Source organism: Cynocephalus volans, chromosome 11 (genome assembly GCF_027409185.1).
Source record: "Cynocephalus volans isolate mCynVol1 chromosome 11, mCynVol1.pri, whole genome shotgun sequence".
In the NCBI taxonomy this organism is placed as follows: Eukaryota; Metazoa; Chordata; class Mammalia; order Dermoptera; family Cynocephalidae; genus Cynocephalus; species Cynocephalus volans.
This window is the reverse complement of record NC_084470.1, coordinates 79766811-79910989: the sequence shown is the minus strand read 5'-3', so window position 1 is coordinate 79910989 and position 144179 is coordinate 79766811. Positions and strand designations below refer to the sequence as shown.

Below are 144179 nucleotides of genomic sequence, written 5' to 3'. Positions count from 1 at the left end.
GATTGAATCGTTTTGATTCTCAGTTTTCTCATCTGTAAAGCAAGTTAGATGAATTAGATTTTGTCAACATTCCTTGTATTTGATTGATGATTTCATCCAAGACTGGCTACATATTCAGAACAATTATTCTAAATTTAGTGGGGGTTTTGTTAAGGCTTAGATGTGGTCAAGATAAGGGATTTAGATTTGCCTATAACTTTACCCTTGACACATGCAAAAAGTGCTCTGTGACCAAATATTTTGGAAATGCTGGGTAGCACCAAGTTAGGCTGGTTTCTTCTTGCAGGACTTCTCAAAGACTTTAATGTGTAATATAAATTGTGGTTCCTTAAGAGGTCTCTGAAATTAATTGATCATAAACTTCAACATTTTTCTAAGAAAAAAAACCTGTCACTGGCAGATGCTGTGCCAGAGTCCTCAGCTTCCAGTGCTAGGCTCACTCTGCTGACCCTTCTGCCTGAAAAAGCAAGCAGGATGCCTTTGATAGGTCACTTACCTTAGGAGAGCAAAGGTGCCAAGTCCCCTCTTAGAACTCCAACAAATGAACCTGAAGACCAAAAACATAAAACATTGATGACCCGATTCCTTCACACACAGAGAATAGCAGCTCTTCCGAACCCGTTCCTCTGGCAGAAAAAAATCTCCCCAAACAGAAAGTCACATGCATAGAGTTGCACCTATTGTCTGTCATTTTGTTTTTAAGTCCTGATCTTTGAGTTGTTGGGGGGTTGGGGGGAGAGAGAGAAAAGCAGGTTTTAAGAAGAGTTCAAGGAAAAATCACACCATAGTCATTGTTTGTTGCTTCTGGTTATTGGCTACCTAAATTTTTTATGGCAATTCTTAAGTAAATGATATAAATTTGAGAAGAAGTTGTAATAGTTAGGTATTTGGCATTAGATCAACTAGGGTTGAAACCCAGCTCCACTAGTTAGGAGTTAGTGTGATTCTGTATAACGTAGTTAATCTGTCTGAATTTCACTTTCCTCACCTGTAAAATAGGGATTGTGATAGTAGCTACCTCATAGGGTAACTGGAGGTGTTCCATAAGATGTATTGAGATTTATTGAGTACTTACCATGTGCAAAGCATAGAAAGAGACAGCCTTTACATTTAGAAATAGAAGTTTTGTAATTGGTTTGTTTGTATAAATTCCTATACCCAGATGTCTTATTTCTTCCAAGTCCTTTCCCTCAGTAAAAAAATTAATATAATTCAAATTTAGGAGAGAAAAATAAATTCCTAAATGAAATTTGTGTGGGATAGCTAATAAATGTTGATCTAAAATAATAAAGAAGTAATTACCTAGCCCTGGTTTTTATTTTAAGAAAATTCTCTTCTATTTGAGACTTTATCTCTGGAAAGTTACCAAATACACTACAGATTTGCATAATAATCTCTTCCTTTTAATGAAGTACATGATACATAAGCCTTAGCCTTAAGGCCCATCTTCAATGCTAAAAATGAATATTAAGTACATTCAGCATTATAATGAATAAAACCTGAATCTTTTAGAACCAAATGTTCATCCTGACTCCTCATATCATTTCAAATGCACTTTGTACTAATTGTTTTAAGAAAACTCTTTCTCCTGTATTAATATTTCAACTACTTAAAAATAGGTAAACTTTATTGTACATTATCACTTGAATAGAACAAATAATTTTTAGTGCCTCCATAGACAATTGGCTTTCAAATTGAATCTTGATAATTTATTTTTAAAACTAAAGAAAAATCATCAGCATTGAATTAGATTAAAATAGATGTCTTATTTAGAATTATAATAGGAATTCATTTTTTATATGTCACACTTAAAGCATGGTTATTATTTTAAAAAGATATTTCAGGCTGACATTAACACGGGTTTGTTAACAAGAAAAGTCACCATGTAATAGTACGGTGATAAAGAATGAAGGGGAAAAAAAACAAAGAGAATATCTATTTTACTTTTTTTGAACCCATCTAAATGAAAAATTATTTTCACAAAGACAAATGGGACCCAGTTATGAAATTACCAGGCCCACATATTATGCTATAATAATTAGAAGTCATATGAGGAAGATGTATAAAAAGTGAGTCCTCCAGCAAGTTGGAATCACTTTTTAAACAAGAGCTTCGTGAAAAAGAGTAACAAAAGTTGTCTTCATTTATATAGTTGAGAAAATGTTTCAGGCTTCCATTCAAGATGGCAGAATAAACACACATTTATTACCTTTCCTCCTCAAATTCCACCAACAAATATTATTGAGCGCCTATGATGTAACAGGCAATCGAAATGAACATGCAAGGGATCCATCAGCAAGCCAGAACTTGGGCAAATTCCCGAAACTCAGGAGACAGAAGAATTACACTGGTAAACCAGAGAGAGCCTCAAAAGTGCAGCCATAAAAGATCCCAGGAAAAGAAGGTGGTAACTAATTTGCCCTGTGGGGCACTAAGGAAACTCCAGGATCCTCTTTATTATCTAAAGCAGAGGTCAGCAAACTTCCTGTAAAGGGCCAGATAGTAAATATTTTCAGCTGTGTAGATCATGCAGTCTCTTGAAAAAACTCAACTCTACCCATGTAGTGTGAAAGCCATCACAGAAAGTACATAGACAAGTGTGACCATGTTCCAGTAAAACTTTATTTACAAAAACAGGCAGTACGGCACAGTTTGCCAACCCCTGATCTAAAATTTAACCATTGTGGCTATATTATATGAACTGGGCAAATAAAAAATGGTTAAGGGGACACTGGCCAGAATTTTGTCTCCAGTCCCACCTCTTCTTTGCTCCCTAGGGCTGTCTGAATACCTTTCCCCATGCCTGGGAAACTGCTAGCACCCCCAGCATCCCCACTGCCAATCAGTTATACGAGGCGAGTCTTGACATTTCTTTCTCCACCTTTTATCTTAACCAACAGCAAACTCTCTATTTCACTCCTTCAGTGAATCAGTTCACTTCCCTGCCTCTTTACTGCCAACGTTAGCAGAAGCCACCTGGACTGCTGCAGTCACCTCCCATCTGACTGCTCTCTTCCACTTTCTAGTATCCTCTCCACATTTTTAGTCATTTGTTCATCTAGTATTTATCAAGTATCTACTATGTGCCAGGCACTCTTCTAGGTACTAGAGATAAATGAGTAAACAGAACAATTTTTTTTTAAATTCTGATCTCAGGGAGCTTATATTCTGGTGTATATGTGGGGTGGGTGTGGCAAGACAATAAAGAATAGACATATAATAGAATATGCTGGAAGGTGTTAAGGGCTATAATAAAAAGCAAAATAAAAAAGGAGTAGAGTATGGGGCAGCTGGAGAGCTGGGATCATTGCAAATTTAATTAGGGTGCTCAGGATAAGCCTCCTTGCAAAAGTGAGATTTGAGCAAACGCTTGAAGAAATAAGAGAGTCAGCCACTGGCTGTGAATTTGGGAAAGAGCCTTCCTGACAAAGTTCCATGATAGGAGCATGCTCTGTGTGTTCGAGAAAGTTCCAGGAGGCCAGCGTGGATGGAGCAGAGCAGGCAGGAAGACAAGCGGTAGTAGTAGTCGATGAAGCCAAAGATCTAAAGGTCTCTGTGAAGGAAATAAAAAATCACTGCAGGGTTTTGAGCAAAGGTCTAACTTACCTTTTAAAAGAGTAGCTGCGGCAGCCAAGTCGATGATAGGATGCAGAGGGCAAGGGTGAATCTGGGAGGACAGTCACGAGGCAATGACAGTGATGGAATCTAGGCTGGAGATGATAGGGGCTCAGAGCAAGAATGATGGCCATGACAGAGGGCAATGTGGTCAGACATACGAGGGTACTTCAAAAAGTTCGTGGAAAAATGGAATTAAAAGATAATATGATTTTTTTCCACGAACTTTTTGAAGTACCCTCTTATTTCATTGTAATATATTCTATTTTATGTTATATTTTATTAAAATATACACTAATATATTTTAATAAATGGATTAAAATATATTTCTAGGTATAACTTGAAGCAAAGTCAACAAGATTTCCAGGCAGATGGGCCTTAGGTGTGAGAGAAAGAGACAGGTTAAGGTTGACTCCAAGGTCATCCTTGGAAGGATGGAGTTGCCATTGAGGAAAGAGGTTGGAGTGGGGACCTGAAGGAGTTTGGGTTTGAATATGCTGAGTCACACTGCAGTGAGGGTCTTCTTCGTAAAAGCTACTCATGTAATGCTCCCCCCTCGCCCCGCCCCACAGTTACTTTTTCTCCTTCCCCAACAATGATAAAGACCAAGATCTTTAGCGTGGCCTGTATATACCCTGCATTTGGTCCCTGCCACCCTATGGCTCCATATTTCTTGGCTCGTTTCTTGGACCACATTGGCCGTTTTGCAGTTCCTTGAACATTTGGTGCTCTCCTCAGTCTCCAGCACAAGCTGTCTCCTCTGCCAGGACACCCAGACACCCTCCACTCCGGTTGCCTCATTCAGTTAAATCCAGCTCAGGCTTCAGCTCTCATTACAGACCCCATGACTTTAAGGACACCTTCAGGTTTCCTTGTATGCTCTCTCATAGTACCCTCAATTTGTCTCCTGTCATTGTACAGTAATAGGATTATTTGATTCGTGTAGTTCTCCCCACTAGACTGTAAGCTTCCAGAGGGCTGGGTTCACATCATTTTGCTCATCATTGTACCCCCAGTGCACACAACAGTTGGCATGTAGTAAGTGCTTAGTAAATACCTGTCAAATGGATGAAATGCATGATGGTTTACCACCCACCTAAAACAAAATATCAGTTTATACATTTACTCTCTTTCACAGTCTTTTGTATAGTTCTTGTATAAGGAGTACTGAACTAGAAAAAAATACAAAGGAAATAACACAACATAATCATTGTAATAATAATGATTAATATCATTCAAAGTTCATTATGCTCATTAAGGAGTCGCAGCTATGCATAACCCCTTTCCTGTAGAGTATGATGCTGCTCCCCAGATTTCTGGTTCTCCTCAGAAACCAGAGTGAACTGCAGACTTGCATTGTCTGTCCCCTTGAAGATAGACTGCCATGTGACTTGTTTTGGACACTAAATATGAGCAAAAGTGATATAGCATATCTATTACAGGCATAGGTATTTAAAATCTGGTGTGAAACCTTCTAGCTCTACCCACCTGTATTAGTTTCCTGTGGCTGCCATAAGAAATGTCCACAACTGGGTGGCTTAAAGCAACAGAAATTTATTCTCTCATGGTTCTGGATAAGTCCAAAATCAAGGTGTCAAGAAGACCATTCTCCCTCTGAAGGCTCTAACAGAGAACTCTTCCAAGTTCAGACGGTTGCTGGTAATCCTTGGTGTTCCTTGGCTTGTAGATTCCTCACTCCAGTCTCTGCCTCCATCTTCCCATGGCTTTCTCCTCTGTGTGTGTGTGTGTCTCCTTTATGTCTCTGTGTCCAAATATCTCCCTCCTTTCTCTAGTAAAGACACCAGTTATTGGATTTAGGACCCACCCTAATCCAGTATGATCTCATTAAAACTCGATTACAGCTGCAAAGACCCTATTTCAAAATGTGGTCACATTAACAAGTACCAGGGTTATGACTTGAAAATAGCTTTCTGGGGGACACGATTTAATCCACAATACCACCCTATGCTGGCAATTGTGAAGCACATGTTGTAATGGAGCCTTCACCAGCCTGGGTCTCAGAGTGACTGCCATGAGACAGGTTTGTGTCTCCCAGCTCTCCTCATTTCAGTTACATGTCCCCTGAGTAGAGTGGCAGGCTGAATCACCTACACCAGGTAAAGTGTCTATCTCTCTTGCTTTTTGCTGACTACATTTAATTGATCCATGTAAATTAAATGTGTCTACACTGTATATCATTTGCTTGTAACCTGTCTCTGGACTGTCTCCCATTCCCATAGGATATATTCCTGTTGATCACCAATTATTTACTGAGTGTCTGCTAAATGTTTATCATTGTGCTGTGTGCCAGGAGGGATGTGTGGGAAATTGGACACAAGATCCTAATCACCAGGAGTAAGCAATCTAATCTGGTGGACAAGACAGAAGACATATATTAGTGTTGGCTGAAATTTTCAGGGGAGACCATATAATAAGACTTATAAGAAGTAACCCTAACTGGACTTCCAGACTGTTCCAGGCACCATGCTAAGCACTTCGCAGGTATTATTCCCTTTAAGCCCCATGGGGGTTATATCCCAGGAGGTTGGTATTTTATAACCGTTTCACAAAAGAGGAAACAAAGGTTTAAAAAAGTTAAGTGACTTGCCCTGTGGTCATACAGGGTTCCAATCGAGGTCAGCGTGACTCACAAACATGGGTCCTGTGAACTATCCTGTACTATATCTTCAATGAAGCTGGGCGTTGACGGTCTGCTACAATATGGTAGTCTACACTCTACAACACACAAGGTTCAGTTCTCCTCCTACAGTTATCCCTGGGCTGAATTGATCATATGGCAATATCAACAGGTTGCAGTAACAAAATATAATAGAATAAACTACTCTTCAATCTCGACTTAGCTGTTAGTGGGTTGGCCTTCCTACCTAACTTATTTTTATGAACTAATCCAAACTCATTCTTTCATCTTTCCCTTTATAAGAATTGAAGTCAGACATCAATTTTCTAACTTGGCCACGATACAAAGACATATCAAGAGCTTTCATTCCTCCTCTAAAGCATCAAAACAATTAAAAGTCCCCAAAGAAACATCATGAAACCAAACCAACTCTATTTTTAAGTGTTTCCAACCTGTTTCAAAACAGCGCTATGAGAATTGTTTTCCAAATGGCCCTGTAAGAAGCCAGCCACTTTTGAAATCTGATTTTCTTCTATGTAGACATAATGTGTTTTCTATGCTTGGAAAAGCAGGGAATACCCAACCTGGCATTCAATAGCAGCAAATATGAAATAGACCATTAAAAAAAAGTTGTAGGAATGTAAAAATCTATGTTGACTGGTTTTTACATTTACCCGACAGCATTCCCATGCTAGCATTGGCATGCAGACTGGAAAAGGAAACTTTCCACGAGTCTGTCACCTGCTACTGTTTCCACTTATTCTACTGAATCCAATTTTAACAATTTTTAAAAGTTAAAAAGAGTTTTATTCCTTTTGGGTTTTCTGTTTCAGGATGTTTCTCAAGCATAACAAACACGTGTAAAAAAAGGTTTTAAAAATCAGTAGGAGATTTGAGTTTCTAAATATTCAGCTGTTTAACATTCAGATAATTGTCTGCCCTTTTTTTTTTTTTTTCCACATTTCGTCTGAATGCTTTGGCATGGGGGAGCCCCACAGTAAGTCACTTCGTCCCAACTCTCCTTACTGCATTTATAAATGAATATACAAAGAGGCTGCAAGATGCATCTGCTTTTCAACAGCTTGTGATCCTTAAGGGACAGGAGAAAGCCAGAGGTTCAGAGTATTCAAGAAGAGAGTTGGGCTTCCCAAAACTTCGGTGCGTGTAAGTTTGGTATAGTCACACCATGATATTCTCGAATCATTTTTGTTGAGGAAAACAGGCTGAGATTTTGGAGCTAGGCTAGGGCCAGCGATGGATGGAAAATTTGTCACTTGTCTTAAAACCCAGTAGACACTCAATTCTTGTTTACATAACTGAACAAATCACAATAACGCCATATCGCACCTTCTAAGACCGAACAGTGATTTTCCTGGGCTGGAAAGTTAAAGAAGGGAGAGCTGCCTACCTACGGCTAAAGGGTCCTCAGGCCGGCAGACGGAGCCGGGGTTCTCGTTTCCCTTTGGTTTCATCCAGAACTGCTGTGCCTGAAGCTGGAGCGATGCTGGAGGGAGGAAATACTTGCGAGGAGAATCGGAGAGGAGAGGGCAGGGAACAGATGTGAGCAGAAAGGAAAGTCATTTGAAGTGAAAGTGGAAGGACAAACCCATCCATGTCGTCAAGGATGTGGGATTAAGGGTGATTTTCATCTCCCTTTGTTTTTTCCCTGCCTTCCACGTTGCCGTCTGTCTTTCCTAAGTTACTCGGCCGAGAGAACAGCCCCCGTGGCCCTACCTGGCAGACAGCAGGCGCTCCGCATAGTCTTGCTCAACCAACGAACACATTCAGGGCTGTTGGCTCACCCCCCACCGCCCCGTCCTCGTGCACAGCGCCTGGCACGTAGTAGGCGCTCCCGAAACATCTGCAGAGCAAATGCTCTGCAAGTTTTCCGCCCTGAGCACGTGGCGCTTTGGAAACCGGGACAGCGAATGAGGGAGTGTCTGAGCCTACAAAAGCGATTCAGGCGCGTGCGAAAGGCGGCGGCGACGACAGCGGGGCGGATGGCACGGAGCGGGGCGCCCCGCGGGGGCTGCTGCCTGCGTGGCGCCCGAGGCGGGGGCGCGGGGCGCGGCGCGGCGGCCGGGCCGGGGTGGGCGCGCGTGTGCGCGTGGGGCGTGGGGTGTGTGCCCGCGCCGTGCCCCCTGCGCGTGCGGCCGGGCGGGCGCCGGCGTGAGTCACCGCGGGGCTCGCCTTTATAACGGCCGCCAGGCTCGCGGGAGCCGCCGCGCCCGCCCGCCCAACGCCGCCCCGCGCTCCGCCGAGCGCGCCCCGGCCCCGCGTCGCCAGCCGCCCCCAACCGCCGGCCAGTCCCGAGGGCGTCATGCGGAGCCCGCGCCACGCCCCGCTCCTGCTCCTGCTGCTGCTGCCGCCGCTGCTGCTCCCGCCCCGCGCCGGGGACGCCGCCGTGATCACCGGGGTAAGCGGCCCGGGCGCACCTGTCCTCCCGCATGCGCGCCCGGGATGCGCCCAGCGGGGATCGGGAAGGAGACCGTGAAGGGGAGGCGAGGGTCGTCCCGGGCGGGGACCCCTGCCTCAGTCACCCTTTGACATAATTGGGAAAGCACCCTGCTCCAAAAGCTGCAGACGGCCCGGAATATTGGGCGCGCCCTGGTAGAAAAAGTGACAAGAGTGTCAGCCTCCACCTCTGTGACCACCTTCTCCCGCTGACTTCCCCGCCTCACCCCACGCTGCGCTCCTTGGCTCGGGTCTGGGTTTTTGTTAAGCTGAGAGAAGTTTCTTTTAGAGACCTGTCAAGTACTTTTCGAGGCGCCCCAGCCTCGAACCTTAAATTTTGATGGCCCCTTCCTGAAATGCAGCGGAACGAGACGAATACCCCAGCGGCCGGGGGTCTTAATCCCACATTCAAGGAGTTTGCTCCCCGATGTGTCCTCCGCGCAAACCCTTTGAAATAACTTGGTCCAGGGCCATGTGTGAGCTTTGAAAAGCAATTGTGGTCGCTTCCTTCTGGGTTCCGGAGCTCCCCCTACCCGCCCCCCAAGAGTCTTGAGGTTCTCCCTGTAAGGGTTTTCCATTTCTGATTCCTGATAAAGCACCTCCAGTGCGTAATTATGGATTTGGCTGTCGTGTACATGTTTAAACTTAGAGAAGTCATCTTCATCATTTTCGGAAGTAGGAATTAGTTCAATTCTCTCCTACTCCCAACAATATTCTTTGTGTGGATCTGAAAAATGAGTTTACTGTATGAAATAAAGTCCAGACTAGTTTACATCAACAATGCAAAACTGCTACCGTTTCCTGGTTGTTCAACTAACTGCTTTACTCTTTATTGACTTTTTTAATGGCGGAATTATTTTACACCTTCATTATATTACTTCAAATATCTAAGTGCACGTGATAGGATTTAAATAAGAATTCTATATTTGAAATGATATATAGATAATGAATCACATTTAACTTTGAAGGAAATGTCGTAGTCTTGAGAAAATGAAGCTCTGTTGTCTTTATGTTAATAGATTTATGGCATTTTGGAAGCCCTTGTGCTATGATAACATTTGGTTATATCCTATAGATATTTAATTATATGCTTTGTGATATTATTAGAATAGAGGGGTTTTTTTTGTTTTTTTTTTAAATTATTTGTATAGCTTTGTCAGTAGCCAGTCCATGTGGTTGAAAAAAGTTTTCACAGGTCTTTCTAATACATAAGAATGGAAGCATGGTTGGGTTTTTCCCTCTCTTCCCCTGCTGGCTCATTTTAAATTTCTACTAATCCTCTGAGCCCAAGATTCCTTTGCAATATAAGTATCTTTTTGTTCCATTCACAGGACAACACTATTTGAATAGATCTGCGATGGGTTAAGTATGAAGGGCTTTAGGAAACGGCTGTCTAATTAAAAATATATAAACCTGTTTAATTCTTTGTAAATTTTCCAAGAACTGAAGCTTTTGGTTACAAAATGAAATTTTATCGCATTGGATGCTTATCTGTTAGAGAGTTTAGACTTATTATGTAGTTGTGTGTGTTGTTTTGTCGTTGTTGTTAACTAAGTGTTAGGAAAAGAGAAAATTGTTTTTTCTAAAGCAATATGGCAATAAAATGTAGTTATGTCTCTGACAGGAACCATCTGGATTCAAATGAAAAACTCAGTGACTTATCTAGATACATTGTATATAGGATGTTAAACATCCAAGTGATTGATTGAATTTTAACAGATTTTGGCTAGATTTTTGATTGCCCTATAAAAAGAGCTAGTAGGGCTTCAGAATTTGGAGTATTGAGCATCTGTTGAAATAAAATACTGGCTGAAGTTTCCACCATAAATGTACTTTTTTTTTTTTTTTGGTAATATATGTAGGTATTTTGAAATTTGATTTATATGTTCACATAGATTTGTTAAAACCATATTGGGAAAGATTGTTGACTGACCATCTCATTTATGGCCACATATACATGATTTCTGGCATACAGATAAAAACTGGAAAATGGAAATGTTTAGATCTTGTCCTATAAAATCCAAACACCCCAAGATGAAAATTGTCATTTTTATCCAGATGCTTGTTTTAAATAGACCCAGAAAAAAGAAATATTTGTGGGGGAAGTAAATAAACTCTAAAGCAAGATAGTTGGTCACTTTTAATGAAGAGTAATAAGAATGTGCCATATATTTACATTTTGAGAAGTTATAGTTGTCTCCCAAACTGAGAACTTTGAAGGACTGTTTTAGTTGTTTCCATAAGTGTACATTTAAATTTGTGCCAAATTATAGGCTTTTTTAGTCTCTTGCATATACTCTTGCATATACAAAAACAAATACAGGGTGTTTTTACTTTATCAGTAGCAGAGCAGATTACCGCACACCATTCAAACAAAGCATCCTGGTTTTTGTTGGTTCTAGGAAAGAACGGTAGTTCTTCAGATCTATTTTCATGCAAATAAATTCAGATTTCATTATTTATTTCTACTTAGTAGAATATGGAAATTCCTTTGTGGTTGATTCTTTGATTATATGTGTTTACTCTATTGGGAGCAGGTGCCTTTAGTAATTACTGTTGATAATTGCATCTGTCACTTGTATTTCTATATCTGATGGATCTTGTAAGATAGTTCAGCATTTTGTAATGTACACATATGTATATCCCGAAACAATAATTTTCTTTTTGAAGGTTATTCACTTGAAAGAAGAGCAACATAAGGCAAAAATCTTGGTCTGTCCATTCTCAACCTGTGAGATTTCTTTTTTAAAAGAGGAAATGGTGAAAATCAAGTTAGTGGCGTGAGAAACATCAAGTTTCATGAACCAAAATGCAAATATTTGAAAGGGAAAATGAGCACTTCTAAAATTTACATCAGTGCCTTTATGGGTCTAGAGTGTTTCATGCCAGATTTAGAGACAATTTAAATCTCTTATTTAAATTGAGCCCAATGTATTCTGCAGTTAATAGTCATAAAATCTTGTGATTCAATTTATGTAGTTCCTAATGGACATTTATAGTATAAGACTAATACAGACTCATTCTTCAAGTTCAAAGCCAACTCAGCCATAAAGCACTAGAAAAAGAGAGCTGATGTTGTTTTTCAAAAACTGGGTTTTTTTTGTTTTTTTTTTAAAGATGACCAGTAAAGGGATCTTAACCCTTCAGTTGGTGTTGTCAGCACCACATTCTCCCAAGTGAGCTAACCAGCCATCCCTATATAGGATCTGAACCCGTGGCCTTGGTGTTATCAGCACCGCACTCTCCCAAGTGAGCCACGGGCCGGTCCTGTTTTTCAAAAACTCTAGTGTTTGTTTAAGATTTCCACAATCTGGGGGGCTATTACCTAGTCCACTTTTGAAAAACTGGAAAAATCTATTCTGGTTAGATTTTATTGTAGATATATATAAGCAAACAAGGATTATAGTCTTTTTATAAATGTGATTTTTAAAATCATAGCATTTGGATATTTAAAGAGCATTTTCACTGCTAATTTTAGATTTCCTTAGCCTGAGTCTTCCCCACTATCTATATTTATCTGTTTGTTTATTGCATTTCAGGCCTGCGAAAAGGACCTCCAGTGTGGTGGAGGAATGTGCTGCGCTGTTAGTATCTGGGTTAAGAGCATAAGGATTTGCACACCTATGGGCAAACTGGGAGACACCTGCCATCCGCTGACTCGTAAAGTTAGTATATATATTTGTATTAATGGTGGTTCTCTTATGTTGGGATAACTTAACTCCAAGCAAAGCCTGTGTGACATGAAGTCCAGGCATAATGTGCTTGAAATGGGAAGTTAAAGAAGATAATGGAAAACTACCCACTCGCTCCTTAACCCCTTTCATTTCAAAAAGTTGTATACTCTACCATCCTTATTCTAGTGATAATTTTCATATCATTGCTATCATGGCATTAGAAACATTTTATCAAAATCATTTCTAACATATGAATTTACTTAAAAAGTTATTTAGGACAAAAATATATGTTATACACTAGTATGCTTCTTTGCATAAATCAGAGCACAGAAGTTCTCTTGAAAAGACTTTTAATTTTAGATCTACCAATAAGGCAGAAGTAAATAAGCTTTTAGTTTTGTGTTTTGCAGAAAATCACCAATAATACATACAATTACTCTTGTATCTCAATTTACAAGTTCTGTATTTTGACTGTACCTACAGGATACATTATTCACAATTTTAGAGATTAATGATATTTCATTTATCAATTTACTTTATTATCTAGCATCTCAATATCACAGTGACCTAAACAGTACTTTTGAAGAGTTATTGACAGTAAGTGGCATGACCATAGGATAGCAGGACTGTACAGGTCTTTAGAGGTTGTGTGCCCAGGTGTTGCAGACTCACCAGTCTGCAAGGGCCAGGGAGGTTTAAATTATATCAGGAAGGGTATGGGTGTGAGACAGAAGGGAACAGCAAAGCATGTGGAGCTGGAGTTCCTTGACCTTCAGATCGAAAACTTTCGAAACACAGTGTTGTCTCAGCAAAATCCCCCAGGCATGTCAGGTTGCAATGCCTTCCTCTACTAGCACCTCCTTGTTTTACCCACCAGTAAAGTATAGTCCAGAGGCTTTGAGACGAGTCCTAGGCCAGGTGTCTTGTTGGAGACAATTCAGTCTTTCTATGGTGTTCTCTCTACCCATTGTATACTCTCATTTTCAATAATAGGTGAAATGTTTTCAGAGCAAACTGAATTCCATCTTTTACCTTATTTTCCACATGTGACTTAGGGTTTAAAACTGTCATAGATGTGCCAGACATCTTTCCTGTACTCAACAGTCCCAGACAATGGTTAATATTTTGCCCTTCTCAGTGTGCACTTAATGAAATAAATTGTGGTCCATTGACATTGGTTTAGCTCTGGGAGCTGCACTGTGGATTCCAGTTGTTTGGGCCTATCTGAAGACCGAATTTGCTTCTGGCTTTCCTGTGGTTGCCTTGTGAAATGCTTCCTGTTACACTTAAACATTTCTTCCCGTGGTTTTACCACGCAAGACTGTACTGTTGTTTTTAAACATGATATGCACCTCTTATTCTTGGACGTTTTAAGACAGAAGAGGTTTTAAACCGTTAGTTGCCTGTCTCGATGCCAAACTCCCCACAAGGAGGTGAAACTGGCATGACTGCCTTTGGTGTCGATCTGAGTTTTTTAATCACCCTCATTCAATGTGAGTCATCTTTTGTACATTTAAGTCACTGTCTCCGAAAAGTTTACTCTTAACCTTCTCCTTTAAGAATTATGTTGTTTTTATACAGTGTTAGTATCTAACTTGACATGACCCAGATACTAGAATCAGGTAGCCTGTTTGCTGAAAGGACAACTGAAAAGTAACACATTCTGTGGAAACATTTTTGTATTCATATCAATAACAGTTGCCATTTGTTAAATGCTATGATATACCAGATAGTCTATGCTAAATGTTGTGTATGTATTTCTTATTCAATATGACAAGCTTGTGAAGCAGGTCTATTTTTGTCATGTTCTATGTACAGTGACATTAAACCTCAGAGGGGTTTAGTAAGTAGCTGAGGTCACCTAGGCTGTACCTAAGAGAGAAGACACAGAGCCTCACTTCTTCTGATGCTCCACTGTTTGTGTGGTATCAGTCACCATTCTGTACTCTTCCTCTACCTCAATGAAAGCAGTCATGTTTAATTTGAATATTTTTTTAGTCCAGTTAACCAAAACTGGTTTGCGTGGATAATAGAGACAAGATGTTCACTAGGATGAGTGATAGCAGTCCAAGTGGGAATTTGTGCCACCCTGTAGTTTTGATGAGCTTTCCAAGTCTGAGATAGAACTGAATTCTATTTTCTCGGTTCCTAGACAACTACAAGTTCAGATTTAGTGCAATGTCAATTCTGAAAGTGAACAAAATCAGTCTCCTCTCATAAATCTAGATACATCTCTAAGGTTTTGTTTTCATCATGGGTCTAATAATAAAAATCTTTAAATAACAGCTTATGGTTTTTATAGTAAAATTAAGTGGTAAAATAACAGAAGTACTAAGAGATAAAATTTTATGCCAGACTTTAACTTCCCCCTATTCAGACGTCCACTTGAAATGTATTTCTAGAACTCCATTTTACAACTTTTCACGTTGGTTATTTTTCTGTCTTGAAAAATGCATTTTCAAAAGTAATTTTGATGACCTGTTTTAAGAGTAGGTCCCAGAGTTGTTACTTCTTCTGGCTGAAATTAGCCTATCCTGGCACAAATCGAGTTTCTTCCAGAATATCTCTCAACTATATTGTCTTCAAGAAAACTCATGAAAAAAATTTTTTGTAAATATATCCTGGTGAACGTTATGCTCAGTATTCAATTCTCTTTTTTTGGCAGCTGGATGGTATGGGGATCTGAACCCATGATTTAGGTGTTACAAGGCTGTGCTCTAACCAATTGAGTTAACCAGTGGCCCTCAGTATTCTACTCTGAAGCTTAAGGGCTCATTAGTAAATGGTAAAAATGTAAACACTATATAGAAAATTATTGTTCCCATCTTGGTTTGGCTTAGTCATTAGCCACCAAAATCTGTTTATTTGGGTAAAGTGAATAGTATTTGATGAATGAAACTGAGAACCATAGGTAGGAACTGATAACCACTGAGTTCAATTTACTGTTTTATTTCATATGCATCAATTATAGAGTTTACAGTCACTGGTAAGCTATTATTTATAATTGTATAGTTTGTAACTTTACATTTGATAATTCAAAAATAGAATAAAATATATAAGTTCTCCTAGGAAGAATAGGATATATATTTTCTAAACACATTTTTAAGCAAATAATAGCTTTAACAAGTATTCATTTTTAACACTTGATTAACAGTGACTTACTGGATTATGTCTATAGGAAATGCTTTCTGGGTTTTTTTTTTTAAACAATATTTTAATTTCTATTAATACCTATACTTTTCAAAGTTTACAGAGATTAGCCATTTCCATCCCATTGTAATTAATGTTTGGCTTTGGAAGCTTATAATTATTTGATTCTTTACTATTGCTTATTACATTTTATGAATTTTTTTAAATTTAAGCAAATGTTTCCTCCAATCTTGCTTTTTAATTTTGCTCCACTTTTTATGTAAACATTTTTAGCACCAATTTTTTTTTTTTTAACCTCACTTTGAAACTTGTCTTATACATTTTCCTTTTCTGAAGGAAAAAAATTACAAATAAAAATTTGGATCTTGTTTGATTAAAAAAAAAGATGATTATAAAAATTATTACTGGTTTCCATTTTAGAACCAAACTATGACAAAACATTTTAAACATAATTATAATTTCAGAATATGAAATTATTAAAATTTTAGTATAAAATTAAAAATGATATAATGTAACTAAAAATGTTAGTGGATTATGGGTAGAAGAAAGCATAAGATACTATTGTCTTATCTTTCCTATCACAGATGTCAAGAGCCACTGTCCACATTGGTCTCTTGGGGTAGCATCATAGCTATAGTTACAGTTTCAAATCAGCAAAGAGACTCGCAAAACACAAATGTGCTTTAGTTTAATACAGGTTTTCTCAACCTTGGCACTATATTCCCTTTACTCAGTTTCTCTCAATGGTAACATCTTGCAAAACCACAGTACAACGTCACAAGCAGGATATTGACATTGATACAGTAAAAATATAGAACATTTTCATTACTACAAGGATCCCTCACGTTGCCCTTTTATAAGTGCTATTTTCTCTTTACAAGTGCTGCAAATGAATAAGAACCATGCTTTCTCAAAAGTGCTAGATGTTCTGTTTTGGTAAGTTGTAGAATTTGCTGTTTGGAATTGTAGGCTATTAGAAACTTTAGACTGAGTATTTGGTTGTTTGTAAGGTAAACCATCAAGCATGGACCAAATGGCTCAAATACACATCTTCCATGCACACTTTCTCGTGCATTTGTGACTGTGAGATCCCTATTAGCTTTGTCACATGATGTATGAAGATTTAGAAGTGACGGGAGCAGTCAAGAAGATGGCAAGCATCTCCTGAGTGTATAATAGCAGAAATCGTGGTCTTTGTCATCAGGAGTTCGCAGGTGTAAGGCGAGGAGGGAAATTGCCATGGGCTGGTGCAGCTAAGAAAGGCTGTGGGGGCAGAGAGAGAGACATGGTCTGGATCTTCAAAAAAGGAACTGGGTTTGAGTGAGAATACGGCAGCCATGTGTAAAGGGACCTGCAGTACAGTCTAATCATTATGTTAGGGTCGGTTGGTCCAGTCAGATCCACACTGATGCTTACACATTCTTAGTGCCCTTGATAAGAAACAGAAGACAAAGGTATTTTCAAAAGTTTCACAAAAACATATGACCTGGTGAACATATTTCCAGGGCCCTCCCAGGCCCTAGAGGGGCCTATGCAAGTGAGGGGCTCCGGCCTCTATGGCCTCACAGTAAATCCATCTCTGAGTTTGAAGGCATGGGTCACACTGGGCCTGCTTGATGCCAGGCACGTGCAGGGGGAGGGGAAGCCTCAGGACCTGAGAGGACATCTTTTGGGCTTCAGGGAGTTCATCGTCTATGCAGGAGTCAGGGGGTAGGGTGATTGATAGGCACTTCACAAATATTTTCTTGAGTGTCTTCTGTGTACCAGGCTAAATGCTGTATATGTTCATAAATATAAATATAATCCCCTCTTCAAAGAGGCTGGAATCTGGGCATGGTGCTATTTGAGAAGAAAGCAAAATCTGGAAGAAAAAGGGGCGGGGTTTGACTATAAGCACTTTCCCTTTCTAGCTGGGTGACCTCAGTTGTGCACCTCAGGAGGAATCCACTTAGCTCATCTTAAAACAAGGTGAAAATCTGTCACGTGGGTCTGGGATGATGTTCGTACACAATGCTTTATGAGGCCTGACTCATGGCAGGCAGGCAGTGTTATGTGTTTTTTCTGCCACTTCCAAGGTGCCAATAGCCCCATGTGACTGGCCAAGAACTGGTCGCAGTGTCGTGATGCATAAGGCACAAGACTGTGAGCACCTGAGGGCACTTATTAGTAGCTGAAACTATCTTCCTGGCCATCTATCTTTCATCATTAAACTGTAAGCTCCATGATGTTGAGTGGCCTCTGCTGCTTTGTTTTTTGCTGTTTCCTCGGCATCTAAAATAGGGCCTGATGTGTAGACGGTACTCAGTATCTGCTGAATGAGTGAATGTAAGAAACAAACTTGGTGGTTTTCATTTACAATAGTTTGGCATGCTCATTATAGGTGTATTCCACTTACTTTGGGCTCATTTTCCATGGATATTGCTGCTTGTGTCAGTATTTCTCAACCTCAGCACTATTGACATTTTGGGCCAGATAACTCTTGTTGTGAGGGGCTGTTTTTACACTGTAGGGTGTTTAGCAGCATCCCTGGCCTCTACCCACTAGATGCCAATAGCACCACCTGCCCCCAGGTGTGACAAACAAAAATGTCTCTAGACATTGCCAGATGTCCCCTGGAGACAGAATCAACCCTGATTGAGAACCACTGGCCCACTCAGTAGTTTTAGGCATGGCAAAGGGAAACTCAGTCTCAGGGTCCGAATGGATTATAAAGGTCATTGATTATCACTTCTCATACTATCCACTTGTGATTGTCTAAGCCAGTCCAGCTGCCCCTGCCTCCTTTGAAGTATGCTTGGTGGCCGCAAATGAACCACCTCAGTACACCCTTTGACTCACACAGTGACAGAACCATTCTGAGCACAAGTCTACACTGAGCCAATGGCCAACGTGCCTGTGTGTAAACACTGTTATTAGAGCTTGGAAGGAATAATGTACCAAAAAGATACGAGACCTGGGATGGCTTGGGTGTGCCTTGCTCTGACTGTTCACCACATACAAACCCTGCCCTCCTATTGCTTCTCTTTCTTCCATTTATATTTATTGATCTCAATCATCTCCCTGGCCCTTCCAGAGCCATTTTGGAAATGGAAGCCAGGAAAGAAGAAAGAGGAAGGAAAGAAAAAGGAAAAAGGAGGTAAGAAGAACGTGAGCCTAGTACCACTAAAAGATATGCCCAGAAAACTTAGCCTGTATGTTGCAGAGTTGAGTATGTCCTATCAGTTCAACCCAAAAGTAAGATTTGAATGGTTCTGCCACTGTCTGCAGAAAGCCCTTTTTTTAGCCCCCTTTTTTTTTAAGGCATCTAGATGATGCATCTCAGGTTTTCTCCTAAGGACAGATAATTCGTGTGGGGTGGCCTCTTTTGGTGGAAAATAGCTAATATATTAGAACAATATTGGATAAAGCATTTGGGTTTGGAATCTGGAACAACACATTCTCTGCGTGTTTAAACTACAGGATCCTCGAGGCATGAGTTCGTAATAGTTTGCCTCTCGTGCATTACCCTGAGTCAGATTCAATTGCTTTCCCATTTCATTGACTATAGTATGTCTCCAGGCCTGGGGTTAAACTTTCTCCTTGTAACTTACAGGATAGGCAGATTCTCAAGAAGGCACCATTCCTAGGGGAGTGAATTAGGCAGTATTTGTTGCTTATAACAAAATACCTGGAACTGGGTGATTTATAAGATAACAAAATATATTGCTTACAGTTTCTGAGGCTGGGAAGTCCAAAGTCCATCTGGTGGTGGCAACAGTGACCCAGGGGTCTCACATTGCAAGGTGATCGAAGCAGAGAGAAAGGCTCTCCTCTGTCTTCTTTTAAAGCCCTCAGAACCACGCCCGTGACCACCATTATTAACCCATTCGCTACTGCACAATCCTACAATCCAATCACCTCTTCAAGGCTCCACCTTTCAATTACCATAACAGGATTTCCCACCCTCTTAACAATCACAGTGAGGGCCAAGTTTCTAATACATAAAACTTGGGGGACACAATACAAGCTTCAGGGAGTTGGGGGGGTCATAATTCAATCCACTACAGGGAAGGAGAGTCATTTTCACTCTCTTTGCTTCTGGAAAGCATGCACATTTTGAGTGTACTCTAGTTGCCACTGGCACAGAGAACCACCACACTTGCTGCTGGTCACCCCTCCTCAACCCAGCTTCACTGGTGGCCTGGGCTGGGCTCTTAGTGTGACTCTTGTTGCTAGGTCTGCCTAGATCAGGGTCTGATTTGTGTCATTGCTGCACATTGAGCTTGTCTCCTTCCCTAATTTTCCTCTGTTCCTTTTAAAAAAATTTTCCCAGCACTTTGACTCCTGGCATCTGTGTACAAATGTGTAACTATATATATTCTTATTGATTGTGAATTCATGTTTGTTCGTTATATAGACGTGGTCATGCCCATGGTATCAGGCTCTTTTTAAGGAGCTTTGGAAACGGGGCATTATAAAAAGGAATGAAATGAGAAAAAGTAAAAGGCAGTATAGCTTGATGACTAAAAAAGCTTGGTCTCTGGTCCAGCTGCCAGCCAAGCTTCAAGTTCTAGATATGTGACCTTGGGCAATTTACTAATCTTCCTGTGTCTCAGTCTGTCATCTGTAAAATGGGTATAATCAAAGTATTTGCCATCTTCACAAGGTGATTGTTAGGATGGGAAAGGATAATATATGAAATGTGCTGAGCATATTGCCTAATGAATAGTTAATGCTCAATAAACACTAGTTATTATTATTCAAAGAGATATCTCAAGAATGGTTTGATTTGTTTTGGAAACGTTTCCTGCTCTGACTCAGTTTTCTTTTTAATTGTAGGTTCCATTTTTGGGGCGGAGAATGCATCACACTTGTCCATGTCTGCCAGGCTTGGCTTGTTTACGGACTTCATTTAACCGATATAATTGTTTAGCCCGAAAGTAATCACTTTAGAGTGGAAACTTTAAATGTGAACAGCCACATGTTGTCTGTAAAGTCTTACCTGTGATTGTGCCAAACAAATAACACGCCAGAAAGAAATGCTCTTGCTTCCTCAACTTTCCAAGTAACATTTTTGTCTTTGATTTTTGAATGATTTTTTTAATTGAAAGGGAATTTTAATTTTGGATAGAAATAAAGTCCAAGACATTGTGGAACCAGTTCTCCTTTCCCTGTTTCTGTTTTGGTTTGGTTTGGCTTTTTTTTTTTTTTTTTTAAATGCCAATTACCCATTTTCACAAGAAATGGGAGAATAAGAATTTGATATTTTGTTACAGAAACACGTTCTTTCTCTTAAAATCACCCCCCATACCTACCCCACCACACGTACACACACACCCTTTGGTCTTTCAGGTCTTACTCCTCAAGGAATTTTAAGGTCCTCACTTTATTCTTCTCCATTTCCCTTCCTGCCCCTCCAGTTTTTTATTTGTTTGTTTGTTTGGGGTCTTGTTTAGAAGGGTGGGTCCATATTCATTAGCTGATTGACAGAATTACTGATGAGAATCAAGCTTTTTTGCCTGATATTTAAACAGTGAAAAGAGTGCATAGTCGACTAGACTCTCCAAACTCCTCTTGTGGAGTGGAGGTTGAGGGTGCTTCTGGAACTTTCTTAAACCCGTCTGTGCAAATGGACTTTCAGCTCTGCTGTTTGACTGGTGTGAGGACAGAGGAATAGAAAGCCAAATTAATTTAGTCCAAATTCCTAGATGAGGGCTTTTTATTTTCTTTTTCTTTCTTTCTTTTTTTTTTTTTATATAAAGGACTTCTTTTTCAATACAATATTACATTTAATTCTTTTCTTTTTGTAAAGTTTTTTTATTTTTATTTTTTAGTGTCCTAGTTAGAGGCATTCTAGAAAAATGTCACTTGAGGAAGTATTGATTTGAATCTGGCATAACACTAGTTACCATTTTTAAATCGGTATCAAGTTGTAATTTAAACTTTATTTGTAACCGAAAGGTTGATTGTAATGGATTGCTTGACATCCTGCCATTTGTACCTGTATCAATATTACTGGGTAAAAATTCTGTATCAGAATAATGACTACTGTATATCATTTGATTTATTTTAATATTATATCCTTATTCTTGTCACGGTTGTTGTCAGTTTTTATTACAAGCAGATTTCTATACAGGCCACATTCAAAAATGGGTAAAGACTCTAAAGTTGGTAAAAAATAGTATTAACAGTATGTGCATTTTCATTTTACATACAGGAAAGTTCTGTTTGCATGAATTTTAAGGTAGTACAGAAAATAAACTGTGGAAGTCAGTGAGGTCTTGGAGTGTGAAGGAAAATTATGACATGCAAAACTGATTGTAATCAGGAATGGACTCGTGGGATGTCTCTGCATTGATTCAGCCCCATAGTGATGGAGTACATGGCCTGGGGGTCCACGGTGGTTATTAGGCAGGGTACTAGGTGCTAGCGACACAGTGATGCTCATGTAGTAGTCGTGCCTTCAAAACCCACCAAGTGTCATAAATGGATTCAACATCCCAAATAAACAACTTACGAAATGTGTTTAACTGACTAAACTCGCCCATGCCAACCCATCAGATGTTTCCAAAGGAAAAAAAAAGTCCACTGTATAGTTATTAACTAAGCCAGGGTTTACAATGACATGTTGTGGGTAATTTTACTCCTCCGGCTAACATGTCATATGGGATTTTGCTGTACTAATTACCGTACTTGGTCAGAGAATTATTATTTGGGGTTCAGTTTAGTTTGTGTTCAAGAAATATTCCTCACTGAGTTTGTTGGGAAAAAAAAAAAATTAGACGTCAGTAAGTGGAACTAGGGATGAAGAAACAGACACCCCAAATTTGTTTTCATGTAATATTCAAGGCATCCTTTTTCCTGAGAAGTGGAAACTTAACTGGGTCGGTCATCCATTCTCACTTAAGTTAAAAACATAACTAATTCCTATACGATTTTGCTTTTACATTTACCAAACTAATTTTTTAAAAATTGCTGCCTCAAGGAGTAGACTGCATGTACACAGTCTGGAGAACGAATGTGAAGTCTGTGGAGAAAACTGTGCTCACTGACTCACTCCCATGCAGACAAAAGCAGGACTTTGTTGTTTGCTAACTTTCCCCTTGGTTTTTATTTTTATTATCGTTAGTGTACAGTTCTATTTGGTGGTGATTTTTTAACTTGTTACCAAAATTAATAACTTTCAAATAATTGTTTCAAAAAACTTGTAATCATGCTTCTTGGAGATTCTTTAAAACTATTTTATGCAAAGCATACAAAGCCTTGCACTGTGAAGGCTGTGGTGCTGTTTCTTCCAGTTCCTAGGATGGTCTCACACTGATGTTGGGACTTGATAGACCAGAATTTCTGCAAAGTAAGGCAAGGTGGAAATTTACACAAGAGAAACTAAGTCAACAGTCTCCTTTGATGAAAATATTGTGAATGAATTCCATCCATTCTAAGGTATAAATAGATCTTATGCCAGAAGCTAATGACCAAACTCAAATGGACCTTTGGATTTCCCTGTCATCACTGACTTCCATGAAAACTGTCATTTTTGACTTTAACTTTTTACTAAAAGCATTTTTTTTTTTACCGTAGAAAAGTTTATGTCAGACTATTTCCTTACAAACCCTCCTGTCTAATTGAAGACCTCCACCTTTCGTAGCATTTCAGTGTGGTACTTTTGTCAGAGCCTGAAAAAGTCAGTCCAGTGATAGACCAAACACATAAACCAATTTTCCTCTTCATTGGTTATAATATCAGAAATCTCATCTCACTCTTTTCTAGGTTCATTTTTTACAAGATTAAAGTTGGGGACCATTTTAATTTTAAAAACAGGACATTTTTGGCATTCAGTGAGAGTCAGTGTAAAATTCACTGGCAACCATTTATGATCTGTCTTCACGTTGCAGTGTATTTCAGATAATATCCTTAGCATAAATACTTCTTTCATTCTCTGATATCTTTGTCTAATTTGTTAATTCTCACTACTCCCTTCTGTGTTAGAGAGAACTGTATTTCTTCCAGAATTTTAAAAATTTTGTATATGTTTATGATGTAAAACGTGATGTTTTGAAATATGTATACATTGTGGAATGGCTAAATCAAACTAATTAACATATACATTACCTCATATTTTTTGTCATGAAAATGCTTAAAATCTACTCTCAGTGATTTTTAAGTATACGATATAGCTGCCTCAAGGAGTAGACTGCATGTACACAGTCTGGAGAACGAATGTGAAGTTTGTGGAGAAAACTGTGCTCACTGACTCACTCCAATGCAAACAATAGATCTCTCTTCCAGCATTTTTTAAGGTATCCTGCGACAGCCTTTAACAACAGGATCCTTAAATAAGCTTTATCACCCCCCACCAAAAAATAGTATGTATCTATATACCAGAGTACTTTCAGAGTACACGCTTCCCAAAATTAGAGGTGCAATTAACATTGCTTTTCTTGAAACACCATCCACATTTTCATTATTCGCCATCCCCAAGAGATTCTGATTCCATTTGTCTGGGATGAGACCTCGGTGTTGGAATTTTTTTAAAGCTCCCTGATTAATCCATGCACCCATGGTTGAAAGCCACTGAGAAAAAATAAAGGATTGTACTTCTATAGAAAGACTACTGCTATACTGTGACACTTTTTGATGAGACACTTTTCCGGTTAAATTAGAAGTGAAGACGGTAATTAAATGTCTTTGTCTTTTTGTGCCACCGTCAAAAGTTCCTATGGTCCTCAACATAAATGACTTCATTTTCTTTCATTCTAGAGGGAAGCTCCCAGAGGAGTCCCACTTGAGAGTTTCCGTGGTAGTTCCATAGCTCATACGAAGAGTGTCTGTAAAGTTGCCTGGAACTAGATGAAGGAAGCTGGCCCCTGGCCCTCCTGCTGGCCTCACAGCTCCCTCGATTCCTCCATGACCTCTCAGATCCTCCAGGTGCACCCTGCCAGGTGACCCCCTTCTGCTCTCTGCAGCAGATGTTGTCCTCTCCCAGCCCCTTCCCCATACATCTCAGGATTTCACTCTATTTTACTGGGTCCATAAATCATCAAAATGCTTTAGAAAGTCCAATATTGTACCACATAAGGTAACTGAATAAATCAGATAAGTAAGCATTTCAACAAAATGTATATATGTCACAAAAGATTAAAAGCAAGGAAGTGGAAAATTGTGGTGTGTGCAACATGATCTCTGGCAACAAAATGCAGAGGATAATCTATAGTATGTGTATACCGAGTATGTATCCTTGTGCCCACCTGGGGATTTCCTCCTCGTGAAGCCTAGAGCCCCCACTCATGTGGTCGTGACAGCTATAGGCAAAACGACAGCCTGCTCCATGCAGTGACAACTGTGGTGAATATTTCCAGGCACCCTGTAACGTTAGTTCAGGGTTTCTTAACGCAGACACTACTGACTTTCTGGGCCATGTAATTTTTTGTATGCAGGACTCTCCTGTGCATTGTAGGATATTTAGCAGCATGTCTGTCCATAACTCACTAGGTACCAGTAACACTCCCCCACCTTGTGACAAACAAAAATGCCTCTAAACGTTGCCAAATGTCCTTTAGGGGTTGAAGGTAGTGATAAATGGTCCCCCTTTAAGAACCACTGGTTTAGTCGAAAGCTATTTTGTGTCTGCTTGAAATCATTTAATAAATTTCTACTTCAGTATCAAAAGTTGAAATGACAGTATTTAAAAAGTTAAACCTCCATATGGGACTTTGCGGAATCAATATCCTAAAAAACAAACAAAACATTTTGCATCCAAAATAGTGGAAAGGTAAGCATTTGATACAGTTTACGTATTCAATCAAAGAAATATCAGTTATCTGTCAGTTCTATATTTGATTGTGCTTCAAAGAAGGCATTTTTTATGTCACTCTTTAAAATAAAGCTTAAAGCAAAGGGCGCAGATAAAATAAATTCTATAAAGTTGAATGATTTCACATCTTTAGAGTTCGCTTCGAACAAATTTCCACATTGTTTAGATCTAAATTCTCATCACTTTGATTAAAATGTGATTTAATTTATGAGAAATGTCTTCATTGCAGAAACTCAAAAGATTTGCATGCAAAATTGGGGGAAATTGTGTTTTATTAAGTTAGATTTGAGTAACTGTTGAGAGGTTTCACAAATTGAGTTTCCCTATAGACAAGATTAAGGCTGGCATGAGTGTATTTGGTTCACTCTTAAAAATAAACAAGCAAATCAACAAAAACTTTTCTTTATGGAAAATTTTAAACATAATAGTAAAAAGAAAAGTGTGTAAGGAAGCCTCATATATCCACCATCCAGTATTTTATCAACATTTATCATCCTAATGCCAGTCTTGTTCCGTCTCTACCTCCCCAAACCCACCTCTGACCCTTCTGTATTTCCTGTAAGCAAATCTATTTGGTCCCTTTTTGATGGGGTCTACTAGTCACGATTCCATATGGGACAGACAACCATCAACATCATCAGTCTTTTCTCTTTTGGCTGTCTGCTTATGTCCCCAGATGTGGCCAAGTTCCTTTCACTGATCAGCCTGCACTCCTAAACATTTACTCTTGAGATATATTTTTGAAATCCCAAGCTGGAGTTTGAAATGGAAGAACAAAATATTTCTGGACCAGAGTGGGCATATGAATGAATATTTTTTGCTCCTGTATACAATTTTAAAAGATAATAGGTCACTGCTCAAAGTATGAGAACTACAGAAGAATTTTGTTAACTATGATGCTGTGATTGTTTTATAGGGAATTGAATGCTGTCTGAAATTATTAGTCCATTGGACAGCAAATGTTAATGTTCTCTATTTTCTTGGATTTGGTGAGGAGGGGGGAAATCCCTGAATACAAGAAAAAACTGGTAAACAAGTTGACTTCCATAATTCATTCATTCTCATATTCATGTATTCTCATATATTCTCTCTTTCCCTCCCACTTCTCCCCCCCCCCTTTTTTTCTTTTCCTCTCTGTCAGTAATTTTCACTCAGTAGTTTTGCCACTCATCTAGACATCTAGAGACTGCATCTATAAGCTGCCCAGGTATGGCTATGCGACTTAAATTCTTAGGGATGGAATGTGAACAGAAGAGATCAGCCTCACTTACTTAAAAAAAAAAATGTACTCCACTTGCTCTCCAATGGGGAGGTGCAACAATGAATCTGGCTACTCTGGACCCAGAGAGTGAAGGCCCTAGGGGAAGACGGTAGAGCTCATGACCTCTGGAAGCACCCACCCCAAACCAGGGAGAAATAACTAAGCCTCTCTTATTTTAGGTCTCGTTGCTAAGGCACTCACACCTCTACCCTCACCAATAAGTGGAATCACTCTTTTCATAAGTGTATCATTTTGTTAAACATTGTATTTCATTTTCTTATCTTTAAAAACTTGTTTTTGTGTTCTTGTTTGGGGGTTGCCCTGCAGAAGATGGGATCAATTGCACACCTGCCCACCCAAAATTGATTTGAGAGTTTGGATTGATGACAGGACAAAACTAGGAGGATGTAACAAGATTTATTAGTCACATAAAGTGATTTTCTGGTTAGAGCAGGGCAGGCATGAGTTGGTCCAGGTCCAGGTGGTAATAGCAAGACAGTGAGTTTGGTTTTAGCTTTTACTGTGGCCAGGAAGCAGAGCTGGGCTGAGGGTTCCTGCCAGGATTAGCTAGCCAAGGTATAGGGATGGACGGAAGGAAGGAAGGAAGGAAGGAAGGGAGGGAGGGAGGGAGGGAGGGAGGGAGGGAGGGAGGGAGAGGAGGAAGGGAGGGAAAGAAAGAAAGAAAGAGAGAGAGAAAGAGAGAGGTGGGGCTTGAGAGGTGTCAGTGTTCAAAGTCAAATAGGACTTTTCATCTTTATCACAGTCTTGAAATACTATCTTAATGAGAAACTGCTAACGAAATGGAGAAAGAATCTTCAAATTAGAAGTGATTGAATTTATATATTTTGGTCACAAGAGTATTCATATTCCAAACACTAAGAAAATGTGTAAATCCATCTTCTTGTAGCCAATGTTCTAAACTCTGAAAGATGTCACCTACCCATGGCTTAAGAAATTTTGGAGACGAGTAAAGTCACTGAGGCCCATTGCAACTGTAAATTTTCTTATGATGTTTAAATGAATTTTAATCTTGCCAAAAGGTGCCAGAAAAAAAAAAAAGAAAGAAAAAAGAACAAACTTTAAATGACAAACTTTCAGTAAACAAAACTGTTTTTCAAACCAGCAAAAGTAAAGTAATATGCTATAAGCAGAAGACTAATCATGTCTTTGTATAATTGTGTTCCTTTCAATAGAGACAGGTTATTAAATACATATCTAAAGGTATTCAATTCTAATATCTCTATAAAACTTATATAGGTAACTTACACATTAAAAAAAATCCTTTGTCAGGCCACATATCGCCATACTCACAAAGGATTAGAACAATTATGCAAATGAAATTCTATAGATAGCTCTGGGTATCCCATAATTCCTCAAGATAGATATGCAAATTAAACTGATCGTGACTGCAGGTTAAAAGAATTACACACTGTACAGTTACACTCTTTAAATCATTTTGCAGAATGAGTACCTGTGATGGGTTCTTTCCTATCTCTTCTACCTACCACATTGCCATGCATATTGATCAGTATTCAGGAAATATATGAGGAATATATGGGGGATAAAAGGGAAAAAATGGATATGTTAAGTGAAAAAGACAAGGAAAATTTCATCTCCTCCTGCATTTTAACAATTGCTATAGAATTTTTTAATAAGACATGTATTAGGTTGGCATTGACACAAGTAATTTTTCAAAGCCCCTCAAAATTACAGCATGTCGGTGTCTTCAAGAAAATGAAACCATTTATTGCTCTCTCCAAGTTCCAACACAGGTTCCAAACAAAAAATGATGTGTGCTTCTCAGATATCATTTCCTGGCAGAAAATAAGATTTCCATCCTAGAAAGCTATGCAGACTGTCATAATTCAGGTAATATAAATGTATTAGGAAAATGTTTAAATACACACTTTTCCGATAGTTTACGTGTTCTCCACCTAGAGTAGGCTGGCCACTTAAAACTTACTTTATAAATGTCTAAATTATTACTCCTAGAAGCCAAGTAGTAATAGCTTTAATTTACCTGTCCCCTTAATGTTACTGAGAAATAAGAATAATGTGTTTATGCCTTGACATTGCAACTTGAAACATTTTTGCATGATTTCTCTGTGTAATCTGAAGTGACTTCAAGACTTAAGACCTGCTATTCTCCTCCTCCTTTGGGAGTGGGGTGGCGTGGTCCTCTTGAGAGATACCTGTTGATTTCTATTTACTTCTGACATTACTGATCAACAGAGTCTTTGATGGCTCAGCTCACAGCAAGATTTTATGTAACAAACTTCCTTCATTAAAATGACCACATTCCTTCCTGGCACTTGAACATTCAGCTAGAATTGGAACTGAAAACTTAGAAGAGAGAATTATGTGGTTTTATTTCACTTACAGAAATGTATGTTAAAACTGGACTCCAGAGTGAGGACAGTGCAGGAGTCAGAAAGAAATGTAAGAACCCAGGAGGAGGGGAAGATGGAACCTGGACAGATTTAGTTCCAGTCGTCTGGTGTTTCCTTTTTTTTTCAATTGGGTAACCAGAGATATAACATCTAGGGCCATTTCCAGACAATCTATTATGATGTCTGATCTATTCGATATCCCAGAGCTCTTTATCTAGATCCCTCTTTTGGCATCTATCATGTTCTGCCTTGCTTCATGGTTTGGTGTGCATTTGCCAAGTTTCCCCAATTCACTTGCTAACTTGTTAGCAAGAAAACTGTACCTTTCTTATTCCTGTGTCCTTCTGCACTGTCCAACACAGAAACTGGCTTCTTACTAGCTTTCAATATCTATTAGTTGGATGGTTTCATTCAGGTGGTTTTCCAGACTCTTGTAATTAGATTCATGATATCAAAAAAAGTTCAAACATACACTGATCCAAAAGATATTATAAAATGTAGTTAAACAGAACTTGCCTGGTAATAGGTATCTGTTTTGATTTTCCGGATTCATTTCAATCTAAGAAATTATGTCAAATCTATCTCATTTTTTTTCTAGAGCCAGGTTAATTAATTTTACAGCATCAGGCAGAACAATCTGATAGTTGGAAAAAAGGAATTAAATAAGTCTAGTTTTTTAAGCTTTGTCAATACAGTTCCAGGATATCAAGCATACCTTTCAAAGGGGTGGGGGGATGGGGTAGTTTTAAATATTATTGCAGTTACTTGTTGCTTCAAATAACAGGCTTCCTGAATATTAATGGCTGGAACAATAGCAGTTTTTATTTCAAAACCACAAGTCTAGACGTTGCTTCTCTGGTTAAGCAGCTCAGGAATGTTAACATGGGTGCCTGCACTCTTTATCTTTCTGTCCTGCTATCTTCACTGTGTTTACAGTGTCTCTGCTCAGGGTTGCATGATGGCTGCTGTAGTTTCAAGCACCACATCCGCACCCAACACCATCCCAAAAGGAACAAAGAGAGGGGGGAAGAAGGCTATCCTCATGGGTTGGGTTAGACCCTGTAAGTCTTGTCCAAATTGGAGAAAGAGCATGAAGAACCCCTTGGACTCGGATCAAGTTTGCTTTTACTCTAATTTACTCGTAAAGCAGGCAGTTCAAAAATGATATTGGGACTAGAATGCAGGTGGGTAGAGATGGTCTCCCCTTGCCTTCCTTGCCCCTCATGGAGAGGGTCCTGAAGTTCAGTGGTCTTGGCAGCCCACACAGAGTGGCATGTCTGCCAGGTGAATGGAGAACAGTATTTTGGGTCTGCTGCATTTTATAACAAGAGCTGCCTCAGTACACACAGACAACTTCAAATGTGGGTAAGACAGTTAAGTCTCCTACTCAGTCAGCCATGACACTCAGATCTAATGACTGAGTTTGGAACTTTGAAAATCTTACAGGGTCTGCGCTGGGATAACATCCCCATCTCTGTTGAGGCTAGGAGTTCACCCTTTATGTCCAGTTCACACTTTATGTCTGAAAGTTTAACAGACAGTTGAGGTGGGGACATAGAGGAAGAGAGGACTTTGGACATAAAGAACAATATGTGCAAAGGTACGATGGTGTAACACAGTAGGGTCTGTTGAAGGCATGGGTCCTGAGGAGAGAATAGGAGGAGGTGAGACTGAAGAGGGAGCCAGGAGCCAATGGTGTGCGCCGGGTACAGGAGTGCAGACTTCTGGAGGTAAACAGAATGTACTGTGGGAGCCCGGAGGAAGCATGACAGGGCTGAGAAGGGCCTCCAAAAGTCTTGCACCTGTGTCCAGCACAGACCTGATATTCAGCTAGGACCTGGGGGTACAGTTGTACAGGTTAGTCATGCCCATGCCATCCCAGTTGTTAAATACAGTAATCCCCCTTTATCCCTGGGGTATAAGTTCCAAGACCTCCAGTGGGTGACTGAAACTAAGGATAGTGCAGAACCCTATATATACTATATTTTTCCCTATACACATACCTATGATAAAGTTTATCAGTTAGGCACAGTAAGAGATTAACAATAATAACTAATAATAAAATAGAACAATTATAACGATATACTATAATAACAGTTATGAGATTGTGCTGTCTCTCTAAGTATCTTACTATAGTGTACTCAGCCTTCTTCTTGTAATGAACAGCATAGGGTTTTTTTTTCTTTCCTTATTAAGCTGAGAACTTTCACCTTTTCACTTAAAGGAAGCACTTTATGGCTTCTCTTTGGCATATCTGAATTGCCAGCATCACTGCTTGTGTGCTTTGGGGGCCATTATTAAGTGAAATAGGGTGACTTGAACACAAGCACTGTGACACTGTGACAGTCTATCTGATGACAGGTGGACAGTGTGGACACTCTAGACAAAGGGACGATTCACGTCCTGGGACGGGGGGAGCAGATGGCACAAGATTTCATCACGCTACTCAGAGGGGCATGCAATTTAAAACTGATGAATTGTTTATTTCTGGAATTTTCCATGTAATAGTTTCAGATTGTGGTTGACCATGAGTAACTGAGGCCCCAGAAAGTGAAACTGTGAATAAGGGAGGATTACTGTATTGCGAATATTACCCCTGCTCTAGAGGAGATGGTGAGAGTCGCAGGCAGAGAGCAGGGCATGGGCTTTCTAGGAAGAGTGGAGACCTTGTGCAAAGGTCATCTGAGAAGGGAGAGGTGGGAATACAAGGAGAGGATGAGGCCGGGGTGGTGGACGGCCAGACCATGAAAGGCATTCTGCAGCACACAGAGGTTTGCAGTCAGTTCTCTAGGCCTTGGGAAAACAGGGTGGACTAGATCCCACCAACCCAGTGACCCACTTGCAAAATTAAAACTGTGAGTCAACTCTAGGACCTGGGACCCTGTCACATCTAAGGGGAAGGGCATTTGAGAATGTAGAGGGCTTAGATGGTGAGACCAAAGACTCAGCAGAAATAATTATGTCATATTTTTTTTCTTTTAAAAATAGAAATAAAAGGAGAAAAGCAAGGGAGGGAGGGAAGGAAAAAGGAAGGAAGAAAGGAAGGCAAAGGATACGGAAAGAGAAAAGAAAAGTAGAAACCAACATGGCAAAACTGACAAGATTTGGCAAGGCTGAATAGTGGATATAGAGATTATTTATCATTATTGTTATTGATTTGTTTTATGTTTCCCCACTTTGTTTGAAATATTTTTTAAAAAACGAGTATGTCAGGTATAAATTTAAATAGATATAGACTTTTTGGCAAAGTTATTTGACATAAGGTATCAAAAGAACTAAAAATGCTCATTTTTGACTCAATAACTTCATGCTAGGACATGCAAAGATTTATGTACAAGAAATCTATTTTCTAGTGCTTCAAGTAGAGTGATAACTCATTTATTTCACCTTGGGTGGGTGGGAGGGGAAGGCGTGCTGAATTAATTTCCCAAATAAACAAAATGAGCTATTTTAATGGAAGTCTTCCCCAAATACATTGTACCTGTCCTGGTACAATGAGAAGAGTATTCTGGACACAACCAACCTCTTCTTGATGATTTCTGATTAATGTAATTAACGTCAAAGTACATATTAATAGATTCATTGATCCAAAAAGCTGTTGGGTTCGAAGGGCTTTATTGTCGCTATACACTACTTTCTCATAGGAGGTTTGTTTCTCTGCCTGTCCTGGTTCTTTCTTTTTCCTTTACAGCTGGCTGTTATTTCTTGCTTCTCTCACCTGAACTTTCACTGGAAACCTTGCCTTCTAACATCTAATCAGAATTTTAAAACAACCCCCCCCCCCCCCCCAGGAAACCAAGTGTGTACACGTTGTATCTAAAGCAAATCATGTTCAAACAAAGACCTGGAGGAATGTCTCCAACCACCTGAAGAACTTGGCTAAAATGCTTTATCCTGGGTCGGACCTCAACACATCCTAATTTAGAACTTCTGGACCACACAAGCACTTAAGGTAATTCTTATGAATGTTAGAATTCAAGAACCTCTTCCCTGTGGATTCGCCTATGAAAAAATACCTTATGAACTCAAGGCTATGCAGGGCCAACAGGTCGTCTCTGGTACAGTTGAGCTCTGCCTAAGGCTGGAGTGTCTCGGGAGTCTGCTATGATGGCTTCGTTCCTGTGCCACGCCAGGTGCTAAATATTCTGACTATCACATGGACTTGGTGACCTCTGTTTTTTGAATTTGCATTACTTGGGTGGGTACAGGGTTAGATGAGGAGAGATTTAATTCCTGGGCCTCTCCGTCTTTGGGTTGGCTGAGATTTGGATAATTGAGGTCCACCTGGACTTGTGCCATGGAGAGAAATGGGGTAATTGTTACTCATATTTTCCAAATATGATAATGTCTTCACAGACTGATTAACTTTCACAAACAAAATAAAATAATGCTGCCTACTTACCAGAGATAAATTGGCTACACCCTCTTATCATTATTTATCCTTCTTGGGCTGAACATTTAATAGTTTATATCATACTCAACTAAAATAAGTTTCAATATTTACTGCACCCATTTTTACTTATTACTTTTATCAAAATGATTACTTTGCTCATGCTCCTGTCTGATATGTTTATAAAAAGTTTTTTTCTAGTCTATGTCACTTAATGAATGTAATTAAAATCCTCTCTGTCATGCAAATAAAAAACAGTTTTAAAGTGGTATATATGTCTACTGCTTTTTCCTATTAAAGAGAAGATTCACAGATTTTTATGTTGCATTTTAAATTAAAAAGCCTCCAAATGTCTTCGATATAATGATGGCCAAACTACAAAACCTAAACAACATTCATTAAGAGGATATTAGCACATGAGTAACACACTTAGATGCATATTAATATCAGTCAGAGCCTCAAAGAACAACAAAACAACCACTCCAGAGTGAAAATACTGGTATATTTGTATAATGCAAAGAGAAATACAGATATAAATCCTCAAAATGGAAGGTACGTTAATAAAAATGTAGCATTATAAGCAAAAAATATTATATAGTACTTGCAGAATTGTCTTTCAATTTAAGAGTAACATCTAACAAAGAAATATTATTTAAATTATAGTTCTCATTAATAATTTAAAACAACCATCAATAGAACAGCACAGCTTAACCTAGCAAACATTTTAAGGAAATGCTTCGTCTCCTAGAAGGAGGGTATCTTTATATTCCATTCATTTATTATACCAAGGACAACAGAACAACTTTCAAAATGGAAATTAGTTTCATAAGACAGAATAAAACTGGGCTTTTCAAAGCACAAGCCATTTCCATAAAATTATTTTAATTTTTACTGGTAAGAAATACCTAAGCAATTTTGACTTAGTACTCTGCTTCTCAGAGCCCTCCCAATCTGTGAACCACAACCAGTACATACAAACACATGCGATACTGTATTTCTCCAAACCATTACTAACCCAAACACTTTTTACTCTTTTAAAAGGTACAATTTTACAGAAATGTTTCCATTCAAGATTGGTATAATACAGAAAACAGTTGTCGCTGACGTGTATTTTTCAGTAGTACAGGATAAACTAGGAACCAAATCTCACTTGTTACTTACTGCTTACAGTATGACTGCCTTGCTACTTACTGACTCCCATTCTGCTCTTTAAGTTCAAGATCAACACTGAACAAAGTTCTCAACACTTCCAAAGAACCAGCGCAGCACAGCTGACCCAGCAGGCATTCAGGGGGAACTTTAGACACCAACCCCCCCGGCCCCCTTCTCCTGCTTCCAACAGAAGACCCTCGAGAAATCTAACTTGTGAGCTCCCCGTGGGTTCCTCTACGTCACTGCAAAATGTAATGCCACTTGAGGTTGTCAAAAATAGCTTCTGTAGAAAACTGGCCATGGCCTTTAGGAAATGTTGCATGAAGATCAGTTTAGCTTTTATAGAAAAAGAAAAAAGTAATCACACATGGGATAAAAAGACGTTAGTACCAGTACAAAAAGACTGCAGGGCCTACTGTCAGGAAGAAAGTAGTATCTTAGGAGAAGGAACGTGCGGAGCTGGAGTGGGGCTGGAACACGCAATCCCCACCTCCACCCCACGAAGAGGAGTCTGTACCATCCAAGTGTTTTTCACTTCGAGAGTCATTTTGAAGGCAGCTTAGAACATTAAAAAGGGGACAGTAGTGGGGACAAACGACGTTGTCCAAGCCAAAGGGAAAGGCTGGGTTCGGGGCAGGGACTGTGGCAGGAGAGTCCTTCATAAACCAATGCCTTTCAAATCACAGGGGAGGGTCGCCTGGGTGGTCTGGGAGCTCTGGCAGCAGGGGAACTGGGCCCTGAAGCAGTCCCTCAGCTCCCTGTTGAAGAGGAAGCACACGACGGGGTTGATGCCAGCCTGCGCGAAGGTCAGCCACACGGAGGCCGTCAGGTAGGCCTGGGGGACGGCGCCGGGCCGCACCAAGACCCGCAGGTAACTGGCCACGACGTAGGGCCCCCAGAGGAGCAGGAAGAGCAGCGTGACGGCGTAGAACATCTTGCACAGCCGCTTCTCCGTCTTGAACTCCTCCAGCACGAGGAGGCGGCGCGCGCCACGGCCCGGCCCAGCGGGCCGGATGCCCACGAGCGCGGGCGGCGTGGGCCCGCGGCCGAAGCCCGCCGTCCAGTTGGCGGCCGCCTGGCCGGTGGCGCCGGGGCCGTGGAAGGTCCAGTCGTGGCTGACGGCAGGCACGAGGCGCGCGGGCCGCATCTTGCGGCGGTCGTGGATGAAGAAGAGCAGGCGGAGGTAGACGAGGTGCGTGGCGCCCACCACCACGGCCAGCAGCAGCAGGAAGCCCAGCGCTCCGGGGGCGCCGTCGGACCGCTGCTCCAGGGCGCACGGCGCGTCCTCGTCGTCGCCGCCGCCGTCCAGCACGGGCGGGAAGGCCGCGGCCAGCGCCAGCGCCCAGGCGGCGCACACCAGCATCGCGGCGCACGGCCAGCCGGCCAGGCGCTCGGCATAGAAGCGGTGGTGCGCGATGGCCAGGTAACGGGTGACGCCCACGCCCAGCAGCAGGAAGGCGGCGTGGAAGCAGAAGAGCGCGGCCAGGAAGGCGAGCAGCTTGCAGCCCAGCGCGCCCGGCGGCGCCCCCGCGGCGGCCGCCGCCCGCCGCGCCGCCAGCATGACGGCCGGGAGGCAGGCGAGCGCGCGCAGCCCGTCGGCCAGGCACAGGTCGAGCAGCAGGTAGTACGGGGCGCGGTGCAGGCTGCGCTCCCGCACGATGAGCAGCGCGAACAGCACGTTGCCCGCCAGGCTCACGCACAGCAGCAGGCTGAGCGTGGCCAGCTTGAGGCCCAGGGCGGCCGCTTCCCCGCCGCCGCCGCCGCCGCCCGGCTCGCTCGCGTTCGCCATCTCGGCCTCCCCGGGCCGTGCGCTCCGCCTCGCCGCTGCCCCCGGCCTCGCCGCTCCCGCAGGCCGCCCGGCACCGCGCTCCGCCGCCGCGCGGGCCCCGCGCGAGCTCCCGGGCCGGCGGGTCTCAGCCCGCGCCCGGCCGGCCCCTCCTCGGTTCCCCGAGCCGCAGCCGCGCCACCGCCGCCGCCATCTCAGGAATGGTGCGCGCAGGAGGCGACGGCCACTCCCTGCGCCCTGGGCGCGGCGGGCTTCACTGCGGACAGGGCCGCGCCGCTGGCCGCAGCATCCCGCATCCTCCTCGTCGTCCTCCTCCGCCGCCGCCGCCGCCGCCGCCGCGCTTCTTGGCTCTGCCCCCCGCCGGGTCCGTCGCCGCCGCCGCGGAGCCCCCTCCCCTCCGCCGGAGCGCGCAGCGCGGCCGCCGTCGCCGCCAGCCCTGCCGAGGCATCCCGCGCCACCCGGGCCCGGCTGGGCTGGGGGCGCCGCCGCGGCAGCTGCGGGGCCGGGAGGGAGGCAGGGCCCAGGACGCAAGGTGGCGACAAGTCGCGTTTGGCCCCAGGTAACGGGGGTCCAGCGGCGGCGTCCAGCGCCCGCGCTGGGGTCACGGTGGCCGTGCGCGGGGGATGTTGCCTGGAATGGCAGGGACGGGAGGCCTCAGGGGGGACAGGAATATCTGGGATGAGCCTTTTGCCCCCAAACTAATAATAATTAACGATAGTAATAATCATCACCGTGATCATAAAACCGCTGATACTCAGGCGTGCACTAATGTGGATGGCAGTGTGCTGGGGAGCTTTACAAGCATTATCTCCCTCAACAATAAGTGCAAAGTTGGTTCTGTTCTTAACCCCACTTTATACCTGAGGAATCAAAGGCTTGCAGGTCAAGGGAGTTGAGGGCCGGGAAGTGGCGGAGCTGGGATTTGAATTTCACTTGGTCTGATTTCCAGGGCTGGACTCACAGCGATTCTGCAGTATGCCCTGTTGTCCAACTCATCAGTGATCCCAGTGAGGACATATATCAGGAGAAAGAAATTCAGCATTTCCTCTTAAGTGATTTGGAAGGTGAACCCTATGTCGCTTTCCTCCCACATACCTATTTTCTGGGTAAAGCTAAAAGGGCAGTCCCTGTTCTGATCTTCAAACACACCAAATTCTCCTTACAGAGCTTGGCACATGCTGGTCCCTCTGCCTGGACCAGCTCCACAATCGGCTCCCTATCCTTAGGACAATCCTTCTGACTAGTCTGTCTTACCCCGTATCACTGCCTCTGTTCATTTCCTTCTTAGCGCTTATAATTTGTCGCTATACATTTTTAATTTTTAAAAATCCTGTCATTCTAACTGGTGTCTAAGATCCTTGAAGGCAGTGGACTATGTCTGTTTTGGGGGGGGGGGGGGTTGTTTTTGTTTCTGTTTTGTATTATTGTATCCCCAATGCTTACCATGGTAGGGCCAGAATTGAGGTATGCATTGTTTTTCACGTACACTCGTTTTTTTTCTTTTATGCAGAAAACTATTTACTGTCTCCCTGTTATATGCATGGCAGGCACCTTGCTCAGTACTTCCAGGACAACACAAGATCATGGAGGGCCTTGACTGTCAGGCTAAAAAGACCAAACTTTATTCTATAGGCAGTAAGGAGCCCTTGAAGGTTTTTGAGAAGGAGAGCTATGCTTCAGGAAGATTATTCTGGCAGCAGTGTTTAAGAGGGATGACAGTGCAGAGCCTGGAAGTCTAGCCAGAGCCTCAAACTTTAATGTGTGCAAAAATCACTGGGGATCCTGCTAAAATGCAGATCCTGATTCAGTAGGTCTGGAATGGGGCTGGAGCGTTTGCATTTCTAACAAGGTCCTAGGTGACACTAATACTGCTGGTCCACTGACCACACTCTGAGTAGCAAGACCCTTGAGGACAATCTGGACATTTTTGCAAAAATATAAATGTAGGCTAATGAGCACCTGACTTAGGACCCCTAAATAGCCCGGGGCAAGTGGTTGATCAGACATATCTGCAAATGTATGGTTGATAGAAAAGAGAAATAGATTTTGGAGGGTGTATCAGTTAGAAGTTGCATTTTGATAATAGTAAAAGAGTGTATATGAGTTTATTTTTTTCACAAAACAAGAAGTTTGGAGGTCAGTGGTTGCTGGCATTGATTTATTGGCTCAAGGACTAAGTTTCTAAAAGTCATTTAGCCTTTCCCTCATGATCACAATAGGCTGCTGACACCCCAGTCCTTGCTTCTGCATTCAAGGCAGAAAGAAGAAGAGGGAAGGAGCAAAGATGTTCCTGCCATCTAAGAAGGCCCCCCTCTGAAAAGCTTTCTAGAAGCCCTACATTATAACAAACACATGGACTGGCTACCACTCTCAGTGAGGGAGAGGGGAAAATGATTTATTTCTTTGTTTAAAGTCAGACACATAACTGTAGAGAATGCATCTGCCTTGATGTGCGCCTTAGCACTTGGGCTGCATCTGCCCAGAGGAAGAAAAGGCTTCTGATATCCCACACAAGGACAACTCTGGTATGGTAATATCAACTCAACTATGGTAATATTAATGATAGTCTCTCTTTACTGAGTACTTGCTTTGTGCCAAGCACTGTGCTAAATACCTGACGTGTTATTCAATGTAATCATTGTAACAGCCATATGTAGTACATACTGTTACAATCTCCATTTTGCACTTGAGGCACAGAGAGGTTAATTGGTTCAGGCTTTCACCACAAGTAAGTGTGAGAGTTGGGATCAAAAGGCAGAAAGTCGGACTCCAGAGTCCACACTCATAATAACCACCACAAACACTGCCTATTCATCGTAGCTGCAAAGAAAGCTACTGGGTTTGTAAAAACAAGCAGACAAACTACTGATTCTCACGTGTACAGAATTATATAGTCCCTTCAGACAGGGAAGGATTTTAAAAAACCGTCTAATCCGACAATTAGGTTTTACAAACAGACTCATTAATGGACTGAGTGGGAAGTAGCATCCAGATTCTCCCACTCCTAGGTCAGTACATTCCCACTGAGTTAAAACCTTAACATTATTTGTTCTAATAAACACGTGATGTTCCACAAGTCACTTAACCTTTTGGAATCTCAGATATTCCTGTTTATAAAATGGAACATTGGACCAAATGATTTCAGAGGGTTCTGGGCTCTGAAGTTCAGTTTGTATATGTGAAAATAGAAGTGTAATGTGTGTATACCCCAGATGGGTTAGAGATTTATTCTTCAGAAAAGGACATAACAGAAGAGACATCAGTCCCTTGTAATTTAAATTTCTCTGTGTTTTCTTTTTCTAACTATGGCTCAATATGCTTCTCTTTGGGATTTGAGATTTGGTTTAGTCATTTGCCCAGGCTCAAATAGCAGAAGCAGAAGTAGAAAGTAAATAAATTATGGCTTTCTCACAGTATTTATATGCCTACTTCTTTCATTCTCAACATTTGTTCAGTAGATTAATACCTAAGGAAAAACCATTAACATTTCATTGGCCCGAATCAACTTACTTTCCTTTTACTGTTTCTAGGAAGCTTCAGGCAAGAATTTTAAATACTTTCTTAGGCACTAATTAAGTGTCTGCATCTCAAAGCAAAACAGCTCTGTGAGATTTTTTCCTATAGGGAAAATTTCTATTTTGCTTATAACCAAATTCTTCCTTTGGCAGTAATGTCAGAATCCTCCCTGCCCCACCATCAGTTATGTCACTTCTTTGATGTGTATGTAGACAGTATGAATGGTAATGCAATTCCTGAGTATTCAGAGGAACCGGCTGGCACACCTTAACAGATACAGTGAAAGCCATGGGTCCCATGATCATGGGAACCTGTTTGGCCAATGTCTTCTGTCCAGCCCCAGGCTTCTGGTCAGTGGGTACATGAAACAGTCATCTGCCAATGGGTACATTGAAAGCAAGTTAGAGAAGATTGGTTTGACTTAACTCCATACCATCTCAGAAAAAATGAGCCCGCCAGTATGGATCTGGTCTTCACATCTTGGGCACGAGGGGTGACAATTAGCTTTGTATCTCATGAATATTCATAACCAATAAAAAAAAATGAGCCAAAGTCTAAGCCCAGTGAATGCTGAATTATTAAAGGACATCACTCAGCCTGGCCTCTCCATGGGAGGGAGTCATAACTTTGAGAATGAAATGTTGGAGTTAGGCATACCCTAGTTCATATCCAAGTTCCACCAGCTACTACATATGCATCCTTGGGCAAGTCACTTACCTACTCTGAACCTCAAAGCCCTGTTGTGAGGAAGATTCAATTAAATGAGACCCATTTACAAAGAGTGTATCACAAGGTGTAAACACAAGTGGTGTGAGACAAATGGTAACTCCGATTATTCGTATTTGCCCTTACCAGACTACAAATGCCTTGGCTAACAATGACTTGATTGACTTTTATATTCCCTACCCCAACTTAGCCAACCAGAATGCCGTGTATATAGAAGATTCTCAATGTTTGTGTGGCAGGTATGAATGTCAGTCCAGGTATGAAAGTCGAGGGTGCAAGAAATATAACCTCTTTCTAGAAACCTAAGTTCTGACTCTGAGTTGCCATTTTGCCTTGCTGGAGGGGAAAAAAAAACATAACATTAGTGTTCCTTGGACTTCTTCATGGCTCCTTGCTTCTTTGGGATGTTTTGTAATTCCAGGGGAGTGCTGAAGTTGTACAGTACATGGTCATTCAGGATAGTGTGTGCATGTGTGTACGGGATATCCCATCTGATGTTGGGTCAGCTGTTGTCATATTGTTACCATCCTTAAAATCCACTGGGGTTTGATAACTCTTAGCCGCCTCATGCCAGACTGAGAATCTGGACTGAGGATGCATATGATGTTAGATGCATCCACAGCCATGTCTCTCAGCAGTATGTCTGGAAAACCGGGTGCAGGCCCCCTCTTTCTTGGTACACTGCTCTCTCCTCTCCCTACCATCATCTCTGAGGACTCCCTACCTACTCTGGAAGAGGGTGAAAACCCAGTTCTTCCTTGTTCTCTGGATAATATAATTAGTCAATTCCCCTGGGAATCTGTGGTCATAGAATTTAGGTTTTTGAAGAAACAAAAGCCAGCAAGCCACCATGCCATAAACCTCTCGTAGGCTAGGAAGCCCAGAGCCTGCTATGTGCCTGAATGTTGGAAAGGAAAGGGAAAAATAGAGGAAGAAAAATGATCACTTCATGTCTCAAAATATTGTTCTTGCTGCCTATATTTGTTGAGTGAATGACTGAATCTTTATGTGTATGCATAGCATATTGTCACACTTCATATAAGCAAAATATGATTTCATGAAAACTCTTTAATAGTTGGTTTTCTCTACATGCAAAAGAATGAAGTTGGACCCCTACCTCACACCATATATTAAAAACTAATTCAAAATGGATGATAGACCTAAAAGTAAGGGATTAAACTATAAAAAACTCTTAATAGAAAACAGGAGTAAATTTTCATGACTTTATATTAGACAATGATTTCTTAGATATGACACAGAAAGGACAGGTGACAAAAGAGAAACGTAAGTTGGATTTTATTAAAGTTTTAAAACTTTGCATTTCAATGAGCACTATCAAGAAAATGAAGATAATCTACAGAATGGGAGAAAGTGTTTTTAGATTATATATCTGGTAAGGGACTTGTATCCAAAATATATAACAAACTCTTATAACTCAATAATAAAAAGACAACCCAATTTTTTAAATGAGCAAGGGATTTTGAATAGTCATTTCTCCAAAAGATATGCAAATAGGAACAAGCACAAGGAGAGATGCTTTATATCAGTAGGACATCAGTCGGGAGGATGATGCAAATGAAAACACATCCACTTGGGTAGCTATTATCAAAAAGATAGACAGTAACAAGTATTGGTAGTGAAAAGGAGAAGTTGGAACGCTCATATAAAGCATGTGGGAATTTAAAATGATATAACTTGCTTTGGAAAATAGTTTGGCAGATCCTCAAAAAGTTAAACAGAGTTACCTTATGACCCAAAATTCCATCCCTAGGTATGTACCCAAGAGAAATGAAAACATGCCCACACGAAAACCTATACAAAAATGTTTATAGCAGCATAATTTATATAACCAAGGGAGGAAACAATGCAATGGTCCATTAATGAATAAATAAATGAAATCATATATCCATACAATGGAATATTATTTGTTCATAAGAAGGAAAAAAGTACAGGTACATGATGCTCCCACATCAGATGAACCTTGAAAACATCACACTAAATGAAAGAAGCCAAACACAAAAGACCATGTATTGTATGAATCAGTTTATATGAAATGCCCACAATAGGCAAATGCACAGTGACAGAAAATGGATTTGTAGTTGTTGGGGGCCAGGGTTAGGGATTGGAGAGTGACGGCTAGTGGATATGGGGTTTGTTTTGAGTGTGATGAAAATTTATAAAGTTAGGTAGTGGTGATGGTTACACATCTCTCTGAACATACCAAGAAAATACAAAATTGTTTTAAAAAATTCATATTAAAGTGAGGTCACCTCTGTGGCCTTTGGAAGTGTTCTTATTAGAAGGTGGATGGGGCCTGCAAAGTGACATGGATTCCTGGTTATTGTTAGTGAATGTAGGTCCTTACAGTGAGGTTTGTTGTGCCTTTCCCCAGAGCTGGCCACAGAAATAAGTCATGCCTCGCCATGTAGTCATGAGGACTAGGGCTGCCCCTTTGGTAGGCATCACCATTTACATGCTTTAGGGCTTTGATGCTGAGGTGAGCTTGGGAAGAAGGATTAAGAAATTCTTATTTGGTTAGTATCTTTATATTGCAATGTATCCACTAGAAAATCTATCATTTTTTTTACATTCAGTAATACACTAAGGTGTTTTGCATACATTATCTAATTTACTCCTACAAAATCCTGTACCCCCATTTTACAGATGGGAAACCTTGAGTCTTAGAGCAGTTAATTACATAGCCTACAGTCATACAACACAAAGTGACAGAGGAAGGTAAAAATCTAGTCTGTCTGAACTGAAAGCCTGCATTCCTATTAAATACATACAGAGGCTGTGTTGACTATTATATAGAAGAAAAGCAATCAGTTATAAGTATTCAACTTGGGTTGTATCTGCTAGTACAGAATGGAGAAAAATCATTATGCAATAGGCAGTGTTTTAATCAAATGAAAATAAACATTTCCAATATTGAAAAGAAACAAACAGGGAATCTATACTAACATGTTACCATGTAAAATGCCATTGTTGATATTTTTATAATAAAATTTTTAACGAGTTACAACCATGACTCCAAGTCAGACAAAAGCTACCTTTTATGTGGCCCCTCTTTTCTGTTTTATTTAATAGCTGTTTAAACTCCCTCTAGAAGTCATGGTGTGATCCTAAATTTTGCTTTTGAAAGATTCAACACAGTCACCAGGACAAGGGTGCTACCGTAAGTATAGAAGATGTTCTTTTCATGTGCCTGTAATAAAGGCATGAATATTGTAAATCAAACTGCTACTGTTACAATCCTTGCCTCCATCTGCTTCCTCTCTTATTTACTCAAAAAAACAAATGGTGCATTGATTATTGGGATTTTCTATTCTAGAGAATTATAGAGAATATACTTTTTAAAGTGGAGTTTTTTTTGACACATACTTATAAAATATTCTAAGCTGTGGAACGGAGATCCACAAGACACACCTTTAGGGATATACCTACTATTTCTTGATTTTCAAGTTTTAACTATTGTCCAATCACTTTCTCGTAATAAAAAATGAAAGTTTAGCTCTTTTACATACCTACCCTTTATGTAGGTACACCTCCCACACACATATAAATTCTTCCTCTCCCCTCTCCACCAAGCTTTGCACTTGGTTTTCATTTAGATGAGGGAGAGACTTTTTCATTGGCCAGAATTACTACCAATTGTTGGGGAGAACATCTGCAAAAATAAATAATTCAGTCTTATTTTAAAGCAGACAGATTTTTATGGTGAAACAAATCACATAAAAGGTACAACTTTGGCTCATTTTTCCTTAGACTTCCATGTGACCTTGCAGAAGTCTGACTTCAGTGTCACAGACATTTTGGTTAAACAGCTACATTTCTCAGAAAACTCCCTGCTGCCACCCTTCCTTCATTCTCTGACTTCAGTCTGGTCTGGGCAGCTGTCTGCACAGCTGTTGCTCTGGCAATTCCTCCAAAGCATGCTCTTCACTCCCCACGTCTTTCCCTTTCTTGTTTCATTCTTTCATTTCATTTTCAGGTAGTGTACATACATCAGTAGCTTCCTGAGAAAGGTGCCTTGGAGGTAAACATTTACGATTTTACATATCTGAAAATGCCCTTATTTTACCTTCGTACTAGATTGACAGTTTGGCTGGCAATAGAATTGTACTATGTTGGAAATGAGGACTAAAACAATGTTGACCATTTTTTCATGTGCTTATTTGCTTTTTATATATCTTCTTGCTGATAAATCTGTTCAAACTTTTGCTCGTATTTTTTTCTTATAATTGACTTTTGAGAGTAGTTTATATATTCTGAAAACAAATTCTTCTTCCGATATATGATTTGCAGATATTTTCTCCTGCTATCTGGCTTGTCTTTTTATTCTTTTAATAGTGTCTTTTGAAGATCTTAATTTTGATAAAGTCCAGTTTATCAATTTGAATTATTTTATGAGTCATGCTTTTGGTGTCATATCTGAAAAATCTTTGCTTAAATCAGGGTCACAAAGCTTTTTCCTATGTTTTCTTCTAGAAATTTTATTATTTCAGTTTTGACAGTTAGTTTAATGTTCCATATTTAGTTAATTGAAAGGTTCGAGGTATGAATTGAAGTGGGTTTTGTTTGCTTTTTGTTTTTGCATATGGATAGCCAATTGTTCTGGGCACCCTTTCTTGAAAAACTTATTGTTCACTCAACTGCACATTTGCACCTTTGTCAAAACCAGTTGTCCATATATGTGTGTGTAATAAGCCTTAAAATCAGGGAGTGTTACTTCTGATTTGTTCTTTTCCCAATTGTTTTGTCTGTTCTAAGTCATTAACATTTACATATTGGTTTTAGAATCATATTGTCAAATTCTACAAAAAAAAAAATACTGCATCTTCTTACACATGAACAAGGTATATTCCTACATTTATTTAGGTCTTCTTTAATTTCTCCCAGCAATCTTTTGTACTTATCAGTGTACAGTTCTTGTACATCTTTTGTCAGATTTATCTGTAAGCATTTCATATTTTTGATGCTATCTTAAATGGTATTTTAAAAATTTCAATTTCCAATTGTTCGTTGCCACTCTATCAAAATATAATTAATTTTTATATATTGACCTTGTATCTTGAAATTTTGCTAAACTCACTTATTCTAGTATCTTTTTTTGGTAAGTCTCATAAGATTTTCTGCATAGGTGATCATGTTGTCTGTGAACAGAGACAGTTTTACTTTTCTTATCTGGTTGCTTTTTACTTTCTTTTTTTCTGCTTTATTGCATTGGCTAGAACTTCCAGTACAATGTTAAATAGAAGCGATAAGAGCAGATCTCATTGATCTTTTCCCTCATATTAAAGGGAAAACATTCATTGCTTCACCATTAAGAGTGATGTTAGCTGTAGGTTTTTGTAGATGCCTGTAGATGAGGATGTTTCCTTCTATTCCTACTTTGCTGAGAGTTTTTTTGCTTGTCTGTTTTCTTTTTTAAATCAGGAATGAATGTTAAATTTTGACAAATGCTTTTGCACCTATTGAGATGATCATATGGATTTACTTTTTTCGTTGGTGGATCAAATCAATCAATGGTCAATTATATTGATTTACTTTCACATTTTAAGCCAACCTTGCATTCCTAAGATAAATCCTGCTTGATCGTGAAGTATTATCCTTTTTATATATTCTTGTATTCTACTTGCTAAAATTTTGTTTAGAATTTTTGCATCTATATTCATGAGGGATATTGATCTCCAGTTTTCTTTTCTTGTACTTGCTTTGCCTGGGGTTTGTTTCATGGTGAGGCTGGCCTAATAGGATAACTTGGGAAGTATTCTTTTTCAATTTTTTAAAAAGTTTATATAGTTTATTGGTATTGTTTTTTCCTCAAATGTTTGGTAGAATTCACCAGTGATGCTTGGAGTTTTCTTTAAGGGAAAGTTTTAAACTATATATTCCATTTCTTTAATAGACATGGTTATTCAAATTATCTGTTTCTTCTTGAATAAACTTTGGTAGTTTGTGTCTTTCAGAGAATTTGTCCATTTTGTCTATGTTATCAATTCATTGGCATAAGGTTGATAATAACATTCCCTCGTTATCTTTATACATCTGTAGAATCTGTGTTGATGTCACCTATCTCATTTATGATATTTGTAATTTGTGTCTTCTCAATTTTTCCCTGAATAGTGTAGATAGTTTATCTTTTTTTTTTTATCTCAAAGAACTACATTTTGGTTTCATTGATTTTCTGTACTGTTTTTCCGTTTTCTATTTTATTGATTTCTCTTCTGATTCTTATTACTTCCTTTCTTCTTAATTTGAATTCAATTTGCTTTTGCTTTTTAGTTTCTTAATTTGGAAGTTGAGTTCATCGATTTGAGATCTTTATTCACACATTTACATTCTGATTTTTTTCTAAGTACCATTTTAGCAGTATCCCATAAATTTGATATGTGTGTTTTCACATTCATTCATTTCAGAATACTTTCTTATTTCCCTTTTGGTTTCTTTTTTGATCCATGAGTTATATAGAAGTATATTACTTAGTTTATAAATATTTGGGGATTCCCAGAAATCTTGCTGTTATGAATTTCTAACTTAATCCCACTGTATTAGAGGACATACTTATATGACTTGAATGCTGTTAAATTTATTGAGATTTGTTTTATGGCCTAGAATATGGTCTATCTTGCTAAACATTTTGTGTGCATTTAAAAACAATGTGTAGTGTGTGGTTGTTTGGTGGAATGTTCAATAAATGTCAATCAGATCAAGTTGGTTGATAGTGTTGTTAAAATATTTTATATTCTTACTGATTTTCTGTCTACTTGTTCTATGAATTACTGAGAGAGGAATGTTGAAATATTTGACTATAATTCTGCATTTGTATATTTCTCCTTGCACTTCTTACAGTTTTTGCTTTATGTATTTTGGGGCTCTGCTATCAGGAGCAAAAATGTTTAGAATTGTTATGTCCTCTTGGTGAATATATTATTAATTGACCTTCTTCATTCCTGGTAATATTCTTTGCTCTGAACTTACTTAAGGTGTTATTAATATAGCCTTTCAGCTTTCTTTTGATTAGAATTAGCACAGTATATCTTTTTTCACTTCTATTTTTTATTTTAAAAATTATTTTGTTGTGAGATATGCTAATAAAATCAAGCTAAAGATCAATGTAACTTATAATTTTGCTTACAGCCTATGCCTGGGATTTCAGGGTGTGTGTGTGTGTGTGCAGTTTTTAATGAATTCTCACAATTATTTTGTTCCTTTAACAGTTTTTCCTCATATGTTCCTGGCTCATAGAAAGTGCTGAGTAAATATTTGTTTAATTGAAAGTTTTATATGCTGCATGCAGAAAGAAAAATAGAAACTCTTACCTTTACTTTTAAGCTATTTCTGTCTTTATATTTAAAGTGCATTTCTTATAGGCAGCATTATTGCTGGGTCTTGCTTTTTGTCCAGTCTAGTAATCTCTAACATTCAATTGGCTATTTAGACTGTATACATTTAATGTGAATATTAATAGGTAAGATTTAAATCTATCATCTTGCTATTCATTTTCTATCTCTTACCTGCTCTTCGTTCCCTTTTCCCTATTTTTATACTTTCTTTAGATTAATTAAATATTACTTATGGATTTTTTTTATCTCCTTTGTTGGACTATTAGCTGTAATTCTTTGCTTTGTTATTTTAGTGCTTTATTTAGAGTTTATAGTGTAGATCTTTAATTTATCACAGTCTACCTTCAAGTGATATTATGCCTTTTTTTTTTTTTTTTGGCAGCTGGCCAGTATGGGGATCTGAACCTTATTCCTTGGTGTTATGAATGCTGTGCTCTAACCATGTGAGCTAAGAGGCCAGCCCTTTTTTATATCTGTTTATATATAGTATTTGAACTTACAATGGCATACTCTCATTTCTTCCTCCCAACTTTTGTGTTATTGTTGTCATATTTCTTTTATTTATGCTATAAAGCCCACACTACATTGTTATTAATTTTGTTTAAACAGTCCATTATCTTTTAAACATATTTTTCAAATGATAAAATTTTATTATATTTATTTGTGTGATTACAATTTTCAGTGCTCTTCATTCCTTTTGGTAGATCTAATTCCTTTCTGGTATCATGTTTCTTCTTCTTGAAGGCCTTCCTATGACATTTTTTGTAGTGTTGATCTATTGGTGATGGATACTTTCCAGTTTTGCATGTATGGAAGTATCTTTATTTCTCCTTTTTTTGTTTTATCAATTTTCTCTGCTATTTTTCTGTTTTCAATTTCATTGATTTCTGCTCTTGCCTTTATTTTTCCCTTCCTTCTGCTTGCTTTGGATTTACTTTGCTCTTCTTCTCCTAATTTCTTAATGTGGAAATTTAGATTATTGATTGGAGATCTTTCCTCTTCAAATATAAGCATTTAGTGCTATAAATTTCGCTCTAAGCAGTGCTTTAGCTGCATCTGATATATTTTAATATATTGTATTTTCATTTTCATTAAGGCTTACGTATGTTTTCTTTGAAACTTCCTCCTCACCCCATATGTATACTGTTTAATTTTTAAGTGTTTGGAAATTTTCCTGCTGTCTTTCTGTTATTGATTTCTTTTAAGTTTGTTAAGGTTTGCTTTATGGTCCAGGATGTAATCTATCTTGGTAAATGTTCCATGAGCTCTTGAAAAAAATCTGTATTTTGCTGAAGTGTTATATATGTCAATTACATCCTGTTGACTGATGTTCATTTCCTCTATATCCTTGCTGATTTTTTGTCTAGTAGTTCTATCTATTGCTGTGAGCAGGTGTTGAAGTTCCCAGCTATAATTGTGATTTCCTACCTCATCTCTGCTCTATCATGTTTTGCTTTGTGTATTTCAAGGCTCTGTTGTTTGCTGCACACATATTCACGTTCAGAATCATTATCTTCTTGATGAATTGATGTCTTCATTATTATGTAATGTCCATATCTGTCTCTAGTAAATTTATCTGATATTAACAGAGCCACTCTTACTTTTGGGGGAGATTATTGATTACATGATATATCTTTTTCTATTCTTTTCTTTTCAACCTATCCATGTTGTTGTATTTGAGGTGAGTTTTTTTAAGATAACATTTTGTTGGATTATGTTTTTTTTGTTTGTTTGTTTAATCCACTCTGTGTGCTGAAGGTAGAAATCTGAGCTCCCCTCCTTGCTGGCTTGGGTGGGGATGGGATCACAGTTTTTTTTTTTCTGGTATGTTTGACTGGTGCAGTTATGTCTAAAAATTTTCTGTCTTGCTAGGCTGCTCCGTTTTTGGTCTGTTGGCTAGAGAAAATAAACTTTATGTGCTCGTTGGCATTCCTAGTTGCAAATTTCTCCAGGTCCAAGTTTGGGAGATATGAGGCAAAAAAGAAAATCCAGGTTGTTCACTGCCATGTCATTCTTTGGGTACCAAGGTAGCTGGTGTACCGCCTTGCCCCCTTTCAGAGTCATCTTATGTTTGTTTTATATATATATAATGTTCAGGGTTTTTCATTGTACTTAGTGGGAAGACTTGGAAAAGCATGGCTACTCCATTTTTCTGGCAGAGAATTCTCCACTATTTTTGAAAAGATATTTCACTGGGTATAGAATTCTAGGTTGACAGTTTTTTTCTTTTAGTACTTTAAAGAGATTGTTCTACTGTCTTCTTGCTTGTATTATTTCCTATAAACAATCTATTCTATTCCTTATTTTGTTCCTCTGTATATAATGCCTTTTTCTCCCCTGATATTGAACAATTTGATTATGTTCTACCTTGGTGTGATTTTCTTCTTTTTTTTCCTGTGCTTGAGATTCATTAAGATTCTTGGGTCTATGGGTTTATGATGCTTAAATAGACCCTCTCCAAAAGCAGATCACACAACCAAGTTCATGGCAAATAATAGACTGGTGTTGATTTTTAGTTAAACTCTGACATTTTCCAGGTCCCGTATTGTTTATTTAATAGGTGTCCATATGCTTTGTATTTCATATATGCAAGCACTTTCCCCTACAATGATCTGTTTTAAACATTAGAGGCATAATTTGAATACTTTCCTAAGTCAATGGCCCACCTCATTTTTCAGAGGATATAGAGATGCCGTCAGGGAGGTGAAACTTATTCTCAAGAGGAGTTTTCAACTGTTAGGAGCACAGGCTTGGAACCTGGCAGACATGGACTTCAACTCCGTACCTCTTACGGTATGATGGTGGAAATGTTTTTTTAACCATTTTGATGATTGTATAAATGCATAAAATGAAAAATGATAATCATATCTACTTCATATGGTTGATATGTGGATTAGATGAGGTAAGTGTGGAACATAGTTGAGCATTCACAAAATGGTAGCTATTGTTTCTGTTATTTTTCTTTAATAGACTGTTTTTTTAGAGCAGTTTCAGGTTCATAGTGAAATTGACTGGAAGGTACAGGGGTTTTCCATATAGTCCCATCCCTACGTGCACACAGCCTCCTTCATTATCAACACCCTACAGCAGAGTGGTACATTTGTTATAATCGATGAACCTGTGTTTAATACATTATCATCATCCAAAGTGGACAGTTTACAGTAGGGCTCATTCTTGGGGTTGTACATTCTATGGGTTTTGACAAGTTTATAATGACATGTATTCATCATTACAGTATCATAAACAATAGTTTCACTGCCCTAAAAATCCCCTCTGCTCTGCCTGTTCATCCATTCTTCTTTCCCCCTTCTCTCCTGACAACCACTCAGCTTTTAACTGTCTTCATAGTTTTGCCTCCAAAATATGATGTAGTTAGAATCGCACAGTATGTAGCCTTTTCAGATTGGCTTGTTTCACTTAGTAATATGTATTTAAGGTTCCTCCATATCTTTTCATGTCTTGATGGCTCATTTCTTTTTAGCGGTGAATGATATTCCATTGTCTGGGTGTCCACTGTTTACTTACCTGCTAAAGGACATTTTGGTTTCTTCTGTGTTATGGCAATTATGCATATAGCTGCCATAAACATCCCTGTGTGGGTTTTTGTGTGGACATAAGTTTTCAGCTCATTTGGATAAATACCAAGGAGTGAGATTGCTGGGTGGTATGGTAAGAGTATGTTTAGTTTTGTAAGAAACTGCCAAACTGCTTTCCAAAGTGGCTGTACCATTTTGCATTCCCACCAGCAATGACTGAGATTTCCTGTTGCATCACATCCTCACCAGCATTTGGTGTATTCAGTGTTTTTGGTTTTAGCCATTCTAGTAGGTGTATAGTGGTATCTCACTGTTGTTTTAATTTGCAGTTCCCCAAGGACATAAGAGGTTGAGCATCTTTTCATATGCTTATGTTCCATCTTTGTGTTTTTGATGAGATGTCTGGTTCAGGTATTTTGCCCATTTTAAAATCAGATTGTTCATTTTCTTATTGTTGAGTTTAAAGAGTTCTTTGTAAATCTTGGAGCTGTTGGTATTTTTATTTGAATTTTTATTATCTCAAGTGCTTGGATAAGGGCTTCATTGAAATCTCAATGTTCTAGGCTGCAAAACACACAGAAAAACTTCCTTCCTTTTTTCCGGAGAGAGGTGGAGAAATGATCTTCACCTGAAAAAAAAAAAAAAAAAAAAAGTGAAGAGATGCTCCCCTAGGTTCCCTTGATCCAGAAAGAACTTCAGCCTGCTGTTAGGTAGAGCTGTGACTTCATGGGCCCTCCATGCTGTAAATACCCTCCCCACAAAATTAGCTTATGCCATGTGTTTCTCAGTGACTGCCATATTAGGGAATAGGAAATGCCTGCTTAACACAGCATTGCTGTTCTTCTGCATCTTCATTAGAAATCTGTGAATTAACGGGGTCTCTGTTCTTATCAGTGGTAGTGACATTATACTTGTTAGCATGTCACCTCAACTTCCAGAGAACTGTCTAGCCGAGATCTTTCTGTAAAAAATAGTTGCTAATGCTGTCGAAGAAAAATATGTCCCATTGTAGATGAAGGAGATATTATATTATCTGATTTCCATTCTCCCACCCCTTTACTATGCGTCAATAGATTTATATGTATCATGGGATTCATTTTCTTTTTATGTCTTTTTATTTACGCACCAATTCTTTCGCAAGTAATTTTAATTCTCCGTTTTATGAGGACGAGGCTCTGCGTCTGTGTGTTTCTACATAAAATAAAGGAAATGATTGTTTTTAATGCTGATTTGAAAGAAATATAATGTATTTCAGCTATAACAACTTCTCTCCGTTTAGAGGAGATGAACACCTCGTTAGATGAAGAACGTCATTCCTCATATAATTTGAATGTATCCTGTTTCCATGACAACTTGTACTTACCAGCTTGCCTGGTAAAAGAAGTATTCTTTCTTTGATAAAAGATTTGACCAAACACCGGGGTTCCAGTTTTTTAAAATTCCAATAATTTAATTCCAGTCTGGGCTCTTTTTCTTTTTCACATGAGCTTTTGAGGGTTAGAAACCTAAAAACCATTTTAGAGGTACATTCACCTTTAAAAAAAAAAAAGGAGAGGACTGACAGGCCAAATGCTAATGGGCATAGGAAATGAAGATACTTTTGCAGGTCATAATCATTTTCTGATATCTTCCAGTGAAATTAAATTAACAGAGATGATGCAACAACTTATTAAGATGCTATTTGATTTGATAAAGAACGATTCAGTTATTTGTTCCCATCTGGACATTATAATCAGTAGGCTAGTTTCTTCACTGCTAATTTATATCCTGCCTTTATGGGTGGTTTGTGCCCTCTTACAGCTCAATTTGGATTCTTGCAAGGAGTATGGTTTTATTAATGATTTTCCCTCAGAATGAAAAATAGGAAATTACTTGCATCACTAACTGTCCTTTTGCAAAATACAAAAGATATGGTAGTGCATTTGTATTGACAAGATTATGTTTAATGTAATATAAAATATTTTAGACCAATAAGGCAACAAAACTTGACTGTTGGGCATTTTAGGAATGAAGGGAATCAACCCAAATTCAGGGTAATTCAGAGGGTAGTTCTGAGGGATCTGGTAGGTTTTGAAAGGACAAAAGTGATTCTTAGCTATCTCCAAGATCATTGTCAGTGATAGTAAATATTTGTGACATGAAACACTCAGAACAAAGACATCTGAAGGGTACCATATTTATCATAACCCCTATTAGAGCTCACAGTTTGTAATAGACTAGAATGGTCAATATGTGCATATTTTTAGCCTCTGGGAATAAGATACTATCTTACCACAAACCCAAAGAAACTTTTAAAGAAATACCATAAAGTGAAACTTAACATTATGTGTATAATATGTAACAAATAAAAATGAACGGGGAAGGAGTAAAATATTGACAATATCTTTCTGTATTGGGAGTATGCAATTCCTGCTGATGGTAAAAGGAAAGAGATTAAATAACTGAGGTTTGAAAGCATCTTCGTGATTCCTACTGTAGCACTTGGCACAGTAGTCAAAGTTCTGAAAAATTTTTGCAATTACATTTTTTTTTTTTTGGAAAATAATGGGGCTTCATTTCAAAAATTGCTTTATTTTCCTTTACTAATTGCCCATCAATTGATAATAGCTTCTCAAATTTTAGTGTACTCAACTGTTAAGAAGTAAATGACTTAGAAAATACAGTCATGCATTGCTTAGCGACAGGGATGCATTCTGAGAAATACATTGTAAGGCAATTTTGTCATTGTGCAAACATCATAGATTGCATTTGCATAAACCTGGATGTGGACTACATGCCTAGGCTACATGGTATAGCTCTTATAATCTTATGGGACCACTGTCGTGTATGTAGTCCATTGTTGACCAAGAATCATTATACAGCACATGACTTTTTCAACCTACACTTTAATGAATGTTTTTTAATCATAGAAGGATTCAGTATTAATTGAGCATTCATTACATGAACAATACTTTGTACTATTCTCTGAGGACTATGAAGGTGAGCTCCCCACCCTCGAGGAACTTGGGCTAATTTGGAAATATGGTACAGGTGGTCATTTGTAACATGACTCCTCATTCCCTAATATTTTGCCAAGTAATTTTAAATTTTCTGCATCAGGATTTCTTATGTCATAATATGATTATTTCTGCTTAAAAATAATCTTCGGAAAGCATGATGCACTTACTCCAAGTACTGGCTTCCAGAAGGTTCCCCTAAGTGATCTCAGCCACAGGTGAAAGCCCAAAGAAAAATCTTATCACTAAAGCAGCTTCTTAGTTGTAAAAAAGTGACTTGCTCACTGCTGATATATCCCCCTACACAAGCAGTTGTAGCTCGTGCTGGGGATCAGAGGCTTCCATGATGGATGCTGAAAATGAAGTGGAATAGGAGGTGTTACTCAGACCTGCTCCTAGCTGACTAGCCATTCCGATTTGCCCAGGACTGAGAGGTTTCCCAGGACACGGGACTTTCAGTGCTCAAATTGGGAGAGTCTTAGGCAAACTGGGATGGTTGTTCTCTCTACACTTCTCTAAATTCCCAAAGAGTGCAAAGGCAAAAACCCATGTTCAAACAGCAGTGAAGATATGGTGTTATCCCCTCCAGGAGCCGTGGTAAGGAAACAACCACCAGGACATGTGACATTTTGTGCCTATGTAGGGCCTTGCCAAATGTACCCGATTTGATCCTCCAGACAGCACTGCAAAGCAGGTCATTTTTCGCTTGAGAAAAGGGAAGACTCAAAGAGGTTGATTGACTTATCCCAAATCACACAGCTGTGAAGCATGAGCTCAAGCACACATTTTTGGACTTTTTTCTGACACATTGCTTCCCTACTTTCCGTGTTTTCCTCTCTGAAAAATTGCCAGAGACCAAGTTGGGGCCTGACAGCCTTCCCCTTCAGTCCAGTTTCCGACCTAAGCAATTTCCACACCGATGATTGGCTGGATTAGGAGCATTGATAACTATTAGATAAGAAGCCAGTGATTGACAAAGTGTATTTGTTGCAGGATTGTACATGATGGACACAAACATTGATAATAATCTAAATGCCCGATAGTAGGAGTTGGTTAAATGAATCATTGCTCCTGCACTCAGTGAAATATTGTGAGAGCATAATCAAGGTCCCTTAATCAGAGTTCTTAGACTGGTCACAAAACCAGTATTTCTGAAACCATTGCAACTTTTTTTTTTTTTTTAAACCAAGACAAGCATGGTTACTTTCCGGTGTTCCTTTTGCCAGGGTAAGGGGATTCTTAGGGAAAGTAGTTTGGGTACCTGCTCAGGTACCATGACTCCAGGACTCTTTGGATCTTCTGTCCCTTTCTTGGTGGCTGCTCTTCTGCGATGGAATTTGTTCTGGTCTTTAAAGGATGATTAGAGAATTTGGATGGGCAGAGAAGACAAGAAGGTTCTCGGGCAAAAATATGGAGATGTGAGTGCACACAGCGTATTTACCAAGAAGGGAGTAGACCATCATCAATTCAGTAACCTGAGTCTCCCATGAGCCAGCCATTGTACTTGGAACTGGGGACACAGTGGTGGGAGAGGGGGACCCAGGCCTGTCCTCGGGAGCTCATGTCGTGCAAGACTGAAGCACACCAAGGGAATAGAGGCAAATCTGTTTGGAATATATATATTTCCAGATTTATATATAATATGCATATTTCCAAATATATATATTTAATATAATTTATATGTTTCCAAATATATGTAAATATGGGTATATGTATAACCAAATATTTTTGGAAATATACTTGCAAATGCATTTGGAAAGTTGGGTTGAGGTGTGAAGGATTTCAGATGCTAGACCAGAGATTTCAGACCTGTCTGTCAGAGATAGGCAGCCATTTAGGGCTTTTGAGCAAAGACTAGGACAACAGTGCTTTGTAGGAAGACCAATAGTCCATCCATGTAAAGAGTAAACTGGTGGAGAGGAAAGATTAGAAATTGGGACATGAAGTCACAGACTCCTGCATTTGATCATTGTCTGTCATATACCCAGTTCATTTTCTTAACAGATCTTGGTGGTGTGCCACCCATGGGGCAGGCCCTGCACGAGGCACTGGGGATACAGAGGAGAACAAGAGAGGTACAGCCCTGCTCTGCCCACTTGGACTGGATACTCTGGTGTGGGAGATGGGCAGTAGATCCACGCAGCTTGTGACATGTGCCCTGAAGGAAATAATCAGGGAGGGAGAGAGCCTGCTTTAGAGTGGAGGCCTGAGGTGGGAGAAGGGCCAGCCATGTAGAGCTGAGGGCCAGTGGTTTAGGGGAGGGAACAGCATGTGCAGATGCCCCATGGCCACAGAGAAGCTTTGAGGAAGGGGGAGAGCTCAGCCATGTGGTCGGAAAGGCAGGATGGATCTGGGAGATGCACGGACTCTGCAAAATGTTTGGGCTTTATCCCGAGAGCAGTCGGAAGTTAGTGAAGCACTTTAGGCAGGATCAACTTTGTGTTTAGGGGCTGTTGCGAAGGCTGCTATGTGGCAGTGGATTGGAGGGGCAGGGTTGGAAGTGGGGAGACTAGTCAGGAGAGTGTTGCAGTCCTCTGTGCCATGTTTGGCTAGATCTCAGGAGGGGAGGACTGGGAGTGAGTGGCACCCGTGTAATGAAGAGGGAAGACCAACATAAGGGTGCAGGCAGAACACGACAAGGACTCTGAAACTGACAGGTAGATGGATGTAGGGCGTGGGGTGACCAAACCTCAGTGCCACTTTTTCCAGACTGAGTGACCACATGAGCCTCAGTCTTCTCATTGCAAATGCTTAACAAATGCATTTCCTTTCCATACCATTTGCAACTCTGACCAGACCTTCAGGGGTCTTTTAGAATCTAGATAAGTAACATGGGTTGAGCTTTTTCTGTGTGCAGCTTGCAAGGTGCATGAGACAAAGTTTTCTTATACATGCCCCAAAGCAGCCCCTTGAAGAAACTCTTGTTAACATCTCCATATCCCAGATCAGGAATCTGGAGCTCAGCAAGAATAAGGATCCCAGGCAGGATCTTAGTTAAAGTAGGGCTCAGTCTCACTCAAAGCACACTTAAACCATGCCACAGCCAGAATAGTTTCAAGTTTCTCTCACCCCTCCAAGCCATTGTCCTAAGACTGACCTACTGCAACCTTTGCTGGAAGCTTCCTCAGGGCCTGTGCCCCACCTTTGCCTTCCTGTGCCCTCTGTGTAGGGGGACTGAGGTCTGCCACCTAGTGGCCACTGCCTTCCTTTTTCTTCTGAGCTTTTAAAAGAAAGGAAAACAGAGTTCCCACATAGAAAACAGGCCTGCATATTTATAGCATCACACTGTGTAAACAGGAAACTTCTCCCTCTTAGAGAAGGAGCTCAGCAACATAAACAGCATATTGCTTACGAGTTCCTCCACCCATTCAACAAACACTTAATGATATATATATATACACACACATATATATATTCCACTGGAATATAAGCTTCCTGATACGGTGATTTCTTCTGTCTGTATTGTCTGTATTGCTCACTAATGAATCTCCAGAGCCTAGAACAGTGACATTAGCATAACAGACACGCAACAAATATTTGCTGGATGTGGGGCAAATGAATGCCTAACATTTACTGCATCTTTAATATACACCAGGCACTCGAGGTGTCCATTTTCTTATTTAATCGACAGCGACTCAAGAAGTAGGGACTGTCAGGATGCCCATTCCTCAGATGTGGAGACGAGGCACAGAGAGGCTAAGAAGCTTGCCAGGTTTAGGGAGAGCTGGCTTTTGCCTCAGGTTTTCTGAGTGCCTCCTGTGTACATCTACTATGTGCCAAGTTGTGTGTGTGGCATCGCCACCATTTAGATAAGTGATAGAAATAACTCCTTTCCGGGGAACTACCAGCCGTTCCCCTCCCATGTTCTAACTTTATTGAGAGGAAGGTTCCCTTCCCACAGTGCTGTGACAGAGGACATCAGCAGAGGGACTGTCACTAGCTACCACTGTGACTGTGTGACTTGCAGTATCCCTGAGCCTCAGTTTCCTCACTGGTTAAAAGAGGAGACTGAGTTAGGATTCCTGTGTTCTACTGTTCCTGTGACTCCCAGGGAGCCGGATGTGAGCAGAAGAGTGAGGACCACTTGTTACTAGGCAACCAGCACCCACCTCACCCACGTTGCCATGGTGATGATGAAAGTTGGGCTGATGGGATTACCAGCTCCTGCTAATTGCATATGAGAGCTCAAGGTCTCTGTCTCTTGCTTGCTTGCTTGCTTTGACTTTTTTACATTCCACTAGGAATGTGGAGAGATCTCCTCTCCTCCATCTACAGCTTCCCCGAGGCAGCCCTGGTGCAGTGGGATGCAACTGGAAATAGAGTCTGTCTGTGCCTCTGAGTAGCTGTGTGACCTTGGGCAGGTTTCCCAGCTTCTCTGGGCCTCCATTTCTTCATTTGGAAAATGAAGGTGTTGGAAAAGTGATCTGTGTCTAAGGTTCTTCCCAGCTCTCAAATCCTTTGATGCCTAGGGAGCATGTCAGGGGAGCAGACCACACTGTTACTAGGCAACCAGCAGGCACCCTGCCCAAGTTGCCTTGGTGACTGGATGCTGGAGGGGAGGGGAGTAGCTGCTGCAGCTAATTGCTTAATTATTTATGAGTACCTCAAGTCCTTTTTGTTGTTTTTGTTGCTAGGGGCTGAGGGGTCATCTTCTCTTCCTCTCTCCTGCCACCCCAAGTCGTCTGCATTGCGTGTTACCCAGTGGGACAGCACATTGGCCTGGACCTCAAGCTACCCACGTTCTAGTCCCGCCTCTGTCATTTCCTAGAGCTGTGGCCTCGGGTAAGTCACCTCACCTCTCTGGGCCTCAGTTTCCTCTTTTGTAAAGTGATGGGTTTGCTTAAATGATCTTGAAGTTCCCTTTGTACCCTGAAATTCTAATTCCTGCTGTCCAGTTGCAAAATGGGGAAGACAAGGGAAATTTTCCTAATTTGTTACCTTCTAAGAATGTTTCTGAAGAGCATTAAAATGTCTCACACATTTCAAACAGGAAGGGAGTGAAAGTTGTGACTATTGTTCCCTCCTTGCCTTTCACCTTAGCCCTGTTCCTGACCTCTTTTATTAATCTCAAGTCATTCAAATTGTGTTTGCTTATATACCACCTACTTCCGAAATAGATTTGAGGGGTTCACAGCTTAAGATGCATCTATATTGTTAGGTCATTAAATTAGAAATAGGAATAAATATAAAATATATAGTATACATAATATATAAAATATAAAAATAGTGATGCTTCTTCATTGATTAATATCGATGTTGTGATTGAGCACCAAATGTAATTTTGAGCATCCTGGAAGCCAAAGCAAAAAGAGAGGGAGGCATATAATTGCTATTCAATAAAGAAAAACTGCCAGACTGTTTCTAGTTCTAAATTCTGAAAAGAATTTATCATGTGGCACACATTCTGTTTTACAGAAACTGCAAATAAAAATTTTAAAATAGCCCTCTCTTGCTGAGGATATTGTTAAAGGATACAAGGAAGAAGCTAAGACAGTTTGACTAGTTCTAATCACGGGAAAGCAAAACTTTCTACCAATGCCTTAGAATCTTATACAGATTGAATGTCACTTAGTAGATGTAAATTTTCAGAATCAACCTTTATTTATAAATCAGTTATATATAAGTTCATGCAACTACTTTGTACAGCAATTTGGCAATATGTATCAGATTTTTAAGTGCAGCCAACAATTCTGCTTCTCCAAACTTATTCTGAGATAAGCTCGTACATAGGAGGAAAGACATAAACATAAAAATGCTTGTGGTAGCATTATTTATTGTAAAAAATGGTTAGAAACCACATCAATATTGAGGGCTAGTGAATTAAATTATATTACTTCTTTACAATAAATTACTTTGCATTCATTAAGAGGAAGTTGATCTATATGTTTTGATATGGACAGATCTTCAAAGATACAATGTTAAGTAAAACAAGGTGTAGCATTAGTATGAAATGTTTCTATTTGTTATAAAAAAAAAACATATAGATATATAATTTATAAATCTAGATATATACTTGTATGTGCATACTTGCATTTTTCTGGAAGGAAACTGTTAACACTGGTTTCTCCCAGGCAGGGAGATTGATAGTGTTAGGAAGGAGACCTACTATTCATAGCTTATTTTTACTTGCAGACCTGTTAGTTTCCCACTTAGAGCGGCAGTGGAGCGTGGCAGTTGAAAGCCTAGACTCTGGAGTCTGAATACCTGTGTTCAAATCCCAGCTCAAACATTTACTAGCTGTGTGGCTTTGGGGTTAACTTAACTTTTCTGCTCCTCATCTGTAAAAGGTGTAATAGTACCTTCCTCCTTGGATTATTATAAGAGTTGAATGAGTTAATAGGGGTAAAGTGCTTAGAACAGCCTAAACAATGCCACGTATGTGTTTTCTAGAATTAGTGAAAGGAGAGATTAAACAACAACAACAAAATGCATCTTGATCTTTAAGGACCACCAGTGTTGGAAGAACGTTATAAAATGTCACTGTTTCCAGCATCGTATGTTGTGTAAAAGTTATGTTTGAGGCAGGAATGGCAAAGCAGTGGCCTTGTTTTCGTTGCTGTCATTTTATCTGAGCTTGAGTACTTTTAAAGATGGCACCTCTCTAGGATTCCTGATGGCCTGTTGTAATGCTGAAGCAGCTTCTCTTCTAGTGCATCCCAGGGAATGCGCAAGAGCAGAACGTATGCTAGGCAAGGTAGAACATCTGTGAGATGGAATTCCATATCCTTAGCTGTTAAAGGGCAGAAAGGGACTTTCTAGAAATTCAAGCTTAAAGAGGGTGGCCATGCCCATGACAGTTGTGACATGCGTGTTCACCTGCCTCACATCCCTGCTCTTCTTTTGAAAAAGAGACTGACAGAGACCTGGGAAGGGGCTGTCCTAGGAGGGTCCCTGATACTTTGGGCTTAGAAATCTCCTGGCTATACAAAGTAGGGAAGATGAGGGACCTCGTCTCTCATACAAAGTGTGTGTTCACAGGTGCAGGTAGCAGACGGCTGTATGTTCAAAACTATCTGCTTTTTTCCTCCTTCTTTGGCTGTGCGTCGGGGCAGGCCTGGAGAACTGTAGCTGACTTTGGGAACCCTCCTTTGAAGTTGGCCACACTTTGAGCTAGGCTTGAACCCCTCACGGTGGGCACTCCAGAGAGGGTGGGATGGGGGCTCTGGTCCCTTCAAATCGGCCCAGTTAGGAAACGTGCTCTCCATGAGGGAGGCAGAGCTGACCTGCTCCAACCTCATGCCCCAAGTCATTGGTTCCCCTGTTCTTCTGTCTGTCTGGCCTTTTGTTACCACACTCTTGGGCACTGGAGTCTCCTTACCCATTTGGCCATCGGTTTCCCTCGCCATCTATCTGTCACATCCAACTGTGCTTCCATCTGCCCTTCCATCCCTCCTTCCCTCCTCCAGCCATCTGCCAGCTTCCCATCCGTGCTTCAGACTGCTGGTATGTCTATCCATCCGTCCTTCCCTCGCACCGTGAGTCTGCGACTCCATCCGCTGGTCCATCCATCCCTCCACCTGTCGGTGGTCTGCCTTCCCCTCCCGCCGACCTCCTGCCCGGCCGCCCCGCCAGCCCCTAACCGTTCCTGTGTCCCTCTGGCCCCGTGGCCCGCCAGTCCGTCCCTGGCCCCGTGCCTCATCGGTCCCCCAGCCCGCCGTGGGCCGGCCTGCCTTTGTTCGGCGGCCCCGGCCCGGCCGTGTCCCCCGCGGGCCCGCGGTGCGGCTCCCCAGCCGGGAGGGCAGCGGGCCCGGGGCGGGGCGGGGCGCGCGCGGGGCGGGGCTGCGGGGGCCGGGGGTGACTCAGCCGCCGCTCGCCCCGCGGTCCCCGCGGTCCCCGCGTCCGCCGGCCTCGCAGGCGGGGCGGAGAAAATGGCGCTGCCCCCGGCCGCCGCGCCCCCCGCCGGGGCCCGGGAGCCGCCGGGGCCTCGCGTCGCCGCCGCCTCCTCGGCCACCGAGCCGCCGCTCGGCCTGCCGCAGCTGTCGGCGCTGCCGCCCGAGCCCGGCGGGGTCCCGCTGCACTCGCCCTGGACCTTCTGGCTCGACAGGTGAGGGGGCGCGCGGCCCGCCCCGGCCCCGGCCCCGCTGCCGCCGCTGCCGCCGCTGCGCGCCCGCCGGCCTGCGCCGCCGCTTTGTCTCGGCGCGGCCCCGGGCCCGGTGCGCTCGGCCCGGCCCCGCCCGGCCCCGCGGTCCCCGGCCCGGCTCGGCTGCGGCGCAGACCCCGGCCCCGCCGCGCGTCCGCCGGCGCGCGCTCCGGGACTCGCGCAGAGCCGGGTCGCCAGCCGAACTCTGGGCCGCGCCGGGCGACCGTGCCGCGGCCTCGCCTTCCGGGCGGGGAGAGGAGAGCGCAGCCCCGAAAGTTTCGGCAGCACTTTCCTCGTTTTTTCCTTTCCGAAGAGAATGCCCCGTCGGGCGTCCTGGCTGGGCCGTGGGAGGTGGTGGGCGAGTCGGGGGTGATCGGCTCCTCGCTGCAGAGCGATGGCTGACCTGGCTACCCCGCGGGGCTCTTGGGGAGCTCAGGACACGACCCTGACTGTGACAGCACTCGGGGAAAGTTGGCCAGCCCCTGGGGAGCGTGCGCTGGTGATATTACTACTGCACACTGGCCACCTCCACCCGGCCAAAGCTGCCGTGGACGACCCTTGGAATTCTTCATGTACTGGGCAGATATTTCCTGAGCCCGTGCCGTGGAGCCACACACCTGCCATGTCCTGGGCATTCAGGGATGAGCAGCAGCACATCTTGTCAGTAAAGGGAGCAGTTACAGCATTCTCAAGGGACAGCTCAGGTGCCCTCGCCTCGGAAAGGCCTCCCTGACTACCGTATCTAAAACAGAAATTCTCCCCTGTATTCCTTATTCTCCTGCCCAGCCTTCTGTTTCTTCATAATGCTTAATGCGACCGCATTCTAGTCTATATGAATTCTTTTCAGTCTGTCTCCCCAGCCCCTCGATACCTTCCCTTGGTTAAAAATCAAAGAGCAGAGACTTTATCTTGGATGCTTGCTAAATCCCAGTACCTAGAACCATATTTGGCACATAGTAGGAACACAAGAAATTTTTGACGAATGAATAGATGGATAAATGCAGACCCCTTCTTATTATCTGTGACGCAACGGGTGCACAGTGGTGACACCTCAAGGTTCCCAGGAGTGCATGGAAATTTTGATGAAATTGTGTCTACTGTGGTTAAATGTTAGGAAGAAATGTATGTGACTGTTTTCTGAGAAATTTGCCTCGTAGATACAAATCTGGTTTTAAAAGGCCTTGCATAAAATGCCTGCAAGATTTTTAAAAAGAGATATTCATCATTTTCAGCTAAGACAAGTTTCTTTCTTCCTGTTGGAATTACCACCCATCTGTAAGAATTGACCATTGGAGCCATTTTCTTTTCTGGGGACCTAAAGAAGTTGGGGGTGAGGGATATGGAGTGAGTCTCATTTTTCAAAACATTTTCACTTTCGTTATGGGATGCTAAAAGAAGCGTTTCGCTGTCATAACAAGAGTGGTTTTGGCAAACTTTAGCAGAATGAAATCATGTGTCCTTGTTTTCAAAGGTGTGCTGTTAACTGTGCTGTTTTCATCTGATCTGTGTTTTCAAGGTGTTAAACCACGACCTGTGGTCTAAACTGTGGATACTGCTGACTGGAAACATTATCAAGAGAGTTTCTTTTTAAACAGGTCAAGAATTAGTCTACATATAGGAACCACACTTTTTAGGAATGATCTAAACTATCCATATTACATAACACACACTCAAGAATATCTAGTGTCTTTAAAATAAGAACACGGTAAGAAGACGCAACTATATCTCACTATTGATTTGCACATTTTTGTTTTCTGAAAGTCAGTAATCAAATGAAATATGCTATTAGCACAGTGTTCAAATCTTTAATAGAAATGACTATTAACTTAGAAATTATAATTAATTCCAACATTGTACATACGAACTTACTCGATCAATCATCTCATAATTTTTATTGAACTTTTTCTACTTCTCTGGGAATCCATTACATTTATATAGGCTGCCCCCTTTCCCTCGGGTTTATGCACACGTTGTGTTCTAGAAGTTCACTTGTAACCTTTTCCCTCAGAGAAACAACATTCTAGAAAATCACAAAGTTCTCAAGAGAGCCCTCCAAGGCACCCTTCACTGCGGCATAGCTGATTTCTGCCAGGATGATATCAGTTTTGAGTTCCACAGTGTCCAAAGGCCACCCACTACTTAAAACTCCCCTTTGGCGTCTACCTCCTGGCCTGTCCTACCTTCCAGCCTATTGTGTGATGACGAGCAGGTGACTTAGCCTCCCCAAGCCTCACCTTCATTGTATGTAAAATGGGAATAGTGATAGGATTTCTCTCATAGGGCTGTTCTAAGGATTAGATAAGAACCATGTATATAAAACACCTAACAGGTGTCTGGCTTAGAGTAAGGCTTAGTAAGTTTTAACTATTGTGTTATTACCATGCTCCCAAATTAGCAGCCCCTCCCCACACCCACACCCACACCCCATCAACAGTCTCTACAGCAGCTGATCTGAATTCAGTGTTAGGAAGCCAGCAACCTAAATTCATTCCCCCCCATTGAATGAAATGGAGAACCTCTCAAAAGAGTTATTTGCATTTTTAATAGTCAACTTTAATAAATCCTTATTTGGTTAAAAACAATTAGACCCTATGGTTAAGAATTAAAGCATTGGGCAGGGGGTGATTTTGGATTAGGGTATAGGATGAAGAGTTTTCCTTCCCTCTTCTCAATATTTAAAACCCTATTCTGTCATCTTGATTCTTGGAGGCCACTTTGGGCTGTGTGTGTGTAAAGTTAGGCAAATCATAACTAAAGCCAAAATGTTTCGTTATTTTAGTTATACTAAGTTTCCATTTATATTGTCAGAGCTACGGCTCAGACCCTTCAAACCCATTGTACAGACTGGGTCACCAGACCCCTCACACGCAGGTCCGTACTAGGTAATTGTTAAAGATTCCAGGAGCTGTTGGCAGATGACATGAGCTCATTCCTCAGCTTCCTCAGCAGCAGCAGCTTACACGTCCGGCGGTGGCGGTGGCTGTGGCCTTGCAGAGGGTCCCGGGGGCACTAGCAGCAGCAGCCTCCAGCAGCAGTAGTGACCTCCCCATGGCCTGCCCGCCCCCCAGGCATCCCAGGAGTGGGAGGCACCGTGGATCAGAGCCACTCATCCTTTATACTTAAGTCCAGGACACCTGGGTGCACATGCTCAATTACACTAAACGATACCCAAGGAACACCTGAGCACATGTGCCTATTTACATCAAATGCTTGGCAAGATTCTGAACATCTGAGGGGCCCTGACCATTTTCCTATATTTTCCCAGCAGTGTATCTGCTTCATTTTCATCTGGTGGTGACCCTCTTCCCTCTGAGTTGTTTCCACAGGACTCGGTCCTCAGTCCTCTTCCCTGCTCCATCTATACCAGTGATCTCATTCAGTCACAAGGTTTTGATTCCATCTGAATGGGAATGCTGGTGGTCCCCAACACTTCCCACTTGTAGATCCAGCTCCTCCTCTCTGTCTCTATGAGAATGTCTAATATAATACATATGCAAACTCAGCCTGTGCCGAACCACCTCCTCAACGGCCCTCCCAAACTTGTCTTATCTCAGATAAGAGCAGTTAACAGCAGTTCCATCCTTGTCCTTGCTCAGCCCCAACTGAAGTCATTTTAACACCACCTCTCCTCAGCAAAAGCCAAAGTGCTTTCTGTAGCCCATAGACTGCAGCTCTTCCTGCCCCACTCAGGACCCCTGTCTCCACCCCTCCCCACTGTGCTCTTGAGCTCACTGGTCCCCTTGCTCTTTCTCCAGCATCCCAAGCATGGGCCTTTGCCACTGCCTGGGTGCTCTTCCCTTCGTCATCTGCTTGGCCTTCAGGTGTCTGCTCACATGTCATCTTCTCAGTGAGACCTTCCCAGACCACTAATTTACACCCCTGCTTTATTTTCTCCATAGTACTGCCACCATTTGCTTGTCTTCTCTCACTAGACTGTAAACTTCATGTGAGCAGGGCTCTCTTCCCTATTGGTCTGTCCTCAACTCTTAGATCAGAGCCTAGCACAAGTCAACCCTCACTAAATATTTAAGGTATTGTTGAATTCTACCCCCAGTGACTTTACCTTCTCCTGTGGTGGCTCGTATTACTCTGATTGTCATTTGCAAGTCTCCATCTCTAGCCCTCTGCTCTCTTCTGAATTCTGGACAGACACTTCTGAGAGCTGGAGAGGTCCACAGGCACTTTAAATACAGTACTGATTATTCAGTAACTGAGCCAATTTCTTTCCACTCTCTTCCTCTTCTGCCTACCATGTGTTGGTGAACAGCCCCACCACAATACCAGTTTTTCACAGTTGGAATTTCCATTTGATCCCTGAATCTTCTCTTCCAAGTACGCTTCTCCATCCAGTTCTGTACTTCATACTGTTGACTACTCTTGGAAAAGTTGGTTCAGGTCTAAGCCATCTCCTCTCCGTGTCCCTCTCTCTGCAGGCCTTGGTCATCTCTAGCCCTGGTTACATGGTAGCCTGCTTAGCTACCTGCCTGCTCCCACGCTCTTCTCCAAGCATCCCCCATCTGCACTGGCATGGTTAGCCTTCTCATATATACCTGATCTTATCATTCCAGAACTCCCTTGCCCCTCTCCTCTGCCACAGCAACGGATTTTTACTTTATGTCTCTCATCACCTAAGGGTGCCTCTGTTGTGGGGCTGTGTGACTCAGATAGGGGGCCTCTGAATCTCTGTTACTACTTCTACAAGAGCAGCTCTGAGTGGTGGTGGTTTGTTTTTAGAAATGGGCCACTTTAATTTGAAAAAATGATTCCCTACCTTTTTTTAAAAAAAAAAAAGAGAGAAAGGAAAACCATGGACTTACAGATTATGGTGCAAACTTATATATTGCTGTTTTAAATATGAAACCCATCTCATTTTTAGGCTTATCACCTACCACTCCCCCACTCCAAAATACCACTCAGTCTGTCCCTTCTTTCTGGATATCAGACTACTGGAGAAACTGTGGACTTGCCAGCTTGTGAAATTTGTCTTGTGATGTTCCTTTTGCTTGGGATGGCCTTTTGCCCTTTGTCTACCTGAAAAACTGCCATGCAGCCTTTGAGGTCCTACTGGAATGCTAGTTCTCTGTAATTGTCTTTAAACAGCCTCTGCTCCAGGCGGGATGAAGGCCACTGCCCTTGTGTTTCTGCAGCATTTTTTTTCTAGGCCAGTATTTGTATTATGGATAATTGATTCCTCCTCTGTCCCACCCTCTTGACTGTGAGACTCTAATTGCCTCATGTCTGTGACTCCAGGGAGTGCACATTGCAGTGCTGGCACACAGTAGGTGCTTAGTGAGTATTTGTGGATGTTTGTTCTTGATCACAAAGGTGAGCCATCACATACATCTGCCACCAATCCCACTCCATCAGGGTTTAGCTCCAACAAGTCCGTGTTTGTCAAAGTGTGGTCCCTCTCCCACTTATCTCAGAATCACCTGGCCATGCACATTAAACTACAGGCTTCTCACTGTGCGTGAGACCGCCTGAATCAGACCTCTAGGGATGGAAGATGGATTTGTAACAAATGCCCTAGGTATCAAACTTGAGAGTTACTCCTCTGTTTACTGATCATATATATTAATTACCAGTCACTGTTGTAGGTTACAAGATTGCAAAGATGACTGTAAAATGGGCCTTGCCCTCCCAGGAGGGATGTCTCACATGTCCTGTGCTTCAGTAGTGTCAATGAAGAGTTGAGAGAGGTGCTGACTTACGTAGGGACCCACCTTACAGGGTGAGTTCCAAATGCATTCCAGTGATGCAGTCCACAATAACAAATCTGATATGCAGAAGTGGACCCAGTGACAAAGGGGACCCCCAAATCATCCTTGTTCATAGAGTGCCCTACTAGGACTAGGCAAGGAGGAGGCAGTGTGGAGGGACCACAGTTGGCAGAGAGAGAGGGGCTGGCATCTCCACTTCTATTTTTTTTTTCCTCTACTCTTGCCTTTTTAGACCCACAAACTCTAAATGGCCCAGGATTTTGTTTTTTTACAAGGGTTAAAGGGCCTCTGGGTAGACTGGCTGGGAAAGGCCCTGACCTAGGGGACTCACAGCCTTAACTGTGGGTCAGTGGTTGCTTCTTACAGAAAGGTTTGAGGGCCCTAAACATCCTCACTCTGAAAAGTTACTAGTCCTTACCTGGTACTAGTGCTTACCTGGTGCTAGCTGCTCAAAAAATATTTTTTCCTGCTTTTAATATTATGGATGCCATGTACTTATTTCCAAACCTAAGGCAGCTGGCAAGACGTTAGTTTTCTGGCATGGGGACAGCTCACAATTTGGCCTCACTTAGTTCTGTTGTATACTCAAACGCTTATACTTCTCTTCCACCCAGCCTTTGTGTACTGAAGGATTAATTCTATATTCAGATGAAAAGAGCCCCTGTTGCTACTGTCAGGGAGCTATATGATAGACTAGGAGTGACAATTGATGGAAGCAGAGAGAGATTGAAATCAAATAAACATGCAGAAATAAAACATTTAGTTTATATAGGTAGTTTCAATAGGTGCACCGTTAACTGTCAGTAATAGGGCTTGGATCATTTTTGTATGTGACTCTTTCTCAAACAGGATGCTGGTGTAGCCACAGGCCACAGATCTATCTAAAAGTGATTAAAATGAAATTGTCTTTAATGGAGTAAATGATATGTGAGGGACATATGTAATCATGTTACTGGGCCTGTGCAGATTTTCCCTCTGACAGCTGAGCCTGATATTGATGTCAATTCTACAGGAAGACTGGTTTTTAGGAGACTTATCCCTGGCTTCAAAATCTTTGCCCTTAAGGTTGGGTCTTTTGGCTGAAATGAAATTATCTCTCACATAAGGTGGAATATTGTCATCATTCATTTTTTACCAAATATTTATTGTGTGCATGTGTACTAGGTATGTGTATCCAGTAACTGATATACTAAACATATAAAGTTTTACGTGTCATTTTCCACTTTAACCTGTTTATATGAACTGCAATTGACTCCTATGTGTTAAGCACTAGACTGAGTGCTATACATAATTGCCCACAAAATCCTCATGATATTAAAGTAGGATTTATCAGCAACATGTTACGGATGAGAAAATTGAGGCCCAGAGAAGTAACTTGTCTGAGGTCACACAGCAATATAGAACAGAAACAGGATGTGAATTAAGGACTGTATGACTCCAAGCTCTGCCGTCCTCACCCTGCTGAACACTTCTTCTCTGTACATATGAATAAAGGATGGATTACAATTCCCCCATATCTTATATCCTAAAATATGGGAGCTGAACAGGACGTAGGTAATCTGGGCGTACCACTTCATTTCACAAATAAGGAAACAGAGGGCCAGTTTCATGGGAGATAATTGAGCAAAGGACCCCCTACTTCAAAATTTGCACAGAAAAGAGCCCTACCTGAAAACCCATATTTTAGTGCCTTTGTAGAATTGTCATTAATATTTAATGATAACCCCGTTTTGATAATGTCTTTGGGTGATGACAACTGTATTTGTGAGAATGGTAATATTTACATTTTTCTTATGATGCTGTGTTCATTAGATTTTTAGTTCTCAAGTTACTGTTTCTTGTGGTGACTTGATTTAAATGTTGGCCACCCCTATCTCAAACTTTAATGTATGTATGAATCAACTGGGAGTTAGCTGGCCACAAGTGATGTTTGGAGACTGCAGATCTCATAAGCTGTCAGGTGATTCTGCCTGTTGACTGATCACACTTTGAGCAGCAAAGATGCAGGCCAAATTTGAGGAAACCTTTGCAGCTTCTTTGCTTTGTAAGAAGCATTTCCAGGTATTTAGATGGCTGGTAAGTGGTGCCGTGGCCCACTAAGAGCTGGTCAGGTAATGGCTAAGATACTTTCGTTAGGTATTTACAAAATCCTCTGTCCCCTTGAACTTTCTTAATGAGCTTAGACTGCAACAGCCATACCTTAAAGGGCAGGGTTTAATGGGAAAGGCACATGTGGAAGGTCTGAATTGTGGATTGTAAGCTGCAGGGCAGTTGGGACCAAGTTTGATGAATAGTGTGTTCATGGTGTCAAGCACAGTATCAGCCATGCAGGAAGTGTTCAGTTTAGGCTAGTGACTACGGGCAAGGTTGTCAGGCAACCTTTGGTTCAAGTCTCAGCTGTGCCACTGACCAACTGTGTATCTTTGGGCAAGTTACTTTACCACCCCAGACACAGTTTTTTTATCTGTAAAGTGGGGTTGCAATTGTTGTTTACCTAAGGGTATTTTAATGGGGATGAAATGAGGTAATGTATACACGTACAACATGATATATGGTCTCTTCAATTACTGGGGACTCAGTATTTCCTGAAAAAGAGAGAGAATAAAATGCTTTTTATATTTCAGACTTAAGATGAAAGAGTTTGGTCTTGTGGAGATTCTCAGGGAGCTGCTTTAATGAGTGGTGGATAAGCATGATTTGTAAATAGCATATTAGATTTTAGCGTGTAAATGTTGCTTAGGTGCTCGGAAACCGTTTAAGTAGAACAGGTCCAATGTTATTGGACTTTCTGCCTTCTCCTAACTCTCCCAATGAAAAAGAATTTTCACCAGTTTTACATAGAGAATCTTAAGATGTATTTCCTGTTCTTTAGTTATATAGTTGGAGACACACAGGAGTCATATAAAACTGGAGTTGGGAGTTCTGGTCTTAAGTAACATAAACAGCTCCCCTGACATCTTTACATTAATTACCTACCTGGCAGACCTTGAAGGGTCCTTTCCTGCTTCTGCTGTGACCATTACAATTTCTGGATTAGCAAGATCCAAGTGGAATCAGCCTTCAAAGTAGCTGTGGCCTTTAGCCCAGTGATACTGGAGTCTGATAGGCTTTCTTTTCTTTTTTCTTTCTTTCTTTCTTTTTTTTTCTTATTTGTTTTCTGTGGGTTTTTTTGGTTAGGCTTTCTTTTCTGAAGATGGATATAGGAAGTTCTCTCTCTATCCCACAGGTCATAAAAATGTGCCTATGTCTCTTCGTTTCTCATCTGTGTCCTTTTCTTCTGTCCATCTCTGATGATGATGACATCAGCAACAATTGCTTATTAGATGCAATTAGATGCACTGCATAAATGTTTTGTATAGCATTAGCTCATATAGCCTAAATAGCAAAGCAATGAGGCAGAGACCAGGTTTCTAGAGAGGAAAAGAAGGTCAGGATTTTCATACAGCTGGTGGGTGGCAAAGCTGGGACTTGAACTGAGATCTGTTGATTCCAAAGACCATCCTCTTAACCCCTAGGCTTTCCTGCCTTCCTGCTACAGCCCATCTATAGCCTTTGTTTGGTACATTATCTTCCTCCTATGTCCAGCCCCCAAAATGATGACTGTAAACATGCTGTTTCTGAGTTGTGTTACTGGTGTCACATTTGGGGTATCGTTATTGCCAGGGATTCCAGTGGAATCCAGCCCATTCCTGCATCTCTGTTTCTACCACCTCCCAACAGCATAGCTAGATGCACGGGGGTGCAGGAGCAGTGGGTGGGCCCAAGGAGAGAGGAGGTAATCTAAGAAGGGCTGAGAGAGGGGTTTGCCATAAGGTGTATTGTATGAGACCACCCATGCTGACAGCAACTGCTCAGATTTTACTGGGAGGCAGCCTAGTCTAAAGGGAAGGTCAAGGGCATCAGAGCCAGACAGACCAGGAGGAGAAGAACCCAGATCCACTATGCAAAAACAGGATCGCTGTGGGTTCAGATCCCTATATTGTCCAGCCACAAAAACAAAACAAAACAAAACAGAACAAGCTCGCTGAGCCTCAGTTTCCTAATCTGTAAAGTGGGGATAATGATACCAACTTGGCAGGATTGCTATAAGGATTAGAGAGAATATATTCAAAACCCTTTCATGTAATACATGCTCAGTAAAAGGAGGCTATTATTATATTAATATAATTAAATAGAGGGGAAACTCTTGGTGGTACAATTCAAATGGTTTAACCAGATGCATCTAGGGGCATGTATTGTTCCATTGCTGTGTTCTTAGCTTCAGCTGTATACCATAGAAGGGTGGCAGAGAATTCAGAGAATGTGAAAACAGGTCCTGATTCCTTGGTTGTGTGATTTTACTCAGTTCTGATTATATCTTCCTCTAGGAATGGTCATAAATCAGCATATATATTCCTCTCTCAGCTTTCTTTCCTCCCTCCTCCCTCCCAGGCAAATAAAAAAGGATCTGAACATTGTTTCTTCAGGAGTCTGGGGAATTCAGAGAGCAGGGGGTGTCAGTTCTGGAACATAAACTCCATGGGGACAAGGGCTTTGTCTAGAATGATCATCACTGTATCTCCTGCAGCTAAAAGAGGTGTCTAATGAATCCTTGTTGATTAAATACATTTTAAATCCTCTGAGACTGTTTGTTACATGTCTACAGCAGGATTTCTTGGGTTTGGCGTGTTGTCATTTTAGATTAGATGATGCTCTGTGGTAGGGGTCTGTCCTGTGCACTGTAGGAGGTTCAGCATCACCCTTGACTTCTACCCACTAGATGCCAGTAGCATCCCCTCAATTCTGACAACCAAACATGTCTCCAGATATTGCCAAATGTCCTCTGAGGGGCAACATCACCTCTAGATGAGCACCCCTGGTCTGCAGAGAGAGGGTTTTGATTAGCGTTATGTTGGGAGGTTAAGGTTTGTAACATGAATGTAGTACAGGTTTCTTAAGGATATGAGAATATACTGTATATGTGATACTAGTAAAAATGTTTGTTTCATTGAAATCCATTACAAACATTTACCTTCCAGTTGCTACAACTGTCTGAGTGTCAGGGAAGAGAAGATGTGGCTGCCCACTGCCAAGGCTGCAACTTTGCCATGAACAGCCTGTACTTCTAGTTTAAGACACGGTAACCATAGATGACACAGCTTCTGCTTCAACTTTGAATCAGCAAGTCCAGCACAGACTGACCTATTTATTTATTTATTTTTATTTTTTATTTATTTTTTTTTTTTGTCGTTTTTTCGTGACCAGTACTCAGCCAGTGAGTGCACCGGTCATTCCTATATAGGATCCGAACCCGCGGCGGGAGCGTCGCCACGCTCCCAGCGCAGCACTCTACCGAGTGCGCCACGGGCTCGGCCCCAGACTGACCTATTTATAAGGCAGACAGTTTAAAAATCTCAGCTCATTTGCCCTTTTAAGATTGATTCTGTGGCTGTGACCTAATTTTGCTTGTTAAAGAAGTTGGAGGTTAGGCATATTGGTGTTTTTGAGTGACTGTTAAAATTTGATTTGGCTCACAGGAGCCATATCTTCTGCTGTCCGGCCAAGCCAACCATCTACTACCATCTGTAGTTCTGACAACATTGTTTTGTTACTTTGAAACCTGGATATTCGTAAAACTGCCGAGTAGCTGGGAGGAACCTTTAAGATCACTTAATTCAACTTCCTCCGTAAAGAAATTAGGAAACTGAGTGTCCATGGAACTTGACATATTTCCTTTCAAACCCCAGTACATCCATATCATAAATGGTTAATCTAGCAAAATTCAACAAAAATGGTGGCCTTGATGAGAATGCACCAAGAGTCAGCTATAAAACCCCACTAAAAGATGTGTGTATATAGGGCCGGCCCGTGGCTCACTCGGGAGTGTGGTGCTGATAACACCAAGGCCACGGGTTCGGATCCCATACAGGGATGGCCGGTTGGCTCACTGGCTGAGCGTGGTGTTGACAACACCAAGCCAACGGTTGAGATCCCCTTACCGGTCATCTTTAAAAAAAAAAAAAAAAAATGTGTGTATATGGCTCAAACGGGCAGCTCCACAGTGAGGGGTGAAGAGCAGGAACCACAGGTCACCTGTGTTTAAATCACATTGTGTGACTTTGGGCAAGTTATGAAACCTCTCTAAGCCCCAGCTTGCTCACCTGTGAAATGGTGATAAATAATATTGACAGCTGCATAAGCAGGTTTGCAAGGATTGAATGCTGCAGGGGAGGTCAGATGCTTCTCACACTAGCAAGAATTCTGTACATACGTGTTAGCTATTGATATTGTTGTCTGATGTTAATCAGCACTGCTAGTTGTTTCCTTCTGGATCCTTTCTTGGGCTCTGGAAACTTGATTTTTTTTTTTCCAAAATACTTGGACAGTGAAACTGAGATGACCTAAATGACTTTGTCTAATTGTCTCCTGCACTGGAATACGAGTAAAAGACCAGACTATGGAGACAGGCATTAAAAAAGAGGCATGTAAAAAAAAAAAAAAATGTTTATCGCTGATTTTTTTCTAGGTTAAATGGTATTTATCCTCACATCGTATTTGCTTAAATTGACATAATGCTGTAAGGTGAACATGCAAATATACTCATTCTAAGCCATCCTAAATTGAAATGTAACATTACAAATTAGTAAAAAGCTTGAAAACACAGTTTTAAAAATGAAAAAAAATGCAAAGTACTTTTTCTCCCTTTGGACTCTAACCCTCCTTCCCCATACACAGTTAGGGAAGGAGCCCTCTGTATACTGGCCTATGTGCTTTGAGGGATTCGGGTATATATTTGCTGGGCATATTTGAGCAGTCAGCTAAACTTTTCAAAGGAAGAAAAATTAGTATTGGAATAAATGCCAGTAGATTTTCATGTAAAAGTAATAGATTTTTCATGTAATAATCTATTCAGAAAAAGTGAAGTTTTTTAATTTTTGTCATCTAATCTTTTTATAATGTAAGTCAAAATGGCATAAAAACCTGCACTAAACAGCAATTAATATTTAACCGAGTTGATACTTCAGTAACCACTAGCCTAGTCAGTTCACACAGACTGATATATTTCATCAGGGGGCGGGTCACCAGAGTACCTCACTCTTTACCACACTGTTCAACATAGTTATTTTAGGCTTCAAGTTTGGCAACAAAATGCAATCGTGGTGGTTATTGTGGATTTGCTCTTTTTAAAACCATGTTCGGCAAATTTATAAACAGCTAGAAAAGAGTTGTAAACTCAGTGCTTAAGCATAGATTTATTTATCAGACTTCACCTGCCCAGAGGGGGTCTCTTGTTTGCCCCCAAACTGGTGCATAACTATTCTTCTTTAGTGACATCCAGACGAGGGAACTGTGTTCAGAAGTGCATTTTTGCTCTTCAGGTTCGACACTTAGGGAGCATTTATTGATTCATAGTTCAAGGAGTGTAGCCGCAGAGCCTTGCTATGCTCGCCCCCACCTGGGCACGGGCCTCTGCCATCCCCTCTATCGCTGAGCTAATGTGAGTTTTGTGCACATCTCCAGTATGCAGTGGTTTAGCAACTGTCCGGAAAGTGCAACATGTTGAGGGTTCCTGGGGATGATGTCTCTGAGGGTCAGTGGCTGATAACGAGTGTTCTTTTTATAGATTCCAGATCCTAGTGGGTCATCTGTGAGAAGGGTACTTTCTCCTCTCAGCAAGCCTCTTATTTCTCACCAACAACCAGACATGGAGCTTTCGAGCACTATAGGTGTGGTGAGATTTCGTCTTAGGCCTGATATAAGTGGACTCCAACATTCTTAAGCACGAACTGCAAATTCAGTATAGGAAGAAAGAAAAGGTGGCAGGAATGGAGAGTCTTAACTTGTAAGGATCAGTGAGCCATGTCATTTTACCCCCAATCCCAGGAAATGGTGCTTGGTAAAGCCAGTTAAATTGCATGGGTTTTCTGGTGAATAAACCTGTAGTATGTTGCCATCTAGTGGAACATATAGCAAACTAAAGATTAACACATTCTGACCATAAAGTTCAGCAGAGCTAATTAAATCAGCTGGAGACAATAACTGAAAATATTTTCTAAAGTTGAGTGTTTTGGAAACGCATGCAAACTCAGAGGAAACCAAAGTTGACTTTTAGCAATAATGTTTTCTTAAAGTAAGCAAATGGTCACTCCCTTTCGCAAGAGTGCATGGATATTTTACCACCAGGTGCTAACAAGTTTTGAAGCATATCACCAGGTCAGGACCATGCATTTCATTGTCATCTGTACATGAGATAGTCTCTTATTTAAGGTGCTAGGCAAAATGCTCGGTTATCACTAGTTTTAGTATTTTAAAAATGATTTTACAGTTTCTAATAACTTTCTTACATACATTTTTCCTTTTTTCCTGTTAAATTTCCACACAATAAAAATGCTGAGTTTTTAGGAGAAGGAAACACAAGACTTCACAAAGCAGGAATTTCACATTTTTTAATTCTAACTAGCATCCCAAAAATGTTCAGTTCTTGGTTTTAGACCTGATTTTTATTAAGACCTGCACCATCGCATTGTGGACTATTTCACGAACACTAACTGCTTGTTTTGCTTGTGTCTTTGTTCTTTTGCTTGTGTTTGCTCAGATCCCTCCCCGGTGCCACGGCAGCTGAGTGTGCATCAAATCTGAAGAAAATCTACACAGTACAAACTGTACAGGTAAGATCCAGAAAGGGGTGTGCTGGATTAGCATGGTGCGTGTTGGACGCTTACTCCTCCAACCTGAAAATGCCACTTGCTGCAGCCCGTGCCCAGGGTTCTGCTCTGCAGTTGGCTCTTGGGTCCGTTTTTGCACAGCTGCCCTTGAGCAAGTCCACCCCGGAGACCAGCTGGGCACACGCTAGATGATCTTCCCTTCTCTTTGATCTACTTGACCTGCTTCCTAAATCTTTCATAGACCCATGCAAGAAGCAGACTATGGTGTGGTTAAGAGGGAAGGTTTTGAAGATAATTATCTGTGTCTGTGTTCAAACTCCAGCTCTGTTGCTCTGTTTCCATCAGTGTGAGGTGGTAGCACCTACCCTGCAGGGTTAGCAGAAAGGTCACAGAAGGAGAGCAGGATAGTGTTGAGCATGAAAGTGGAAAGTCTCAGCTTGACTTCCTACTTTACCTTCCAATTCCATTATCCTGAATTAGACAGATACCAACCCCTTTAATTTCTGTAAAATTGGTATAATAATAACACTTACCTCCATGGGTTACTGTAAGCATTGAATAAAATAATGTTTATGCTATGCTTAGTAGAATACCTGATACATAGCAGGTTCTCAACAGATGTAAGCTCTTAGTTCTATTAGTTCTTTTTCTATGCAACTCTGAGGGCAAACACAGCTTGAAAAACTGATTTATTTAGTTGATCACATTTCTATTCTAAAGCAAATTGTATCAAGTTTCTTCCCTCTTCTAGTTTGATATACTGTTACAGATAGAATAAGGCATTTGAGGCCACCTAAAAGTTGCATTGACTGTATGTAATTTTCTAGAAGGGACAGATTTTAAATAGTATTCCTGTTGTGCCCTAAATCTTTTAATGTCTTAGAAATTCCAGTAGATTGGCATCTAGATTGTGTCTCTTAGGCGGCCTCTCACATGCAGAAGTAGCACAAAGATCTTGGTCCCCAGTGTCTGGTTCAAAAAATTCGGTATTCAGACTTATGCAGTCCCAGCAATCTGATTGTGAGGTACTATGCATGGCCACTGAGGACAGTTAAGCCGGATCCAAAGACATGGTTCTGACCATAGGCTATTTCTGATCTGGTTGGGAGAATGACATAAGCATGTGGAAAGCAAAATAACAGTGCTGCTGTGAATAACCATTCTGTGCCAAGTGCAGGCAGTGTCACAAGGCAGCACATGACCACTGCCCAGAGAAATAAATGCTCTCAGAGTCTGCGAAATGCGGCCCCTGCTTCTCCCCTCTTGTGAATTCATGGACTTTTGTCACCTCTTCCGAGAAGCCATAATAAACCTCAGAGTCCTTGATGTTAAGGTGTGCCCTCACATGGAAGTTCTTAGACTCTTTTGCTCTTTTGAGGTACTCATTAGACTTTTTCCACTCCATTGTGACATTGGATCGTCAGAGCTGTGCATGGAATTCCTGGGCAGACATTGGCAAAGTTGGATTAAGGGGCTGGCTTGGTTTTCATGATCCTACATGATAACACAGAGCATTTGGTGGAGACTGTGGATCCAGAAGCATGGCAGGGTCTTCAGAGACCAATTTGAGGTACCTGGGCTGGCGCATACTAGGAAATACTTTCTTTAAAACTATACATATTGGGGTTGGTCCAAAGGTAGAAGTTATGTCAATTGATTGTTCAGTCATAGATCAAACTCCTTGTTCTGCTCTTTCTCCCTTTTTCACTACTGTGCTTGTCTTAAAAACAAAAAACTATATGTTAGTAGGATATAATTTATATAAGTAAATGCAGATTTGTTATGTGTAAATTTTGACAAAGGTGTGCACACATGTAACCTTCACCCAGATTAATATAAAAAAAATTTCTATCACATCAGAAAGATTCTTTGTGCCCCCTCCTAGCCAGTGTCCCTCCTCCAAAAGCAACCACTGTTCTGATTTCTATCATCGAACATTTGATTTGTCTGTTACTGAACTTAATATATATGCAATCATACAGTACTTTTTTGTGTATGATCTCTTTCATTCAGTAAATATTGAAAGATGGAATGGACGAATGAATGAGAAGTTAACAAATGAACCACTTTCCTGGGTCACAACAGACTGCTCATGTAAGAACTCATAATGGGAGCAAAAATTTATTCTTAAGGGGGGTGACAGTGAAGAAATCTTACCCTTTTTATGTACAAAACATAGACATACATGCAGTCCATAACAGATATATGGTCTCTCCGTGGTATTAAAATTTCATCAGAGGTGATTAGGAAAAAGGGGCTCCTTTGGTGGCAGGGGTGGGGGCATGACAATAAAAAAGGGTAGAGAAACATAGCTCTAGGTGGTCAGGAAGCTCCTTCCTGTCTCTGCTGTCCCTGATCCCCTCAGCTTCCTCATCTGTAAACCTGGTATAATAGTAGTGCCCACTCCCTAAGGCTGAGTGTCAGATATATTAAATGAGATTGTTTATAGTTCGTAGTAGTACTTGGCGCTTGGTAGGCCCTCAACTGTTGCCAGCTTTTACTAAAGTGTTACTGGTTTATACCCCTCAACTTCATCAGTTGGTGGGATAGGGTGTGGGCACAGGTAGAGGCCAGTCACACTGCCTGGATTTGTGTCCCACGTTTGGCACTTACTAGCTTAGATGAGTTACTTAACCTCTCTGTACCTCAGTTTACTCATCTGTAAAATGGGAATAATTGTGATAGCAATTTTATCATGCTGTTGTGAGAACGAAATGGTACGATAAAGTTAAAAGCACACTGTAAGTACCCAATAGTAATGATAAGCTCATCTGCCATCATTTGCCTACTTCTACTGTGACATCTTTTTATACTTTCCTATTCTATTTTATATCAGAAACTATATATTTATTTCAAGCAATTTTACCCTGGATTACATCACTGCTAACATCAAGTTAAGAAAACATTTTTAACTTATCAATAACTTTTGGGATTTCAGCCCTTGAATGTCCTTAACATCCCATGAATAGTCCTCAGTATTTAAGAACTAGCCAAAGTGCTGATTTTAAAGTCGTTTGAGGGTATGCTTCATCCCGCTGTCTTTTCTGTGATTGCATGTTGATTCTTTAATTCTTACTCTGTCAGCACTAAAACACTGGCTCCCTAATCATGTCTGTGTTTTCTCCCTATATATGTTTGTGTTACTAGTGATTGATGTGCGTAAAGACATAATGTGTCTTTTTATAGTTTGAGGCCCTTTAAGCAAATTGAAGTTGATGGGGGTAGGAGAGGAATTATTATCCCATTTATTAGCTGAAGAGACTGAGGCTGGAAGGTAAATGGCCTAAACGTCCACTGGCAACAGCCAGTCATACCATGTTTTGGGACTGGAACTTCCTCCACTCGTAGTTCATGTCTCTCTGTTTCACTCCCCATGGACTGAGGAGTGGAGAAGGCGTGGTCTCCAAAGGACCCGTGACCCCTGCTGAGGACACTCTCATCAAGGCCAACAGTAATCTTCTCTGCCTGGAGTTAAATTTATTTCCTACTTTCCTGTCTTTCTTGGCAAATTCCATTTTCCATCTAGGTGTGTTTTCCAGAAGTGTATTGATTCTTTTTACTCTTCTGTGAACATGTCCAAATTTTCCACTTTTCTCCTGTGTTTTTGGATCGTCAGTGGGTGCAGTACAGAATAGAACATGGCTTCTGAACATGTCTGATCTTACCTGTGGGACAATGAAGAGCTGCCTGCTGGATATAATTTGCAAGGGAGGGCTCCCTTGTTCCCCTTATCTCTCAACCTTGCCTGCCACACAGCTAAAAATTCCACCCCTGAAAACTCACTCCTGTACAACATTCTATCTCAAACCTCAGTAAATTGATTTTTTTATCACCTTCAAGATTTTGCCATGCTTGTCCCACCTGTACTATGTTCTACCCAGTATTTCCCATAAATTGACTTTTTACTTAAATTTACACAAAACAGAAACTTGGTGTTTCTGTAAGTGGAATTCAGCATCATTTATCATAAACAGAAAATCTTCATAAACAATATATGTAATCTATTAAAATTAAGAGAATGCTCCTTCTGCATCTGCTAAAACCATCCTGTGCTGCCAGTAATACCAAGACTTCACCCTTATCAGGTCAAGCCACCTCATCGTGGAGTTGTTATACTGTTATAGCTCATTAAATTAGGGTAACAGATTGCTTTCTAAACTCTTGGGAAATGAGGGCTGTTCCTTCAGAAGAGAGATTTATAGATCAGTATTGATAATGGAGGATGAGGGCAAGATTGATTCAAAGTACGCACTGCCCTGGACACAGCAGAGCAGCCCATGGTGGGTGGCGTCCTGCAATAGGATGACCTGCAGTCAGCCATTTGGGTGAAGGGAGGGGCCTGAGGGAAAAGAGGAGAAAGAGAAGTACCAGAAGCCAGGTCTACTTCAGTTCTGTCCAGCACAGACAATATCAGATACAGGTTAAGCATCCGTAATCCAAAAATCCGAAATGCTCCAAAATCTGAAACTTTTTGAACCCTGACATGACACTCCAAGGAAATGCTCATTGGAGCATTTCAGATTTGGGGTTTTCAGATTAGGGCTGCTGAACCGGTATATTCTGCAAATATTCCAAAATCCAAAAAAAATTTGAAATGTTTCTAGCCCCAAGCATTTCAGATAAGAGATATACAACCTGTATATCTTCATCAATCATTCAGTTTATTCCCTATATGGATAATGGGATCAACATACTATAGTCACAACCCAGTTACACAGAAATATAACTGAAGTCAAATTGCCCATGAGCCTCCATGTTTGCTCTTGGCAGTGGAGGCCAGTGTGTGTGTGTTTGTGTGTGTGTGTGGGAGGGGGGAGTAAGTGAGATTCAGTCTTGCAGTTTAAAAATTATTTAGTCACTGCAGATGTAAAACCTTGATCTCTTTGAATTTAAGTCTCTTTTGGTGAAATTTTTCACCCTCTTCTCCTTCTCCACATGAGGCATATGCAGAGAACCTAATCCTACCTGACCTTTGGGTGTTGAGCCTACCATCTCTGGCCCTGCCATGGCCTCAGGTCATAAAAGCCCCTACTGTAAACACCCACATCCAGACCCCAGTTCATACTGTCCACAGGCTTTCTAGTGATTTCATGCTCCAAATTGAGGATTTAGGAAATTTGGATTTGGCTGCCTTTTCCGTACCCCACCAGAATGAGGAGAACTTTGCAAGGCGGCAGCAGGTCAGTCCAGCAAGAATAATCCCTCCCACGTCCTAGCTGTTCTCTGACCTGGCCGCCGTGATGCTCAGCATGGCAGGAATGAGGGCTTTCTATAGGAGTCTTGTAGCCTCGTGGGCTGTACCCAGGAAGCAGGCTGCATACTGCTGTGCTCTAGGTTTCTCCAAACTTTTCAGGGGGAGGGAGCTCTCTTCCATCATCTCAAGGTTTGAACCCCACTCTCCTCTGACTCCAAGCTCTTAACTCCCCAACCCAGAGTTTGATTTTTAACTGACTTTCTGTGTGGTGGGAAATTGCCCTCAGGTCCTCACCTTTAGCTCATCTACTCTTTGATCAGTCTTCCAAACTGGAGCTTACACTTTAAGTCAAGCTCTTTTGGAATTCAAAGCAAAACCTATTTCTCTCTCAAGCACTTAGCTCTTACAAATCAGAAGCATTTTGCATTCAGATTTTGTGTCTGCTGAGTTAAAAACACCCATTAAGCTCTTCAGCTGCCATCTGTTCTGATCTCTAGCTGCCCTTCCCATAAATACCATTGATTCAGTTGGTGGGAAGCCCCAGACAACTAGAAATACCTAATGAGCAAAAATATTTGTTTAATATTTCAAAAATACTCTCCTGCTACCATGCTACAACCCTTGGAAGAAACCCTAGATTTTTTTTAAAGGTGTATTTGGGTGGTTTTGTTTTATAAAATAAACATGTCACTTTGTTGTCTGTCAACACACGGCGTTTTTACTTCTCAAGAATTTTCAAGTATATTGTCTTTTTTTTCTTCAGAACATTCCAGTAGGAAGTTGAGGAGGAAATTTACCAGTTTTCCTGGTAATGAATGAGTATCTCTTTGGCAGAAGACTGTCAGGTGGGGCACAATTGCTCCAATCAGAACTAGCAGATTGGGGATTTCTCAAGTAGTCACCATGTTTAATGAGTCTAACCACAGCTTGCTTCTTTACTTAAGGCCTACTGAGTGCTTTTACTTTGCACTTAATCATTAAATTATCTGATGAAATTGCCGTATCGTACTCATCATACAGTGGAGGCGATTTGAGTTTCAAGAGCTACATGACCTGTGAAGGTTGTCCTGAGAACCTAGGTCTTAAATCCAGTGTTGGACTGAATTTAAGTGTCTGCTCTGCCTCACTTCCTCAAGGGGAGTGTCAGAATGGTGCTTGAGGACTTACCCACCAAGGAGTGGACTCTTGCGGTCAAAGGCTGCCCCTCCCACGTTCAGCTCAGTTCCCCCAGAACTTGTTCCCCAGGACTTGTCACAGTGCGCTGCCCAGAGCTGGAGCTCACAAACGTTGACTGAATGAATGTGCTTAGTTTCATTTTCTGCAGTTTTCCACTTGCAGGCCAAATAGAATGAATTATAATCCTGATGGCTTTTGAAATCTATTTGCAGAGTTTTATCGGTAGTAAAATTTAGGTGTTTAAAATTTTTTTAAAAAGTGTTCCAGAGAATATAATGAGTGATCAAGCTTCCACTGTAAATGCCCTCTCACTTTGGCAGGGGAAGGTGAGGGTCACGATCAAACATACTCAACAAATGTTTTACTTATTAGGTGAGGTTTGCAAGAAGGCAACAGACCAGTTTAGTGTCAAGTACTTTTTAAATGTGGCTCTTTTCAGTTCTGTCACTAGATATTTTGTTTCCATTTTGTGTTCATGCACAAATGTGCAAATTTGTGCTTTAATAAATATGTTAAGTCTGTCACTGTATCCTCTTGGGCTGTAACCTTTTCCTGTCAGATTTGCCAACACAAAATCAGTTGTCTGTTTTTGTTTTCAAGAGAAGCTGCTAAAAGCTATAGTGCTTAGAGTGTTTTTCTTATCTTTGGGATGGGAGCATATTTTGTTGTATTTTTTTAAAGAGCTTCAAACACTAGGTAAAAAGCCAGGATTCAAGAACTTTGGCAAGGGTGGGAGGGCAGAACCTTTTGTTTGGAATGTCTTTTAGGGAACTTGAAGTTTGCTAGCACCAAACTCCTCTTAGTTTTACCTTAGACACTGTTTTCATTTTAGCATCATTTTGCCCATAAATTCTACAGAGGCCATTGTCACATCCTAGCAGGGATCTCAGACTGGAGTTAAACAACCACAGGACTTGACAGAGTTATGGACATCTTAGTGGTGGGAAAACATCATCAGCAGGTGTCCCTCTCTCTATGACTCCATGACCTGGTCCATGGTTTCCAAGATTGGAGAAATCTGTGCCTAAAATATATAGTAATATCTTCAAAGAAAATAATCATTAAGGGCCGAGCCTGTGGCGCACTCGGGAGAGTGCGGCACTGGGAGCACGGCGACGCTCCCTCCGCGGGTTCGGATCCTATATAGGAATGGCCGGTGCACTCACTGGCTGAGTACCGGTCATGAAACAAAGAAAAAGAAAATAATCATTAAGAATGGGGGTTTGGAATCAATTTGTCTGGGTTCAGATTTTAGCTCTTCTAATTCACATTCACTCCACAGACAGAAACTGAAATAATGGTAATCTTATTATTTGCACTAACAGCAAAGCATTTATAGGGTAGGTACCCCGTAAGGACAGATACCTGTTTGAAGTGCTCCCATGACTACAAATCTACTTTCAGCTGCTCCTTCTACTTGCACCATTTCAGTAGAAGGAATCAAGTGGGTTTTCAATTGATCTGCCATCACAGTTTTTCCCTTCAGTTATATGGTACAGTTTATCATTGCCACCTTTGCAATCAATTCAGCCTTATTTACACAAACAGGCTTGAACAACCTATCAGGATTATCATTCAACACAGAAAAATTCCATTCCATGCTGGCAGTGCAACTCATGTGGCCCTAGGATTTATTTTTCTAATTGCCCTGTTACTTGTAAGGATTTCCGCAGATCCGCTAGGAGACCCAGATGACCACCCTGTAGTTACCTCACCACTCAACAATCTCAACAATATTGCTCATTTGCATAGTCATTCTATGCATAGAATTCACAGCACAGTAAGTCTGCAACCCACTCCAAAACATGGGGAAGCATTTTCTTCTTTGTAGCTGCAACCCTCATCCTAATCCTAATGGTCAAACGAAACAGTGACACTTGGGCAGGTTAGTCTCTGTGCCTCAGTTTCCTTATCTGTAAAACAAGGGTAATAATCATACCTTCTTGTTAGGTTATCATTAGGATAAATTACAGAAACATGTAAAAGGTCATAGAAGAAAGCCTGGCACACAGAATAGCTCAGTAAGTATCACTTGTTCTTGCCATTACTTTTAGTTTCTAGTGCTGTAGTCCCCCTGCATCCTCAGGGGATACGTTCCAAGACTCCCAGTGGATACCTGAAACTGCAGATAGAATCAGACCTTATATATACTATGTTTTTCCCTATACACACCTACCTATGTTTATAAATTAGGCACAGTAGGAGATGAACAACAATAATAATAAAAAAGAACAATTGTAACAATACACCAGCATCACTATTCTTGTGCTTTGGGGCCATTATAAAGTAAAATAAGGGTGACTTGAACACCAGCACCGCAATACTGCCGTAGTCACTGTGATCACTGAGAGAGCTAAGTGACTAACAGCTGGGTATTGTACAGTGTGGACATGCGAGACAGAGGGATGATTCACATCCTAAGCAGGATGGAGTGGGACAGTGTGAGATTTCATTATGTTACTCAGAAGGACGTGCGATTTAAAATTTATAAATTATTTCTGGAACTTTCCACAGTTCTGGAGGCCAAAAGTCCAAGATCAGGGTGCCAGCATGGTCAGGTTCCGGTGAGGGCCCTCTTCCTGGCTTATGGCCATCTTCTGCTTGTATCCTCACATGGTGGAGAGAGGACTGGATCTCTTCCTCTTACAAGGACACAGATCCCATCACGGGGGTTCTACTTTCATGACCTAATCACCTCCCAACCCACCTCCTGTTACCATCCCAATGGGCGTTAGGGTTTCAACACATGAGTTTTGGCAGGTCACAAACATGCGATCCATACACCCTGTGTCTTGGGCAGCTTGTGGTTTCAGCACTTGAGCTGCTCCCTGTTCCCTCTAGGGGAGGAAAGGGAGGAGGACAGAGCACCTAAGATGACTCCTTTCTGCTCCCTGCTGTACACCTCCAGCCCCCAAGCCAAAGCATCACAGACTCCTTCCAGGCTTAGAAAGACAGAGGAAGTGTGGAAAGGAGATACAGAAATATGGCTCAGCAGACATATTCAGTACTAAAGGCTTTATTAGATACCAGCTACCTGTCAGAAAAATTATTAGCAAGATCCTTTCCTGTTTTGTGCAGACATGTCACATAGGAATGTTTGCTTAATAACCATATTTTCTTAAAGCACAGAACTTGGCCCAACTTCAGCAAGGAACATTCTTTAATGTTATGTTACATTTTCTAGCAGAAAATTAGAAGAGATAACTGAGAAAAATCTATTTTGAACGAACAGAACTTAATGAGAATAAAATTTTTTCTTCAATGCATTAATTTTATAATCTAGTAGCATACTAGTAACTCAGTACTGGGTGTATTAAACAAACTGTTTTTCTTTTAAAGATATTCTGGAGTGTATACAATAACATCCCTCCTGTGACTAGCCTGCCTTTGAGATGTAGTTATCATTTAATGAGAGGAGAGAGGCGACCACTTTGGTAAGTGTCTAATGTGTAATCAGAGGTCAAGATGGGAGGGAAATGGTCGTGCACTTCATGAACAATCATATCACCTAGACATGTCTCTCCCATGGACCACATAGAAAGTCTATGATACTAACTAATGGCCCAGAGTCTAGGGGGAAGTATCCTCCTTCTTTAATAGCTTGGTATAGTGGTAAGGGTGAGGGACAGTAAGTTAGTTTGCCCTGGTTGGAGTCACAATTACCTTATATCATGTCATTCAACATTTTTGAGTTATTTACTCATTAATAAAATGGAATGTATCTCAGCTCATTCAGTAGCAAGTGACAGAAACCTAATTTGGGCAAAAAAAAAAAAAATGGAATTTTTTGGAATCTGTAACTGAGAAGTCCACTGGTAGGACTGATTTCTGGCAGATCTGGGTGTTCATCAGGTTTTCTATGCTTTCCTCTGCATTGGTTTAATTTCAGGCTTAATTATCTCTCATCTATGGTGGCAAAAATGGCCTTCATAAGCTCTGATCTTACACCCTGCAAGTTTATCAATGTCAGCATTCACTAGCCCCAATGAAATCTCAGAGCCCGCTCTCATTGGCCAACTGCGGACCACCTTTCCATCCCTCGCTAATCACAAAGACAAGGAGGAAGCAGTGTTTTCACAGGCACACCTGGGTCATAAGCCCACCTTTCAAGCCAGGATCTGGAATCAGCTCTGAGTGGGTCAGACATAAGAGTAGGGGACAGATGGCTTCTTAAAGTGAAATTGGGGGGCTCTTTCCAGAGAGGGAGCAGATATTCAACAGAGAAACACAGCAAGGACACCTATAAGGCCTACAGCACAAGGTTGATGTGAGAATCAAATGAGACAGTGTCATGGACATGATATTGACGTGTAAAGGCCTTCACAGGTGAAGCAGGTACATTACTTGTTCTTCCCCTAGGGAGCCTCTCAGCACCGCCCTGTTGAGGATGAGGACCTGGTGTCCTCCACCTTCCCTGCCCTTGTAGTGCCCAAATTCTACTTTCTTCCCTCCCCATCCCTATCTCCTTCCTTTTTCTTTCATCTGCTTCTGTTTCCAGTAAAAGGACTGTGGGAGAGTTTATTGAAAAATGACCAATTGGTTTTGTTTTTAAGGCCATCTATTGTTAGAGAGCGCAGAATCCTAACCACTAGACCACCAGGGAACTTAAGGCCATCTATTGTTAAAGGAAATGTATGTAGAAATACTTAATCTGAATGTACATAGAACTAACCTAACTCTTTAAACCTTGGTCTTTGATCCAGGGAAGAAGAGAGTAATGCAAAGGGTGGCGTATGGAAAATGAAAGTTCCCAAGGACAGCACGGTAGGTTCGCTCTGATCCTTTTCCAGAGCTGGCTAAGTTGGGGTTGCTGTTGACTGCATGTGGTGAGCACTTTGTGCTTTTGAGACAGCCTGACTGGGAATCTCTGGACAGGCCTGGGGGTGAGAAATTCTGCTCTGGCACTGGTGATTTTCGGGCTTTCACTGTCACCTTAAAAATGTCTTATTGTGCTTCTCTGTAGAAATGGTGGAATAGTGTGACTGTATCATGGAGTCTGCAGGAGCTAAATGCCTATACACTTGAAAGATAAGCTTAATAGAGGTCATCTCTTTGCCTGCCATAACTAACACATGGAAGTTGGTTCTGCATAGTGGGAAGCAGGATTCTGCCCACCAAAGGCCCATCCCTCCTCCACTTGGGGCAGAAGCACTTCTGAGAAGGACTGTGGCACAGGGAGGTTTAGCATCTCACTGTTCCTTGGGGTTTCATGAGAAGCTATGCCCAACCTCCCTCTGGGGCCGATGAGAACCTGGTTGGGTAAAGACCTGGTGGGATGCTGGTTTGCAGGGGTCAAGCCTCAGAAACCCAGATTTCCCAGGAGTGGGTTCCAATTCATCAGTAGTGACTGAAAATGAACATGACCATAAAATCGATGATCTTAAGCCCTGGGAAACCAAAAATCTTCTTTAAAAATGGACAAAGGGCAAATGCTGCTCAGTCTCACCTTTTCATAATTTCTTTCATGTGGATAATCTCAAAGAGTTGAAATGTCTGTAGAGACCCATATTCTTAAGCTGGAGTCATTTCTCTATGAGCCACACCTAAAGATAGCATTTATTTGTTATAGGTGCACTCTCTTAGTCAACATGGGTAGCTCCAAGATTTGACTGTTATTTAGCATCCAGAAACAATGTCAGGGGAGCAAATAACAAATCAGGAGAGGCATATGAAGCCCCTTCAGCCTCCTAAAATAGAGAGAATGGAGACTATAAGAGAATAGGAGAATGTAAAGTTTTTTTAAAAAAAATTTGCTATGAACTTCTTTTGCCTTTTCGTGTTCTTTATTGACTCACACTAGACTTTGAATTCTAGTAGAAGTAATCATGATGTCAGTGTTTGTTGGAAAGTGGCTGAGAGGCAGGTTTGTCCTTTCTCTACTTGTTATCTCGCTTGGCCACATTTGGTTACAAATAATAGCACTGGATGAGTGTCCTCGTCCCAAGCAGTTCAGCCTTCTCTTAAGTGTCAAGTGGTGGGAGTCTGGTGGGCCAGCTTGAATTTACATCAGGGGAGTGAAGTCTCCCTTCCTCTCACTTCCTCTCCCCACCCTCAACTTCATCACTAACAGTGTGAAAGAGCACAGTTGGGCAGAGAGAAAATGGAAGCAGTGATTTCTAAGTGGGACACTAGCAGAACAGAAGGGAAGGTCTAAGAAAGAAAAAAGAAAAAACCCCCTGGAGGAGGAAAGGTCCCTTTTCAGTTCTCTGGTTAGCTGCCATTGCCTTTGTAAAACATTTATCCAGCCTGCTTTAAGCTCATTAGAACATAGTAATAAACACCTTATTATAGTTAATATGTATTGAACACCCAACAACTCAATATGGCAAACATGCAGCTATTTGTGGGACGGATCTTAAATGTTGAGCCCTTTCGTTGCAATCACTGTGCTAAGCCCTTTGAATGCATCACTGACTCATTTCATACTCAAAACAGCCCTGGGAGGTCAGCCCTATTATTATTCCTTTGTTTGCCTAAAGAAACTGATGCTCAGAGAGGTTGATAACCTACCTGGGTCATTGGTAGTAAGCAGCCTCACAGGATTCAAACCCAGTTCCGGGAGACTTGGGAGCCTGGGAACCATGGCAAGGAAGATAAATGGGACCAAGAATTTTTCAAGAGGAATAACTGGGTGTACTTTCAGGTCTCCAGAACCTGTGAGTGGATTCTGGCTATGTACTGGATGGTGTTAGTAGATCTTGAGCAGAAGGAACCTTGTTTCTCACTGGTGGAAGGTAGACCAGAGCTGGTAGCCATTTTTCCAGGAGAATTGCATACATTCATACATTAAGTTCTATCACGTAACATAAACAGTCTGATTCAAGTGAATGGAATTTTGCAAGTCTCTAGTATTCAATAAACAAGTGTTGTTTCCTTGTGTAACTTTTGAAGTACCTTAAAAGCTGCAAGAAAAACAGAGGAAAAGGTTTTAAAGATAAGGATTTAACTATAGCATTCAAATATAATCAGTTGATTCAATTTGAATCAGTGAGAGGTAAAGAAACCACAACAGTGTGAGTCATGTGAATGCCTTCTCTCCATTCTTCCGAGCTTCATCGGAGGTTTCACTAGAGATTAGCTTTCCTAAGAACTGGATCACTTGTATCTGTGTCAAGTTATTTGTAAACCAATACAGTATATGTCACTATTGTAAACGTTTACCTCTATGATTTGGAGATGTCTGCATGCTGCAAATATGGGACTAAAAGTGCATGTGAAGTTGAAGAAAATGTAACTGGTTTGGTTCCTGAAGATAATTGTCTAAAAATATATATGTGTTTTGTTTGTTTTTGTTTTTTATTCTTTTCCCACATCAGTCCACAGTTTGGAAAGAGCTGTTGTTAGCAACTATTGGGGAACAGTTCACAGATTGTGCCGCCGCAGGTAAAGAAGCCCATGGCTCCAGTCGTCCACGCCTCGTGCGTGCTTGGCTCATGCTTGTGACTTGCAGAAGTTTGTTTTTTATGTGTTTGACTTTTTACATGTTTTGAAGTTGTTTATTATGTAACTATGAAGTTAGTCAGATTTTTTCATGTGATGGTGAGGTTTAGTGTTAGGTATGTGTGTATATGTCCGTGTGAATATTTCCATATGTATATGCTATATTTATGTATGTATATGTGCATATATATTTTTCCCTCATAGCTCAACTTAGTAGTATTCACTACCATCTGTCCAAATTAAATAGGAAGAAAGGTAAGAAAAATTTGATATCAGTTGGATTTTTGGCACAGTTTGTAGGTTTCCTTCTTCCAATTCTTCCAGAAGAGGAATGCACCTTTGCTGTCCAGGGAAGTCTGTAGTAGGCAGACACAATCCCTTCTGTCCCTTCCCCCTTCCTCTTGTTTCTCTCTTGGTCCCCTGCTCAAAGAGGACTGGAGCAGATAGTCAGGGATGTACTCACCATAATTACCCATGATTCCAGAGCTGAGGATAAAACATGAGGTCTTGAGGACTTTCCTTTGGAGACCATTTTTAAAGACCAAATGAGTTTCTGAGAGCCTCTGTGAGCACTTTTTGTTTTGCTTTGTGTTTATCATGAAACCACTCAAAGAGGATAATTTAATTGCTTGATTAAAGTTCTGTTTTCTTCTTAGATAGTTCCTTCTGAATGCTTCTGAGATAACATTTAGAAAAACATTTTTCCTATACAGCTTTCAGATTTTTTTTTTTAAGCTAATTGGTATTGATCAGACATCTTGAAAGTGCTGTCTTTGAGAGCCCCTGTAGGTCCTGCCAGTCCCATGGCAAGTTTCAAATTCATCTCACTAGCAGTTTCAATAATTCCATTTTTGTTTTGCTTACTTCTTTCTCACAGTACTTTTTATTTGCTTAGGACAAAGCTTGGGTTCAGATAAAATTGTCTTGAAAGTACAGATTCCTTCTGTTTTAAGAGGGAGTAGTTAGCAACTTGATAATATGCAGCCAAAAGTACATCCTGTGTATAATTATAAACACATACATCCCTGGGAGAGAAAGTTTTCTGTAAGAGTTATTTGTTTCTAGAACCAGGAGAAATAGTCTATGTAATAATAAATAGCCAGTATTGAGTAAAGAAGACCAGTTGTTGTGTGGCTGACTTATGAAATTAGAGCACCATTAACTATTAACCATTAGCTTTTCCATTAACTAGCTCTGCCACCTTACACAAGTCAGCTAATCTCTCTGGGCCTCACTCCCATCATCTTTAAATAGTAGCTCCTCCACTCTAATGTCTTATGCTGCCAGTACCCTAAAATTTCAAGGTTTTGCAGGTTGATTCTACTTATAAATATTACATGTTTGCTGACGGATCTGTCTTTGCATAAGACCTGCAGCCTTTTCACCATGCCATTTGTGAAGGTGCTGTGCTAGTAACTATGCCTAATTTCCAAAAGCCAAGCCAAACTGAAATATTGACAGTTCACCATATTCAGCATTCATCAATTATATCACTCTCTGGCCAATACTGTAAAAATGGGCAATACCAAAAAACTGGGAAACACTAACGTTTCCCCAAAAGACTGATCTAGTAACTTCATGACCATTCTTGAAAGTGGTAAACTTCAAAGCCTCCTTCTTTATTTGATGATTTTAATTTTCACAAAAAGTTTAACATTGTGCTCTAGCAAGTAGAATTTTAAAATGTAAATTAAAAAAATAAGAAACCTGTACCTAAAAAAATCTTTTCTTGATGGGTTAATAAATTTCTGTGGATGGTCATAATCGGTGCTTTTTTTAAAATATCTTTTGGTATAAATGTGACATATATACGGAAAGTACACACGTTATATGTATATAACTTGATAAATATTCACAAATTAACTCTATCCCTGTAACTAGCATCCAGATCAAGGAGCAGGAGATCATCAACTCCCTAGAACCTCTGTCATCTTCCCTTCCTTTGAAAATGGCCACTAACCTAACTTCTAACACCATGGGATAAAATTGTCTGTTTTTGAACACTTATATAAATGGAGTCATTTAGTGTCAAGTTATAAAAATTTAGCCAGGATCAAATTCATTTAAGAAGAAAAGAAGAGAGGGAGGGAAGGGAAGCATGGAGGAAAAAAAAGAATTGTTTTACTGAAGATGATTTCTTTTAGTACATTAGATGTGTCCTTGTTAAAATTATATCCTAATACTAAAATGTTTTAACTGGAGAAGACAATTGGAAAAACTGATGGCATGAATATTTAGATTTACAGAGGCTAGCAAATTAGGGAAAGCATATTAACTAAGGCAGAATTTTCTAATTTTGATAATGCTTATTTTTCACTATTACTTACTGTTGCTAAGAATGCAAGTATAGAGAGCTGATCCTATTTCATCAGTGTGCCATGAACAGGTAAAACTGGAAGTAAAAAATCTGTATTCCTATCATTTCACTGCACATTAGCGTAAACAAAGCAGCTGCAAGGGAGGATGTAACAGTACAACAAAACCTTAGTATCTACCACCATTCTCAGATATACACAGCGCAGTCCCAAATCTGGAGTTTTGTTTTAAAAAAAAAAATGCCAACGTTAATCAGTGTAGATAATTGCCTTCATGTGCATTCACTGAAGTACTGTAATCACAGAGTCACACTCAGAAGATATTTACTCTTATTTTATACACAGTTCTAACAGATGGTCACTGATTCTCTAGTCTGCCCCAAACCATAAGCAGGATTGCTAGAGGAAAGCACCAGAGAGCAGGAAGAATCAATAGGAAAAACGCAGACAAGCAAACCACAAAAAGCACATGAGCAACCGGGGATGTACAGTCTAGGTCCAGTAAGTGTTGGGGCAAATATTACTAACCACCCCAAGGTGTCTGAAAGCTTGGCAGGAAGTCAGGAGAGATTCTTGCTGTTTATAACAAAGACAGCAAGGCATCGAGGAAAAGTTCATCCGAGTTCACTTGACTTTCAGAGAGCAGGGAATTATGCAACCCGTTTTAGAAAAAATCTCATCTAAACAAAGTAAGAAATAGTAAAAAAGCTTTGGTAACATTAAAAAGGGTAAATTACTTATCTGAAAAATGTGTTTGGCTGGAACACTATGTTTGTCTAAGTCCCTGGATAAATGTGATGTGACTGCTACAGCTTTAGTGCACGAACAGGCTGTTTTCCGATGATTCCCTGTAGAAACAATTGTTTGTTACGAGTTCTCTTGTGCCTTCTTTTTTCCATCTTATCCATAACTCACAGATAAAATGATTAGGTGCTTAAAAACAATCAGACTGACTTGAAATTATCACTCATTTCCTTTTCTTTTTTTCCATCTTCCCCTCAGATGACGAAGTAATAGGAGTCAGTGTCAGTGTTCGGGACCGAGAAGATGTCGTCCAAGTCTGGAATGTAAATGCCTCTTTAGTCGGTGAAGCAACTGTTTTAGAAAAGATCTATGAACTTCTGCCCCACATATCTTTTAAAGCAGTATTTTATAAACGTAAGTGCTTCATTTTCAATTATTACTTTCTAGCTTGTTCTGTCATATTTTTAAATATAGAAATTATGTTGCAAATGAGGTGAAGTCAGAATCACCTGAAACTCTATACTTCAGAAAATAATTTAATAAAATACATTTAAGTGTTAAAAAAAAAAACAAACTTTATTTTCAGAAATTGAAATGAGCTTTTATTCTTGCCTAACTACATGGATCCAAAAAGGAAATACATATTGTATTTGTTATTTCAAAAATTTAAACCTGAACTTAAATTTGTCATGCTCAGAAACAAATACATTCTTTTGAAAACAACAACAAAAATGTCATTATATGAGCTGGCAGGTAGATGTTCAATCATCCCTTCATAAACAGGAATTTAGAGTGTATAACATCTGTATTTGTGGAGGAAACTCATTCTGAGCGCAGGTATGATTGAATGTTCTACTGAAATGCTAATACTTCCTCATTATGGATGACTGTGACACAGAACCAAAAGAGAATTCATGCATAGTGGTGAAATGTTAACAGTATGAATAGGTGTGTGGACCCTTTGTTTCCATCATGATTCATGTTCATTGCTTTTGTGTGCTCTTTTGAAAAAGTCATCTTTTTTCATAATGAAAACATCTTAGTGCCATTAAACCAATGTTTGGTAGATCAAGCTATGGGTTACACTTCTAACAATGAGTTAGAGAAAAGGAATGACAACCTTACACGTACATGATAAATTTCCTATATTCCAAACTGTTCCTAGAGTCAATAAATAATTTTTTTAACCTCTGTATTTCATTGAATCTAAGATGCCCTTGATGATAAGATGCCCCATTATTTTGGTACTACTAAGAAAGAAATATAAAAGGCTCCCCCAATTAAACTAAGACAACTATTCCAGAAGTTTTCAAGTGGGGGGGGCATGCATCTTAGAATTGCTGAAATACACTTCATTATTGTTTCACTTTCCCCAACCCTTTGCCTAACGGATAAAAAAACCAAATTTTGTTTTGTGCTTGTCCTAGCATGATAGAAGATATTAAAACTAAGGCCTCCCTGTAAGGAATCATACAATCACAGGCCAGATGATTTAGGTTTTAAGCAGTGAGACTGGTCTGATGTTGCAGACATTTAGGAGGTGCTGATCTGAATTTTAAATGAGAGTTTAAATAAAAGCAAAAGCACTGCAGAAGTTGCTTATTGGCTGTGCAGAGTGGACATTGCAAATTTGTTGATGCCATTTTGATTCTTTAGGGATACATTAATTATATTTTCATCCCAGATGTTAATTGAAAGGTCACTGAGGGGGTTTTCTTTTCCTTTTTTCTAACCCACAAAACTAACTAACAGAAACTCTACAGACGGACGTGTGTTTCACTGCCATTTATGAATGGGGCTAGAACATTCTTTACCACTTCTGTATCAGCTCCATGCTTGACTCCAAAGAGGGTAAAAGCAATTTGGAGTCATTAAGTCAGGCACTCTAGATTTTTGTCCCACTTCAACAGTGTGACCTTGAGGAAGTTGCAATTTCTCATTATTTTACTCTCTCATTTGAGTATCGAGGAGGTTGGTCTTAGATGATCTCCAAGGTTCCTTCTACCTCAAAATTCTATGGTTAAATCTCCAGGTAACACATTGGTTAGCAGCAGGTTCAACACAATGTAAGTGTTTTAGTAGAAAAATAGACCACAGAGTGGTTAGGCTAGTTTTTAGGTCCATGGCAATAATCAGGTAAGACTGACTGGACACTTCACTGCTTAGCTGTTCTGATGGCTGGGAGAGAAAACAGCCAAACAAAGGCAAAGAAAGTTGCAACTTGGCCAGCTGAATCAAGCTGAGCAGAGACCCTAAAGGTAGATGCCATTGTAGTCCTTGTGAGTAATTCAGAACTGGCTTGGGGTCTCAGCAGAAATCTGTTGTTTAAATGGCATAAATTAACATTTAAAAACTCAAAGATTATTCAAATAAAAATTTGAATTGGAAAAAAAGCAATTCTCTTTATTTTATAAAGCAGGCAGTCCTTTACTCAGCAGGGTTATGCACCACTTGCTGCAGAAGTGATTTGGAAAAATGAGATTTGGACAGAAATCTCATTCATAACTTGATGAAGAGCAGTTTCAGGGAGAGCTAAGTTAGAAATGGCCAAATTCTTCTTTTACTGTATCTTGTTAATAGACTCCTGGTAAGCGTCCCCAAGTTTACAGGAGATAGGTGATGGTAGATTTTCCATGTAAAAAGAATCTAAGCATTTTTGGTCATGGCCTCCAGCAGGTAGATGAGGATCATGCCATTGATAAGTGACATATGATTTGGACACAGATTGATTATTTGACTGAGAAACAATGTCTAGAGACACCCCCTCTACCCACCACCACCAATTCTGTTAAGTTCTTCTGAGCAGGTGAATGACAAAGGTCTTCTCTGATGTGAGAATTATTTAGAGCAAGGATTGGCAAACTACAAGCCTCAAACCAAATCTACCCCCTTCTTTCCCCGCCCCTCCTTGCCTGTTTTTGTGTGGGTGCAGCTGAGAATGGCTTTTACATTTTTAAATGGTTGGGAAAAATGAAAAGAGGAACTTTATTTTGTGGCACATGAAAATTATATGAATATCAATGTCCATAAATAAAGTTTTATTGGCATATAGCAGTGCTCATTTGTGTTCATATTGTCTCTAGCTGCTTTAGTGCTACAATGTCAGAGTTAATAGTTGGAACAGAGACTGTATGGCCCACAAAGACTAAAATATTTATTCTCTTCCCCTTTCCAGAAAAAGTTTGCTGACTCCTAGCTTTGAGTAATTCTGTATTCCCTTTCTACCAAGGCTAACCAAAGGGTGACAGAATTCCCTCTGTTCAGATGCTCCCACTTTTGAATTTTCTGTTCTACTATCTCCTTAACCCATCAACATCACAGTCTTTCAACTATGAGTGTCCCAGACTGTCCCTCACACCTAGAAGTAATAAAAATCTTTGGATAGTTTATATCTCTGGATTGATAATTGGGAGACCAGTATCACTAGTTCTGCGGCTTCTCTACTTGACCTGGAAGCACAATATATTTTATTGCAGACCAAACCACGTTTTCTTTTGAGTCTGCCCTAAACTTCTTTCTTAAAAAGAAAAAAACAAAAAACAAAAACACGAAGTGAAATATTTGTAAAGTTATAGCTGTGAGAAGTGTCTGATTAAATTAGTTCAGGTTTCAGGCCACCCTTAGGTATTTGGCCAACCCCAGGTGACCCTGAGAGCTGTAAAGTGCTCCCCTCCAGTGTTTTATCCAAGTGAAGAGCAGGTTGGGGTAAAATATTCCAGATGATCCTGAAGGGAAAATAGTTTCATTTTCCCCCTCAGCAGTAGTCTGAAGAATTTATTCTATATAACAAGTAGAGAATTGGGGGAGGCTTAAGTGGTGAAATGGGCAGCCCACCTGTGCATTCCTAGGACACCATCCACTGCCATGGAGTACGAGGGACAAGACACTCAGAATCCTGAATCGCTCTCCCTTTATAAGACTTTGATTCACAGTGATGGTTAACCAAGTCCAGCAAGTGGATTCTCAAACTTGGCCTTTAGCCTTGGAGGAAGTTTTATATATTTCATAGGTCCCCCATTTCTACTTTCCACTTTAAAACATTTTAAGTCTTTGAAAATATTTTTAGTAGCATAATTTTTTTATTCTAGACTCCCTTATTATGTTTAGCAATTTTGCAAGCCAGACAATAGGGCTGAAAGTCCACTGGGGGGAAAAACATGATTGGGAAAAATAAAAGACCCATCAGTATTATGAAACTTTATTTCCCCAGGGAGTGGGTTGAGAGGTGGTGGGGAGAAGACATTATATAATCGCTCTCACCCTTGTGTGGTTCTTTGCTTTGTTTTATTTTGGTTTTATTTTCTTTCTAAAGATAGGCTCGTGAATGGCTCTGTCTTGGGTAACGTTAGCCCCCCCACCCCATGCATTTTGTGGGTTGCATTTCCCCGTGCAGCATTTGCTTGCAGCCTGACATATTCTCTTCATCAAGCTTGTAGGGATGACTCATTCTCTCAAGCAAAGCAAGAAGAAACAGGCAGCATGCCCATTGCTTGTTTATTCCTTGTTTTAATTTTCATTATTACGTTTCTCAGGAAATGCACGCCTTAGCTAACAGTTACTGGCAAAAAAGGTATTTGAGTTCTTGCCAGCATTTGGGGAAGCTGAATGAGATGCCTAGAGGAGGGTTAGCCCATCCTTTGCTTAAAGTTTTCTTTCCTTTTTTTCTTTTTTGTTTTTTTCTGTCCTTTAGCCCATGAAGAGCATCATGCTTTTGAAGGTGGACGTGGAAAACACTAATTGCACTCTGTAAAGAATTCTTTGTCCTTTGCTGATTGGTTTTGGAAACGGTCTTAACAGGAGGGAGAGTGAAGAGAAGACTTGCCGAAGCCCGATGCTGGTCAATTTAGAGTGGGTTTCTGTCCTTGCAGATTGAGCAATTAGGGCTCAAAGTGGCAGGCGGGGCGGGGGGAGATTGTGTGGGTTTCTACCATCACATTACTTACTTTTTAAAAAAAAAAAATTTTTTTTTTTGGCTTTCTAAATTCTCTGTTCTATTCACTCCAAAAGGTTTTTTTTGCCCTTTGAGATTCCTTATTCAGTCTAATTATTGTTTTCTACACTCCCCTTTTATTGAGGCACAAGAAATCAGTTCCCCTTTAAGTAGCTCTGCTGTACCTAGTTAATGAGAATATGCATAATCGTGACAATACTGCTTTTGAAAACCAAACTGAATGAGGAGGAATACTAGCTTGGTGAAACCTGTCTTCTGATTATTTGTTGTGACACATTCCTGTGTACTATGATCTGGGCATTGTTTTTTTCTGTCCCAGGGAAAAGAAAAACCATACTTAATCTGATTTTGCACTGACAGCACACACATCTTTTATTTTTCCCTTTTAAAACTTTTTTTGTAAGCCATAAAAGGAAAATCATAGTTGGGTTGCTTAACATGAAAACTGTAATCACAACTCAGTATCAGGGTATAAGTCAAACTCTAGGTCTTTGGACTCTCTGTAGAAATGTTTCTAACCAGAATTTCAATTTGACCTTTTCAATGGAAGGCTTAGGAGTGGTAGCAAGGGATTTCTCCCAATAGGAAACCTGATATTTCTGATTTAAAGAGAAAGTGATATTTTAATTGTTTGAAGTAAGCTTCTTCCAAAGTTTGGGTATGTTTAGCCACTTAGGGCTGTTCAAATCAATTCCAACACATTTTGTTAAATGATCTCTTTCTCCTGCTCACATTGTTTGTCCTTTTTTGATAATTGATAGCCCTCCATGTGGGGCAACTTGTCCACTCCCTTTTTCATTTAGGAGCAGGAAGTTGAATCTCATTTCCAGGTGAATGTGAACATTCACAAAGTTGAGCTTTGAGTGCATTCTGTTCATATTAATTATTGGAATTGTTGATATATATTGTATTATACTACCAAAGAAATATTGGTTTCAGTAGTAGGAAATGGCCACCCTCTGGAACATTAAGACTCATTCAGAATCAGAATACACTGATTTCCCATTCTTGACTTTGCCAAGCCTCAGGCTGCTTTTACCTGATAAGGGCAGGGCCGTTTGAAGATGCTTCCTCCTGCTGGCTTGGTTTTAGAGTCAGGAGAGCTAGTGAGTGCTTATACATTTTTTGAAAGGGTGGTGCACTCAGAACTTCCTTGTACCCAGGATTTTTAATTCCTCTTGCAGTGCTGACCAGCAGAGAGAGGTGGGGCTACATTAAGGCATGTGTTTCTAAATTAAAATCTCTGTTCAAACATTTTAAAGGACTTTCATCAATATCTATTTATGAAAGTTGTGCCCTTCTCTTGCATTACTAACCACATCAACCACAATAATCATCATCATCAGGTTTTTTTTAAAAAAATGCTTTTTCCTAGACTTGAGTTTCTTCATTGATTTCTAAATTGGGTATAAGGGTATCAGATCCATTTAGCAAAAGTCTGGGACTTGTTTCTCTATAAGGGTATCAGATCCATTTAGCAAAAGTCTGGGACTTGTTTCTCTAAACATCATACTAACATTTAAGTTGTTTTAAAATTATTCCTCAAGGATTTAAAAAAATTCTGGACACGAATTAAAATTTTTTTATGATATAAGTATTTTTCTGATAGATTAGAAAAAGGATATAATTGACTTCATTATAATTGTCCTATATATTTCCATAAATAAATGGATTTTGAAGTATTTTATTTTTGAACTTTATTTAAAGCATTTGTGATGATATGTTCAACTTTTGCATGTATGTAGTCTTTGAAGTAAAAATAAAATAAAATAGGAATATTAGGCTCACATGAATGCTTTCTAGTTTCTATTGTTTATGATCATAAAACATGACTAGCACACAAAGATTTTTGTCCCAGTGAACTTTTGCAACTATTTCTGACCCTTTGGAAAATACCAACTGTGAGAAGGATTTCATTAGCCTAAAGTTAAGAACCTATCATCTAAATTACTTTAAGAGAGGATTTTGTCAGATTTTGCTTTGGAAATTGTTTTAATTGAATATTTAGTCATAATAGACTTTGGATGAACTAAGCTGATTTAATCAGTTTAAAAACCTCTCATTACCTTCTTAGATTAAAGAAGCTAATACTCTTTTGAGATAGAAGGAAATATTTTGTGGGGCATGTGACTTTTGCATTAGGGCAGTTTACCCATCTTGGCCATTGCTGAGGCAAGTGGGAACTTCGAGTATAATCCTGGTCTTTTCAGCCAAGTTCTTGCAGGTGCAGATGCAACCTTGTACTCTTGCAAAGCACTGCACAGAAGCCAACGAGCTCACTTTCTGGTCTTTGTAATTCCTCAAGGTCTCTGATACAGAGCCAGGAAATCTGATTAAAACTAATATGCATTTTTTCCTCCTATCATTCCCTAGATTGTCATATCACAGGCACTTGCTTACATTGGGAAAGACACCCATTAAATAAGGATGAATAATACCCATGTAAAGTAACTTGTCTGTATTTTCATGTCTTTTGTAAGCAACTTCTGAGTGCTGACTTCTCAATTTTAAGATTCCTCTTTTCCCCCAACTATCCCACATTTCTGAAATGAGGGTATAGTTTATAGCAAACATGTGCATTTAATATAATGTTGCTATTAAATTCATGGTACACTTGATGGAGAAAAAACATGAAATGGAAAACACAACACTAGTAAACATTAAATAACGTTAGGTTGACGCTAACCTGCTCATCCTCTTCTTGAATTTAGTTCATGTCTACACCATACACATAATCACAAGACTTTAAAGTTAATAGAAACATTAGATGTAACTGAGTCCAGTAGACACAATATATAATCTGCCAACTGAGCCTTGACCAAATTTGTCCCTTATTAAGGACATAGAACTAGCAAGTGACAGAGCTGGGCATTGGAAGTCAGCAAGCTACCTTCTAATGCAGGCTTGCTCAAACAGAGAACACTCAAAGTCTATCAACCTAACCTTCCCAACAAGTCATCCTGATCAAGCACTAAATTTCTGATCCAATCTGGTCACTGATATGACTACATAATCAGATGTCCTCTTTGTTTGTAAACAGTTCCTCATTCTGTCCCTCTCACTCTCAGTGACTGAAGTGGTGTTAGGGTTTGGAGTTTGGAAATAACTTATGAAAGGACGAGGGCCTTTGCTCTTAGGTGCCCAACTCCTAGAGGATCCCAACTTTTGTACTTATACTAAACTGACAACATTTGGAACGATCACATGGTGGCGCTGCCTTCCAGCCAACAGTTCTGGCTCCACAGCAGAATTTTTCCAGCTATGTTTGTGGAATTATTTTAAGATCCTACTGCATTTTGCTCTTCTGCTTTTATAAAAATTTTATTAGAAAGTGTAAAAATGATACTTAATGATAAGACATTTAGCTCTTCTACACCTAATAAAAACATGTCAAAGAAAGAACTCTCCAGATGTGCTTTAAAAAAATCTCAAATCTTAGGCTCTCATTGGGCCTATCAGCAGTTGTAAAGAAAGAATAAAATAAGCAAACATATAGGAAATATGGTAAATATTTCATCAAATATTGTGCTCAAAGAGAGAAAATTAAGGTTTTTTTTTTAGCTTTCTGAATATGGAACTCCTCTTTAAAAATGTAAGTCTATTCCTCACCTTCCCTATATTGTATGTTTCTATAAGATTTCACTCATTACATATGAAAGTAGAGGACTGCCTGTATATTGTTTATTTCTTAAAAGAATATATTGAGATCAATTAAAACTAGTCAAGAGTTTGGTGACTCAGGATTGTACAAGGCCTGCATAATTGTCTCAACAGCCAGGAGTCATCAGAGGGTGAAGAGGACAAAGACGAGGTGCAGTGAAAGGTCCCTTTGAACCATGCTCCTGCTAAGCAGTTGGAGTGGGTTCCCCCTCTACTTCTGCCAGAAAGCCCAAATAGATTTCTTATACATCTGATTATACTGTTCTGGTTTTGTTTTCTATTATTTTTACATATGCATAGAAATCTAAGAACACTTCTCATTTAGGTTAACCCATTGAGGCCAAAAGTCACCATCTTATATTGTAGATTCTTTCATGTTGCTGACATGGCTCCATTTTTAAAGGAAATCTCAGAGACTCTTAGAATTTTAGAGTAGAAGGGACCTATGAGATCATCAAACAGCACTTCTCTCTCCTTAGCATGCAGAAGAATCACTGGGGTGCGTACTTATTATGCAGATTTTTCAGCCCCAACCCTAGAGGTCTAGGAGGCCTAGATATCTGCATTTTTAGCAAGCACCCTAGTGATTCTAATGCTTATGGTCCTCAGACCTCATTTTTGAGAACCCCTGATTTAATCCAACACCCCCCAACCCCCGCATATGACAAATGAGGAAAGCCCCCCTCCCCTAAGCTCTCTCAGGTGACCTGATTAGAATGTATAATATCAACAATCTTTCGAGGACTGGAGAAAGCCATTACTACTAAGACTTGAATAGATGATGCTCATAAATAAGAAATTTATGGCCAGGGCCACAGCAGCCATAGGTAACCCACCTCTGGAAGTTCATAATATAAAACCTTTAATACAGAGTAGTGTCTTTTTTCTAAATACCATTTCAGCCTGTTAAGAGAAAAGAAATTAATGTTCAGAAAAAGTAGTCACTCCATATGTGAAGTAACTACTTTTCTATAATGTCTTATGACATCTGGGGTTCAGCATCATTGAACAAGATTAAATGAACGTTATAGAGCTATAAAATTGCATGTAAAATAACGCAAAATTGTTCAAAGGACTATCAAAGTATCCTGGGAATGAATTTCCACTAAAATTAATTGTCACTTTCTAAACGTAGCTTAGCTAAGCTGTTACTAAACTGAAAGGATTCTTTAATACATGGAATTGTCAAAAAAATCAAATAAGGGGCCGAGCCCGTGGCGCACTTGGTAGAGTGCGGCGCTGGGAGCGCTGCGACGCTCCCGCCGCGGGTTCGGATCCTATATAGGACTGGCCGGTGCACTCACTGGCTGAGTGCCGGTCACGAAAAGGACAAAAAAAAAAAAAAAAAAAAATCAAATAAGTATTCCCCAAACCATGTGAATAATAAATAAATGTCATTGTGAAGTCAATATTTTTTTGTTCATCATTGCTACTGAAATTTAGAGTCCCATTGTATATGTGTGTGTTGAATGTACCTTTTTAGAATATCCAATAAAATAAGCCTTTGGATATTCTATGCTCCTGTGTCCTTCAGAAATCATGAGGTTGACGGAATATGTGTTAAATGTTTTTGTTTTGGTTGCTGCCTGAGAAAAGTTAACAACTCATTTAATGAAAATTTCTTTATGAAAGATTTCTTTATGAAAATTTCAACTTCTAATATTAAAGTCAGAATTTTTCTTGGACTTTTATTTTGGAACAAGTGTTTATTTGGGATTAAACTGACAACTTTGTATTATAGAAATGAGCATGAAGTAAATATGAATGTTTCTGAGTTTTTCTTATAGAAAATTAATGGTATCTCTCATTGTTTTACATACAAAGAAGCAATTTTTAATGAAGGCTTAAGGTGAAATTTTTAGCTTTAGAACTTTAAATTATATGACGAACAGGGAATATGAAAGGACTTTGAACATTTTAATAAACCTATTGGGTTTCTTTTTTCCAATAGAGCTACTAATTTTGTGGGCATACATTAAACTCTCCCCAAATTTCTCAGACTTCAATCTGGTAATGTGGCTTGCAACCATTGTGTGCTTTTAAAAGCAGTTTTAACACTATCCTCTGATTATTCGTTTTAATAACAGGTCACTATCACTTTGCATGTATCTTCATGGAGAATTTAGTTTCATTTAAATTATTTCACAAAAGACTTTTAAAATTTAAAATAGTGAGTGTACTTTAGCTTGAGACATCTAGCACCATTTGTCCCAAATTTAAAACCTTATCAGTTCCATCGAAAGTTATTCATTCTTCATAACAGTCTTACCTGTGTAAGTTGAACCAGGTTTATTTGCCTTCTGTTTTGGATCTGCATGTGCCCCCTGCTTCCCCATTTTATACCATCTGTGCCCTGTGCAGTTGGGGACCCTTTCACATCTGGCTACAAGCTGGTGTAATGCCCTTCCTTTTGATCTAGCTTCATCTAGTGGTTCGCTCAGTATTTTTAAGGTCAGACTGAGAACTTTTCTGTTCTAGTTATTTTTGATTTTATATTGTGTGTTGTGTTTGATGTGCAGATACATGTGAAAGTTGCTTATATAAGTCAGTAATTTTTATTCCAGCGTTTTGCAACAATAAGGTAAGACTAGACTGTACTTTTTTTTGCTTGAAAATGTAGTGATTTATGTGTTTAGTGCAAACATTTAGATTATTTGTGCAAAAGTTCTTGCAGTTTTCTAATTTTGAACTATATTGCTATGAATTTGTACTCCTTCCTTTTTCAATTTAATAATTTCACAGGTTTAAATCTTATTAGTTTGAAGAACTTTGTTTTGAGATCTTTTCTAATCTGTTGTCACTAATGCTCACACTGTATTTGGGTTTTTTCAGTATAGAAATGTCATTTTCATCCCCAGGTTTAAAATTTCTTGCAAGTTTATCAACCACGTTGCTTAGTCTTAATTAGGCTCCAGATATGTGTGTGGTGATTATTATAACCCTGTTTATTCCAGTATGTATTGAAACTTTCTGTCTAACACCTCCTTGCATGGAGCCTGACACTTAGTAGGTCGTCTGTGGTGCTCTGATGGGAAGCAACTAGGTCTATTTTTACACTCCGCCACTGAATACATTTGGTAATAGAACTCATCTTGGTCCCTTAGAAAATGCATTTTGCTTATTTTAATTCTTTTTCTTTACACTTTACCAAGAATGGTTTCATTTTAGAATAAGCCAATTACCCTTATTTCTCTTTTATGCTTCAATTTGCTCATGAGATTCAGTTGTCCCTGATTTAGCCAAGTAAAGTGAACTTAGTGTTCCTTTCTGGCCGTCTAATATATCCTTTAAAAACAAACAAGAAAACACAGAAAACTCTTATTTCTTCTGTTCATCTGCAGAGTTTCCTATCTCTCACTGCAGAAGCAAGCAATTCAAGATTATGTGTGTGATGCCCAATTAATTTTAACACAGTGAATTTAATGAAATCTTTGATGAGGGGCAGGGCATAACACTCTGAAGGCTTTAAAATTTCATAATATCTCCTTCTCATATTTGAGTCTGATTACTGCCACCATGCATTGTATGTGTACTTTTTCATCTAGTGGTTATTGATGCACTTTTTGGAATGCATTCTCAGTTTTATTAGCGTAGGCTCTGCCTTCCCACCTCACATACAGTATTTTGGAAGCCAAAACTATGCAATGCCTTTTTTTTCCCCCAGTGATTCTTTTAGTGCAGTAACTTATTAAGAACTTTTGACTGCTTTTCACTAATGAATGTATTAAAAATCTCTGGAATCCTACAGGACGATAGGTCTTTTTTTACAGGAAGAAAAGAAAACAGTAGCATTTATAAGGCTCAGCAAGTTAAAATATATATCATTGAAATATGTTTCTATTTCCCATCATCTGGTTGGGCCATGGTGCTGACTAGCTTATTTCTTGCCAGAGAAAATAAGTTTAAATCATAAGCATATTTAACTAGCAAACATAAATCATAAGCTTTTATAATCATAAGCACGTTGAACTCTGGTACCATCTGTACAGATGGTGTGGCTAACTGTGTGTGCTCCTCCCAGCATTAAAGATGTGGACAAGCTCTTACTCCCCAATTTCCTCTTCAACTCAGGAAACTTAAATCATTTGGTTTTTGTACATATAGGATTTTGCAAAGTATGAACCTGGAGGAAGGCTTCAGGTCTTAGGAAACATTTGGGTTTTGTGATTCACTTTTACTGCAGACGAATGATGGATATGAAAGTTAAACACTAAAGCAATGTACCTTTTTTAAGACAAAAATAATTAGTGTTTCCTGAAGATAGTCAAGTTATAAAGGACAAGACTTTGGTTTTCAGAATATATCCTTTTAATAGGGCTGGCTGGTTAGTTCAGTTCGTTATGGTACAGCCTTGTAACACCGAGGTTATGGGTTGGGATCCCCATACCGGCCAACTGCCAAAAAAAAAAAAGAAGAAGAATGTATCTTTTAAAAAAACGAACATCATGTAATCAAATAAAATTTTAACAGAGGTGCATCAGCTTTCAAAGAGTGTTCACTAGGTTGGTTCTACAGAAATACTTAGATACTGCTAACAAAGTTCTTACTGTAAAGTATTTTTTAAAAAGTATTTTAAAAAGTGTAATATAATGATAACACACCCACACTGATATGCATTGCCAGGCAAGATTTTAACATTTTGGAAGCCGGCGAGCATAATTTATGTACTCATTGATTTTGTTTTATGAAACATTACTTTTTAACACCTTTTTATTGTAAAAGAAAAGATACAAAAAAACCACACAAAACAAATGTGTAACTTGGTGAATTTTTACAAGGAGAATACTCTTATGATAACAGGTCAAGAAATAGAATTTTGCCAGCCACCCCGGGAACCCACTTCAAATGTCCCCTCCCTCCCCACTGAAATAACCATTATCCTGACCTAAGGAAGCACTTCCTTGCATTTCTCTCTGGTTTTATCACAAGTGATAAACATCACTATTACTTTAGACATAGAAGCTCCTGTACTTATGAATGTAGGAAAAGTTATTTACAAGTCCTTGAGATGATAAGTGCAAAATGGTGTGCTGTAAGCAGTTAAAACCCACTCCCTCCACCCCAAGTTTGACATGCTTTTGCTGTAGTATGTGGCTCTGTTCATAGCAATAATAATAATAGCTAACATGTATGGAGTTCCTTGCTGTCTAAGCATATAGATTTTCTTCTCCCCCAAACCCTATGAGGTAGATACTGATATTATTGTCCACATTTTCTGTACATGGAAACTGAGGTTGAGAGAAGTGAAATAATTTGCCCAAGGTCACAAAATTAGTCAGTTGCAGAGACAAGATACATCTAAAGTACTGTGGCTCCAGCCTGTTTTAATGCTAGGCTGCCTTGATGGAAATTGAAGATTCCAATGTACAAGAATTTTGAGATTCCTTATAGGAGTTTGTTTAAAAAGAGAAGGATCTACAGCTTTAAGAAAAAGATGGAAAAATCACTGGCCTAGTTCAACCTTTTCATTTTACAGATGAAGAAATGACCCAGAAAGTATAAAGAATTTGTTTAAGGTCACACAAACTGTTGGTGGCAAAGTTGCAACCAGATCCCCAAATCTCTTGGCTGTTAAAATCAATGATCTTTCCTTCATTCCATACATTATGTGGAAAAAATACACATTTTCTAACCTGCCTCTTTGCATCAGCTCCACATGAGCAGATTCATCTTAAAACCAGTTTACAGCTAGGACACACCATCTACTTGCTTATTTTCTCAAGGTTTTGACTGGGAATTAAAAAATTATATTTGAAGCTTGCTTTTCTGTCTCACTTATTGAGTGCCCAATCTGTAGACACACATGCCTAACACTCTTCTCCAAAGAATGTACAAGAATAACACATTTCACTGGTGTGGATGGCAGGTGAAAAAGAACTACTGGTGTAGTGTGTGGGCCCTTAAACATATTCACGGCCAATTCTGGATTATCCCAGCACAGATGGATCATACAGAATCCCTCCTCTACTTCTTACTGGTGACCTTTAACTATTTGTATTTGCAAATGCTTCTATCAGAGATTAGAAAGGAGAGCAGATAAGATGGAATTTGGTTTCTTGACCAGAGTGTTAAGTATCCTGGTAAAAGATTTGATGATTTTGACATTTAAGGGTACAGGGAGACTGTGGTATTCTCTCGGGATTGAACCCATCTGGGATGCCCAACTTAGCCTTGAATGTGAACAGTCATAAAGAAAGCAAACTGGTGTAATGCAAAGAGCTTAGTTTGAAATTTGTTTTATTGGGTTGAAATCCTATTAGCTTGTGCCTTGAGCAAGTCATTCAACTTCTCTGAGCCCCAGTGTCCTCATCTCTAGAAGAGAAAAGTAAAGTTTCTTCCCAAAAAACAACATGAAGCACCCAGCTCAGTACCTTGCACATGGTAGAGAGTTAGTAAGTGGTACTTCCATCAGTTAGCTCCATTCATCCATACAGTTATAAGAATGAACTGGTCCATGGAAACTTTTTCACTTTACTCTTGAGGTTTGGGTCCAGCATAATTTGTTTGAGATCCTGCAAGTCTTTGGTGGCAACAATTCAGCCAAACCTGCCGTTTGCCGATCTTTCTACCTGATCATACCATACTGGGAAAAACAACTCTACCCCCTTTACCTGAGTTCTGTGTACCTGACTTCTGAGTCAGTTTGCCATGAACCAATTTAAGACCTGAATGAACTTTCCAATTAATTGTTTTCTATGGACATTATTGCCATCAGTACTCAGGAATATAAGGTGGAAGTTCAATTGATGAAAATGTTTTCCAGGCTCAACAAATTCTTGTTGAAACATAAGTCTCCTGTTGTCCAGTGTGGATTGTAGACACTCAAACTTGTCATTGGGGGACAACTGGGAAGCTCCCAAGAGTTCTCCATATGACATGTATATTATTTTAATCCTGAATACCCTAAAGGGAAGTTGATAGGCATTATTAGTATAGTTGAGATACAGACCATATGCGATCTTGACTCATTCACTCAGCAAGTATTTATTGAACAACTCTGATGTGCTAGGCATGGGGGATACAAAAATAAACAAGACATCGTCCCTACTTCATGAAGCTTACAATTTAGTGGATTGATAAATATCATTAAATGGAACTACTAGAGCATAAGAAAGGCAGGAAGTATATTTTAAACATCTTTGAATTCCACATACCTGGCACATACACAAACTCAGTGTGTGTTTGAATGAAGGAATGTTTAAATGTTGTCATAGCAGAGTTGTTTTCTTTTAAGTCAAAATAGCCTTAGATTTCTAAAGCTGAGTGTTTTCACTAATCTCATTATTGTTTTAAAATTCTCTAATAATAGTTTAGACACTGAATTCAGTAACCACAAAGGCTGTTTATAATTTGTTGGCACTTTTTAAACATCTTTAAAAGCCAAGCGAGCCCTTAACTTTTGCTGGGTAATTCACTGTGTCTTTATGTATATACCTGAGGGGTAACAATCATAAAGAGGCCTGTGCACCAGCATGTTAAATATGGGGATTCTTACACTGTGGAATGTATAAAGATTGCTTACTCTGTAATTTTTAAAAGCCCTATAACTCCTTATAAAGCATATATAGCATTTGAACAAGAAATATGACACTAAGTCTAGGATTAAATAATATCTTGGGGCCACTACCTTATGCATTTTCAGCAGTTTGGGAACTCCACTAAGTGCAGGTTAACAAGACCAGAGCATCATAAATGAGCATCTGTCCCATGACCCAGCTGGAGACCCCTTCCGATTATTCATTCCAGAAGCACGTGCTGACACCAACTTCAGCCCTCTCGGCTCTCCCACTCACAGTGGTCTTTTAAGCTGGTAGAGGTCAGGTTCTCCCACCCCCGTGCTATGTGGAGTGGCTAAATGTTTTCTGGGTTTTACTTGCTTTGTAGCCCTGGTAACTGTTTTAAAAATTAAACAAACGGGGACCCTAGACAGGAAGCAGTTAGAACACTTGTGTAGAAAAGGTTAAAAAAAAAAGAGGAAGAAAATGTTTTGAATGAGAATCACAGCTCTGCAGAGAAGTTGTTCTATTTGACACCACTGCTGTTTCACCTGCCGACCTGGACTTGGTGTCTCAAGTTCATCCTTCTACTTCAAAGGCCTGGCTCTGAGTGGATCACACGTTTTCCTTGATGACAAATTAATCAAACTTGATTTCTTGGAGGAGATGGATACAAAAGAACGACAACTCCCCAAGGCCCGAAAGTCAATACAGCCCTTCTGGCTCTGATTAGGGTAACAAAAGGATATCTGGGAGCCATCTTCCTCTCTTCTCTGGCTGTGGGATGGAGCTGCAAGCAAGCCGGGCTTGTAAAGGAGGAAGGCCTTATTAAAACACATCTCAGCTGTGACCAAGTGCACGGCGAGCCCTCCTGACAGAGAAAATTACTTTTTAGTAGATGCGCACCTTTTCTCAAGAGCAAAGTTTCCGCTTAGAAGAACCTAGAGGAAGTAGTATATTATGAATCTGAAATGTTTATAGAGCTCCCCTTTTATGTTTCTGCTGCAGAGATGAGGTTAAAAAAGAAAAGAAAATTGGCCTGTGATATCTGGCAAATGTTAGAGATAGCCCGAGTTGGGATAAGTAAATTTACTTCTACCAGGTTAAAAAAAAGAAATTCCCTGAGTTTAGAGAATTGATGTACCTGGGAAGGCAGGCCTAGGACAAGGTGAAGGACAAGGTGGGATAGTGGGCTTGAGCATGCCACCGCTGTGGCTCTGTTCTGGCAGCCCACTCATGTGAGAGCACAAAATAAACCTTCTGCTAAATTGGGGAGCACAGGATTTCGATGCAAAACTCCCAGCAGGTTTGTCCTCTTGTTCTGTGGAGCATCTGAGGACATCGCTCGCATCCCTCTGTGATTGCTGTATGCTCTATATTTAGAAGAATTGCTGTTGCACGAAATATGGTCCCCTGACTGTTCTGGGGGACAAAATATGGTCCCCTGAGTGTTCTGGAGGTGCTGTATGCCCTTCCCAAAAAGACTTAAAAAAATGAAGAGGTTGTACCTTTATGTCAGAATTTTCAAAAGAAGTCTCTGATGGGGGTTTTCTTTCATATGAAGGTGGAATGCGCACATCCATGGACTGCGGGTTCCTGGTTATAAGTCTGTCTGGTCTACTTCCCCGTGGCCACCACCCTCCAAGCAGGGAACGTGGGGATGGATGGTTGATAACCGTGTGGAGCCAAGTCAGGTCACACGGGCCCATCTCTCATTTCTGACACTTGGTTTGACAATCCTTTTTCCAAGTTATCTTTCTCATCCTGACAGGCAGTTTTCAAAATGTTTGTGGCATTCTAGGATGCTTAATAATTTAAAGCTGTGTTTTAGATTCCAGCAATGAGCAAAACACACCGAGAGTTATACCTCCCGCCGTGAGCTAGGCCTGACGCCGGCTCCCACTGCTCTGACATGTGTGCTCCAAGCCTGGCCCCCAGCCCCCGCCCCTGCTCACCCCTTAGGGATGCTGTAGAAGTGAGCCGTGACCCCTCCTCCACAAAGCCTGTTCTGAGCTCTCCAGGGGAACAGAGCCCTCCTTTTTTGCAATATAGGGGGCACTTGGATTTTCTGTGAGCAACCCCTATGGCTTGGGGCTCATTTTGCATACAGTGAGTGTGCCCATCTCCATTCTGTAGCTAAAAAAAAATGAGGCTTTGGAGTTAGAGAGCTTGCCCAAGGAGATGCTAATGATACTGCCCTCATTTTGTGTAGTTTTCTCAGATTTGTATGTAGTCAGGCTCAATAAATTTTAGCAATTAGCAAAAGCTACAACACTAGTGGGCTGGGATTTGGTGATGCAGTTGCTTCCAGCTGCCCTGTGGTTCAAGTCCTTGATTAGCCCACAGTGAGCTAAGTCTCCAGCCTTTTCTCATCCACTCCCATTACCCTCCCCCTGCTCCTCCCTGGAGGTGAGGGACCTCCCCAGGGTACCACTGCACAGCTGCTCTGCCTCCTGCAGCACTCTCCTTCCTTCCTCTCCCAACCCACTTACCCGCTCAGCCTTCCTCAGGAAACCCCTTCCCACCTCAGTAGGTGCCCCTCCTATGTTCTCTCTCAGATCCCTGCACTTCTTCAAGTACAGCAAGCTGTTTGTCTGTCTCTCCCACTGGACTTGGTGAGGGCAGAGACCAAGATATTCACTCAGGAGGCCACCTTGCCTGGCTCATAGCAGGTGATCAAGGGATCTTTGTTGCATAAGACAATGAAGGGTGAGCTGCAGGCAGGGCATCTCCCAGGTAGAGGCCTGGGTGGCCCTGAGGGTTTGGTGACCCAGCGGATGAAGGGGCTTTACTTTGTACTGTAGCTGGAGTGATCACCCCAAAATCTAGGCCACTGCCTTGCAAAGCATCCTACTGATGTCCAGGGAGAGAGTGCTGGGCATGAGGGGGATGCCTCCCCACTGAGAATATCCCCAGAGCCCTGCCTGTAGTGTGGGAGCAGTTGTTTTGCCGATTGTATGGATTCTTAGCACTCCTTGTCTGGAGGTTTGTTGACAATGTTGTAGTTTTGTAATAAATTCTTATTTTGAAAGGATGAGCTTGTTCTCAATTCAAAGAAGCAGATTTTAATCCACAAACGAACTTTCCTGAAAGCAAATATTTACTTTGTGTTACAGCTTTAGAGATGCTCAAGGTAAAAATTTCCCTGCTACATGTTTAGGGAAATTTGCTTTGGGAGGAGAAACAAAAATGTAAAAGAAACACAAATTTGGAAATAACACAATGGGTGATTGGACCCATCCTTTGCCCGGTCCCCCAGCCCCCCTCCTACCCACAAGTAGGACCAGCCTCTTGTTCTGTTCTTCTGATGGGGGTGGCGGCGTGCAGGGAGGGTCTTGGCAGTAGTGAAGTATTTAATATACTTTTTTCTAGTCAAGTTCAGTTTTGACTATTCATGGGCTAGAACCCAAGAACTGTTTTCTTGTTATAAATGCTGGAGGTGAGCTGAGGAATTAGACCCTAACTGCAAATGCCTGCTATGCACCTGAGAAATAAAGATCGAGTCTCTGTGTGTATCAGGCTCGGCTTGCAAGCCCTCTTCCCTCTCTTTCTGCCCCTAAAAATGCTTTCATGGAGCTGGTTTCTCTCTTATTGGAGTAGTTCCCATGTGTTTGCTAAAGGGAAATCACCACCAAGACATCTGCAAAGTCTCCCGGCTTTGAAGTATTCACAGGAAACTCAGCAAAGAGAAATCCAGTTACTTTGAGTTACTTTGGGTGGGTGGATATATTGTTTGTTTGGCGTGGTTTTACAGCAGCTGGTGGTGAAGCCCAAACCCCATGTGCTGGCACCACCGGAAATTAAAGTGCCTTCATTCTCCTCCTACCTGAGATGCAAGCTTTTTAATTTTTTTTTTTTGTGTGTGATTCAAAGGAATGAAAAATAGAAGCATACACAGAAAAGTGCTGAGTTCCCTTGCTCAAATGAAAATTCAGACCTTTGTATGCTTTTAAAATAAAAGTGTGTGTTTCTGAATTTATAACACTTTCAATATATGTAGGGTTTAAGAGTTTACAAAGTACATTTGTGTGCATTAGCTCATGTAATCCTTCTAACAAATCAAGGCAGTTTGCTGGTTACTACTCTTTTGCAGATGAATTCATCCAGAGAAAGGTGACAGGACTTGCCCAGCATCATTTAGCCCATGAGTGGCAAACCACAGGCCTCTCTCATTCCAGAGAGAATGCTTTCCAGCCAAGAGACACTTCTTCCAATTTATTGGAGGAAAGTGGCCCTGTGCTGACCAGTTTTCCCTCCACCCTGCATTGTGGAGTAATCTCCTTCCTTGGGGGTGGAGGCCCATGTTCATGGTTCCACAAGACAAAATAGAAACAAGAAATTAAGCAATAATTATGATGAATAATAACATTTATCATGCAAAGACCTATGCCAGGTTCTGTTATAAATTACATGTATTAACTTGCTTACTCCTCATAGGAAACTTCCTTCTGCAGTGAGGTGAAGTGACTTGTCCAAGGCAACTTAGCTAGGAAGTGGCGAGCCAGGACTCAAACACTTGGTCTGTCACCAGGCTCCTCCTCTTTACTAGTCTCTGATACTTACTGAGCACTTACTTGATGCCAGACCCTTTTTGTGAACTATCTCATTAAATCATCATTATCATGCCCATTTTACAAATGAGGAAACAGAGGCTCAGAGTGATTAAGTGACCTGCCCAGACTCATAGGACTTGGTGTAGCCAAGGTCTGTCTCCCAAGCCCATTCTTGGACCCTCTTGCTCCATGTCATGCCCACATATGCCATTTACACTGCAATGTATAGAACTGCCTCATGCATGAAACTGCAAAAGAGCCATGGAGGGTTGGATTCCAGAAGCTATGCCACCAAGTAGGGGAAGGCTTGGGAAAGAAAGTCCAAGCAACTGCTTAGAGCCCTGCCCTGAGCAGCCAAGAAGTCATTTCTATGCCATATCTCACTGAAGTCTCTTCTATGCTTAACAGATGGGGAAACTGAGGCCCAGAGAGGCTAAATGACTTGCACAAAGACTTACATCTTACTGAGAGGTGGCACCACACTCTGAATACTAGAGCTCTGCCCTTAGGGTACTGGCTGGCCTGGGCAGTTCTGCACTTCGGATGATGATAAACTTGGTCATCAGGGCTTATTTGGGTTAAGAGGGGTTCTCAGTTTCCATCTCTAGGCCGTCCCCATTTTACTACAGCCCCTTTAACCTCACTCTGCTTCTTCCCTCTCCTATAAAAATGTACAGAGACTGCCACCCACCTTCTTCACAGGAATTTTGCAAAGATTAATTGGATAATTTCAGAATAGTTCTTTGAGCTGCTTGAAGGAAAAGTGCCATCTAGAAGAACAAAGTAAAAGAACAATAATAATTATTATATTTAAATGTATTTATGAAAATCTCTGTGAGGGCAATTAAGAGGAGACCAGCTTGTACTTGTGGAAAATTCACAAGTTGATGAAACAGTCGTATGCCTGCCAGTCCCCCGCGATTCTGCTGGACTGCTGATGGAGTGATGGTATAGGGGTATGGGCACGAGGGGTGGAAGCTTCCGAGCTGGAGCCCCCTGTTCCTCTTGATAAACATTAACCTGGCTGCCCTGCGTCAGATGTGCAGGAGGCAGCACCTGCCATGGCCCCAGACTGGTTAACTCGAAGTGCTCCCACAACTCTCCAGAAACTACATTCCCTTGTCATCCACAAAACAGAACTTACTTTTTGGGCTTCAGCATCTGTCCTATAATTAATAGCTTCCAATTTACCACAGGAACAGAAAATTGCTGCCACCTCACCTGGGTGATAGAACCCATGTTTGTATTTAGTGGTGGGCCTGGCAGATGATGAGGTCTTAATGCCACGGAGCTATTTAGGTGAGTTTTTTCTAGGCTCTAAGGATCCCTTGGATGCTCACATCTGGTCTATTCAGATGTCGCCCTCTCTCCATTCCGAGGGCCTGGGTTTGGTGGGCAAGATGTTCTCTTTTACAATCGACTTGCCTTTGATCTTCAAGACCGGCTTTCCCGCTTAAACACCTGGCTGCGCTTAGCCTCTGCAGCGATTCCGCACTCCTGCACAGTGTTTCTTTTCTTTGCTTGCTTGCTTGCTTTTTTTTTCAACTTCACTTTTTATACACAGATGGCCATCATGCTGTGTGCAACTGCAACCACAGCCTGCTCATCATCCAGGAACAGATTTTTTTTTTCCTCCAGCTGATTCAGACAGGATAACTTCTTAGTCAAACCACTTGGGTACCTTCCCATATCTTACAACTTCATTTTCTGCTCACGCCACCCCCCACCAACTTCTACCCACCAAGTGTGAGCAGAGGCTGGGCCCCCTACAGCAGAGCTTCTCAAACAGCAACGTGCATGCAAATTGCGTGGGCGTCTGATTAAAATACAGACCCTGATCCTTACAACAGGAGAAGCCTTACAACAGGCTTCCAGGCAATGCTGATGCATACAGCACAGTCCTCAGTTACTTCTGGAATAATCTATGCTCTGGCCTCCTCCTCCCCACAAAATATTTCTATCTCTTCTCTCCCTTAACAAAACTTAACTGCCTTACATTCTATTCCCATAGAAGCACCCTCCTGCTCCTGGGTGACTATTTCAGACTCAAGTGCTAATGGCTGATAGAAAAGTAGGATATAGAATCAGAAGACTGTGTCTTAGAGAGTCAGGTATAGGATCTAGGTTGTGACTACAACATAAGAATCATATTTCTAATTGGTGAGCCATTATTGTTTTTAATATATGCAGATAGTATTCTGCCTTGATAAAAGTTTTTAAATAAATATTCATAATGTTATTGGCAATATGAAATTAGGTATTGAATCTTTCCACACTTGTCTTCCCCCACCCCCACCCTCAGAGTTCACAGAGAACCACAGAGGTACAATTCACTGTTTATTCAGAGTATCCAAACATAAGAATAGCATCTTGTCAACTTAAGGTCAAGAAGAGTAGCTGTGCCCCTGTCAAACTCAGTTCCATAGCTGAGACAAGCCTGTTCCATTCAGACTCAGAAAAGCAATTTCCATGTAATAAGTCTAATGACATAATTAAAATATTCCCATCAACAACTGGGTCCACGCTTGCCTTTTAACATATCCTGGAGGGTGACATTCAAGATGGGCGTGGACATCTGAAATCTATCTGATGCGGCAGTTCTCTCTAGGAGGGAAACTGTTTTATGCCATTATTAAGTGGGAACTTGTGATTCTCCCATTGACACACCATGGTTGAGAGACAGGAACTTGTGAATCCAACTTGCCTAGATTCATTTCCTGATTTCATGCTATTTAACCTTGTTTAGCCTATCTTTCCCCACCTGTATAGTGGGCATAACTATAACCATCATTTATTTGGGGCTTGCCATGTGATAGGCTTTGTATAATCCACCTCTGTGCCTAAGACAACCCTATAAAGCTAGCTAGCAACAGGGATGATGTGGGTACCAGTCAATGAGAGCAAACCAACCCTTGCTGCTGGACAGAACCTAGAGGCTTTTTTATGCTTGTGTCTCTCTTAACTTTCCTGGAGTATGGGGTGGTTCCCAGGGAGGGGCTGATTCAGCCAGAAGAGTGGGATGGTGTGTTCTTCAGGACTTGGGGTAACTGCTCCTACCCATGTTGTATGAGAGGATTTCAGTATTTTAACTGGTCCACTCCATTTAGCCGATGAAAATCCTGAGAATTAGAGACATTAAGCAGATGGCCTAAGAGTGCCCAACTAGTGGGTGGTGTGGCCCAGTCTCACTCTAGAATCCATGGCCATAACCACTGACCAGCCCTACTCAACATGACCTGAGATGATGCGTGTGAAAGTGCCTGACGGTATTGGCATGTGGGTACCTCGTAAATCTTAGACTTCCTTGCCCTTCCTCTGTACTCGATTTCCGGATGCGTCTCTGCTAAGGTCAGTGCTATCTGAGTATTGGGGGCCAGGTTGGGGTGTGTGAAGCTTAAACATTTGACCTCCTCGTTACCTAGCAGGGCCTTGTCAGGGCTGTGACTCACGATTTCCAGTTCTCCCAGCTGCACCATTGCACACGGGAGTTTTCTAGCTACAGGTTGGTGAAGTATTCCAGGGCAGGATGTTTACATCCCCTAGAGGAATGGGCACGGAATCCAGCCAGCTCTTGCTTGGCAACCCCTGGCTGTTCTTTCCAGCCCGAGGCGCCTGGCCAAACCAACTCAGGAGAGGAAAACATAACAAGTGATGTGCTTCCATTTTACATAGAACATAATAAAAGTTTTAAGGATGATTTATTTTCCTAAACAAGAAAATACAATGGACCCCATCCATTATTCGACCTTTACTCTCTTGTCACGGATGAGCTAAGGTGGTGTTCAACTGGAGTGCAAAGAATTAGCAGAGGATGCACACACACTCACAATCCCACAACGCTCCGTGCCACCGCAGTGAGAAAACACACTGTGGCACGAGGGGATTTAAAACTGAGAGGAAGGATATGTTTCCGTATTTGCAACTTTCCAAGCATCATAAGAACAAGGGCTTCTTTAATTGTAGGTGATTGACTTGAAAATGCCCCTTTGGAAAGTGGATATTGAGAGCTCAATGCATGCTTTATTATAATTTTTAGAAAATTTATTTCTTCCGACTGACATTATTCAAACTATATAGAGGGCCTAAAATTGTATCAATCCTCGAGATCTTTGTACATGGCCTAGTTAACACCTATGTGGGGTGTGGGGAGTGGGGTACCCTGGAAGACCACTGTTCCCTTTTCATCTAGAAAACTGAGTGCTTTTTTCCCTGAGAATTACAGTTAACCAGGAAAATGTAAAAGTTTGTTTTGTTTCCAAGTGAGTTTGACAGAGTGGCAAAATATTCAAAGACTTTTTTCAAGTAGGGAGTAAATGCTAATTAAAGTTTTTAATTTCCCACATGTATAGTGATGTTCAAATGGATATCAATAAAAATTAAATCATAAATAGCTTAATTTAGAATTAGCATCATAACTTAGGTATGGATGTCACCAAATACAAGTTCATGTCTACATTTTTCTTTATTTTTTAAGTGTTTTAGGTAGCTTGTGGACCAACTGAGTCTGTGAGTAGGGAAGAAAGCCTGCAGAGAGCAGATTAGAGCAATAGGCATCTGACCCTTATTCATGTCTTCCAAGAGACTCTGTTTATTTCAAAAATTAAAAAAAAAAAAAAAAGAAAGAAAAAACTTAAAGGCAAAAGCTTTTTCTGATTCCCTTAAATGGTTTTTTGGCTATGAAAGTGTAAGCATCTCTAAAAAATTTTAATGGCCTCAGCCATTCTCCAAAAATTTCTTCCATCTTGATTTTTAGATTTATGAGTAATAGCAGAAGGCAGCATTTCTCAATTCTGAATCATATCAGAACAAGCAGTATTTGGGAGTAGTTGGGGCTTGGACTCTGGTGTTGCTTGTCTGGGTTACCCCGGGCAAGCTGGTTAACCTCTCTCAACCAGGTTATTATTCCACAGTAAAATGTAAAAAATTTTTGGTTGTCATGAGGTTAAAATGAAGCAATACAGGTAAAGTATTTAGTACAGTAGTTGCACAAAGGAATCCTTCAAGAAGTGTTGTCTCCCTACTCAACCCCCCCCAAAAAACAAACAAAAACAAACCTTAAATATATGTCAAAATTAAAAAAAATAAAATGGAGAACTTAAGGAAACTTTCTCAAAGAGTACAATCATATACTTAGTACTAATAAAAGAAGGTCAGTTTTTATTCTTTCATCTTTTCCATAAATGTTGACTGAATGCCTATCATATGTAAGGCTCTAGGAACAATTTCCTTCTACTCCAAAGCTGGTGACACCTAGCTATGTGGACAGTCATGTCAAATTTTAAAGGTTTTTCCAGAAGGAAAAAACATCTAGGGGCAATGCTAATAAAACCAAGAGAATATAAACTTGAACCATACCATCTCATTCTACAGGTTTCCAAAAGATAGTTCTAGAACTCTGCCCTTCTTTTTGAAGGGGCTTCTAAAATTCTTTAGGTTTAACTCCACTATTCCCTACTTGCGATGCCACGTTCAGGATTATTCTAAATGACTTTCCACAACTATGTCTATTTCAAGTAAGTTCTCAGAAGATGGAACTCCACAGAAGGCGGTTCACATGATTTTTAGTAAGAATCTATAAATAATTGGTGGATCCATTTTAGCCCCCAAAACTCCCATCTGGTTTTCTGTTCACACAAGACACCAGGCCGAAAGCTTGGAAGGATAGTATTCCTGTGATGCGTGAACATCGTAGGGTAATTGTGAGTATAGTAGCTGCTCCTCGCTTGTGGGTTTTTTTTTTTTTTTTTTTTTTTTTTTGAGGATTGTAACTTGGGTTTTCCCGAGGCGATTTGCACTGGATCAGCAGGCTGCATGGGGGGAAAAAATCACATGTAGGCGGGTATTTATTTCATCTTCCCTGTTCAGTTACCCTGTGCATTTCCAGGCATTAAAACTCTCGGTTTGGGACCAAGAAGGTCTGACCTCCTTTCTGCTCCCATTGCAGACTTTTTATAATTCCTGCCTGTGAGAGAGACAGAAGAACACAGCTTGTTTGGGGGAATCCCAGATGGAGTTTGCAGGATGGATATTAGAAAAATAATCTCTTTTGACTAGTAAATGGAGGAATTTAAATTGGAACAGCAATGAAAAACCATACATGTTGGGAGATGGGATGGGGGTGAAGCAAGCCATGATGTCACTTTTGCATCTGTAAAAAGTCACTCTGTGGAGTCGATCTGCACTTTAAGAATTCCTAATGGGTACAGTCAGTTCAGACTCTGAGCTGAATGTGTTGGAGTCTCTGATATTGTTTTTCTCCCCTTTAATCAGAACATTAACAGACACACAAACATACACTCAACAAAAGATTGGGGGAGTGTGGGCACCAGACGTGCCCCTGCTGATTTGGGGATGACAGTCGACGAGAGAAGAATATTTTAAATGCAAGGGACTGAAGCAAGAACAGCCCCCAAACAGGAGAAGGGATAAAGGTCAGCAAAGGTAAGTTGTTAAGCAAAACAAAGGTGGGGGCAGGGTGAGGGAGGAAAAGGGCACTAGATAAGAGAATAAAAGCAGATACTAAGCAAATGGAACTCACCATGATTTATTAGAAATGTTTAATTTGAAATCGTGATCCCTACCATGACTGAAAATGCAGCAGTTAAAAAGGAAGGCATTTTAACTGTGAGAGGGTAAGAGGAACCCGAGAAATATTTGACATTCAGATGCTTTTTTTTTTTTTTTTTTAAACTGCCTTTGTTCCAAAGTTCTTATTTTTCATCTGGTTAAATGCGTATTGCTTTTTTCCCTTCACTACGAATCACTGTGTGTTCTGCATCTTCTTTATGAAGGGACAAGGGGCGTCTGTAGATTGAGGGATGCCCTCCCAGCCTCACACCACCAGCTCAAACTTTTCTTCTTGATCTTCTAGAAGCGGTGAGGGATTAAATGGGGCAGTCTGGAAAAAGGATGGGATGTGAACAAAGCCTTCTTGAATGGGGAAGTGAGACGCAGATCACTCTGCTAGCTATTAGACTGTTATGTTGTTAAAAAGGATGGGGCATTTGCTTTAGTAAAAACCTTCACTAACACCCCAGAACTTCCCAGATCCCCATCTCATGAACTCACCTCCTTTACCCAGACACCCCAAACCAACCTGGAATTGAAACCATCTTTTTCCTTATGAATTCCTGAGAGTGAGTGGCAAAGCAGCCACAGAACTGGCAAGTCCTGATGAAGGAATTAAATTCAGGCCCATTCACGATGCGCGTTAACTTTGTGGGTGGAAAGAAACCTGGAGGAGAGAGAGGAAACAAGGCTTAAAGCCTCCAAAAATTGGCAGGCAGACTTCCGGAATGAGGCTTCTCCAAGGAATCTTCTAGAACTAAACCTGGGACTGAAACACATTTGCAAATGATGGGGCTTAAACGTGGGGTTGGGTTTCCTTGTGTCATGCTGATATGGGCCCAGAGAGTTTTGTGGGGTTTTTTTTGGAGATGAGGAGGGAGAAACAATATGCAATGAAGCCACAAATCACTTACTTAGGACTGACTTTCCCTCTGATATTCTTCCCAAATACGTCATCATGTTCGCAATGAACTCTGCTTCTGAAATGTCGGCTTATGCAGTAATAAGTCACCAAATAAGAACACAAATGCCTTTTTAAAAAAAATCAGTTGTCTTTAAGTTTGTGTGGCTGCTCAAAGACTCTCTGTAGCATTTGCCTTTAGCAGACCACATTGAAACAGCTTTCTTATTTACAGGCCACCATTTTTGACACATTTATCTGCTGTGATTAATTAAAGATGATTTTTAAACCCATATATTTCTTTAAAACGCCAAAGAGACAGCACAGTTTTTCCACCCATAAATGGTGGTCATAAACTACCATAAGATGGCACTGTAACATAAATTATGGAAGGAGTCTGCTATCTGGTATAAGGACTGAAAGAATGAACAGTCTGTTGCCAGGTTTGTGGGTGAGCATAGAGGAATTATTCCCACGAAGGTACATTAACTAGGAAACGTGAAGAACACGTTATACCCGCATTGGACTTTAATCAGTGAGAAGCTACCCAGGGATTCAATGTGGACAGGTCCTTTTACATTTTCAGAAAAAATGAATTCAAATATAACCTGAAAGAAAAGATTTTAAAAACAATAAGAAAAAGAGAAATCAGACTGAAACCACAAGTGCAAAGATGGAAAGGATTTTTCCACTCTCGGTTCTGTCTCAGGCATATAACGACTAAGGACAAGATGAAAACTGCGTTTAACCATTTTCCATTTTTCTTTGCTTTCCTTCATTCCAGGAGGGGGCATGTAGGTGTTCTCAGTGGAGTAGCCAACCCCACAGGGCCTGGCTGTGGAGTCCGAATGTCGGTGCCAGCACATTTATCCGCTTGTTTGTTACAGAGCAAGCATTGCCTTTTACAGATGGCCACTGGGGAATAAAAAGTATTCTGGAGTATTGATGCAGCAGGGCATTTTTTCCCCCATACTCTGTTTGAGAAGGGCTCGTTGCTACCTCTGCCAGGGTGGCCCTGGTTTTGTGGCAATCCCTTTGAGATTAAAGAGGAGGGAAGGGAGGAAAAACCTCATCCAAATCCTTTGTAGGGGCTCCATTGCTTCAGGTTCAGTCGAAAAAACAGAATTTGCCACTGTGTTCTCTGGTTTCATAGAAAAGCTTTTTTAAAATCTCAGTTTCTTGAAGATCTTAGGCTATCGTGATACCAAGCAGGTCCTCTCTTTGGCTTGGTGTAGAAACAGGTACATGCTTTTCTCTGCTTAGCAAGCAGGCCCTGTTCAATACCATACACTCAGGGGAGAATGGCAGGGTGCTGCTTGGAATATCCGTGGGATGGTTCTCTAAAATGCTTAGCATCCCTGCAAACAGCATGCCTGCCCTTGGCTAAGAGGAGGTCACTGGGGAGCCTGGCTTTACTGGTAACACCAGGCTCCTTTCCTTAATGATTTTCCTCCCCACTAAAGAAAGTAGAGGGAACATCAGGCAACTGACAGTACTAGTCTAAGTCTGGTCAGAAATGCATCAGGGGATGTTGTCATCTGGAAAGGCCATGCATGATAATGTGGTCTCAGAAGCCTACAGAGCCCGACTTCTAGCTGACACAAAAGCTGGTGGGTTATCTCTTGGGTGGGTCAAGCCTCAATTTTGGGAAGACAGGCTCAGCTAGTGTCTTGGCCAAGCCATATGCCAGAGAGTCTGTGGAACAGAAATGGAGAAGTGACCTGTCTTGCTCTAGCAAGTAGACTTGAGTATGATTGAGGCTTCTCACCTCCCCTTGTAAGATCACTGGGGTGTGAAGATGTCTGTTTCTCAGTGTTTGAGGAACGTAAAGAGGAGGTTTATCTGGGGGTGGGGGAAAAGAAAAATGATTTGCTCTTAATAAACTTGTGTCTTCTGCTTTCTGTTGGCAAAACACTATTGTGAAATCACATGCCTGCTTTGTTCCTCCAGCTACTTGCTCATGTGTGAATACTGAATTACACCCCCCAGCTATCGCTTATTGTCTTCATAGAGGTTATTTTGAAAACATTGGTTTAGAACTCCCCCCACTATTTTTTTTTTCCAACAGGGTACATTTTTTTTTCTCAAATGGAGAAAGTTATATCTTAATTCATAAGTAGGTGAAAGTAGATATTTAAGAGTCCCCAATCCCTTACTCGAAACCCTTAGTGCCAGAATTTAGAATTTGGGGGATTTTATGAAGATACTATGGTGCATAAACCAGATACTATATGCCCCATAACAGATGCATTAATATTTCTGCAGTGAAACGTGAATATTCACACTAAGTGGGATAAATTAATCTTTTAAAGACTCCCACAGGTCTTGCCAACATTGAGTTAATTTTAAAAAACAAAACTTTGTACCTTAGAGCTAGTAAATTTCGGACTTGTGAATAAGGGAATGTGGACCCGTCATTATTTATATTGTATATGTGTGTTTATATTTTAGAAGAGATATAATGTAGAAGTTACATTCGAAATGTACAGATTATTAAAAATAAGGTAGCCTTTGAGATCTGGATCTGAAATTGCCTCTAAACTTAATCCCTTACACGTACATTGCTTTCTACTCTTTCCTTCTCACTGACTAATTAGAACCTTCAGCCCAGGGGTTGCAAACTCATGTGTTTAAAGGGGCCAAGGGGGTCATATGAGTGGGGTGGGCTGGGGTAGACACAGAGAATGGTGAGAGCAGGGCAGAGGAGAGTGCCTGTGTCATCCAAAGGAGGCAGTCACCCCCAGGCAGCTGCCAATTGCTGCCAAGTGGTAAAGTGCCTTAGGTCATCTCACTTATCCTGATAAATCAGGGGGAACAAAATGTTTTTACAGGAAGTATTCTCAATTTTTAAATGTCACCGACTAATTCAATGTTTTAAAAATTCCATATACAACATATCACTTGTGACCTTTTCACTAGTCACTCAAAACAATATGTATATGTATATACCAAAAGAAAAACATACAAACAAACAAAAAACCATATATATACCTTATCCTCCTCTCCAACCTCCAAGCGGGTTCCCCCTGGTTTCTCGTGTTTTCTATCCTTTCTATTCTGGCTTCGATGTTTCCCTGCTCAGCCCTGACGCCGTGGCCAGGTGTTTCTACAGTGCCGTGTGTACAGTGGAAGCACCGACTCCACCCAAGCCTTGCGCTGTCCCGTTGTTCGGCTCCTGAGCCGTGGAAGACCCATCCAGGGCTGTCCTCATGCCACCCTCCTGTCCTCATGCCACCCTCCTGCCTTCTTTCTTTCACCGCCCATCGCGCTGGAGCGCCACAGCTGGTTATGCCTCCGGCTCTCATCCTCTCTCCTTATTTCCTTTTTATCTGACCCCACAGAAAGAAACCCAGCCCCTAATTAACAAATCCTGTGGGCTTTCTAGGTTGTTCTTCATGAGCTAACTAGCATCACTTGCAACTTTTGCAACGCTGCCCTCCCTGGTGTCCTTGTCGCTGCATGCTCTGGGGTTCCTCCTCTAACTCCGTCTCTTCGCTGACCACCTTTTCCTCCTACTAGGTTCTGGCCTCAGCCTTCTTCTCTATGCTTCACTCCTCTGTTCCCTCGCAGAGCCTAAACAGTACCTCCATCCCAGCCATTCCACCATCTAGACCCTTAAGGTGTCTTTTCTCCTTGGAAACAAGACCCGAGCTTCTAGTTGGATATTCCAAAGGCTATTCAAACTCAGGCTGTCCGAAACAGAACCCCACACGTTCCTCTCTAACCAACACCAGCTCCTCTTCCCTTTCTCCTTTTTCCTGCCAGGGAATTGAAACCAGTCATCTCTGACCCAACACCCTTCTCATTCCAACTGTCACGGAGGGCAGTAGGGTCCCTGTCCCTCATGGTTCTTTATTTCACGCCCACAGATAATGCCTCCCTCACCCTCATTACTGCTGTCCCCACTCTCAGGCTTCATTGCTCCAGGCTCTCCCATGCCATGAGAGTCATCCAATGATTCCTCATTGCCTTCCAAATGAAGTTGATTCTCCTTACCCAGCTTTTATGGCTGTCAATAACCCTAATCTACCGTATTTTTAATCTTATTGACCATGATTCCCATTTGTGTACACTCTGTGTTTGATAAACTGGGCTACTTGTTGAAAACACCTCACATCTTCTGGAAGGAAATATGTTCTTTCTTCTTATCTAAATTGAAGGCTTGGTTGAATGCCCAGAGGCTAAGATGCAGTAGCTATAGTTTGACCCATTATGAATGGATAGTCATGCGATGTAGCTTTTTATCATCTCCATTTGGACTTTCTAGAACATGTTGTGCCTTGTATGTACTCCCAATGATAAAATGGAAGGAGAGGAGTTCATGGCCTTTAAATAAACTTAAAGTCTTTTTATTGCATTAATTATTTCCTGAGCAAATGCTAGAAAGCTATGTGATTTGGCTAAATAAAGATAACTTGTGTGGCTGAGAGTCACCAATTGATAGTGGATTATGACATACACCAAGCCATGGCAGCAGGAAAAATCAAGGTTAAATATTCTGTTAATAGTGGTCATCAGCAGTGTCTAATAGGGCCATGATAACTTTAAAATAGTTTTAAAATGGGACGCATTACTGAAATATGGTTTTACATCAAATATATGGTTCATTCAAAAACCCTAAGGCAATTGAAATTATTGTCTGTTGGAAAGATTTCTGGCTTTCAGTTTTGCAGTGGACTTTGTTAGAAAATGTTATTGATGCATCATGAGGGATATGTTAGTTTTCTTCATTAACTATCATTGGAAATATGTGTCTTATATTTTGCAAACACCCAGAAGCAGAAGTTTTAGTGAGTATTTTGATCTGTAAGTCTTTTAGTGATACAATAGCAAAAAAAAAAAAATGATTTTTTTAAATCATCTATGAAGACAAGTGGAAGCCCACATACCCTGTGGAAATTCATATCCGGATGTGGGTGGTGACTCAACATAGCACCAGGTTAAGAAAGTATTTTGTGGAATCCAATCCAAAGATATGATTTTCCACTATGAAAAAGGAATATGAAGAAATAGAGGTCCCTTCCTCCTCTAACTTCATAAGGAAGTTCCAAACCCAATGATGAAACTTGGAGGAGAGAGTAAATTAAATTCTCCCCACACAATTTGAGTTGGATTACCAGCTTTTTAAACTGTCTAGGTTATCTTTTCTCAAAGTAGGCAAATATGTCCTAGTTTTCCAAGTTGAAATTTCAACTCAAGTAATTGGAAATTCTCACATGCCTTCCAGAAACTGTTTGGTTTCTTGAAATATTATTAATGCCAAATTCAGATACTTTAGCATCCACCAATACAGCCAAAATGAATCCAGGCATTGGTATGATGACTGAGAAGAAACACTAGTGATTTTAGTGTAAACAGGTTTCACTTTCCAGTGAAACACTGAAAATAGGTATATGAAGCCTTGCCCTCTCTACTTTGAGTTCTGCAGCCTCTGCTTATGCTGAAGAGGCCATTTCAATTCAATGTCAAGGCTGTGGCCATGGGACCAGTGGATTCATAACCTACGGTTAATCATAGAGGTGATGGGAGGCAGATGCCAACAGAATGTCATACACAGTTGAAGCTTTTGAAATCTTCCCATACCAAGTACATGTCCCCAAATTTCTGTACTTGTGACTGCATGGCTGGAGAAGCTGATTCCAGTGCTATCACCCAAAGATAAATTCCAATGTCTCCCACCCCCCAGTTGTGTATTGTACCTGTAGATATGCCAAGGGGTTGCTGCCCAGTTAGGATCAGCAGTTCCTAAATACCTGCATGTTACTGAGATGATCAAGATCTGGAGATTATTCTACATGGAAAACATTTGTCAGCTGAAGATAAATCGCTGCCTGAATCTTATCTTGGTAGCCATAATTTTACCTCCTCGCACGACCACATTTTTCTACAAATCACACCAGAGTAATTTGAATAGAGGTTGGCAATTTTGAAACTCACTTGGAATGCCTGATTTTAGGCTGAACCTCTTCTCCTGTTTTGCAAGCTGATTGATCCTCACTGTGACATACCACATCTGGTAGTGTCACTCCTGTTCTGCTTATGTAACATAGCAGGTGTCAAGTGGTGCTGGATTTTGGCACAATCATCAGCCAAAGAGATCACAAATCAAACATTATTCCTGTAAACTGCAAAAGAAGTGCCAGTGTATTTTAAAATTTGTTCAGACTTTTTTTTTTAAGAAAGAGAACTATTTATTTTAAAGACCTGTACTTTTTAAAATGTTGTTAATGAATGGCTGTTTCCACAAACCAGAGGGCAAAGAGTTTCATTACTCAATTGAACAAATATTTATTGAAGCGTTACTATATGCCATATACTTTGTCTGGGACCTTGTTCATTTTCTGGGCAGCACAGGAGTGAGAGAAGCTAAGTCAAACATTCAGTTTAGATGCCCAGGATCCTAAGGCCAGAGACAAGAACTGCCCCCTCTGCCTGGAAGCAGGCAAGAAACAGAGCATGCCCAGGGCCCTAAGGCAGGAACCAAGGGTAGCATTCCTCACCTGGAAGAAGGTAAGAAACAGAGCATGCCTGGGGTCCTAAGGCATGAGCCGAGGGCAGCATCCCCTGCCCAGAAGCAGGCAAGGAGCTGCCAAAAACATCCACCACAGCCACCACCATAGCCATGGCTGCCACAGTAGTGGCTCAACACCACAGCAGTAGCCACAGTCACCATGCAGTTGGCCCGCCAGACACTTGACTGCATTGACACAGGAGAGTCACCAGCAGAGACCAGAATAAGAAGAGGACGTCTCTCTCCTCAAAGCCCACTCCACAGTCATAGAAGCAGCAACAGCTCTACCAGATGACCAGACATCAACATAAAGGTATTAGAAATATGAAAACCCAAGAAAATATGACACCACCAAAAGAATACAGTAATTCTCAAATACCAGACCCTATAGAGAAGGAAACCCTTGAAATGACTGAAAAGGAATTCTGAGCAACAATCTTAAGTAAAGTCATTGAGATATAAGACTCGGACAACATAATGAAATGAAAAAAAAAATACAAGATATGAAGGAAGAAATTTACAAAGAGATTAATACCTTAAAAAGAATGTAGCAGAATTCATGGAACTGAAAAGATTCACTCAACAAAATAAAAAACACAACTGATAGCTTAAGCAGCAGGCTAGAACAAGCAGAAGAGAGAAATTTTGATCTTGAATATAGTCTTTTAGAAGCAACCCAGGTGTACAAAAAAAAAAAAAAGGAAAAGGAATTTTAAAAAATGAAGAAAATCTAAGAGAGCTAGCAGACAACCTTAAGCACACAAACATTCAAATCATGGGTATTCCAGAAGGGGAGGAAAAAGGAAAAGGCATGGAAAACCTATTCAACAAAATAATAATTTGAAAGTTCCCAAGCATAGGGAGAGACATGGACTGTCAGATGCAGGAGGCTCAATGATCCCCATACAGATTCAACTCAAAAAGATCCTCTCCAAGATACATTATAGTCAAACTGGCAAAGCTCAAAGAGAATCTTAAAATAAGCAAGAGAAAAGCATCAAGTTACCTGTAAGGAGCCCCTATCAGACTAACAGTAGACTTCTCAGCAGAAGCTCTACAGGCCAGAAGAAAATGGGATGATACATTCAAAATACTAAGAGAAGGAAACAGCCAGCCAAGAATACTATACTCAGCAAGGTTATCCTTTGGAAATGAGGGAAAAGTAGTGTATACCCCAGACAAATAAAAACTGTGGGAGTTCACCACCACATGAACAGCTCTACAAGAAATCCTCAAGGAAGTTCTGCATCGGGAATCCAAAAAACGATGATCACTACCACGGATACACAAAACAGAGCAAAACCCACTGGCAGAACAAACATGCAAAAGAGAAGGAGAAAGAAACTAAATCTTACCATCACAAAAAGACATGACAGTGTAATAATGCCCCAGCTTTATTTCTGATTTTAGTAATTTTGTTCTTCTCTCTTTTTTTCTTGGTCAATCTAGAGAAAGGTTAGCAAATTTTGTTGATCTTTTTAAAGAATCAGCTTTTGGTTTTGTTGATTTTCTCTGTTTTTTAATTCCCTATTTCATATATTGTTTTTGTAATCAATGTTATTTCCTCCTTATATTTGCTTGTGGCTTAGTTTGCCCTTCTTTTTCTATTTCCTTAAGGTTGAAGTTTACATTACTGATTTGAGACTTTTCTTATTTTTTGTATAGGTATTTCCAAGTGCAAATTTTCCTCTAAGCACTACATGAGCCCTGCATCCTATAAATTTTGGTATCTTGTGCTTTGACTTTTATCTCAAAGTCCTCTCCAATTTCCCTGTGACTTTTCTTTTTACCCATTTTTTATTTAGGAGAGTGTTGTTTAATTTCCACACATGTGTGCATTTTCTAGATTTCCTTTTGTTATTGTGGTCATAGAACATATTTTCTATGATTTTAGTCTTTTTAAATGTATCAAGTCTTGTTTTATGGCCAAAAAAACAAAAAACAAAAAACAAAACAACCCTTTCCTTGAAAATTAAAAAAAAAGACATTCAGTTTAATCCATGGGAATTGTGTGCATACTGCTCCATATGCCAGTGACTCCCAAGTTCATGTCTCTAGTTCTCATCTCTGACTTCAGCTCCAGAATCAGTGTTATCTAATTGCTTTGTGATGTCTTCACATAGATGTCTAGTAAGCATCTTAAACTTACATATGTAATAGAGACAGAAGGTAAAATAGAGGTTACCAGAGGCTGTTACCTCTATCCTGAACCTGACCCTGGTTCCAGTACTTTCCAGACCCAGATGTTTAGCTTTTCTTTCAGTTCTCTGAGGTACCCCCTTATCCCACACATAAATTCCCTTTTATGCTTAATTGAGCCAGTGTTGCTTTCTGTTCCCTGCAACCAAATCACTCTGTATTCTAACTGGAATACTTGTACCATTCATGACATAGCTAGACCCAGAAAATTTAACTACAGGGGTATAGGGCAGCACTGAAGGTCCAGGACCTAAAATAAGGGACAGCCACTGGCATGGAGCATTCATTTATTCAACAAACATCATCCACTGAGTGCCTCCATGAGCCTGGAACTGTATTAGGTCTTTTTCCTAGATTTTTTTTTCAATCATCACAATGACACATATTATTGTGCCCAGTTTACAGAAGAGGAAACTGAGGCTCAAGGAGGTTAAGTAACTTGTCCAAGAAGAACACATAGTGAGTGGCATAGTCAGGACTAAAAATCATTTCTTCCTGAGGCCAAACAAAATGCTCTTACCATTCTGTCACACAGCTAGCTACTAGGGACTGGGGGCTTGGCTCACTGGCAGGGCTGAGAAATCCAGTTGCTAGGTCTTGGGCAAAAGGATGGAGAAGCACTGAATGGAGACTGCATTCAGTGTGGGTTAATCTAGTTCAAGGGATGGGGACAGCAGACCAAGTAAGTCATTATACACTGCACTATTCAATGACTTTTTCAGTTAAATAGAATATTACCTTGTTTAAAGGAGAAAACTTATCTGAGTCAATAAAGGCTCTAGGAATTGGCTGAATCTTCCAAATTTCCTCTGCTTTCATACTCCCAGTCTCCTAAATCTCCTACCATCATGGTCTAACATGCATGTATAATCTCTTCTGTCCTCAGGACAGCTCTCTCACATTCTACACCCCATAAGAATCCGTTCATAATCGACTTAAATAAAACTCACTACAACTCATGAAGACCAGTTGGAAATATTTAAGTCAAAGAGCAATGCATGATATCACAGCCAAATAGAATCCTTTGTCTTTCCCTGATATAGTGAATAGTGGATGTTTTTGCCCTCACAGCATCTATTTCACCTTCTTTTGATTTTCCTTTGAATAAGCCCCTCCCAGCACTTGTTCCTGTGGCTGAGCACACAGCCATTATAGAAGACATCTAAGCGATACATTACACTTGGTATGCTATGTTCATTTGTTTGTCCTTCACGTGTTTATTAAGCACCTTAATTGTGCCCTGTGCTAGGGTTTGGTATGAAAAAGACCAGTGCCTGCCCTCATGTAGCTCACAGTCCAACAACGACTGAATTAGATAGGACCTTTTGGTCCTAGGGTATCATTTAGGACCTTTGTCCCAGCAAAACCGGGTGCAGAGAGAAAGAGTGGTTCTCCAAAGGAAAACCAAGCCACTGTTATCAGAAGCAGGGGAATGGCTGCTGGCAGGAAAAAGCAACATGTGTTCTGCTGCACCTAATTAGTACATCAGTCCATTTTAGCAGCCTTAGTTTCCTTATCTGTAAAATGGGGATAATAATGATACTTATATGACAGGATTATTTTGAAGATTAAATGAGTTAACACACGTAAAGTGCTGAGAATAGTGCCTAGAACAGAGGATGTGCTCTATGCATATCAGCTATCACTATCACTATCATGCCAAGCTCCTTTTTACATACTATTTCCATAATGGAGCCTTGAGAAGTGGTAAAGGCCTGGCCTTGCCCCAATCGCCCGAGCAATAGGACTTTTTGAGTAGTAACAAAAAAAGAGGAAGAAATTTGGCACCTTCCCTTTCTGCAATCACATAGCCTGTGCTTTCTCAGGTTTCCCCTTTGACTGGGGATCTGCAGCCTATAAGTATTAATTTAAAGTGAACTCTCTAAATGGCAACTCTCAGGCTGTGCAGACAGAGCCCTTCTCTGCAGAAGGTTCCAGACTGGTGGCTTCGATCCAGGCTTAACCCTGCACATACTCATAACACCAAACTGACTGAAAGTGATTGAAATGTAAGTTTTTGTTGAGCTGAGATGCTAAATTCAGGATTGGGAGCATATGGATTGCTCCATATTTGTTTTCTGCATATCTGATGTTAGCAATTTAGAACATCACTGGGATGCTCCCGAGAGAATTTCAGTTCTGTAAATGAAACAATTATTTTGGCAGTTTGGGAAAGATATATTCATAACTTTCATGGTATTTAAAGGGGAAATACACCTTCCCCGAATCCCTTTTCCCTTGCCAGATATGAAGAATGAAATTAAAGTGCCAAGGGAATAGATGGCATAAATAGAAAAATTGACAGTCGGTGTGTTGCATTCACAATTGGATTTCTAGGATTGACAGTGAGGCAGGAAGTAAAAGCATTTCTCTAAATCTGAGCACAGAGAAGTTGTGGAGAACACCATGCCTGGGGCATTATGTTCATTCATTCGATCATTAATTATCTAACAAGCAACTTTGAAGTGCTTTGGCTAAAGTCTGAGATGAAAAGGACCAGTGCTTGTCTTTGGTGAATGTTTACAGTTTATAATTTTATATGGTTAGGATTCTTTGGTTGCAAGTAATAGAAAGCAACTTATGATGAGCTTAAGTAAAAAGAGAAAATTTTTTTAATGATGAAGTGGTGTCTTGTGAAACTCAAGTGATGGAAATCCAGGATCTGGACTCTGGAATTAAAAGCTGAGGGACCCAGGCAATCCCCCTGTGTCACTCATCTTGCATACCTGCTCAATTCTTCTTCTTCTGCACCTGCTGGTTTTCCCTTTTTCTCAATCCACACAGCAGAAAATGGCCACCCACAGCTTCCTGAGTTGTTAGATCTCTCCACATTTGAGAGACCATCTCAGAGGAAAAAAAGATGTCTTTGACCCAATTCTAAATTCTGAAAGAGAGACAGGTTGGCTCAGTCATCAGGTGTTTACTCCAAGTCTAATCAGCTGTGAACAGGGGGTGGAGTTAGGTACAACCTTGGCACTCAGTCTGGTCACTGGATCAGCATCAGTAGTCTCACTTGGGAGCTTGTTAGATATGCCCACTCTCAGACCATCCCAGACCTACTAGATCAGAATCTCCATCTTCACCAGATCCGCAGGTCATTGGTGTGCACATTGAAGCTGTAGATGCAGTTGTCTGCCTGGCCGTGACTCTGCGTATGAGGTGGGCAGGTAGGAGGTTAATATGAGCCGAGCAGATAGCCCAGAATATTTCTGCTACAATAACATAAATGTGCTCAGCTCTGGAAGCTACTTCCTAAGAGAAACATCAGCTCTTAAGAACATCTGTAGAGGAGAGTGACTTGGATATTCATCATGATAAAAATGAAATGTTTTATGTCTATGTGATGCTTTCTCAATAATTCTGGATTTTCTCTTTCCTACTGTGTGGCACAATAGGGCTTTTATTACCTCACAGTAAGTCTGGAGAGTTCATGATCCCCCAGCTGGCAACAGTGTTGCCTGGTGAACCTGCCCATAACAGGTCCAAATCTCGGAATCCTCCAGTACATTCCATGGCTCTGTAACTACTCCTGAGCATGGTGTTATTAGAAATGCCCTTGGACACAGATTATGAGGACCTGGACTTCCAGCCTGGATTTTCCACAGATTGCTCTGAATCTTAGCATTCTAACATAAAAAAACCATTCCTGTCTTCATGAGTATCTTCTCTTTCTTTTGTGACATTTACACTCTAGAATAGACCCTCTGTCAGGGACCCTTTGGTACAAGGCTTGTGGCCAGGATTTTAGTATTTATTGTTCATGACACTCTCAGCTATTGTTTAGGGCCATAGAGTTCATCTTCATTTTTTTATGCCCCTAGGGCATAGAGTAGCTGCTTTCTTCATACTTGAGAATGCACAAAACATCACTTCTTGAATGAAAATGGAGATGAGCAAGGGTCTCTTTGCCATAACTTTCCGAAGCCTTCTGGTGACGCTCAACCAGGGCTCGCCCAACTGCTTCCTCTGGATGCTGACACAAGCTTCAAGTGCTAGCACCTGAGCCCAGAACACCGGAGGAGAAACAAGGCAATAGGTGTAACTTCACTCCTGATGCATGTCCCCACTTTATGCCCATCACAGAACTGTTTGCATGCCTTAAAACACAAAATATATGAGAACAATAGTATGTTGTGTATGCAGGAGTCCACACACAGGCATTGCATGCTCAGAATTTCTTTTCTGATAAAGATGTGAGGTCAAAAAAATTGCACACCCCTAGTTTAGAGCTGTAGCTTTAAAACTTTTTGAGAGGCAGCATACAGCTTTATTTACTTAGCAAACCCTTCTGCAGGCTTACTACATGCCAGGTGCTGTTCTAGGTGCACTATAAATAGTAAGGTATTTAATCTTCATAACCACCCCATTACAGTAGGTTCTATCAATATCTCACTTGTGGAAACTGAGGCACACAGAGAGGTTAGGTAACTTGCCCAAGGTCACTCAACTAGAAAACGGAAGCTGGGATACACACCCAGGCAGTTTGGCTCCAGCCTTCAGACTCCTAGACACTAATTAGGCTGCCCCTTCAAACAAAATCTTACATAAAGCCAAATGTACCCAACAAAAATTAACAAGCAGGGAAGCTCCTGTTTATATAGAGTGAGATCATATCGGCTTTCCCTCAGCCCTTTCCTTCCTTCCCTCCTCATCCCTCTTCTCCCTGCAGAGTATGCCAAATACAGAGTACCTAGTTTGCAAACTGTCAGCCTATCCCAGCCTGATCATCGTGAATGCTCACTTCACCTTCCAGAGGTGAAGTGGTGACGTGTTTTACCGTAGGTCACTCGGCGTCTGCATGGCAGAGCTGGGGGGATCTCACTTGCCACTCAGGGATCTTTCTGCTACCGGAAAGAAGACGTGAAGTCTGAGTTCAGTAAGCCTTTCTTCAGAGTCTGCCTCTCTAGGAAAGGCACCCCCCCCTTCTTTTTATAGCACATTTAGAATATATGGGTATCATTCTGAGTTACAATTCTGCCCTTCCTTTTTCTTGTTGGGTTTTGCATGATTTACCTTTCAGTTCCTTCCTCCTGCTCCATTAATTGATTTCTCCAAGTTTCCAGCTTGAGATGATTTCAGGCAGCTAAATTTTTAAGAAGACAGACGAGGATGTAAGGAGACGCAGTTGGGACGCTGAACATCCGCTCAGGCTGAAGTGGCCATTCATGGCTACTCATGTTGAAATGACTGCTGCTATTACTGCAATAGCACCTACCTGGTCCCAGTGGCCCAGGTGGAAGTGCCAGGGACGGCTCAGCACCTGTTGGAGCCACCTGCACACTGCACCATGACAGCCCACTTACAAGAATTATTTGTGATTTGTGCTCTGCTATCAATCGAGATTGAGAGTATTGATCCCAACTGATTGCTGAGGACCAAAATAAAGTGAAAGGGTAATTGACTGCCGTGTCCCCCATCGATCAGGCGCCACAGTTCATCGCCACTGAAATTATTTTCAAGTACTTTGGTTTATCATTCCTAATAAATATAGAAATTGAGTAATCAAAATGACTTACATTCACATCGAACCAAAAGCTTTTAAGGAAGTGTCTATATTTAAGTGACTCCATATTCTACACTGGTTTTCCAATCAAGCCCCCAGGGTCCATTTTGACAGTGCTGGCAGAAAGCTAGGCTTAAGAAAAAAATAAAAGACGATCGTCTCAGAAGCAGTTCCAGGCTCTAGCACTTCTCCAGTGATGTCATAGTACGTGTGGCTCCTGGGATTTGAAGGAGAAGCCCTCCTAAATAGTTACACTGTTGTCCATCTTGACCATAGACAAACATATTTTCCTCAAAGCAGCAAGACCCCTTATTTATTTCACTCCCCCTAGCATTGCTCATAAATGCATAACAGTTGTTTCCAGGTTTACAGCAATGTAGCAGTAACGTTATTAAATCAAAGTAATCATTAGCCATATACATATAGATTATATGGCGGGTAGCTCTACAGTACCTTAGAAATACAGCTTTTTTAAAAAAGAAAAAAATATCATTTTAAAGGAAGATCTAGTATCCTATTAAGCAGCTGGCTGAAGAGTAGACTCAAGATGCCAGAATTTAGTTTGGGAACTGAGGCTCTGTGGCACAGCACTGTGCAGTAGAAATACAGCCATAGGAGTTTCTAAAAAAAATACTACAATATGCAGGATCTCACAATAAAAACTACAGGGCTTAACAGGAAAGTGGGGTGAGGGCCACAACATTCACAAACTTGGTCAATGACCCTTAAGAAAAAAAGATAGGAATCTAGTAAAAATAGCCCAGTTTTACATATGTTAAATGGTTAAAAAATACGTAAATACTACAATGAATATGGCAGTTGACCTTGGAAAAGACCTGGCATTTGCTAATGGAAGTGGCCTCAGAAGGGTTGCTGTTTGTGAGTTATTGTGAAGAGGTGGGAGGACGGTCGTGTGAAATTGGATAGAAAGTTGTAGCACTAGATGGGGAAGGTGTGGTGTAAAATACATGCGGTAAACTGAGGTAGCTGGGAATGTGTTAGGTGTGTGCATGTGAGAGCATTTTGTGTATTTCCACACAGTTCATTTCAGCTGGGTGCAATTTTCTGTGTTTCTATTGTTTCTTGCAGATGTAAGCAAATATTTGTGTTATGCTCAAATCATTCTTCAACATATCACTCACATAGGAACAAATTTGCATTTTCAAACTAAGCATTATAGTAGAACTGGCTGTATTGTACAAGTCACAAGTGGGAGCTCCACATGTAATTTTACATTTTCTAATAGCCACATTTTAAAAAGTAAAAGGAAACAGGTGAAATTAATTTTAGCCATGTATTTTATTTAACCCAATATATTCAACATGTTATCATTTCAACATGTAATCCATATAAAAACTATAAATGAGATTTTTTATACTGTCTTTGAAATTCTTGTGTATATATTTTACACTTATAGCACATCTTAATTCAGACTAGTCACGTTTCAAGGGTTCCATAACCACACATGGCTCGTGGATATTATGTCGGACAACAAAGTCACAGAGAATAAGAGTATTGGACAGTGCAGTTAGGAAATGAGAAATCTGCAGTGGAAAGTGGAAATACACTATAGGTATAGGATCACCCTCTCACTGCTGACCAAAGACAGAGATAAGGCTGACACTCCATATGTGTGTGTGTGTGTGTGTGTGTGTGTGTGTGTGTGTGTATGAGAAAGAGAGAGACCATGTTCAGAAAACAGATTTCTGTGCTTCATTTATATTTCACTTTTGATAATAGTCATTGAAATGTCAAAGCAGAGTCTTTGGTGGTTGTACAAATGCTACTCGGCTTTGTGAATTTCTCTAGGGTAGGAGCCATGTCTACAGATCTCTTCATCTACTATGCTTAATTAACACATGCTTGGCATGTAGTAGGTACTCAATAAATATTTCCCGAGCTAACTTTAACTCATTTGTCAGGCTGTCATCTACTGCAGAGTTTAAGTTCTAGAATGGCAATATTAAAGGACTGGAAAACAATTTTCTTCCTTTTAGCTTGTGTGTCTCACCACTCATTCATTCACTCACTCATTTATTCACTGAGTGTTAATTGACCATTTAAGCCCCATCATTCACTATATTCCTTTACATCCTTGATGCTTTGGCCAGACTCAATGTTTCAGTTCCCAAAACACACCATGCTCTTTTCCCTCTGGCCTTTGCACATGAACTTAAATATCTGGCTAATTCCTACTTCTCCCTCAGGTTTCAACTTGGACATTCCCTCCTTGGAGGGTTCTCCCTGACCCTTACTAGGTCTGAGTTCTGTGTCTCTCCACTCTGTGCTGTATCACCTCCACCATCAATGCACTGTTTTATCATTACCTCCTACTTTGCTGTATCTGCAATTAGCTTAAAAGCTCTGCTGAAGCACAGATCCTGTTTCTTGTATTTTGCCTGCAGCTTCCACTCTTTCAAAGGCAGAGTTGGAGACTTGTGTATGGGCAAGATGTGCTGAGAGTCAGGACTAACAGTGAGTGAACAGTGGGTCAGATTACAAGAACCTCTAGGCTTCCACTCTTACAGCCTCCAAAATAGTCTCCATACCATAGTCAGAGTGATTTTTTAAAATCCAAATCACATCATATCACACCCATATTGAAATAGTATCAGTGGCTTCTTGTGGTTCTTAGAATAAAATCCAAACCCCTAATCATAGCCCCGAGGGCGTTCCATGATCTGGCCCTTTATCTTACACCACCTCTTCACTGTCCTCTGTACTTCACCTAATCTGACCTGCTTTCCCATCGTTGGACACTCAAGCTCCTTCCTACCTCCAGGCCTTTGCCTGTGCTGGTCCCTCCACCTGGAATACTCTTCCTCCAACCCAAGATCTTCATAGTTTTGGCTCATTCTTCAGGTCCAAGCTCAGATGTCACCTCCTCAGAGAGTCCTTCCCTGACCACTTTACCTACAATGGCCTTTCCCAATTTCTCTATCTCATCACCCTGTTTTATTTCCCTCATCTCTGTGGGTAATGATATTGTCTATACATTTGTCCACCTTTTTGTCTCTCTTCCCCTTTGGAGTGTAAGCTCCCTGAAGGTTGGGACCCTGCGTGTCTTGTTCACAGCTGCATCCCTTGCACCTAGTATATGTAGGTTCTTGGTAATTTTTTTGAATGAATGAATAAAGTGTGTGTGTGATCAATTAGATGTGGGTGGTAAAAGAGAAGGAGTCAGAGATTTCTAGCTTAGGATGGATAGTCATTTTGTCTCAGTTTGGTTTCCCACATAAGCAAGCCCTGATGTCAGTTTCCTGTACAAGTAGTTTATTTTGGGAGGTGATACCAGGAAACCCTGGTAGGGTAGTGGAAAAGTGAGTCAGGCTAGGGAAGCCAGCTATGAAGCTTGCTACCTTGTGGATAACTGGAGAGACCACTGGGGAATTCTGGGAAGCAGAGTAAAACATGTGAGTCAGCCTGATCACCCCCCGCATTCCCCTGCTCCTAGAGGGGTAAGGGAGCTGGGGTATTGGATTAGTCCGTTTCTGTTGCTTATAACAGAAATAGCTGGAACTGGGTAGTTTGTAAGGAAAAAGTATTTATTGCTTACAGTTGCAGAGTCTGGGAAGTCCAGAGAACACATCTGGTGAGGGGCTTGTTGGTGGGTGGTGACAACAACACGGGGTGTCACATGGTGGATGACAGAAGCAGAGAGAGAAAGAGAGAGAGTGAGCTCCTCACGCACTGTCCTTAAAAGCCATCATCTTTGACCACCATTAAACCATCAATGGATTAATCTGTTTAATCCATTGCATGGTCCTCACAATCTAATCACCTCTTCAGGGCCCTACCTTTCAATTACCATAATAGGACTTCTCACCCTCTTAACATTGTTACAGTAGGGGTTAAGTCTCAGTAAGCTTTGAGGGGATATCCAGTCCGCAGCAGGTATATGTCCTATAGTCATTGGTTGAGGTCTGTGCCTTGCAGGGAGTTAGAGCACTTCTGGCCCATGGGGTAAGGCGGGCTTCAGCTCTCACAGCAAGCCTGTTGGCAGCTGGAAGTCTGAAGAATGCTATAACGGTAAAGCCCAAGGAAATACGGACAAGACACCATCATCATCTGCTACCCAAGTCAATAACCCAAACAAAGCCCACAGGAAGGGTAATGAGTCAAGCTTGGAGAATTTGAGTGGGAATCACCTGTAGGTGGTGGCTGTGTAGGTGTATTTGACAATCATTAGCAGATGAGGGCATGCTATAGCCATGGGGTTGGATGAGGTGGCCCTTGTTTATCGAGCCCGATGGCAGTGTTTGCCAGAGTGGACCGTTTCACGCTTCTTGAACCGTGTTTTCATGTGTTCTTCATTCAGCTTCTCCTGCCTTTCTGGCAGGTGACACATATCAATGAGGTGAATGGGAAGAGGGATGAGGAAGGGCAGGTGGGAGAACCTGTACCAGAAGCAGAGGATCGGTGATTAGGGGTATAGATAAGAGTGGAAGAAGCCGATGTTGCAGCAGCAAACGCAAGAGGGAGATGATGGATCAAAGTCCTGGAGAAATCATGAACTCGGGTTCAGAGGTTTCTCTTCAGCCAATAGACGAATATTTTCTGTTGTGTTTTGAAGTGCTTTAAAGGCCTTGAAAGGTAGAAGGAATGTGTCTTCCTTTAAGACAGGAGCAAAAGAAAGCGGGATGGGCACAGTCAAAAATAAGTTGTGTCATTAGCTATTGCCATATGACAACCAGCAACAAAATTTCAGTGGCATTTTTTAAAAAGCATTTGTTTAGCTCACACATCTGCAGGATGGCTAGAGCTTAGATGACTGAGGCTGGGACAGGCTGGTTGGTTTGGCTGGGTGGCTCTGCTTCACCCGTCTGTCATCCTCCTCCTGGGACCAGGGGGCTAGCCCGGGCACCTTTTTCCTCAGGGCAGTGCCCAAGAGAGCATGCCCAATCTCACCAATACTCTCTGAGCTTTTGATCATGTCATACCTGCTAACATCCCATCAGCCAAAGCAAGTCACATGGCCAAGCCCAAAGTCAAGAGGTGGAGAAGTGCACTCCATCCATGGAGGTGATGGGGTAGGAAGTAAATATTTCTGGACAATAATCTAATCTACCACATAGAAATTCGGGGTCAAAGAGAAAAGAAATTGAGGGAGTCCCCATCTGACTTCCTTCCTGTGCTATCCAGCATTATTATTTTCTTATTCTTGAATTTTCCAAGCAAGGGCGCTTTTGACTTGGTGAGGGTCACTGGTGTGAATGGATTAGACAGAACTGGTAACAAGATCTGCCTCCTTCCTCTTCAGAAGAATCCAGATAGGGACTTCAGGAATTGCCAAGAGACCCGCCTCCCAAAGGATGTTTTCTTTGAGCCCTGAGCTTTCTCATGCAAGCATCACAGATGTGATTTGTGGAGGACTTGTAACATCTACCTATTGTCCCAGCCTCCAAGTGGCTGAAGAGTTGAGAGAGGAGGTATCAGAAGGTAGAGAGGTACTGAGGACTGATGACTTTGAACAGTTGCATCCCCTCTTTATCTCCTCTTCTATCACTAAAGTTCACAATTTCGTATCTTGTGAATCTTAAGTTTATTAATCAGCATGAGACAAGGAGATAAAAACACATTGCTACAATTACAGGGGGTGAGCCAGTAATTATCATCGAAGAGTACAATTGAAAACACATTGTATTTAAATATTTATCTTAGAGAGCTGCGGTTGGAGAGTTTACAGTGCTTCTAGCAAGCGCAGCGGTTTGGGAGCCAGTGACCTCTCACTTCTGGTTCTTTTGATGACTGTCGGAGCCTGGAAGTTTCTTCCTGGACTCCATCTTCTCCAGCAGTGCCAGGCGCAGGATAATGGCTTGATACGTTTCCATGAAGTGAATAAACTGTAAAATTGGAACAGAACAGCCCATGGAGATGTGAAGGATATGAATGAAATGACATTTAAAAGAATCTTGAGTCTTAAAGGTAGAAAATCCTGGATTCTCCCCACTTTGAATGAAGCATAAATTCAAGAGTATTTGATTTTGTGCAGCATTGGGATTGTAAATATCCCCAAATTCTGTAAATATGGTTTCTTTTCTTACAACCTCAAGTACAGAATTTTGTGAGGTCTTCAAAATAGAGGATACTGTATGCACAAAGGGGCTTGTTCTTTGGCTTATCTTTTATTTATTGACAGCTGGGGTGATACAGGGGTGATTTCTATGTTGAGAGAGTGTCAGTTACTTAGCTAATTGTATTTTTCATCCAGGATTTTTTATCTGTTGGTAGCAATGGAGTATTTTGGAGTTTTTGTGTGCTACACATATATTTCCCTAGCTGCAGTGAATACGGGTTTTATATTTATGTGAAACTGCTAATGTGTTGCTCACTAGCTCATGAGCAATGGGCTTCTGACAGCTCTGTTCATTAGTCAGCTTGGGGAAAAAAATAAAAGAAAACACATTGATACAGAATCAGAGTGTGAGCCAGCAATTATCATCAGAGAGCACAATTGAAGCCACATTTTATTTAAATATTTATCTTGTGAATTGATTCATACAAAACAAGAAGCCGTTTTTTATTTATGAATGACTTCGCCGCTGAAATTCGAAGAGCAGAATCGCTGCTCGAGTTGGGTTCGATGCTGTCCATAGCTCAGAGTAAGGAGAATTAAATAACGTCAAATTATTCATTGTGATGTATCATTAAGATTCTTATGTGTGAATGTGCAGAAAGATGATAACACCGTGCAGCTGTTCACTTCAGAATCCAAACTTTGCATAGTAAGAAGAAGGAAAAAAGCTTACAGATAACTTTTAGTACCAATAATAATAACAGCAAATGCTTAGATGCTAACCTTGTGCCAATTGCTCTTCTGAGTGCTTTATTTGTGTTAAATCTATAAGGTTCTTATCCCCACTTTACACAGTGAGGTTAAGGAACTTAGCAAAGTTCACACTGGAGTGGACTTATGCAGTTTGTAGGACAGGGTTTCTGAGGGTTCAGTTGAAAGGCCTGATTCCTTGCTAGTTCCAGTTGCTGTTTGATACCACTTGATGGTCATTAGACACTACGGCTTAAATATTTATGGGGACAATTCCAGGTCCTGTGTCGGGCTGGGACTTCCAGAGATGGCAATTCCAAGAATCTTCCCATTAGTTGGCATCCATTTCATTAGCGCATCTAGGAAGGTTAGGCCAACAGAGTTCTGATGACTTGGGGACCCACCATACATCACCTTCCTTCCCAAAATAGGATTGTTGTATGTTTTGCCACCTGACCTTGCCCTTCCTGCTCCTCCCCACCCCCACCCCCAATACTCAGGGGAAGAACTTTAGCTTACCTTTGCTTGACAGCCAGATTGTGGGCAGGAGTTCGATTACTAGTTGCGTAATATAGGTATTTGTATTATTATAGATATTTACTATACTATAATTTTTTTTATTGATCTTCTATTATTGGACCTTGAGGTTATTTGTAATGTACCAGCATTGTAAACACTGCAAGCATCTTTGACTGGACAGCTTTACATATTTATCATACTGCTCTTTTAAGACAAATCCCTGGATATGCCATTGTTGGATTAAGGCTTTTATACGCATTGCGTTTTTCCTCCAAAAAGTGTGAACCTTTTTAATACCAACCATCAGGGAATGTGAGTTCCACTCCTATGGTTGTTCCATGTAATGAATGCAGAGATGGAAGGAAGCAGGAATGCTATCGAGCGTGTGAATCCAGGAATCAGCACCAACGTAAGTGTGTTGTTCAGACCATGGGTTGTCAATGGCAACAATTAATTTGGCAGAACAGAGAACTTTGGAAATAAGTGGTGTCAGGTCAGCAAGTTGTATGTAGAGAGAAATGCAAATAGAGCAGCAGTTGAAGGGGCTCAAAGCCCATTTTGTGGGGGCACTTGGGACCAGTGGGAAAGTCCAACCATGAAAAAGGAACACTAACTGTAGATATTTTATAGATCATAGGAGATGGAGGAAAAGAAACAAAAAAGGGATAAGCCTGATACAAATAAGTGAAGTTATAAATAAGAGAAGGAAAGAAAGGTCCAGTTTTCTGTTGCATATGTTGGAATGAGGTCTTCAGACCAGCTGGGCTTGACTTTGGTATTTGAAGAAGTCCTGCCCAAAAACAGTGGCATGTG

General features: G+C 40.7%; 3 protein-coding genes across 5 annotated transcripts; 2 read left to right on the top strand and 1 right to left on the bottom strand.

Annotated features, from left to right (window-relative positions):
- The first annotated feature begins 8573 nt into the window (after positions 1-8573).
- On the top strand, positions 8574-20454 carry PROK2 (prokineticin 2). Of its 2 annotated transcripts, XM_063115181.1 has the most exons (4): positions 8574-8669; positions 12247-12372; positions 18605-18667; positions 20350-20454. In XM_063115181.1, exons 1-4 carry the CDS (start codon positions 8574-8576, stop codon positions 20452-20454), a joined length of 390 nt encoding a protein of 129 aa, XP_062971251.1. The 2 variants fall into 2 exon arrangements, with proteins under 2 accessions (XP_062971251.1, XP_062971252.1); XM_063115182.1 differs by lacking the exon at positions 18605-18667.
- Positions 20455-35081: 14627 nt separating this feature from the next.
- On the bottom strand, positions 35082-36306 carry GPR27 (G protein-coupled receptor 27). Its single transcript, XM_063113498.1, has one exon. It carries the CDS (start codon positions 36304-36306, stop codon positions 35176-35178), a length of 1131 nt encoding a protein of 376 aa, XP_062969568.1. The 3' UTR covers positions 35082-35175.
- A 25966-nt stretch (positions 36307-62272) lies between these two features.
- EIF4E3 (eukaryotic translation initiation factor 4E family member 3) lies at positions 62273-100373 on the top strand. 2 transcript variants are annotated; one of them, XM_063114434.1, is made up of 7 exons: positions 62273-62470; positions 76802-76874; positions 86581-86675; positions 87945-88005; positions 90558-90624; positions 93999-94154; positions 98431-100373. In XM_063114434.1, the coding sequence occupies exons 1-7, from the start codon at positions 62295-62297 to the stop codon at positions 98475-98477; spliced, it is 675 nt and encodes a 224-aa protein (XP_062970504.1). In that variant the 5' UTR covers positions 62273-62294; the 3' UTR covers positions 98478-100373. The 2 variants fall into 2 exon arrangements, with proteins under 2 accessions (XP_062970504.1, XP_062970505.1); XM_063114435.1 differs by lacking the exons at positions 62273-62470; positions 76802-76874 and adding an exon at positions 78296-78441.
- Positions 100374-144179: the final 43806 nt, after the last annotated feature.

Bases quoted from the DNA above. Each gene is read 5' to 3' on its own strand.
- PROK2 (XM_063115181.1), top strand. From the start codon at position 8,574: ATGCGGAGCCCGCGCCACGCCCCGCTCCTGCTCCTGCTGCTGCTGCCG. The intron at 8,670-12,246 runs GTAAGCGGCCCG...ATTGCATTTCAG, and splicing joins ACGCCGCCGTGATCACCGGG to GCCTGCGAAAAGGACCTCCA. The intron at 12,373-18,604 runs GTTAGTATATAT...TGGCCCTTCCAG, and splicing joins GCCATCCGCTGACTCGTAAA to AGCCATTTTGGAAATGGAAG.
- GPR27 (XM_063113498.1), bottom strand. From the start codon at position 36,306: ATGGCGAACGCGAGCGAGCCGGGCGGCGGCGGCGGCGGCGGGGAAGCG.
- EIF4E3 (XM_063114434.1), top strand. From the start codon at position 62,295: ATGGCGCTGCCCCCGGCCGCCGCGCCCCCCGCCGGGGCCCGGGAGCCG. The intron at 62,471-76,801 runs GTGAGGGGGCGC...GTGTTTGCTCAG, and splicing joins TGGACCTTCTGGCTCGACAG to ATCCCTCCCCGGTGCCACGG. The intron at 86,676-87,944 runs GTAAGTGTCTAA...TCTTTGATCCAG, and splicing joins GGAGAGAGGCGACCACTTTG to GGAAGAAGAGAGTAATGCAA.